The sequence below is a fragment of the Cyprinus carpio genome, unplaced genomic scaffold (assembly GCF_018340385.1).
Source record: "Cyprinus carpio isolate SPL01 unplaced genomic scaffold, ASM1834038v1 S000006759, whole genome shotgun sequence".
Classification (NCBI taxonomy): domain Eukaryota; kingdom Metazoa; phylum Chordata; class Actinopteri; order Cypriniformes; family Cyprinidae; genus Cyprinus; species Cyprinus carpio.
In genome coordinates this window covers 328,018-449,913 of record NW_024879356.1, presented here as the reverse complement: position 1 = coordinate 449,913, position 121,896 = coordinate 328,018, and the positions used below count along the sequence as shown (strand labels likewise).

The 121,896-nt window shown below is 36.1% G+C and overlaps 1 pseudogene; it reads left to right on the top strand.

Annotated features, from left to right (window-relative positions):
- The first annotated feature begins 251 nt into the window (after nucleotides 1–251).
- On the top strand, nucleotides 252–110,960 carry LOC122144779 (annotated as a pseudogene).
- The last annotated feature ends 10,936 nt before the right edge of the window (nucleotides 110,961–121,896 follow it).

Sequence of the window (121,896 nt, the reverse complement as noted above, 5' to 3'; positions counted from 1 at the left end):
GCGAAATATAAGCAGCCAAAACTAAACAACAAAAAAGAAAAAATACCTTAAAAAAAACCGTACATTAAAAACAAACCTTAAACTGAAAAGAATATTCCGAAACTAAATATTATACTTTGAAAACAAAAAGCTCCTTACAAATTCAAACCTGAAATCCTAGGCCACATCCTTTTAAACTCAAGACCACAAATACGGAAAATGGGCGCATGAAGCAATTACAGCCCGTTATATATCTGCATCTTGCACAGTGACCCCCAACACCACACAGTCATTATTTCCATATCGTGTTGCACTCACGCCCACTGAGACAGGGAGCAGAGAGCTCATCCGGCGCATTGAGGGACGTCCAGGTCCTCATCTGCGCTCTGTACAGCATCAGCACCAGCCGCTGCGTGAGAAACAAACCGAGTCGCATCCCCGCGGAGAGCAGCACCGCGTGCGCTTCATTCAATCTGGAGCGTCAGATGGTGCAAGATGCACCGTTTCTTTGTCCTCCTCTACACCCGGACAATGCAAGTTAACGCTGGAAGGGACCAATAGCCTAGTAGTTGAGGGACCCGTTTCAGCTGCACTGAAAGGTTCCTACAGGACGCGCGCTTGGATTATTGTCCATCTCGCGCATTTCCTGCTGGACAGTTAAACACGCGCACCGGCGGACTTCCAGAGAAATAAAGCGAATCATTGCTGTTTAAAATGTGTTAATTCGGTTTTCTTTCTCGCGAGGGAGGAGCAATGAGAGCGTAAACAACACTGGGTGGCTTTGTTTCTGAGAAACGGACCCGTGGAAGATCACACTGACATGTCTTTCAGTGCCGGATTTGGAGCTACCGTTATTTCTCCACTAACTTAGGGAAGTGTTGTTCGTATCTCTTTGACTTGGCATAAGAGCTCAATTCTACTTTTCTAACAAACACATGCAGTTTTCTTTATATCTTCGCTTGGGATGCTTTCATCGAAAGGGCGTATTTGATTCGCGTCTATCGCCTTTGGAGTGAAGAAAGACCGCTTTAAACCCGTTGCCTCGGCGTTATCTGGTGGAGTTACAGCGATCCACGTGGAAACACGGACTCGAAGGAGGGCAAAATGGGCTGTTGCAGTGGTAGATGCACGCTGGCATTTATATGTGGCATGCAATTGGTAAGTGATAAAGCTCAAGTAATTTCTAAACCTGCGGTTATGGTTATAATTTGTGGATTCGAACCTGCAACCTTCCGGTTAGCAGCCGTGATGTTTAATTACCAAACTGCATTTAAGAAAACTGGTATATTGGAGATAAGGCTTGAACCTGCATCCTTTCAGGTTGCTCACCTAGGTTTTAAATCTGAATTGGTTTCTGGATGCCTGTGCCTGGTTATTGGATGTGATTTAATACAGTTTTGAAATTAGGTTTGGTTCAAGGATATGAGTCAGTCAATTGTAATGGTGCAAAAACTAGTGTCTTCCAGAAGTAACCTGGAGAACTCAAGAACACAAGTATCCAGCCAACAAGTGGTCAGTGCTATGGCACTAAGATGTGCGTGGCCATTAGTAATCTTAGTGGAAATAATATGGGGCTATATGTGGAAACCCTGCCTCGTTATATTACACCGGACGGATGATGGTGCTCATGAAGGCAGGCTTGTGTCATTAGCCTGGGGCCACTATCATTAATGCTTATCTTCCCACTACCAAGGGTCCTGACAGCCAATTAGGAGTTTTAAGTTAAAGAAGCAAAGCCAAGTCTCATTGACCTACTAAAGCAGAAAACGATTACTTAATGCATCTGCTAGAGCTTGAGAGGGTTATAATCATTAGGATGTTTTCTAATCTAGTCCCATTTGAAAAGATGATTTCAGTCTGGTGTTTGTACAGCAACATTGCGTTCTGTAAGAATTCACAGAGCTGAGTAATTTTACTATTCCCAGACTATCTCTGTGACACCTTTTGAATCACTCTTTCAGTTACAGTAATGGATAGTGGCCAGCGACAGTCTCGCCATGCCAACCAGCTGGCATGGTGAATCAGGCGTGCGTGATAGATCACATGACAACTGGCAAGCACAACTACACTAATCCAAATAGACGTTTGTAGGTTAATGTATCAAGCAGGTCATTAACCCGAAGAATCAGCCTTAGTGGGTGATGTCACCACCTGGTGTCTATTAATCAGACCTTACTCAGTGATCATGACTAGAAGCCGGTCTTTGACTGGGATGATGTCATAAGCGAGTCATTTGAGCAGGCTGAAATCATAAGCTCACAAGTGTCTCTTGAGTAGCTGTTGTCTTATAATGCTATTTTATAGTTTAGGATTAGGGTTGTTTTTTTGCGGTATATGTTAAAACAAAAATTTGAGGTTCATTCATTTTTTTTTTTTTTTTTTTTGATCTGAGCTCTCTTTTGTCCTCTCTGTTTCTCTGAACTTTTCCGATCTCCTTTTCCCCATGTTTGCTACTATTCTGAGAGAAACAGTCTTATTACAATGTTTTGTATTCGTTCCTCTTGTCAGTAATGTTCTCGCTCTTCATGAGGAAAAAAAGAGTGATTGTATAGAGAAAAAAGTTGTGATGCCTTTGCATTTAAACTTAATTTTATCGCCACAATATTGGTTGCAGGTTAACATAAATGGCAAATGCTCATATGTTGCTGGTAGCTGCCACATATGGTTTTATCATGGAGGTTGAGGACAATTGACCCTTCACAAAGAGCTTGATTGACACACAATCTGACCAATCACAATGCCGAATCCACAATCTTGTCCGACAAACAAATCAGACAGGATGGCACATTGATTTCGTTGGACTTAAAGGGATAGTTCACCCAAAAATGAAAATTATGTCATTAATGACTCACCCTCATGTCGTTCCAAACCCGTGAGACCTCCGTTCATCTTCGGAACACAGTATAAGATATTTTAGATTTAGTCCGAGAGCTTTCTGTTCCTCAATTGAGAATGTATGTTCAGTATACTGTCCACGTCCAGAAAGGTAATAAAAACATCTTCAAAGTAGTCCATGTGACATCAGAGGGTCCGTTAGAATTTTTTGAAGCATCGAAAATACATTCTGGTCCAAAAATAATCAAAAACTACGACTTTATTCAGCATTGACTTCTCTCCCGGGTCTGTTATGAGCGCGTTCACACCACATCCGGTTCGCGAACGAATCACTCGATGTAGGGGATCTTCTTGAACCAGTGATGTTAATCGAAACGAAAACCTTTAAAAACTGTTGACGGTTCGCGTCAACAATAAGCATTAATCCACAAATGACTTAAGCTGTTAACTTTTTTAACATGGCTGACACTCCCTCTGAGTTCAAATAAACCAATATCCCGAAGTAATTCATTTTACTCAAACAGTACACTGACTGAACTGCTGTGAAGAGAGAACTGAAGATGAACACAGAGCCGAGCCAGATCCGGTTCGAGAACCGAGGAGCTGATGATACTGCGCAGAACCGTTTCTGTCGGACGCGTCCGGTTCGAGAACCGAGGAGCTGATGATACTGCGCAGGCGTGATTCAGCGTGAAGCAGACTGACACACAGCGCGTCTTTTGGTGATTGATTATGAACTGATTCTGTGCTAATGTTATGAGCACGGGTAAACCGAAGGCTTGAATCAAGGGCAATCATCGCCAATGAAGTCATTACGTCGAGCGCAAAAGAACTGGTGAACCGTTTTCGGCAACCGGTTTATTGAATCCAACTGTCCGAAAGAACCGGTTCGCGGAAAAGAACAGAACTTCCCATCACTACCGGTGATCCGAAAACCGATGCAACCGGTTCTTGACTCGAGAACGAGTGAATGTTTCCTTTCGTTATCTGGCTCGGTCATCAGTTCAGTCAGTGTACTGTTTTGAGTAAATGAATTACTCCGGGATATTGGTTTATTTGAACTCAGAGGGAGTGTCAGCCATGTTAAAAAAGTTAACAGCTTAAGTCATTTGTGGATTAATGCTTATTGTTGACGTGAACCGTTTCAAACGATTCAGTTCGATTTGGTGAACTGGTTCAAAAAGATCCGGTTACATCGAGTGATTCGTTCGCGAACCGGATATCACTAAACTGCAGTGGTGTGAACGCTCTCATAACAGACCCGGGAGAGAAGTCAATGCTGAATAAAGTCGTAGTTTTTTTTGATATTTTTGGACCAAAATGTATTTTCGATGCTTCAAAAAATTCTAACGGACCCTCTGATGTCACATGGACTACTTTGAAGATGTTTTTATTACATTTCTGGACGTGGACAGTATACCGTACATACATTCTCAATGGAGGAACAGAAAGCTCTCAGACTAAATCTAAAATATCTTATACTGTGTTCTGAAGATGAACGGAGGTCTCACGGGTTTGGAACGACATGAGGGTGAGTCATTAATGACATAATTTTCATTTTTGGGTGAACTATCCCTTTAAACTTGAAAAATGTGTATTAATATCTTTCCACAGTAGATAATATAATAAAATATGTTCTGATGTTCATTCATGTTTATTTTGTACTGTAGCCTTCTTAAATTTGAAAAGATGATTTACATCATGTGGCATTTGAACTGAGGCGTTACAGTGATCTGTCACAACACATTAAAGAGCCACAAAATGATTGTTTGAATTTCTTAAAAAATGACAAATGAAGTCACCTGCTCTGTCTTGTCTGTTGATGTGTTGTCAGTGTCCACTTTGCTCTGCGATGTATTTTTTACTATGTGAGAACATGATGTGTAGTGTGAGAGCGGCATGGCTTGTTGGACACAGTAACAGTAACTAAGGAGGGCGGGTTAATGCGACATTCTTTATGAATTTAGGATTTCAGATAATAATTAATGTTGGTCCCTCTTAGACTTTTGCATTAATTACATCCTGACAGCTAATATAACCAGTAGCATAAAAGGTGGCAATAATGCAGAAAATTATGTTGAAGCAATTATATTAACTACTTTAAAGAAAGATCTTACAGTATGTGAGATATACTGAGTTGATATTTATGTCACAATTTTCCCCAAACACTATTTTTTTTTATGCCAAAAGATGTAAAATAGATTGGTTGTATTGTCAGAGTTATTAAGAAAAACGAAGGAAAAAAAAATTCTTATCCAATGCAATTTATTATTTGTGGTTATTTGTTTGTAAATGGCCTCTCAAAGAGAATATTAGGATTTTTGTTTGTTTGTTTTTTAAAGAAAGAAAGAAAAAAATTCTCTGGTTTGCACTGTGGATATATAGATTTAAAATGTGCAGATTAAATTAAGAGGTAAGAAATTGATGTAGCAGATTGGCTTTCTGTGTGCATTAGTTGTCCATTTTGGCCAGTAATGTAGGGCACCCATGTCACATCATGGCATGAGTTGCTGTAAATAAAAAGTTTGTTACTCTTTTCTTCTGTTGGAATGGCTGTCGAAAAAACGAATCAAATGGAGCTAATGCACCCAACTCTGCTAAATTACCAAGCAGACCGTTTTTTATTACATAACACAGATAAAATGTCTATAGTTAAAGCATTTATAAGAGTTTTCTCTCTGGTGGTTTTTGTGTCTGGCAAGTATAAATGCCTGTGGTCCAACAGTCTGGCCTCGAGGCCCAACATTCTGACATGGAAGCAAAGAAAAGAATGTTGCATACTCAAGGGATGTGTTTATTGAGATTGCTAAAAGATGCATTCATAGAAAGGACATCTGGTAAAATAGTTTGTCTCTATTATGGCTGATGAAAAACTTGATATCCGTTGTCAATCCGGTCCTCTTAGCTTCAGCCTCTGACAGCCTCCCTATGGACTGTCTGATGCATATTGTACGCAAAGATGAATACATCTGGTGAAATCTGCCCGTTCCAATTGGCTGCCCACAAGGGAACTTCTGGGAATCAAGCATGCACGTTTTTTATAAGGCAGTCGGAAAGATTTGTTTACATGTTACCAGATTGCTGCTGATGTTACAGGCTCATGGCATTGAAACTCATAAAGTTATTCAAGAGTTTTGTTTTAGACATCCCGTATCTTCTGTTATGTCCTTGAGGGAAGGTCTGACTGTGTGGTTCACTAAAATTTTGCTCTAATTTCCTTGTTATCTTTTATGTTTTTGTGGATCATTATTTGAACGTTTTACCACTTTGTTGCAAGCCAGTCTGTTGTTGTGGCTGCATCGATTTTAGATTTATCTGCCCTGCACACCCTTGTCAACAACAGTTGGTCATTTTACATGTTGATCATGAGGCTGTCTAAGTGGGCAGTTCTTGGCCAGAATAAAACTACAATATACAGTAGATTAAGTGTTGATAGTCTTTATGTAAAAATAAATATTGTTAAACTATTTGTTTCTAAATGTTTTTCTTTGAATTATTTATATGATATGCTGATTAATCAAACTAATCACAATTAATATTCATGTTTTCTAATAAATAAATAATATGAGGTGACTATCCTTTAAATGAGGATAATTCAAAGATGTTATTGTGGCACAAGAGTTGAATAGACACAACAGAAATTGGCTTTAGAAGTCAGTATATTGTTTGTTTTATTTCCATATCATTGAAGTCTATCACAGTCCACAGAAATCCATTATGCATTCGAGTTTGTCCATCTGTTCTTATTTGTTTTTTGTGCTGTCTGCTCTCAGTTGGAGTGATTTGGCAAGTTTCTTGTAGAATAGCACGAGTCAGGGAGCATGATTAAATGTGTTCATTTTTATGCATTGTTTTTCTTGTAATTAATTTTAGTAGAGTAAGATGTTGTAAATTGATGTTTAATAAGCTACTGGAGAAGATGCTCCATGCATTCAACATTTATGATTTAACTTTAATCAGTTTCTGCATTTGTCATTTCAAGATACATTTATGAAATCGGGTTCAGATCATGTTGTGCATCCATCTTATATTTTTCTTATTTGTTTATGCTGTTCTTCTGCACCTTGTACTGTCACAGGAAACAAATCACTCTCAGCCACAAATGTATGTACTCAAATAAACCCAAGATTGATTGTTAACTCAAATGTTACCTTAAAGAGTAAAAATAGAATGTGTAAATTGAGAAAAAAGAGAAAAAATTACCTGTTAGATTGTCAGTGGCGAATAACAGATTGCCCAGATACTGACAGACACCTGTTGTTCTTGAGGTCATGAAGTGGGGTCATTTCTAAGCTCTCTTGAAATATTCTACACCTGGCGCTACACATTTCTATAATTGCTTTGTTTTCAAACTGGTATGAATGTCTGCTGTCATTTGTCCTCTTGGAACAGCACAAAGACAAAGGTTTAATTGTTGTTTTCCTTCATCGTAATCAGCTGTATGCAGTAGAAAGGCTTGTGCTCTTGCAATAAATTACTTTCCTGAATGCAGGTGATTTGCCAAACGTACATTTTTTGTGGTTAATGCCATGTATTATATTTGATTGAGTTTACCCATAAGCATGTAAAAGTGCTGCGACAACTCTCGTTGTTTATTTCTGGATTGGAAGTAAACGAATGCCTAGCATACAGACGGAAAGCACTTCGAACAGACCCTTTGCCAAACAAAACAATCGCATTGGCAGAATATTGTTCTAAATTTCTGTGCAATGCCTTTGCGATGTGACCTTGATTTCCCAAAACTGACAGATGGTTTAGGAAGCCGTGTTGCATAATTAGTTCAAATATTTACATATCTCATCAAAGCATTGATGCCATAACTCTACCATGTATAAATGAATGTTTTTATTACCATGAATTTAAACTTGCTAATTGACTTAAACTTGCTAATTAGTGTTTTTAAAACATACTTTCATACTCTCTTACACCATCTCTCTTTACACAATTAAAGTTATCTTTTTCATGTTTGCTTAAATCAGATTTTTTGTGCAACATTTTGTTGATTGTTTTATGCAGTCTCATTGGTTGATAATCTGATTCCCTGAATATTAAACATCAAATATTTACATTTACAATATGCATTTAGCCTACACATTTATCCAAAGAGACTCATATTCAAAGTAGACATATTACCAGCTCTTGCTTTTTCTGGGAACCGAACCCAAGACCATTCACTAACGTTTGAGGCTGCATATAAAACAAGAAAAAAAAATATGTTCTGAATGGCTGTTATTGTACAGCAGTTTCACATTCTTATATCGATGGAAACCTTTGGTGTTGTGCAAATCCATTGATTTGTTATGTAAGTAGGACTGTAGAATCAGATCGCTTTGTTTGCTAATATTTTCATGAATTTAACAATAAAGAATCCCAGATTGACAAGCAGGATAGAGACAGAATAGCATAGCGAACAACCGAAGCTCTTTGGCTTTGTGACTGCGACTGAAGAGCTGCCTCTCAGGGAAAAGAAGTCCTTGATATTTGGCGAGTGAATTGAATTGGCTTCTCCACACCACAATCCAAATCTAAAAAGGCAGAAAGATTTAATGGCTTTTCAGATGTTATAAATCATTCCCAGCTTAACAAAACCAATAAACACAAGTGCCGCAAACATGCAGTGGGAATAAGTCTTTGCTGCAGGACATTTTTCAGACGTATCTCCTTCCGTCTGCATTAAATTAACCTTTCTTTTCCCGCCCCGGATGGCTTCTTTTGTAGTTGTGAGATTTCAGAACACAAAAGGTTACAGTGATGATACCTTTGCTGTGCTGCCGCTATTTGCCAGCTTCCCGTTTGATTGAGGCGAGCCGTAAACATTAGAGGGAATGTCTCCTAGCAACAATAGGTATAAATGTTAGAATGTTGCCCGGTAGCTGAACATGGAGGATCCAGACTCCTCGTAGTTGCCCTTTTGACCCGTCAAAGCCCAGAACAGTACAAGAAATGCATTATGTGTATCATGATGCCTTTTGGCTGGTTTTGTTTTCTGAAGCTATTTGATTTGAATTTGCATTTTATGTTCTTGGCACAGCCTGTCCAACCAAGCCCATTCAATAAAGTGCACAAATTACATTAATGGTTATTTCGGGACAGGTTGCTGAGAATACAAATAGATTTAGAAAAAAATCTTTGGCTTTAGATCAGAAAGATCTTTAAAAAATATCTAAAAGACTTTAAAGCTGAATTGTATGGAATTTTTTAATTATTTATTTGTCACACTTAAAAGATTCAGATAATCAAACAAAGTTTTATATTACACAAAGATAATGCAAGTTAATACAGAATGCAGTTTTTTAACGATGATTTCATTTACTAAGGGAAAAAGCTGTCCAAACCTACTTGGCCCTATGTGAAAAATTAATGGCCCCCTCCTGTTAAATCATGAAAGAGCTTTGATTAACCACATTATTTTAGAAAGCTGAGTTAAATTTCACTAGCCACACCCAGGCCTGATTACTGCCAGACCTGATTAATCAAGAAATCACTTAAATAGAAGCTGTCTGACAATGTGAAGCATGCTTAAAGAGCAACACATCATACTGCGTTCTAAAGAAAATTCAAGAACAGATGAGAAAACAAAGTAGTTGACGTGTAACAGTCTGGAAAGGGGTTATAAAGCCTTTTTCTAAGGGCTTTGGGACTCCAGCGAACCACAAGCACAGGCATTATCCACAATGAAGAAAAATTGGAATGGCCGGCCAACCAAAATTTACTCCAAGAGCGCAACAACGACTCATCCAGGAGGTCATAAAAGAACTGCAGGCCTCACTTGCCTCAATTAAGGTCAGTGTTCATGATTCAACAATAAGAAAGAGACTGGGCAAAAATGGCTTCCATGGGAGAGTTCCATGGCAAAATCCATTGCTGACCAAAAAGAACACAAAGGCTCTTCTCACAATTGCCAAAAAAATATCTTGATTATCCCCAAGACTTTTTTTTTAAACCAGCAAAGCTTTTCCTAAAAAGAACATTTTACCAACAGTCCAACATGGAGGTGGTAGTGTGATGGTCTGGGGCTGTTTTGCAGCTTTAGGACCTGGACGACTTGCCATAATTTATGGAACCATGAATTCTGCACTCTATCAGGAAATCCTGATGGAGAATGTCCGGCCGTCAGTTTGTGACCTCAAGCTCTAGCGCACTTGGGTTATGCAGCAGGACAATGATCCCAAACACACCAGCAAGTTCACCTTTGAATGAGTCAAGAAAAACAAAAGTAAGGTTTTGGAGTGGCCGAGTCAAAGTCTGGACTTAAATCCAATTGAGATGCTGTGGCATGACCTTAAACAGTCCATTCATGCTCAAAAAACCCTCCAATGTGGCTTAACTAAAACAAATTCTGCAAAGAAGAGTGGGCCAAAATTCCTCCACAGTGACTCATTGCCAGTTATCTCAAATGCTTGATTGCAGTTGTTGCTGCAAAGGGTGGCACAACCAGTTATTAGATTTAGGGGGCAATTACTTTTTCACGTAGTTCCAGGCAGGTTTGGACAGCTTTTGTCCCTTAATAAAATCATTATTTCAAAACTGCTATTTCAAAATTACTATAAATACAGTATATATATATATTATAGTGTATGTATATATATATATATAAAGAAGTTTTTGTTTCCACATATATTAATCGAATCCAAAATAAACGTTTTTTTACATAATATATGTGTGTGTACTGTGTATATTTATTATGTATATATAATTACACACATGCATGTATATATTTAAGAAAAAATTTATATTTGTATATTACATAATTTATATACAATATAAATATATACATGTACATATATATAAAATACTAAAAACCTTAAAAAAAATCATTTTCATTACTTAAAATATTAACTGAAATTTTATATAAAAAACATAAAAAATAGAAAAACCTAAAATATTTTTTTCAGCTAGTTGACAGCAACATTTCTCATGTTGATGTAACAAATAGCACAAACTACAATAAAAATTAATAAATATAGACATTAAACAAAAGAAACTAATTAAAATGACAAAAACACAATAAATTACATTATTTATAAGTCTTTTTTCAAAATATAAAAAAAAACTACAATATATACTAAAACAACACTGAACAGTTTAATTACAGTAGTGTTTAGCTCATTTAGAATGTATAATAATTTCATAATATTATATCTTGTCATATTCATTCATTTTTGTCAATTTTACTGTGACCAAAATGACATGTAATTTAATTGAAACTAAATTAATGACATTTGATTTTGTGATGAAATGTAAAATTAAACCAAATATTCGAATGTTATATATTAATTTACGTATGTATGAACATTTTAACAAAAACATGAAAACTGATATAAAAAAAATAAAAATAAACCCATTTATTGTCATGATGCAAATTTAATTGTCATTGTGATGCGCTTTTATTAATCTCTTTTGATTACCTTTGACAATTTAATTAATTCGGCATTTAATTTTGTTGACAGGTTTAACATTTTGTTTTGTTTTTTTTAAAGGCAGAAATTATACATTGCATGTGTAATGCATATTTTAATGTCAGTCTTTGAACACATTTGTGAATGCTGTTGCATTCAAGCTGTGTAATCAGTTCCATTAATTAGTCTGTTATACTGAAAGCCTACTGATTCTCTGCTTGCTTGTCGTTGCTACTGTCATTCTTGTTAAAACCATCAAATTATTCACCACCACACCCAACGGTCCGTGGCCACAGTTTGTATCCGGCCACTTTGCGAAAGTTGTTTTACGGTAAAGTTACCTCACTTTGCATCTGGGAATGAAGCCATCATCTTTTGTGGTTTGGGCGTGTTTCAGCAAACTTTGTTAGAAGATCTTCCCCCTAATTCGGTTGCCTATAGTTTTTGATCTAATAATAAACAGTCCCTTGAGTTATTGTCTGGAAATATGAATACCCATAACGCATTAGTATCACCTGTCTGATAAATCCTCTGCATTGTTGCCACAGCAGAAGCGTTTTTACCTCTGACTGCAGCGGTAGAGCCTAGAGGATGTGATCCCGTGGGAATACAGACAAAAGCGCTTATGTGCTTCAGCAGAACGAAACGAGGCAGGCCAGTAGAATGGCTGTGAATAAAAGCATTTTTGTTGCATAGCTTTGTATGTGTGTTCAAGCATAGTTGAAGTAAAACAGAGTTTTTATCATCCATTCTATTCTATTCGCTTTTACTTCTGTATGCAGTATAGCATGCACATTTGTGTTTAATATATACAGATTTTATATACAATACATAAAATTTTAATGTCACAGTCTTTTCCTGCTTCACTGCTTCATGTCAACTGCAACCTGTTTCTGTAGAGTGCAGATAATGTAGTTAAATGACAGTATTTTAGTGCATGATATTGTGACATCACCTCCCTTGGTGGTTTGTAACTGAAAAGTGAAATGTGATCAAGCTTGAATGAGTTTCCTCTGTTCGCTTCATATACCAACAAAACCTTCAATATGACACATTCATTTAGTATGGTTAGTTATAGAAAAAAAAAATTAATAGCAGTAATAGCATTAATAAGCAGTTGTTTTGTCTGAATAAAGAGAGAAATATGCACATCAAGCCCCATTTACAAGTGAAAACAGTTTTAGATTTATTTATTTTGCTTCACAAGACCTTAATTAGACTGGTATTGTGCACATTTCTTGTGGATTATTGTGATGGGTTTATCAGATGTTTGGACTCTCATTCTGATGGCACCCATTCACTGCAGAGGATCCATTAGTGAGCAAGTGAAAAAATTCTCCAAATCTGTTTCATGCAATGCTGAATTTTCAGCATGATTACTACAGTCTTTAGTTTTCACATGATTCTTCAGAAATCATTCTAAAATGCTGAGTTAGTGCTCAAGAAACATTTCTTATTATTCTCAATGTTGAAAACTGTAGGGGTCATATGGATTTTTTTGTGTGGAAACTATGATACAGTTTTTAAATACTTTTTAAATACTTTAAAAAAAATATTTTGTAACTTTATAAATGTCTCTGCTGTCACTTTTGATCAATTTAATGCAGAAATCCAAAATTTGGTGCTTAATGTTTTTGAAAATTGATTGTAAGATAATGTATTAACTGTCTTGTTTAAAGCGTGCCGTCCTGTAATCCAAAAGGCTGTTTCCAGAGAACATATTGTTACAAGAAAAGCTTTTAGGATGAGTGCTTTTTGATGCCAGAGGAATCATAAATATTTAACCAAGCTGAAATCTAGGTTTAACGTTTCTTTGTTTGCTTTTACCTACAATGTATACATAGGCCTACTGCTATCCATTTCTTCTTTGCTTTAATACAGTTTCATTTTTGTGACTTAAGAGGATAGTTTAATCCTCTCATCATTTTTCACCAAGGAAGAAAGAAAGTCATACTCATTTGAAACAACATATGGATGAATAAATGATGTCAGAATTGTATTTTTGGGTGAACTGTTCCTTTAAACTGATTGCACGTAGCTGTAACTGTAATATGAAGATAACATGTAATCCAATCCGAAGATTGCAACAATGCCGCCAGCTGCTTTACAAGACATGCGAACATGTCCAAGCAGAACAGAAACACACACCCTTTTGATAACTTCTAGTGGTTAACATCTCTCTGCTGACTGCCTGCAAATGTTATAATAATTTACGATCGATACTTGGTAGTGAGATTGGTCTTTATTTTCCATAAAGTGTTTTATGGATGCCTGGAATGGCATTTTAGCAGGGTTCACGCTTCAGCATGGCACTTAGCCTGATTACGACTGTGCCTCTACATTTTGGAACATGATAAGAGATTTTCTTACACTGCCATGGCATGCCTGGTCAAGGACGGCTCCGTGGCTGCAGGACCTGCGAAGGGCTGTCCTGACATGTGATCTGTCATTGTGGCATGGCTCAGATGAAGAAGCGCTCTCGCTGATGGGGTGGGATGTTCCACATCTGTTCTGGTCAGCTGAGAATCTGCAGGTCTGAAGGGTCAAAGCCCATATCTAGCACATACTATGAAGCCATCCTTCTTTATTTCAAACACTATGTGAGCAACACCTGCTCTTTTTTTAGCCTGGATCTATAAACTAATTTGGCTTTTGAGTTGCATTTGAAGCAAACAGGATGCAGAATTGCAATTCGAATTTGAATGTAAAGAAGTAGAATTAAAATGTAAAGAAATTCTGGAACTTTTCTAGAAAAGCATCATCCACCCATATATCCATGTAATTATTTTATAACTGATGGATGAGTGGATGATGGATAGATAGATATAATTTTCCCCCTCTTTATTTTATTTGTATTATTTTAATTAAATATAATATTTATAGCATATAATACACACACATACACATTTTATATATTATTTATACATTTCATGTTTTGCTCTAGAAAATGTAATATATAATATGTTATGTATAGCATTATATATAATTTTCTATGATATATGGATAATTTTATTTTTTTTACTTGTATTCACTATTTTTATGGTTTTATTATTTTATTATATGTAATTTATTAATGGATGAATGATAGGTATATTAACTGAAAGTGTTATTTTTTTTTTAATTCTGAAATTTGCCCAATTGGAATTTTGGATCTAGTATCTGTTTTCAGACAAAATTACATGTATGCCTCATGATAGTGATAAATTCAATCACATGTCCACATTTTAGGTGACATTATTGGCTGTTATAGCCACAAAGATAGCCAGGGTAAAATTGCTCTATATGGCTCTGAGATCCAGTGTAATTTCCTTCACTTCTTAAAGGAACCTATAGGGTTCCATCAAGGCTATTAGAGTGAGAGGAGCAGATGTGTGGTGTCCACATGAGGTGGTTTTGATGGAAGCAGGTTATGTAGACTGACGGCATTGTTAGCCAGGGCACACGGTGGCAGATCACATGTTTTAATGTGCCTCAGGCCATTGCCAGTGGCTTCATATTACAGTGTGGAAATGTAATTACATTCTTAGAGCACAGGAAGAGAAGCCTTTATGGAATACATTAGCTGTATTAGACACACTTTTTACTCGATAAATTAAAATGAGGTTTTGCTGATCATCTGCTGTCATTGGGGTTGGTTTGAAAAGTGTAAATGACAAATTGATTGTTATTGCTTTTGACTTCCCTCAACGACTGAAAACACATTGCTACAGTCCTCAAGGGAAGCTGGTGTGCTGTGTGTAGTTCAGACCATTTTATTATTAACTAGCATAAGCTGGAATTCTTTGGGCAACTAGTTTTAATCAAACAGGCCATGATGGTCGACTAGTGTCAGCATCTTAGCTAGTTAGCCATGCTGAGAGTCACTCCTCATACAGTAGTCTGTTCTTTAATTATTGTTTTCAGCCATCATGACTGCTGCTGCGCTTGGTAGGCGGTGTGCTTAGATTTTCAAACGCTATGGCTACACCCCAGGGTTCTGAGCTAGCCTATATTTTAAAGATATACCATTTAGCACTCATTTAAAACATTAAGGAATCCAGTCAAGTCTAACCTCACAGTAGGGCTGCTTCTGCTGATTGCATACATATGCCTCTAAGATAGCATTATGATTTCTTTAATATCTCAGTTGTTTCATTAAAAGGACACTTTTACTCAAGTTCTGCTTCTCAGATTTTTCTTCTATCAAAAATACCCTAATCTAACATCCTTGTTGAAAAATCTGTTTAAACCAGCCTACCCTGTTTTAATATGGTTTTAGCTTGTTTAAGCTGGTTTCCCAGTCTGACCAGCGGAAAGTTTCCAAAACCCTTTTACACCAGCCAATATACCAACTTTTCCAGGCTGGGAGACAAGCTAAGTTCAATAAACTAGCTTAGGTTGGTTTAAAGAGTTTTTTTCAATGCTGTCTGCATTAACTCCCCTGAGCTATAATTGAACATCAGAAAAATAACTTTTTTCCTCTGGATAGGGTTTGTATGCTTACATTTATATTTTTCCCAAGAAGCATGTGTTCTCCTATTTTGAAAAATTTAGGTGCGCATAAATAACTAAGTAATTTGTTTTTCCTCAAGCGGTATACGAGACGTTTACAGGTAAAATGGGTTGGTTAATTTTAATACAAAAAGTACACTTTTTAAATATTTACATTTTTTAATATTTTGTCTTCAAACTATTTATTTATTAATTATGAAATTACTAAGATTTTAAATGTTTTTTAAATACATATTTATATTTTAAAATAATTTCTATGCAATGCTGGACTTAATTATAAACAAGCACGAAACATTTATTTTGAAAAGTCTTTGCTACTTGAGCTGCTCATTCAATCAAATGATGGAGATGAAATATGTGACCCTGGAGCACAAAACCAGTCCATATTTTTAGCAATAGCCAAAAATACTTTGTATGGGTCAAAATGATTGGTTTTTATTTTATGCCAAAATCATTAGGATATTAAGTAAAGATCATGTTCCATGAAGATATTTTGTAAATTGTAAATATACTACTGTAAATATATCAAAACTTAATTTTTGATTAGTAATATGCATTGCTAAGAACTTTATTTGGACAACTTTAAAGGCGATTTTCTCAGTATTTTGATTTTTTTTTTTTTTTTTTTTGCACCCTCAGATTCCAGATATTCAAATATTTGTATCTCTGCCAAATATTATCCTATCCTAACAAACCATACACCAATGGAAAGCTTATTTATGCAGCTTTCAGCTTTTGAAAATTGACCCTTATGACTGGTTTTGTGGTCCTGGGTCACATATGTGCTCTTACAACCATCAAAAGCATACAATAAACATTTGATAAACAGTCAATGCCTAAATGGATGGCATTCATTTATTGTTAATTTTTAAAGTCTTTGAAATGCGCAAAGTGTAGAAACGTACACATTTATTTCATTAAAGGGGTCATATGATGCGATTTTAATTTTTCCATTCTCTTTGTGTTACAAGCTCTTGGTGCATAAAGAAGATCTGTAAAGTTGCAAAGACTAAAGTCTCAAATCCAAAGAGATATTCTTTCTAAAAGTTAAGAGTCAACCACACCCCCCTAAAACGGCTGTTCTAACACACCCCCACATCTCTACGTCACTATGTGGGAAGATTTGCATAGTGCCGCCCAAATGTTCACGTAAAGAAAGAAGGCTTTACTTTTATTCTCTCTGTTGCCACCGCTGCCATGTTGTGCAGTCACAGTGTGTTTTGTTGTGAAAGCGAAACTACTTTGTTTGGCCTTCCAAAAGAGGACAGGACTAGAAATCAGTGGTTAAGTTGTATTTTAACATTGTTCCAGAATAGTCCATAATTTTAGCTTTGTGGATGAGACGCAAATGTCAATTGCTGACAGCAGGTGGCACTAATGGAACACCAGGTATTTAAAGGCTGCTGCCCCTTTAAGACTGAATGCACAGGATCCAATATAATAATGCACAGGAGATTTCTGTCTCCACTGCACTCTTAAAAATAAAGGTGCTTCATGATGCCATAGAAGAACATTTTTGTCTAAATGGTTCCATAAAGAACCTTCAACATCTGAAGAACCTTTCTGTTTCACAAAAGGTTCTTTGTGGCGAAAGAAGGTTCTTTAGATTATAAAAATGTATAAAAGAGATGGTTCTTTAAAGAACCCTTGACTGAATGTTTCATTATGGAACCAAAAATGGTTCTTCTATGACATCGCTTGAAGAACCTTTTGAAGCACCTTTATTTTTAAGAATGTGTATACGTTCACTTAAGACATAACCGACTGTGTTTATGAGAACACTTGCAGAGACAATTATTTAGAGATAATTTTATGTTTATGTGTTCATTCAGAAGCAAGGATACGTGAAAGAGGAATCAATTCTGTGCACGCACATTGTCTGAAACGTTTCTTTCTGTGCACGTTTTGAATGAGTGCGTGCAAGCTTTGAATGCGTGCAAATGGTTTAAAACTCTTGAATGTTTAAATCGGCAAGACTTAGAAACAAGTGCAAACGATAAACTACAGTCCGTTTCACCCCTACAAGCAAGTGGACAACGCGAATCAAGTTAGGAATTTTACACTATTCACTATTCAAGATAGCCCGTCGGGCAGGGCCGTGATACATTTTGGTAGCCCGACTAGAAAACACAATAGCGCCGGTGTTCTGTCGATTTGTCTTACCCTATCAGATTTTCCTACCTCCCATTAAAACAGTGGGGAGTACAATTCGACAACGAAAAATGCTACTTTAAAGTTATGGTTTATTAATGTCTACAGCTACCACAACCCTAAACCTACCCTTACAGTAATGCAAATAAAGTAATTATATGTTATATTCGCGGTTGTAGCTAGAAGGGATACAGCTACAGGAAACCAACAATAAATATTTTTTTCTACCAATTAGATTGTGTTTAAACCTACCCTTACAGTAATGCAGATACATTAAAAATCATTGTTTAGCATGATAAAAAGGACGCGATATTGATGTGCGCATGCGCAGTAAACCCTGGTAGGAAAATCTGACGGGTAGGATAAAATGTCAGGACACCTGAACGTCGGGCTAGCGATTTTGCGAGCCCTGAGCCATATCACCTTAAATGTAGCCATATCAACCTTAAGTTTAGGACCTCTTAATTAAGACGTTTGTCATACCATTTAAGATATGTAAGGCTTTTAATGACCCACGGGGACCTACTTTTTCTCACACACATTCTCCTTAATATGTTTTCCAGTTCGTGCACATATATTTTTAGTCACAAATACATTTGAAATGCTCGCATTGTCAAGCTCTGCTGGGAAGTGTATTTTAACACTAGTAGCCCTATAACCAAACACACACACATGCATACTGCAGTGGAAATGGGAAATGTTTGCTTTGACCCATTTCTTCCTTCCTCCTTCATCATTTGTTAGGTCATTTGGGGACATCTCTTCTCAATACCCAAAACGGCCCATCTTAGAAAATCTCAAACAAACAATGATCGTGAGTCGGCCTGTCTGCGTGTTGGTGGCATTGTTCTGGGTGTCAGTAGTACCCAGTGGAAAAGTGATCGCTGTCTGCGACTCATACATATAATTTCCTTGAAACCTGTGAGCCGTGTGCCGCTGTGGGGAGGTTCTGATTGCATTGGAGGTGACAGAGCCAGCGTCAGACTGCCGGTTTCAACGGAGTGACCTTGTGGGACTGGGGGAAGTGGTCAGGAATGATGGATTTCCTAGTGCTTATGATGCTTGTCTGTCGCCCCCTGAGAAAGATTCTGTAGAGTGTGGATTTCAAAGGAACAGTCTTTTTCATTTTATAGCAAAAAACGGCATAAAAAAAAAAAAAAAAAAAAAACTTTAAATGCCATGCCATGTCATTTTACACTCAGATTTATTGGGATTAAACTTTTTCTGCCGTGACGGGAAGTTAAACTGCCCATGCCACCGATAAAAGGCAAGACTGTGTGTTAGAAATAGAATTTGATGCATCTAAAAGCGTCATATCATAATTTATTCTTGGTATTTTGAGATGTGAGATGAAAACAATATACACTATACATGTAAACTACAAAAGTTTGGGGCCAGTAAGATTTTTAAATATTTTTTTATTCTTTTAGACGTCTAATGTGCTCAACAATGCTGCATTTATTTGAACAAAAATACAGTAAAAACTGTAATATTGTGAAATATTATTACATTTTAAAATAAATGTTTTCTGTTTTAGTAGGTTTTTAAAAGGTAATTGATGACCAAGCCACCATTACTCAAGTCTTTAGTGTCACATGATCTTTCAGAGATCATTCTAATATTATTTTTGGTGCTTATTATAATCAATGTTAATTTTTTTTCTTTTTAAGATTCTTTTGATAAATAGAAATGTCCAAAGAACAGCATTTATTAGAAATAGCATATTTGTTGAGATGATATAAAAGTCAGTGTAATGCATTCTTACTGTATAATAGTAAGAATGTTTTTGTGATAATTATATTTAACAATTACTGAAATATTTATTGTTTTCTGGTAGTGTGAATTTTCTGATTTATGTGTCTTATATGTATGTTTGCACATTTGCATTTCTTTGCATATATACATAAATAAATTCCCTCATTTTCTGCCAAGGTGTCACAAGAAACAACATAAGCCTGTATAATCACTGATACACACTCAAGCATTTTGTTGAGCATATGTGTGAGAAAGAGAGACACACACAGATGTGTATACATATGCACTCATGTGTATGCGCACACCCCAGAAACGAGATCTAGAAAGGTGTATAATGGGCAGAAATTAATTAACGAGTGGCGGCTGAAGTTGCCGGGTTCAGTCACAGAGCAAGGTGCTGAGCTGGCTAATGAGATGTGGAGGCAGCCGGTATTAAACAGCCAGGCTCTTTTAATAGAAAAGGTCAGGCATGTCAGCTGCCATTATTGTTCTGTGTGTCCTGCTGACGCTGTAGCCAGTCCAGCTAAATTGAGATCTCAACTTGCTAATAGCCTAGAACTTCACGAGTGGTGTATTAAAACCTGTCCAAAAGTTTCATTGTGGGTAAAGTGTAGTCATTTCCTGCTATGGACAGTAAAGACATAAGTCTGTCTGTCTGTCTGTCTGTCTGTCTGTCTGTCGTTCTATCTATTGTTCTGTCATTGTATCTATTGTTTTATCATTCTTTTATTCTATCTATCTATCTATCTATCTATCTATCTATCTATCTATCTATCTATCTATCTATCTATCTTATCTATCTATCTTTCTTCATCTATCTATCCATCCATCCATCCATCCATCCATCCATCCATGTTGTTCATCGTTTTAATGGACTTTTATCTATTGTCCATTTTTTCATTCTATCAGTTGTTTTATTCTATGCATGCTTTTATCGATCTGTCATTCTATGTACTGTTGTTCTGTCGTTTTAATGGACTTTCTATCATTCTATCCATTCTTTCTATCATTCTGTCGATCTGTTTTTGTCTGTCATTCTATCTATCATTCTAACAGCCTATCTATCTATTTTGGTCATACTGTACCTTGAGCCCACTGCTGGATCAGAGATGGCATGGTTGGTATGGACACTTTGATGCTGTAAAAGTTCTTTGTTAATATTAATCACATAATGCTTTTATTTTTCTGGTTGGTGGGGAGATACAGCTGGAGTGACAGTGTTTCCGGTGTGTTGTGTGAAGCAGAAGACATGACTCTAGTGGTGAATGCAGGGGTGGATACTCACAGGGATGCAACACATCAGTGTCACACTGTCATTTTGTCCCAGTTTGTTGAGGATTAGACATATACATCCCTGTCAGCAGATACAACTGTCGCTACTGAGCTGAAAAATGGACATACATACATCACCTTCTCAGGCTTTAAGAGTTTGTGAGAGAGAATAACAAATTTCCCATGATGCTTTGAGTGTTTGAGGTTGATAGTCTCTTGAGGTGGATTCTCTTAACAGTTGTGCTACATTCAACACAAAACACTGTTATTTGCAAACCATCTGCATTCCAGTTGAGCAAGGTACTAGTATTTAGATTATCATTGTTTTAAGATCAAACATGCCTCAGGCTGATGATACATGGGGCAACTTTTTGAACAAATAATCCATAAAACATTTCTATATAAATACTTCATATGCACCTTGGCACTGAGAATGGGTTACAAATTTCTATCTGGATAATTTAGTTTATCTAGTTATTTTATTGGCATCAAAATCTGGTGCTCATATTTGTTGTAGGGCCCAACTTGGTGGTTTGATGCACTTTGGGGTGAATATAGTGTTTTTTGTTTTTGACTGAGGACTGGCCTAAGGACTGGCTAAGTATTTTAAACAGAGCCTTAAACTTGAGCTATTATTGTGATTATTCTTGCTTTCTTGATGAGAATGTATAATGCTGTGTTTGTTTACCGTGTTTAACATAATTCTCTTGTATTTATCTATTCTAAAAGCTATAACAATGTAGTGTAGGCTAGTGTGGCACCTGGAAAAATACTCTGATAAATGTTGTGTTTGCTGACATAGCTCATCCAAACATAAAAAATTCTGTAATCATTTACTCACCTTCATGTTGATCCAAACCTGTATAAACACAAAAGATGATAATTCTATCGTTTAATCCAAGCAACATTGGACTCCATAGACTTCCATTGTATGTATAACATCCTCTACACAAGAAAGAAAGTCGCGCAGGTTTGGAAAGACATGAGGATTAATAAATGTTGACAGAATTTGTATTTTTGTGTAAACTATGCCACTTACATAATTTTTCAACAAACCTTAAATGGTCATTGTGTAATGTAGCATCACTCAACATTTTCTTAAGGATGCACTTGTAGATTATCGATCATCATTTTTAAGGCTTGACATTAATAGAATCTTCACTTATGGGAAATATGTGCTGTCTGACGATAAATAGTGGAAAATGAGAATGAGGCTGATGCCCTTGTGACCCTCATCGGAGGGCTTGACAGGAGCAGGTCAATATTGTCTTCCTGTTTAATTTATTTAATTGCTTGACCTATGAAATGAAAGGTCACAGTTGCTGCTTGAAGGTTTTATCAGTTCATTGACCATTTTAAGGTGTTTAATGGTGAGACCGCTTTTAGATTTATATATATATATATATATATATATATATTATAGACTTTATACTTTTATACAGGGAGAAATAAAGGGTTGAGTAGTCTTCTATTCTCTTGAGCCTTCATTGCTGGACAAAATCCCATTTGCCATCGTAAATTATCATTAGAGTTTCACTCTGCAATCTGTACACGTCTGTGCTAAGCAGCCCAAAAACAGGTTCATTGGCAATAGCACATCCTCCGGTCTTTCGTGACTGGTAATTAAGTGGTAAAATTTCTGACACGTTCATTACTAGACGGCCTACGGATGCCAGCATTCGCTGCATTTTATAGGTCGTGACTGGTGTCAGACTGTCAGAAAACTGTTGATGGAGGAAAATTATCATGCATTTAAAGTACATGATTAAAAGACCACAAGGACTTGTGAATGCAGGTTGCATTTAGAACAGCGACTCACTGGGGGACTGTGCAAGACTTTTTTTTCAAGCAAAGAGTGCTTCCAGACATTCAGAAAAAAAACCCCAAAAAAAACAGATAGCAATTTTGTCGTAATTTTTCAGTCTATCCCTAAATGACAGCCTGGAAACCTTGTAAAAAATATTCTGACATTCAGAGTGCAAAGCTCCCTTTCCAGTCTTCCAATCTGGAACTAAACTGCAAAAGCAGATTGTTTTTAAATATATCAAATAAATGCAGTCTTGGTGACTTATTTCAAAAACATTTAAAAATTGAATAAGCTAAATTAAACTAAATATTTCGGTGGTGGATTGTGTGTTAAAATAAAAAAAAAATTCTTAAAAAATATTTGCTATTAGCGCTCAAATATAGACTCTCTGACCGCACCATGTGTGAAGCAGAGCAGCTTTGCTATGGGTCTGTGACATTCATCAATATAAAGCAAACATGCTGAACACAGAGACCTTCTGAACTCAGGTCAGTCTGCAGAACCTCACAGCAGCCTTAACACTTCCCAGATAGATCACTCAGACCCTGCCAGGTAAACAAGATGCACCATCAGCCCGGAATGAAAGGTGACAGGCTGCAAAAGATATTTGCTGATGTGTAAAAGCAGTGGTTCTCGGACTTTTCAGGCCAAGTACCACCTGTGTTATTGTTGTGTACTTTATATACCACCTAGATCTATTCTGTGTGTGTGTGTGTGTGATATAGTGTGGATATATATATATATATATATATATATAATATATATATATATATATTTTTTTATTTTTTTATAATTATTACATATAAAGTGTACATTTTGAGGAGTGTTGTGTTAGAGAAAGTCATGATTGGAGAGAGAGAGAGAGACTGGAAGTGATGCAGGTAGAACAAGAGCGAAGAAAATTGGGGGTCAAACTGAAGTGGCAGAAAGAGGGAATAGGTTGGTAGAGAGGAAATGTGTGTACAAATGAGAGGCCAGGCAAAGGAGATGGAAACTATAGATGAGGGAGATTGAGACAAGCTTGGAGAGTGAGACAATCAGAGAGAAAGAGCAAGAGCTCTGAGCAGCCAGGATAAGCTCAGCACAGCTCAGGAGTTGATAGCACTTGACTGCTTGAGGGTGGCTGGAAATAAGACAAACTGTCCCTTGCTGTCAAGCCTTCAGGACTGATTGATCTGTTATCTCTCTGCACAATTTATCTCTCACTTGCTTTATTACCGTCTGTGTGTGTGCCAGAGAGAGTGAGCAAGTAAAAGAGGGACTTTGTAAGCAAAACCATTTCTGCTTGAAAGGTGCACTGAGTGCAAAGACTCATGTGAGTTTCCTTGTCATCTGTGTTTATTAAAATGAGTTATGTCTGCATTTCACTACTGTACAGATCAGTGTTGCTCTGAAACTGTACTTTGCCAGGCAATAAACTCCTCAGAATTGAAAGTAGCTAAACTGTAGTCAAACTAGTTTTCAAAAAGGTTACAAGACATAAACAAGAAAAAAAAGATAATATACTGTACATTACTAAATAAAAATTCAGTTACCTTATTACATATTCAAATACGTTTTTTTTTTCTGATCTAATATGTTTTAAAATGTAATTTATTCCTGTAATTTATTCATTACTTCAGTCTTCAGTGTCACATGATCCTTCAGAAATCATCCTAATATGCTGATTTAGTCCTCAAGATTAACAATAAATGATTCATCAAAATGAGCATGGGACTCAAATGAGTGACACTGGAAACAATGTTGCATTTTTACGTTATACTATATATAAGCTACAAAGTAAAGCCTTGAGAGCAGTTGTCATGCTACTGCTACAATAAATGTAATTATGTTTGTGATGTTGCAAATTTTAGTAGGCCTCTTCCCAATAGATTCTCCAAACCGTGCAGGGCTGTAGCAACCATGATAACTGAACTGGACAAGTTCTAAGTATTTCTCCCCCACATTTTAAGTAATCATTTTATTTTGCATTGCCTGAAGACAAAAATTGGCCAAGCAGGAGCTTCTGCATGCCAGTTGCAAACGCAGTGCACTGAATGAGTGAACAAATAAGTTATTATTCTACTCTGGTTATCACCTGCTCATCTGCCTGTCAGAAAAACAGATACTGGACAAACATCATGCAATTAATATATTTATGAGTCGTGAGAAATGCATATTTTTTTTAAATGTATATTATTTGAGCTGAATTGCAGTTCATTTTTACTGTTGCCTTACATTTCCTTTTTTCCCAAATTCAATTTTTATTAATTTATTTATTTATTACTATTATTAATTATTACTATGTTACTATGATTACTTTGAGAAGTATTCTACTGTATAGCAGTAATGTATTTCTGTCACAATTTCTTCAATTTAAATACAGCTTTTATTTTGATAGGTTGTTGTGCAGACAGTAATTATTTCGCACAAGTAGTCCATATCAGGATTTGATTAATTGTACAACCCTACTTTTAATTTATTCATTCAAAATTTGCCAAATTCTGTGACATCATGCATTATGTAAATTCAATTTTTGTGATTGGATTCTGTGATTTATTTCGTTTTCTGCATCACCAACATCTTTTGACTATACATTGCCTTATGGAAATGAAAAATCAAGCAGGACTGATAATATCATCCAGGCCTACAGTATGACGTGGTTGAGTTGCTTCTACTGTACCTAGCAAAATTAGCTTTTGTCAATATTGACTTTAACCTAATGGATGGTTCACACATAATTTTAGCTTTGATTTATGACCTTTTATTGTCATTTCAGAAGGAGCGTGCAGACTAAAGGTTGATGTTCAGCTCTGCTAATTTAATGTCAAATCTTTACGGTAGCATCTGGGTCAAATCACCGCCTGTTTGCTGTTCAACACTAATCAGACCGTGTCCTGGACCTCATCAAGGTTAACTGCTCAAGACAGACCGATTTGTTACGCAAACTGACAGTCAACAGTCTTTGCTCATCTGCTCTTATGAAAAATCCATACGTCAACGATAGCCGCTGTGCTGTAAACACAGTGAAACTCAAACATTGACTCAGCTCAATCATCCATTAAAATAATTAAATGCTCTAATTTAATTCCACCTTTGTGCATCTGCAGATCCATTATTTCTTTGTTTCGGTTCGTCGGTAGAGGAAGTTGCAGGCGGTGTATTTTAGTCTCGTACCATAAGGCTCTTCTGAGGTGTGTGTGTGTGGTAGCTATATAGCAATATCTTAAGTAGTTTGAGACTTAAAGTGCCGGGCTTGTATAAGATGGATGGAATTGGCTGATAAATTGCATTAGATGAAAAGCATAGAGTGTCTCCTGCCAGATGCACTGGCCGCTGAGAGGGTCACGGTGTACTGAATGCTATGATGGTATACATTCATACAAGACATTCTGTCATCAGCATCCCCGCTCGAGAGTCCTCTACCTCTCTTCTCTATTAAAAAATCCCGGCCTCCTCTACTGCTCAACAAGGTCTATTTGAATATAGCTGAATCATATTATTTACTGATTCATATGCTCTAGTAATTCACATCCAATTAGATGGCAATAGCCATCATATTTTATGCTGTATTTTGATGACGTGATGTAAAAGCCACTTTTAGCCGAAGATGATTTATTATAGGCTGTGTTCAGAATAGAGTATTACAATTTCTGCAGTGTTTAGTACACACACATTTTCTGAATATGCAGAATATTAGATGACCTACATGTCAGCAAAATGTGTTGAATACAGTATACAGTATCCCACAATGCAGTGCAGTCAGTTTGACTAGTCATTTCCAGTGTGATGAATAACCTGGAAGTAATTGTTTTTATATGTCACTTTTTTTAAATGTACACCATTCAAAAGTTTGGGGTCTGATTTTTTTTTATTTTTTTATGTTTTTGATGTAAGTAACTTATACTTGCCTGGGCTGCATTTATTTGATTTAAAAAAAAAAACAGTAAAAAAAACAGTAATATTATGAAATATTATAATTTGAAAGAACTGTTTTGTATTTTATTTATTGATTTATTTATTGCAAACTGAATTTTCTGCAGTTCTTCAACATGATCCTTCCGAAGTCTTTCTAATTTCTTGGTGTTCAAGAAACGCTTCCTATTATCAATGCTGAAAACAGTTGTTTTGCTTATTTTTTATTTTTTTGTAAACTGTGATTTAGGATTCTTTGATAAATTGAAAGTTTAAAAGAACAGCATTTATTTGACATAAAAATTCAAATTTTGTTATTTGTTATGATTAATGCATTTTCTGCGAATTTTAATCCATTTAATGCATTCTTGCTGAAAAAAACTTTTGAACAGTAGTCTATACAGTATAAAGTATTCTGTATATAACATATTATTCTGTTAGCAGTATGCTATTATTGCATTTCAGAAACAGAATAGTAATTATAATATTCATTATCTTCACTAAACTTGCTATTAAATATTCTTTGGTTTTGTTCACATGGAGGTCACGTGCTCCAAGGTCACGAGTAGACCGTATGCAACAGGGAGGCAATCAGCGCCTCGTGTGTTCTCACACCTGCCCTTTCCAGAACAAGAATGGGACAGCTTGATTTTTATTATCCATCTCCCTTTTCATCATGCAATTGTGGCTCCAGCCGTCAGAGAGAAATTACTCTGATTATTTTCAGCATATGGGGAAATAAGACCCAATTTCCCACCTCAATCTTCAAGATGATTTGAAGTGTAACCAGTCTGTCACACTGGACAGATAGATAGACGCACCAGGCCCTGATTAAGGTCCACCATCAAGCACAGATTTTTTTTTTCTTTCTTTTTTTTCAATTTATATCAATCTTCATTTATTTAGACTGCAGGAGCTGGGGTTTTTGTTGACGTCCTTAGAGGATGAGGTTATTAAATGCAAATTGTCAAGTTAACGCTTGCAATTTTCAGTGATTTAACAATAGCTCTGCTTTGGATTTCAAGGTTGTATAATCACAACAAGTGTTTTCCCTTAATTGACACAGAGTATCAAAGCTTGACTCTTGGATGTCTGTTTCGGCTTTAAATCTAACAACTCTTTGTGCCAGGTATTGAACGTAACCTTTGATTTGTGTTTACTATTCCCTAAAGTTCTTTATTACGTTAATCACATGCCTTTAAAAGATGCTGCAGGTTGATTGAATATGTTGTGAACATCAGTGCATTTAAAATACATTTATTTTATACTAATAGTTCAAATGTATTACTGACATATTGCTCAAGACTTACTGATATGAAAATTATAATTAAACTTTATTTGGAGTGATACTTATGCACAATGCACATTTCTTAATATTAAGCCTGTAAAAGGTTTTAATGTCACTAGTGATGAGGATTGTATGATCTTTGAATAATATTGGTTTAAATGCAAGATATTTAAAGTGTACCTATAGTATTCTTGCAATAGTTTCATTTTAACACGATCAAATATACTTCAGTGTATCTTTAATTGGACTTCAGCACTACTTCCGCATAATTAAAGTGCATTAAATACAAAATTAGTTGTTTCAATTCAGCAGACTTTAAGTATACCAGTTTTCAGGGTATTTTATTACCTACATAAATATTAACATTTATTTGTAGTATACCTATGAAATTAATGTATTTCAAATATATTTCAGTATATTCACTTTTCACTATATAGATGGATGGATAGATAGATAGATAGATAGATAGATAGATAGATAGATAGATAGATAGATAGATAGATAGATAGATAGATAGATAGATAGATAGATAGATAGATAGATAGATAGATAGATAGATTATTTAATAGTTTTACTTTGCCGCAATTTTGCACTTTTATATTTGTTTATTGTAACAGTTCTTATTATTAGTGCTATTATTGAGAGTCAATTGCAATTTTTTTAAGTATACAATAACTGCTCTATTTTTGCCGTTTTTCCATTTCAAGTTCTTAAAATGATTAAGTTATTAAATATATATAATTATAATAACTTTTTTTATAATTATTTATAACATTTGCACCATAAAAAATTGAAATTAGCCATTTTAGTGAAATGAAAAAAGTTTATTAAAGAGGAACAACACTTTGTTGAACTGTTACAGCTTCTAAAAGTCATGTACTTGCACTTTCAAACATTTAAATTCCCAACTAAATAGGCCAAATAGTTGTAAAAGATGTTGTTTTTAATAATGTTTTATGCTCCTCTCTGATTTGAAGAGGTACATGCTATTAGAAAATCACGAGTCAAGTGAAATGTTCCTTTCCATCCCGACTGTTTCAGCATGCAAATTAGCATTTGCCTGTGAACCAACAACATCCGAGAAATTACTTGAAAAATTGATGACCTCGGTACAAGCATTACGTCTGAAACACCTCATTAGCTGCTTTCCTCTCGATAGAGTCTAGACTGTATTTGGGTTATGGAATCCAGACTCGGTTGTGGGGGTATTTTTTTTTTTTATTTATTTTTTTTATAAAAGGCCCAAATAGCTGTAATTATCTGGAAGAGTCATTAGCTTGGTGTTTATCTGGGTAAAAGCAATGCTTTCGTAAATATCTGCAATATATGAGTGATATTTGTCCTTCTCTCTGTTTGTGCCACAGGCTTCGTTTCCCCGTTTCACTCAACAGAGATAGAAATCAAACATGGAAAGTTCAACCTGTTTGCAGCGGCCCTCTTTCCTCTCGCACGGCCGTCACCTTTATTAATGCCCTCCGATGTAAATGAATGATAGTCTGGAGTTGCACTGCCCCTAAAGTACGCTGCAACAGAGTATCAGCCACTTAATTCTGCTGCTATGCCACGCTTTTAAGAGGGGAGATAAGCCAAGAGCGCCCAATTTCCTTCAGAGATGGGCACGCTTTATTGATGGAGTGGACCACGCTAATGTTTTTAGCCTTCTGGGTGTCCATCTGTGAGCATTTTTCCAGTGTCATCACCACTCTGTTTAAGTAGCTCCAATGGCTTCTTTGGGCAAAGGGGAGATAATGCAGGCTATTTATCATGCAGGAATTCAATTTTGAGCCCACCATTCTCCTCATAAAAGAGTTACCAATCCATATATCAAGCATTTAGTTGTCTGTTTTCATGAGCGGGAAATCATTTGTATGCATTTTATTTATTTATCGCACAGGTCGGATGGCCGGCGGGGGATGGGGCGTTGCATTCACCCGTAGGGAGGGGGAGAAAGAGAGTCAAGGCGAACAATTAACTAATATAGCAATGTCAGAGAGAGAAAGAGGAAGGAGAGTGGAATGCTGGACTGTAGTCTGTTGGCTTTCTCTGTGTACCTCAAAATGAATTTGTCTGCTTAAAACATGGTTATTTGGACAGAGATTTGAATTGATTCGTAATCAGAATATATTGATTGTAAATCTGTTTTGATTCTATTAGTGTCCTTAATATGATTCTTTTCATACTTTTGTAGATTATTTCAAAAAGTCTCACAACACAGTAACAATGGTTGGTTTTATTTGAAGTTATGAAATTAATAATTTGTGGTTCATTTAGTAAGTCTAAATACTAAATACTAAAAAAAAATACTATAAATACAGTAACTTTTGGGATAATTTGTGTTTTTGATTCACTGAAAAGAAAAAGCTCATAATAAATCAGTACGATATCAGAGATTTTACCATACTGGTCAATATTAGATATTTAATTGTGTATTAGATATTTAATTTATTATTTATCACTGTTTTTTCATAATTAGATATTTAATCATAAGTGCTCATTTCCCCTATATTTACATTCAGATTACCTTTGCCGTCATCTTTATAAACCACTAATAGTCGGCGGCAGTAGCTGTGTGGGCAGCACAATTTCTGTCCCAAAGTGTGAGAAGGTGGTGGTGGTGGGGGGGGGGGGGGGGGGGGTCGGGACAGGTCCTCCTCAGTCAGGATTTGAACTTTGGACGCTCGTAACACAACGGCGCTGTATGTCGGCGCACTGCCCACATAGCTATCGGCGCCAACAGGTTTTTTTTTTTTTAACTGCTATAACTACTAGTGAAACTGGAAGTCGTGAATATTATTCAATTATTTTACAATTTTTTTCCCTTTTTTAATGGAACCAGTTCATTTTTAGAATACATTTCGCAACCCCAATGAAGCTATTAAACGTCAAATTGTTGTGAGGAGGCATATTTGTTGTCACCCATGGGTTATTTTCCCCTGGATCTTGTTTTACTCACCGTTTGCATTCTAATGAGCTCTGTTGTGAACGTACACTCGGCCCTCCGCTGCGGAGCGTGACCTCCAGTCGCCTGGGCTTTATGTTATATGATTAACGAGACCGCGATTCCGCCAGATCAGACGAGCATTCAAAAACAGCTTTTGATGAAAACCCCTTTTGATGGAGGGCTGATGTTAATAGCGTCCGGTGTTTCACGTGGCTCTCGTGAGGGCTTCAGATCTAGGTACACATGTGCACTTTGCCACTGCTTGAAGCCTTGGACGTACTCTTGTGCATTTAGAGGACTAGCTAGCTGTGTGCAGCTGTGGTCCAGTCAAGGTCATGCAACTGAGGTGTGTTTCATGCATGTCTGACAGTAATTAATTGTGCTGGGTGCAGTGCTGGCCTTCTCTTCCCGTCCTCTCTCAGCTGCCGCTTCCTATAGATTTCAACAGAGTTGGCTGACGTTAGAAAGCCACAGATGTGCTAACTTGCCAATATATTTCATATTACTTGATAAAGCATCATGCTGAATTGCATCGATCACTGTGTGTCTTTCCTGTTTTCCCCACTGTAATGGAATGGCAGATGAGATGATTTACATTTTTAGGGTTACTTTTTTCTCATGAGCGATTACCATCTATTTTCCTGCCAATAAAATACATCACAGCAGAGGAAGTCTTCATCTAATGACAAACCCCCTAATGTTATTTAAATGACACTGATTGAGGGGAAGTGTGCTTGTTCAACTGTGATTGTCAGTTTTGGTTTTGGTGATACGTTCCTCACCATCTGGACTATCAGTAGGAACTAACTATAAAAAGTAATAGGTGCAGAAATTCCAGTTAAAAGTACTTTGTATAAAAATACAGCTACCTGGTGAGATTATAACTCATATTAAAGTTCATCATGCACTTTTTTTAGTCTTGGCCCTAAACAATTAAATTAGTTTTTTTGTTTTGCTTTTGTTTTCAGTAAACTTGCATTTTCGCTTGAAGTTTAATAAAAATGAATCAAAATTTTTTATTGTGCACTTATTGCATATGATATTTTCTAATATTCCAAAAACGCATTAGGATATTTAAAAAAAAAGTTACAAAGTTGCCTGATTAGCATAGGTAAAATAAAAATAAAAAATATTAAAAAACAATACAAATAAAAATGTAAAATTAATAATTTAAAAAATAATAAAAAGTTATATTGAAATGTAAAAGCTGACTTTTTCATATAACTTTTAATTATTTATTTTTTATTTATATTATTTATTTATTATTTTTTATTTTTTTTCAGGCAACTTTGTAACAAGAATTTAGATTTTATTAGTACTCTTACTATTTTTTTTTTTTAAAAGTATTTTATATACTTTTGGTGGAATATTAGAAAGTCTCATATGCTATAAGTGCACAGTGAATTTTTTTATTAATTTCAGGTTGGATATGAAATAAGTAATTTGCTTATTTCTCCCTCTAATTAATGTATTAACTCATCAAAATGATTTGTAGGTGTTTCTGATTTACTAGAAAGATCCTGCTCATGAGAATCTTTGAGAATCAGACAACACTGGTCATGTTTCACACTAGATTCTAGGGATGCATTATATTATTTAAAAAATGTTATTTTACCTATGCTAATTTTAAGAAGATTCAATTGAAACCACTTGGCTCAAATGAATTTTTTTATTTTATTTTATTTTTTTTTTTTAACAAGAAAGCAAAGACTTAGCCAGTGGGGTAAGAAAAAAATATAACACAAGACGTGTTCTCTGAGTCTTATTATCTTACATCATTTTGCTTTTCAAGTAAATTGATCTTGTTTTAAGGATAGTTCAGATATTTTTACTGGAAAACAAGACAAAATACTGATTTAAAATGATTGTGCAGTCAGTGAAACCAGAGAATGTTTTCAAGCAGTTGGAGTATCGGTTTTCTGTACTGACATAAACAGCAAGTCCGGCATATCCTGGAGCCTGTCTCATTTTCAAAATGTCCTCACTTGGCTCTTGGTTTGAAGCTCAGCGTGAGAGAATTAAGGACTGAAATCAATTTGAGCACTGCCATTTCCCCCTCAAGTGGCTTATTAGAACATTACGCCTCTGCCTGAGATTATTGATTCCAATCAAATCTGTTAGCTTCATTAGCTGATAGTTTCGCCCGTTCAGGCGGATGAAAGATTGGTGGAAATGGCAGCTGATACTATGATTTAGTTGTTTCAGATCACATTACGTTTTTACATTGAAATGCCAGTGAGGCTTTGTGTATAGAAATAGCAGCATATTTTCTAAGGCAGGGGTTTTTGAGATAGCAAAGCAAAAGCTTTTTAGATGATTAGGGGTTGGATAGAAAGAGAGCGAGCAGGAGCCAGAGACCTGTGCAATGCATTTAATCTCATAAAGTAATGCGCTCTGCTCACTTTCAGCAATCAGCTCATCATGGTGGGCTGAAGTAGCTGACACTGTGACACGCGGAAGTAGAAATCACAGTAGCAATAACTCTGTTCTGATCTTTGTGCATTGCTGGCTCAACACGAGAAAGCATGGATACACGCTTTGCTTTCCTCAGGAGCTGGTAGTACTAGTCTTTTTTGATGCATAAATATGAGTCTTTCTTTCTTGACTGTCTGTATCTTTTTTTCCATGCATGTTTACATTATAGATTTGCGTAAAACTTTGGCAATATTTTATAATATGTGACTAAAAGCGTGCATTAATTAGAGTGGCCGCAATCAACTCTGGTGGCCATGTTGGAACCGTAATGCACCACAGATGTGTGCAGTGTAATTTGTCTAAGCATTAATGACATGGAAAGCCTCTTATATGTGAGAGCAACCACATATTAAGTGTTTTTTGGAGGTTATAGTACACTAAAAAAAGATCGTATGACTTTTTACATACGTCATGTCACCTGTAAATGTGAAAAAAAAAAGTTTCCATTGCATTTTTGCAAAATATTCCTTTTTCGAATTTCCTGAAAAACCACCTCATGTGAGCGTAAAAACATTTTTGGCGATATATGGGAGTTTTTGGAAATTGACGCGTTTCCATTAGGTGTATTTTCAATTCACACTTTCAATTTGCACAATTTGAAGGTCTTACTTGGTCAGGCTGTGAAACCAGCTAGATGAACATAAACTGAGCTAAGACCAGAAAACCATCTCAAGCCAACTTATATGTGACCCTGGACATTAGGGTCAATTTTTTCGAAAGTGAGATTCATACATCATCTGAAAACTGAATAAATAAGCTTTCCATTGATGTATGGTTTGTTAGGATAGGACAATATTTGGATTTTCAGCAGCCATTACAGTGTATCAAAATCCTTTAGAATTCATTATAAGGTGTCAATTTCTTATTATTATTGATGTTGAAAACAGTTCAAAAGAGCAGCATTTATTTGTAACTATTTAAAAGTCTTTACTGTCACTTTTGATCACTTTAATGCATCCTTACTGAATACAACTACAGATTTTCTTAACAGAGCTCAACATATCCACCATAGCTATAGTTATGGCACCATAAGTGTTAAAGATTTAATTATATTGGTAAAGGTCAAGGGCTCTAACGAAGTGATTAGTTAATGTAAGATAATCATCTCATGAACAATACTTAACTGCAACCACAAGGGAAATGGAATATGTTAGCATGCAGAATGACTGGGTGGAATTACACAACAATTAGCATTTGAACAATGATTGGCAATTTTAAAAATGCCGCATAGCTGTAATTAAAATTCAACCGAAGCCGAGACTCTGGAGTCCTGTTTGTGTTCGGCATCACTTTACTCTTGGCTAAGTTCACGGCTCTCTTTCCTATGTATTATTTTACACCACCTTGTACCTCAGCGAAATGAGAAGGATATATGGGTCCTCTCCTCTAACATTACTGAAGGAAATTACTTGGGAGGTGAGGAAAGGAATACTGTATTTCTTCATGTTATTTTCTCTCCACTTTTTTTTGATTGAATTTGGAGGGAGTATACTGATAGCCTTGTGCTGTTTGTGCAGACTACAGATAGCAACCAGTCAATGCGTTTCCCTGAAAAACATGGTGTTGTTTGTTGAATGACACTGTTCAAGCCATGTTATTGTGCCTCTCTTTTGATTCTTTTTGGTGTTTAAGGGACAAAATTGTGGACCCCTAGCTGCCTTAACGTTCCATCTGATCGATGACAGGGTCAGATGATTGATGAATCAAGCAATCAGCGACTCTCTCCCGTGGACGACGCAGACGATCAATTCCTCTCCCAATGGAGTGATATCATTAAGCCTCAGGAAGTTTCGATAGCAGCCTCTGCAGGATCCTCCGGCCCCAGACCTAGGAATATATTTGACCTAGGAACAGGCTGTTAACTTTTCCAAAGTCAAGACACAATAGCGATACTTTGCCAGGGCCCCAGGGCATAATATATATATATATATTTTTTGCAATTTTCAGACCCAGAGTCCCAAAGCACTTTTGAGGAAAATGCAACCATTTTCAGGGCTTTTCATAATTAAAGTCGACAGCCACTTCACTAGACCCCCCTTTTTTTCACTTAATCCATTGTGCTTTTTCCATTCTCTCTTAGAAAAGGTCAGGGAATCATCGGAAAAGGTGCCCCTAAATCCCAGGTGTACACAGGGATCAGAGATGAGCCACCAAAAATCTCCTCTCCTTTATGACAACGGACATTTTTCTGCTTTGATATCAGATAGGTGGTTGACCTTTGTATGTCCGTCTATTTCGCTTGCAGTCAGAGCTAGTGTCAGAAGTTTCTCGTTCATCTCATGAATTGGAAAAGGAGCAACAAAATCCAAGTTTGTTAGCTTTAAAACTTTATTTGTGCAAGTATATTACAATTTAAAAGTTTGGGATCAGTAAGATTATATTTATTTATTTATTTGAAGAGAGAGAGAAATGAATATTTTTAATTTATTAAGGATGCATTAATTGATCAAAATGACAGTAAATTAATTTATAATTCTTCAAAAAGTATTTTTAAATAAATGATGTTCTTTCCAACTTTGTTTCATCAAAGAAACTTGAGGGGAAATCTTATTATATACAATGTTAAATACAATGTTACTTGCTGTTACTTTGTAATTATTTGCAAAATTTACTACCACTTTATGAATGAAAATTGTTTCTGCACCAACATTTTCTCAGTGTTCTGTATACGCCTAAAGTTAAAATTAACTTTAAGCAGAAGCACACACTTGAAGTGTGCTTTCTCTTCTAGAAAAACATTGACGACCCATCCTGCTCGCATAGCATATCCAAATATTTATGCAATCAAATGCTCTCTGGAATGAAAATTAGCAAATTGCTGTTTATATGGGTGTGATGTATTCACAATGCTAATGGCTTACAACATCTTGTTTCAATAAAAACACGTCAACACTGAAAGGAAGTCATTGCTTGGGGTCTTCAAATGCTGTACATATAAGGTCTATAATTCTTACAAATGCAGAAAAGTTTGCCAGATCATTCTTGAAACTAGATGCAATATAGGTTATACTATATTAGAAATAGTATAGTTTCTTCATATTTGGTTAAAAACTGTTTCCTAACTTTCTGCTCAGTTCGTGGCCTGTTTTGTTCTCATGATCAAAGCGATGCACTGCACAGTAGCGTCTTTTTCTTCTGAAATGCTTCCCTGACAGAAGGGACTTGCTACTCAGTTGACACCCAGATGCCACAACAAAGACATGATACAAAACCAAGACCTCTCACTCAGCCTGCCATTCATTTATGTGTGAGAATCTGGAAAAACAGGGTGACTCATCATTCATATTCCCATTTTGAAGTAAGGCTGAATTTATGCAATAAGATTAGAATAAGATTAGCATTAAACAATTAAAGATCTATCTTATGCCATATATAGCTTTCTTTACTAATTTTAAAATAAAAATAGACACAAATGAGACAAGTCTTGATATAGAGTATGTGCATAGGTAGAGCTTTAAGAAATATAGATAACATAAGAATTTGATGAGAAATGTTTGAGTTCAGATCTTTGTCATGTCTGAGCACATTTCAGATGTTGAGATTGACATGTTGTTGAGTCTTTTTCTCAGTATAAAAAGTTTTCCAGTTTGATCTCTTTTCAGTCTAGAAGAAACATTTGAGATCCTATATAAGAGGTGTTTTTTTTTGGTGTCTGTGTAGGAAGATGGTTTGTCCCCCGTCTCTGCTGAATGGAACAGGCGATCTCCATCAGCACATGTTCTTCCCCAGAGGGGGGCTGTCATCAGAGAGCATGTGGGCTTGTGGCAACGTGACCTTAGTAATATCCTGGCTGTTGAACATGCCTGCCTTTCGCAGGAGATTTACATAAGTAAGGCAGAGTATGATGAATATTCACATCTTTTTGCCCCACTGCACTCAATGACCCAAATGATGCTCTATGGGTGAATCCAGAAGAACCACACACATTGTTGTATCATTGATCATAACTGTTTTATGCAGCTTAAGTGATTGCTTGTGATATAATTTAATGGGATACAATAATTGGTGTAATAGTTAAGGTCTTTTTGCTTAACGCTTATACATTTTTTTTTTTTTTTTTTTTTTTTTAATTTTTAATTTTAATTTATTTTAGGCTGCATCAATTTGTTAGGTTGAATGTGCAATTATACACTACTTTTCAAAAAAATCTGAATTCTGTAATCTTTTGTATTTTTTTTAAGAAGTCTCTTATGCTCACCAAACCTGCTTTTATTAATCATTTTTATATATACTACATAAGATCTTATTATTTTTTATTATTATTTTTATTTTATTTTGAAATTGAAACCTTTTCGACATTATCATCATCACCCTTGCTAATAATAATAAAAAAATAAAAGAATAAATCAATAAAAGCTGAATTCAAAATAATTATGAGTATATTAAACAACAGTAGTATTTCACAGAGAGATGTGTGTGTTTTAATATTTTTATTTATTTTTAGGGTAAAAAGTTTCAGATTTTAGCCTATAATTTAAGAAAAATGTAATTAAATGAAATTAAAATATAACTAAACTGTTAAAATAGTATGATTAAAAATCAATTGTATGGATAAACATAAGGTGTGGCATGCAAAATACTGTCCCACCAATGGATATACTGTCACTGTCGCATTGAACAAAAAATTACTTTTTAACCAGGTTGTTTGTTGCCAAAAAAAAAAAAAAAAAATGGTTTAAATTTTTATAACTTGAAAAAATTATGACATTCATACTATATAAGCATTACTGTTCATTTTCTGAAATTCCTGTGTGTAAGGTTGTTTGTTTTAGTAGAATCTACTAATATTTGATTAGCACTAATAACACACCCATCAAGCAGTCAAAATCTGTTTATTATAATTATTATATTATTCCTCACTTCTGTTTTATTCGAAGTGAGAAATTTGATATTTACTTAGTGATAAAATCCCTGTGATGCATGTGGCAGATGAGTCAGTCAGCACTGCTGTGGTGTGTGTTTTTATTAGCTAAATATTTTATCTCCACACCTACTCCACAGCCTGTTAATCAGCAAATGCATTTGCACATAATTCTCAAAAACACTGCTTTATTTTATATGGGCACAGTGGAAATGCTTTTACTGGCCCTGTGATTGGGAATCGAATGCTTTAGATGAAGGCAAAAGCGACAGACGGTGTGCATGTCTTGTATTTGTATCTAATTTTTACACTGACCCCTGAGCTAGGCCCTCACGTATTCAAAATCAATAATTTATTTTAAGACATTACCAAATATTTCTTTCTCTGCATACAGGGAAAATGAGCACAAATACAGTGGCCCCAAAATGTATTTGGACACTTAAGCCACATTTAAAAATGCATGAGTGTTATTGTATTAGGTAACAAAATATCAGATTGGAGTTATTGAGCGTATCAGTTCTCCAGATAACTTTTGTGATGGACTTTTGACTCTGCCAATATAAAACGTCTTTGTGCTTTTCAAAAAGCGGATGAAGGCATGAAGCACAACAGGTTCAGGTTTTTTTACACAGTGACTCCATGGTCTCTAAAGCCTTCAAAACAGGTTTCTCTGACCTGTTATACTTCCTTTTAAATTCCATGAGCGGATTCCAGCTCTTTGTGGCAGCACAGCTTTTGGGCTTTTAAAAATAACTGGCACAAACATGAAGAAAACTGTCAGTCACCGAAAGTTGGTAATGCTGTTTATTTACTAGCGGTTCTCTGACAGAATCGCTTAAATGAGAACTTGCACTTTCCTCAAACACACCCTGTGAGAAGTGAAATAAATAAAGCAATCAGTAATCATGAAGCCTGAATATAAAGATGACAGTTTAAGGTCAGCCAATTAGAAAGCTTCTCCACTGAAGTCAACTTATGGTTACTTTTTTATTTTACCTCCTAGCTATCAGTCACTGTCCCAGGGACAGTTGAATCATTTGATGCATTTTGTGTCAGTTTATGTAGCATCACCTGATTTAGATTTTATGTCAAGATCTATTTTTAATATTGCTTCAGTGGTCGTGTGGTAGGACCTGAAGGATATATGACATTTGGATTGAATTTCCATGCATCTCTAGAGTTCCTACTGTACCCTGACTAGTTCATATTTTACATATTTATTAGTAAAGCCATTGGTGGCAGCTCTCACAGTGGGCCTTCTCCGCATGCTGGCAGCTTCCACCCCCGCTCAGTTGACATTTGAGTTCACTGCTGGGTCTATTCCCGTATTAGTCTCCATCATCTTTATGGCCCTCGGGCAACAGCTCTTTCTCCAGCCTCATTTATATGCAAACGAATATTAAAATAGATTATCATCATTAACACCGCTGTATCTTGATGAATTTTATTCAGTTGCTCTCCTCCTCCCACCCCTAGAGCCATCCATACTAAGGAAATTAACGTTCGCCACTTGGTTCCTCCTGAAACCTCTGGGTGGGAAACAAGAAGCTCTTCTTCACTGGACTGTATTAATGAGGCTTTCAAATGTGGGTGTGAAAATTCTTTAATATTCAGTTTTGGGTTCTGAAGTAATTCATGGCATTTGAAGTCAATGGCTGCTTCCAAATTTGCATACTGCTCAGACTCATTAAATGAGCATTTTTAACTAACCTACATTACATTTACTTTTTTAAAAATATAAATAAGTTTTTTAATTCTTATTGGTTTTATTGTTAACGATTCAATTCATGCTCCTATAATTTTTTTTTTATTTAAATTATATAACATAAAATCTTCCTGTGAAAATTACAGATTTCTCTCCTGGTTGAAGTATCCATCGTGATTTTGTCCCCCCATCGATTTGTCCACTTAACTCCACCCCCTTTTATCTGTTGTTGATTTGCATCCGCCTGATCAACATCTGATGGATAGAACCTGAGCCATTTTTTCAATAATCCTCTTTTTCACGCAAATGTATGACACAATACAGAAAAAAGATCTCTACTTCAGTTACATCATTATTTTTAAGTATGCATTTGTTTTGGTTAATATTACCCATAATATTGGCTAATATTACCCACAACCCCCTGCGTTACGAGGAGGGTGGAGTTTTTGATGGTGGTTTCTCTTTTTGATTTTTTTTTTTATGTTTTAAAATATTTTTTATATTATAAATATGCAAGGCATTGGGGTGATTTCAGAGTTTACTTTCTCACCTTTTTTAAAAAAAATTTTTTTTTCAAAGTACATACTTTAAGTGCATACACTTGCATTTACAAACTTCTACAAAGTCATCTTTTCATTAAATATATGATATATTGGATTACTGGAGTACATTTTAAAAGAAAAATGTGCTATTTGTTTTCCTCCTTCAGAATTTCCACGTTTAATTCTATGTGTTGCTGTTTCTTTGTAATTGTTTGTGAATTTACTAGAGTGAAAATTTATTCCAAAATTGTTTTTCAGTGTTAAATACACATGTAAATTTTGCATGTTCCCATATAGCATTCAAAGAACATTTCTTTGTTGTATTTGTACATTTGAGAAACAGTTAACCGATAAAAAACAAACAATCTAGCTCGCTGAACATTTTTTCGTTGTTGTTTGTCTTGGGAGCAAAATCTCATTTTTGTGAAATGTAAAATTAATTTCTGGCCATTTTCCCCTTCCATGGTCCTCTTTATCTTTGCTCTGTGGTGGTAAAAGCACAATTACTTTAGTAGAGTGCTTTTCTTTTTTGCTGGCCCCCCCCCCCATTTTGTTCAGACCCCCCTTTGTGAAGGATTCTGTCAAAGAGCAAGAGGCCAGAAGTTTGAATGCCCAGTGTGCGAGTCAGATATGACATCATTTTTCAAAGCCCGTAGCTAAAAAACACATCTGACGCGCTGCGGACTCCTCCCACTGTAAGGTTTTAAAACCATTCTTGTCCCCCCCCCCTCCTGTGTTACACGCTGGGGCGGACAACGGGACTCCTCATTGTCCCTTTTCCAAAAAAACAGTTTACTCCTCAAGTCCAACCGGCCGTCAATCCAGCCAATGGAATTTCCACATTTTTGTGGTTGAAGGCGAGGTTCTGGTAAAATGACCACATTCCAGAAACAGCTTCTGTAGAATTAAATACCCATGCAATTTTTTTCAATACCTCTTACTGAATGCCAGTCAATGGTTGCCTTCATATGCCAATTGGTTTTTGGAGGCCTTCTGTTGGGCACTGGCCTGCGCGCCTTTTGCACCAATTTCCCTTCGCTAACAAATGAAAGACCCCAAACGGAAATTTAGTGAGTTTTCCTTTTTATTTCGTCTTTGAAAGATGGACTATGTACAATTAGTTGTGTACAAGTCCAAAAAAGGCAGAAATGTGTTTTGCCCTTTAGTTGTTTAAACTGGATGTTTTTTTGAAATCTTTTTAACAATATTTTACAAATATCTATGTTTGTTGAATGTCAAGCTGCCAATATTTTTCAATGTCGATAGATAGAATAGATATATAGATAGCTAGATAGATAGATAATATATCAATGATAGATAGACCTTGTTTTCATTTTAATATGTATGTTTGTAGCTGGTTTTTTTCTGAATACAACACAATCAGGTACATACCCCTTTAAAGTCATTCAAGTAAACATAACTTTACTGACCTTTTCATCCTGAGCCAATGAACTTTGTTCCATTCCCATCCCTTGTGCTTGGCCTGCAGGTACCCCTCTGCAGGCTGTGCCCCCCTCAGCTAAAGAGATGACCAAAAGAAGTTCATAATGATTTACTCCAACCTCAACTGATGGCTTTCCTGTCCCCCGTAGCCTAGTAGTAGAGACACGCAGCTCTAAAAACCTACACATCACCTATTTCACTTTTCTCCACTCTCCTCCATGAAGCAACTGCAGCTGATGATCCCTTCCCTGTTCTTTCCTTCCTTTCTTTACCGTCTTTCCAACATTTTTTACCCTTTTTCTGCATTTATTGTGAAATAAGGTTTTATATTACTTTTTTCGTCCTTCCCCCCATTCATTTTTGTTTTTCCCTTCGCTTTTCGTTGAAAACAGGTGTCCCCATGCATTGTCCTGGCTGGATGGTTGCATAATTGTTTTTTTGAGCAGAAGCAGACACATTTTGTTGAAAGGGGATTTTTGTTTGTCTAGTGCACCACACACTCAAACAACATTTTGCCATGTTTGCAAATGCAATACTTTTTTTATTTTGTTCGTACCCACATTTGCCTTTTCAACACTTACTTTGTTAAAGGTCCTCCCCAAACCTCAAAAACCCCAGTCTTTTTAGTCTGCCTTCAAACCCCTGAATTGTGGTTCATAGGTTTGAATTAAACCTTCAATTCTGCCTGGTAATTTTTGCAAGTCTCCATCTCTGGCAAGCGCAACATTAAAAGCCCACTGCGGGCAAAAAAAATGACAAAAAAAGCCCCAAAGATAAAAAAAAAGTTGTGCTCAAAAAAAAAATTGGGGGGGGGGGGAAAAAATTACTTTGGGAACCGGGGGGAACCCAAAAATGGGAGGGGGCAGGCCCAAGATGCTCCCTTCCCTCCTGCTGTGCGCATGGGAGACTTTCTAACAGTAGACCGGTGTCTCATTCCTGTAGTTAATGCTCCTGTGGCGCTAACCATTGGGGGGAACGCTATAACTCGGGCCAGCTTCGTTCGAATGCCTGCCGTGAAAAGCTCTCTATTCAACCTACCTGTGATTTTTGATTTGCTGTTTGTCCCTCTTCTGATTAAAGGGCTTTTGCTGCTCCGCCGTGGGTCCCTGTTGCAACCGAAATTCAAATATATAATGGGGTGAAAAGGGAGAGAAGAGGAGAAGCGAAGCGTGAGAGAATGAGAGAGGCAGCGAAACGCACAAGGTTTGGGATAATGGAATGCTGCTTTGTCACAGGGAGAATGGAACTCCCTTTAAGTCTAAATCACGGACTGCTTCTGAAATCATGGCACTATATGCAAGCTAATCGCTTAAGGGGGATGCGTCTGCTTCCAAGTAAAATAAACATGGAAACATTTTTTAAACAATGGGGGTTTTTGGTCAAACCATAAAAAGGGGGGGGGAAAGAAATATCAATTTTAAAACACCAGGAAAAAAAATTTTTGGGGTTTTATGCTGAAAACCTTTGGATTCGATATATCATTACGGGAATCGGTGTTTAGTGATGCTTTGTTATCGTTTACCACCCCTCACTGCTTCAATTTTCAATTTTTACCACCAGGGTTTTAAGGTATGTTGTAAACCAAAAATCAAGACAACATTCCCCTCCTCGACCCGTGGTATAAATGTTAGATCATTATTGTCTCCTGTGGCTTTATGCGCTTTTTCTATAAAATGATGGCAAACTTGCCAATTCTGTACAATAAAATAATTGTAGTGGTAATATAAATAATAGCACTAAAAAAAAATTTTTCCGCCAATGTTATACTGTTTTGTCCTTATCCAACTGTTTTAGCTGTTTACCCACTTTTAATAGCGTTAAGCCGTGTTTTCTCCAAAGCTCAACTGACAAAACCATTGGTTGCCATCCAAGGTCATTGGTTCAATTGTCCCAACAGCTGGTATTTTTGGAGTACTTTTGAAGCAAACTTAAAGTTAACAAATGTTGTTACCAAATACATAAATGTAATTGTTGTAGCAACATGCTGTATTTAAAGGTAGAATTTGAGTGGATGTATGGGTCCAACTGTGTTTCCCATTATATTTGTTTATTCAAAGTTGTTTGGGGTTGTTAATTTTTTAAGAAATTAATTATTGTTTTATTCAGCAAGAGATTAAATGTATTTTGCAAAAGAATCAATGTGAAAAAATGTATTTTTTTTCCTGGAGTTCAAAATATGGATAATATTTGCTTTTCTTGAATATTATGTTCCGAAAGGGGGGCCTTTGGGGCAGGAAAGTAATGGCAGCTAAGAAATTTCCAATTTTTTTCCATCCACTTAAATAAAATTGAAACATTTGAAAATATATTTCAAATAGAAAGCAGTTATTTAAATTGAATCAATTTTCATAATATTACTTTTTTTTTACAGCCCATGTGTTAAAAACCATAAAAACTTTTTCAACAAAAAAAAAAAAACGTCTTTTTCAAAGTATCTTTACCAACTCCTCACCCCTTGTTTTTTTGACCGTTAAAAAAAAAAAAAACAAAGAACCAAAAAAAAAAAAAAAAAAAAAAAAAAACAAAAAAAGACATTTCAAAAAAAAAAAAACCAAAAAAAAAAAAAAAAAAAAAAAAAAAACTTGTCAGCTTTATGCCGTGGGCTTTTGAAACTTGTTTCCCCCCCAGAATTTTTTTTTACTCTTGTAGTATGAGGTTGTGTGATTTTTTTTACTACGATACAATAATCGTGCCATTCGATTTATTTGACAAGTAACTGAAGTTTTGCTTTCTGCTTGAAAACCCATATGAAAAAAACCTCCGTTGGTTTTTTTCAGTGTATGCTGGCCTTCAAAGTTTCTTTTTTAAAGGCCGTTTCCAACTCGGCCAAAGTCTTTTGATCTTCTGATTGCAATATATAAAAGGGAAATGTTTTTTTTTCCTATCATTATTTTAATGGGGGGAAAATCTTATGATTTTCTGTTGTAAAAATACCTTGATAAAATCTGTTCCCCACCGAGCAACAGTCTGCCCACCCACAATGCTAATTTCATTAACTGTTTTTTTAAATTATAATGGGGAGCCCTGCCACATTACTTTTAAAGGATGAATCTGCCTGCCTGATCTGGTTGGCCCCTGCCCCCTCTGATCTCCTTCCTGCTTGTGCCCCACCAACCTCAAGCAAGAAAGCCGGCAACCCTCCTGTGTCTAGAAATAAAACCCTATCCATAGCTTTTTGTTTTCCCCCATTGGGACCGTGCCTGTTAATGGGAATTTTGGAAATTCTGTCCAATAAGCCCGCAGGTGGCCTCACAAAGCCTGAAAAAGGAGGATAACTGTTGAATTTGAGTGCCATTCAGTGTTTTTTTTGAAAGTCCACCAACCATCTTTCACTGAACAACATAAAAGTAGCATAATAGCCATATTTGCATTTTGGCACACCTCTTCGCAGGCCAGGGCAGATTGTATTTTTGTGCTAGCATTATGGGCCTCCTTCAACGTATGGGCACTGTGTGGTTTTTGATTAGTGGCATTGTCAATGGGTGGCTGGTTGTTTTTCACAAGGCTTTGGCAAAAGCACTGGAAGATTCGACTGAGTTGGGTCAATCAATCGTTTTGATTTTTTTCCATGTGCTTGTGCACGAAACTATGGGCGAGCAGTTTTTTCTGAGAATACAATGAAATGCATGCCTCATCTGACAAGAAGAGCTTTTGATAAAGGGAGGTATTAGGATTGAGCATAGTGGCACTATCATGCTCCTGGCTCATATTTACGCTGTTTTTTGTCATGGATAATGGGGAAAACTTCAGAGGACTTACAATATAGCACATGAGTCGTTATTGACAAGTGATATTTTTTATGGTACTTATTTTGTGTCCTTTTCAGAAGACTGAAACCTTCAATTCCCATGCACTTTGTAATTGCATAAAATAGAGCAACCGGTATGATTAGTTCAAGTTTCAGAAATTTTTTTTGTTTTGGTTTTGCGTTTCAGAAAGTCTGTATGTTTGGAACAACAGGAAGTAAATACAGAATTTTTTCATTTGTGAAATATTCCTTTAAGAAAACAGATGGTAAGGCATTTGTCTTTTTTTCATCCTTCTGTGTTTCATAGTAGAAATATGGAGGACAGTGAAAATAAAACAAGACCTAGAGCAGGGGGAAATCACAGTGCCATGATTCATAAAACAAAACGGAAACCAGAGAATATATTTGGTGCCATTGAAGGCTGAATGGAAAAAGGCAGAACATTACTGTGGTAAAAAAAAAGTAGAGGCCACTTGGAAAGGGAGCCATTTTTTATTCTGACACAAAAAACTAATCTCATCTGCACCACAGAAGCTGTGCGGATTCTTAATCTAGAGACTTGTGTGAAGTGCGCTGGTGTTGGCTTGGTGTTGTCCAGTGTAATACCTTTCATTATGATCGATGACATAAGTGTTTGGGACAGGCACGCTACCCAGATGTACGCTAGTAGAAGCTCAAAGGAAACACCCAGACAACAGAAGACACGTCCCTTGGGGAGATCATGGGCGGCTGGAGTCACAACCTGGTCATCACTGGGAAAAACTGAACAGGATGCACAGATTAATAGACTCCTGAGCTTTGTTCACGGATGATAGATTTATAGCATGAACTATTGCTCAGTTACAAACAGCAGTTTTTCCTGGACTGTCATTAAACCTACAACGCCATGCAAATTTATGTTTTCATTTGACTGAGATTGACACTGCCATCTAAACTGAATGTGATAAGATACAATGACAGAGTTTGAAACCGTCTGACAAATCCGTTCACTGAATGAATCACTTTTGTCAGAATTGTTACTGTATTAACTTCTGATTAACTGAACCACAGGAAACTTTTTATTTTTTATCCATGTGTCCCCATTGCAAGAACTGTTTTGTTCAAGGTTTTTAATATTCAAATTAGTATTATTACTTCTCATATGATTTAAGTTTAAGTTTGACTCGCAAGGCCTCCCAGTATTTATGCTGTATTTATGTGTTGCTTGTTCTTCGGGCTTTTTTATTATCAGAAACTGGGAGTGTTGATATAATTAATAAATTAATTAACCATGATTTATTTTGTGTTTCCAGAATATTCAGGATTCTAATTCTGCGTGATTACATTTTCTGAAAAATCAATAGAATTATTTAGCATTTTTATATTTAGAATAATTCTTAATCAATAAAACATTAATGTACCAATTTTGTTTTTATTATTATTAAAGGATGTAAATAAATATTTTTAAGTCATCCTGTGATCCTGTGGTCACAATCTTCTGGTTTAGATCCATTGGTTTAAGATACACATTAGGATTTTTAAAAATATATTTTTTTAAATAATGTATTATTTTTGTATTTTTTATTTGTTTAAATAATTAGAATAATTGTTCAGTTAATCAATGTTATAATTAAAAAAAAAAAAAAATAGCTAATTTAATGTTTTTTCTCATCAAAAGTATTTGATCCAGTGGGTGGGTTGGACTGGGTCGCCCTGCTGCCTGCCAAAAACAGCACTGAATAGGAAACACTTAAAAACAGCATCTCGGTGCGACTCTAAGTCATTTGATATCCATGCTGCTATTGAACCCTCTGAAGCCTCTATTGATGTTCACTTGAGTAGATGTTTGAAAATGCAACCACTGAAAACTCGAATGTCATTGTGACCTCGATAGCTTTATCTAACAACCTTCATCGTGACTCTTTGCTCTTTACTATCCCCCATTACATAACAAGGAAAAGCAAGTAATTCAATGGTGTGATTTTTGTTTGGTTTCCTTCCCAGAAAAGACCTTGAGCATCTGAGGTTGTTAAACAGAGCTTCTAGTGAATGCAGCTGGTGACACGGGTGCTATTAGCATTAGCTTTATGAGGCTGGCTGCTTGTAGGTCCTTTGGGGATGAAGCCGTGATCCCGTCCTGGTCTGCTGTTGGAAGTGCCATAGCTTGTGGTATTGGACATCAGTGTCATGTCCAATCAGTGGCTGAGATTGGAGCACCCAGAGCTGCGAGGCTGGACTTGCCAGCTTTAATTTCCAAGTTGTCTCTGGTTTTTGATGTGAAAGGGTGGGGGGTTGACTCCGGAGAGCGGCACGTCTCGGTCCTAATTAATTGCCTGTGTGACAGGGGTATTCCTCTGGCTGCATGTAGAATGTGCTTTCACATGTGGCCCCGCGGCCTGTCGTCTCTCCCTGCCTTCCAGCTGACATCAGAGCGCTGTCATAACAGCAACCCCTGAAGCTGGCTTAAAAGGAAATCTGTTTATGCCTTTATGCAAATAAATGAATAAATGCTTACATGTCAATTTATTGTCCTTGCCTTTGCTTTGTAAATCAGTATATTTTCCTCTGTGTTTGGTTTCTAGATCAGCATTCTGGAGAGACAGATATTTGATTTCCTTGGATACCAGTGGGCTCCGATCCTCACAAACTTCATCCATATCATCACAGTGATTCTAGGCCTCTTTGGGACAGTACAGTTCAGACCGCGATATGTGACCGGGGTGAGTTTCCACATATTTCATATTCAGGTTTGTGACATATATTGTCTTTCCCCCCTGCAGGTTATGCTGTCATTTTGTTTTATTATTATACAAATGGTGTCATAAAAGTGTCTCACTTTGAATCTTAGCCAGGTACATTGCAACATAACAATAAGCAACAAATGTAAGTTTTTGTCCTAACCTTTTGCTACCATGATAAGCAACGAGACATTTTGACAGTTGTTTGGTTTCAGTCTTGTTGCATTGGCTATCCTTGCCCACTGTGGAATCTGGTCTAAATTGGTCTAAAATCCTGCCCCATATATGCACTTACACATCAGATATGTTCTGATTGGATGTGATTGTTTTACTCATTGACTATGGACTAAATTGTTACAATGGGCATTTTTCTCCTCAATATGGGTTTGCTACATTTAAAAAAGACCAACATTTGTTAATAAAAGTCAAATTTTTAATAAAAGTCAAAAGTTTTTTTGCTGGTTTTAAGATTTAAAGGTGGGGTATGTATTTTTTCAAAAGCGCTTTAGAAAACAGAGTCGGGCCAAGTACCAAAACAAACTTGTAGCTAATCAGCAGTAAGGGCCCAAGCGATGACAGAAAGATAGAGATGGCGGATAAAAACAAAAGAGGAAAAACATCTGTGGAACAACAGAAGGCTTACGATAAAGCAAGAAGTAGGACCCGTGTAAATAAGGGATCAGCTTTCCAGCGCTGGAGAAAACTCAAGGAGCGAAAAGGCCCATGATGAGATTGGTGCAGGTGTCACTCATTTTTAATTACTCCACCGGCCTGGCTCTGTTCCCATGACTCTCGGCCCCGCCCCACTCATCACACTTTGTTTCACAGAACTAATCCTTGCCTGGGTTGTGTATATATGTGTGGGGCGGAGCTATCAAAATAGGGGCAACACCCTTTTGGGGTAGGGCGTTTGTTTTGATGAATTGAAATATCAACATTGGCTACCAGAAATCACTTACCCCCACCTTTAATTTTTCAGCAGGGAATATGAGTAAACTCTTCCTTTATTGGTCAGAATGTTTAGGATGGATCAACAAAGCTCAATGGGTTTATTGCAGCTTTCTCTCTGTTCATAGAAATGGTTTTCTATTCCTTATAGTACTTTTGGTCCAATCTTTCAATCCAAGTCATTGCTGTGTTAATTTCTAACTAAACAAATTAACTAAGGTACAAAATACATCAGAAACAAATTTTTCAAGTGACAGTTTTATGCATGATTTCTACTGGTGTCCAGTCCATCAATCAAATCAAGTACGAAATGTGCTATATAAATAAACTTGCCTTGCCTTGCCTTGCCTTGCCAAGTCATACCTAATACAGTATGTGACCCTGGAACACAAAACCAGTCATAAGTGTCCATTTTTCGAAATTGAGATTTATACATCATCCGAAAGCTGAATAAACAATCTTTCCATTAATGTATGGTTTGTACAATATTCGATATAGGACAATATTTGGCCGAGATACAACTATTTGAATATCTAGAAACTGAGGGTGCAAAAAAAAATTTTAATATTGAGAAAATTGCCTTTAAAATTGTCCAAATTAAGTCCTTAGCAATGCATATTACTTATCAAAAATTAAGTTTGATATATTTACAGTAGGAAATTTACTAAATATTTTCATGGAACATGATCTCTACTTAATACCCTAATGATTTTTGGCATAAAAGAAAAAATTGATAACTTTGACCCATACAATGTATTTTTGACTATTTCTACTGGTTTTGACTGGTTTTGTGCTCCAGGGTCACATATATGATATTAATGGAGAACAGATGCCATTTAGCATGGATGAGATTCGACCGCTTGTTGTGACAGTGTTTTTCTACAGTCAAGCACAACAGACATTTAACACCCTGGTCAGCATAACAGAGAGATATCAATGTACTGACGGACCGGGTCATTGCCTCAAATGTGACTCGGGCCATGTCACCCAGCTGAGATGAAGCAGATTGCCTTTTTAGTGTTATGTGTCTGGATATATCCCTTTGGAATAAACAATGCTCAATTTTTCAGTCTATGAGCAGTGGCCAGGCCAGAGAGAGATGGAGAGAGCCTCCTACAGAAATAAATTGCTCACATTCAAACATTACTCTTGCTTATATCCGTTTTGGGGATGCTGTCAGGCCAGATAAATTTTTATTCTAATTCAGCTTGGCACGTTCCAGTGGCTGGCAAAGGGCCAAATGAGGTTCCACTACATGCCCACATCTTCTGTATCTAATGTCCTGACAACATGTCAGATTTCAAGATGGCAAAATTCCGAATCTCAACGGTCTGGTGCGCTCCGTTTTGCTAGCGTGAGTTCTTGGGGGAAAGGTTAGGCCAAAACAGCCCTCTCTGAAGAAGCGTTCACAACCTCCTCTCGCTGGATCAACTCGGAATGCGTGTTAGAGATGTCAAGCAGGATTATGAGACTTAATTGAAGTCAATCACTCCGTCTAATCCCCCCCTTCTGCTCTAACATGTGGAGGAGGCTCATTCTTATACAGCAGTGTGTGGAAGGCAGGAGATACTTCAACCATGCTATAGTTGGAAGACAAGAGTGATGTGTTGATCTTTGGCCCTAGCCCTGAGCTCACCGGTTTCTGCATATAGAACTGCAAATCCATGAATAAAGAACAGCTATGTTGCAACTGACACCGTTCATCAAGAGGGTAAACCCTCTCATACAAGGTCAGCCTTAATAAATTGCTGCAATGATGCTCAACTTTGTTGGAGATCATATCAATTACCACAGCAATCATTTAATGTCTATGCTGGTTTTAGCTGGTCAAGTGGGTGTTCAGCTGGTTTTAGCTGGTTGGTTAGCTGGTCTCCCAGTTAAAGAAGATATTAAAAACTCCTCTAAAACCAGCCTGCCAACCAGCTATGACCAGGCTGGAAGATCAACTAAACCGAACACAACCAGCTTGTTTGCACTTAAGATTGAGCAGGAACATTGCTATCACATAGCTAAGCTTATTAACTACCCTTCTCAGTATCGAGGTGGTAGTGTCATTAGTTTATAGGTAATTTAACGTTTCATTAGTAAAGCTGTTTTATTGACTGGAGTTGCTGGGTAGCATTGACAGTCTCTTCATTACATTTTCCCTGACAGTATATTAGAAATCAAGTTGGGTGACCATTTGTTGGTTGTATAGAAACCAACTGATTACCGATTACCAATTAGCAAATGAACAAATGTGTATTAGATCAAATTACATATGATTATTTATAATATTCGATATTTATTAAAACTATGAAGTAGCTTAAATGTAAGAAGCTACTTTCACCATGTAGCTTGTAGCTAGCTAGTCATCTTCCCTAAATGATAGCTTTCAGTTTACCTTAGCTAATTAATTGGAGGAAGTTGGATCAGTAGCTTTGCTAGCTACATTTTGCTTTGCTTTGCTTATGATTTGCAGCTTTCCCAACACTGGTAGAGAGAAGAAGAAACTTCATGAGTTGCGATTTCAGTCAAATTGGTCATGCACCACAGGAAGGTTGAATTCGATTGACAGGAAAAGAAGTTTACTAAATTGTCTGTCTATTGAATATCTGTATGTCTTGCTAAACACCTTCGCACTTGAAAGCTTTAAAAACATTTTTCAAAAGGTTTTATTAAGCCAATATTCAAAGGTTGACAAAAAGGTTGACAAACTGATTTTGCAGCTAAAGTTTTATCTATTTATTTATTTGAATTTAAGCTTGTTTTAATTCCATTTTCTTTAATTCCGTTTTCTGTGGTATTTACTGTACCACAGTTCAAATTAAGGAAATTAATAAAAATATTTAAAAAGTTCAAATCTGCTTGGTGCACTAAACTAACATCAAGCTGGTACATTTGTAAAGGAAGGTTGTACTGTCTTTGCACATGTTCATTTTATCAAAGCTAAGTCCATATTGATCGATCTATTAGAGCCACTTTTGGGAAGCTACTCAAAATTCATGTCGGCAACAGCTCATTTTCAAGCGCTAAAGGCCGTGTTTTTCTGCTCAAGTCCCATCAGGTAATTCAAATTGATTTTGCATTTCCCCTTGCTCAGTATTTCATTTGCAATCACCTGTCTCACTTTGAATTGGATCAAATAAGTGTTATTTTATCTAAAGATCACTGCCTGCCTGACAGACCTCGGAGTTCTCACGTGGCATACCTCTCACATTTTAATCAGTAAAAACATGCTACCAGCTGCGAATGCTCATGAGCGAATACCCTCGTCTTTGAACAAATTCATTTAACGTAATGTTGGTTTACTGCATTCCCTCATGATCCGAAACAGGATGAGACCTGTGTTTATTTAACCAAATTTGCTTTATTTTTAAAGACACCCCCCGTGTCGGCTGCGATTTTGCTGGGGAATCTGTTTCATTGTTTTATAATCACATCTCGCTATTTCGATAAGCGTTAGTTCATGAACCAGGGAGCGAGCCACCCTCACAAACTCCCACACAGGGTTCCTGCTTCTGTTTTGCGAAATGCATCGTCTGCCTGCACCGCTTCTTTGGCAGATTCCAGATTTGTGGAGGCTGAGTGTTTTAAAGGAAACAACATCGTAGAATTATTACAGAGAAAATCTCCTACTTACGCTTTTACGGGCCAATTAATCACACATATGCAAATGTGTATTTGGGTTAGTTGGTTGTTGGGGGGTCTAAGGTTAAAATGGGTCTTTCAAACACCCTCTTCCTGTCTCTTTCACAGTATGCAGTCTGGTTGGTGCTGTGGGTCGCCTGGAACGTCTTCATCATCTGTTTCTATTTGGAAGTGGGTGACCTTTCAAAGGTAACATCTGATTTCATACTTCTTTTGCAGTGTAATCCCTTAGCTTGGCTATACAGTAAGTGTTTTCTGTTTATGTCCAAGCTTTTAAAAAGAGTGGCGTTTTAATAAAAATATGTTGCAGATCATCAACTTGCATTACTAGTAAGGTCAGGAAAAAGCATTTATTGGTTCTTTTGTCAGTGTTTTAGTGTCACAGCTGGGTCCTAAAATCCTATTTAGAGCTGGAAGCAGTGCTCAGACGGAGAGTTTTAAAAGCTATTAGAGCCTGTCTTCTTGGTTTGCCTAGTCTTCCAACATGTGACTAATCAAATAGTGAGACTGATTAGTTCATCTAGATTTTATTATTATTATTTTTTTCCTATGTACTATATTCTTCTAGTTTTAACATTTTAGGTGCTTGCATATGTGCTATGATTTTTCATTGTAAAATCCTCTCATACACATTCAGATTGACATCTTTGGCCATCTCGTGCTGTTTATTGCTTGCATTTTTAAGATGGCATCAACTATAAGAAATTAATCTTGAGACCCCTACATTCTCTTCCATTCTGTTGCATCCGTCTAGCTGTTTTTAAGGGCAAAATAGTGTTGTAACTTTGCAACCGTATAGCAACTCACAACAACTTAAGGCTGGAATACACTACACGACTTTTTTAAATTAACAGATTTTAAAACACTAGACATCAGACACTAAATGACTGAGGATCACACATTACCAGACTTTAAAGTCGTTCGTTCCGATCTCAACAAACTCATGCAGAAATGTGTGAACAATGTGTGTTCCAAAATCATCTGAAAATATCAAACATCTTTAATATTCTCAGACTGGATGGAATCAAAGTCTGAAGCTAAAAAAATCGGAGTCTGTGACCATCATTCACTATGTGATTTTCTATGAAATCTGTCAACTCAAATCTGCAGACTGCCCCCATATATATATATATATATATGTATATATGTTTTAGAAGATCTTAGCAACCACATATGTAGCAGCGCAATGAAAACCTCTAAAAACACCCAAACCATATCATAGATACACAATAGAAACCATTCAGAACATCAGCAGCGCAGTGGCAACCACTCAGAACACCTTAGCAACCACATATGTGGCAATGCAATAACAACCATTCACAACACCCCAGCAACCACATAGAAACACAATAACAACCACTCAGAACACCCCAGCAACTGAATAGAAAAAATAATAACAACCATACAGAACACCCCAGCAACTGCATAGCAAACACAATGACAACCAATCAGAACACCCCAGCACCCGCATAGCAACGCAATGACAACCAATCAGAACTCTCTAGCAACAACATAGCAATGGATTAACAGCCACTCTGAACACCTAAGCAACCAGATGTTACAACGCAATGACAACCACTGAGAAAACCCTAGTGACTACCAAAGACTATAGAATACCCAAGACGTGTCACTTGAATGAATGGGGAAAAATGCAACACTCAATATGGCCTCTCAATCGCAGGAAGCCCCGCCTTCTGAATGAAAGTGCCAATTGCTAATCGGTAAAGTCGGCACATCACTGCAGCTGTCGTTAGATGTCTCGGTTGCTATAGAAACAGTCAGCATTCTGAGACGTGTGCTTAGGACTGCGCATGCGCACTGGCTGCTCTAGCCCAAAAATAGGCTTTTTATAACGCTATTTGAGCAAAAGAAACAACAGAAAAAAAGAAACAACAAAATACAGAAAAATAAAACTACTTTACTTTAGCAGTACTGGCCACGAGTAGGCTACTAAGGAGAGATCACACATCGGCTGCTCAAAAAATGTGTCAGTGAGACGAATAGTTCGCGAGCGCAATCCTGTGACAGGCGGTAAATAGTGCAGAGCGTGAAGGAGAGATGTGAGGCCCGAACAAAACTGTTCAAGGTCTCCACTAATTCGTGCTTGTAGTAATTTAATGTGTATATATTTTTGAAAGCATTGAATAACTATAGAAATCGATGATTCACGATTCAAAAATCCATGTTTCAAGATCGATGCATATGCATCGTCAGGGTTTGTAATCAATGCATCGAGAAAACGAGTGAATCGTTACACCCCTAGTTGGTGCCCAGCCACTATCTTAGCTGTGAGTTTTACACAGGAAAACACCACTCACTTTTTCCCCTTCCCCCAAACTGCAAACATCTAGTTCTTGCATATAAGATATTTTTCTCTCCCCTCTATCTTCCCATCTTTGCTTCTTTCATTTCAGCTAATAATTTATTAAATAGTCCATCTTCTGCTCATGTGTGTAGAAATAGCGAGCAAATATGTAATTAAAATGTCAAATACTGTACCCAATTAAGTGGCAAACCAGCCATGAAACTTGATTACTAGATCCATGGAGCACTTTATATGTATTACATTTTTATCCCAATTCCACATCAACAGACGAGACTCCAACTTTCATTCTGATTTCAGTTTAGTGTCCATCCAGGGCTTTCAGGCCACTGGTCATGTGACAGCAGGCCAAAGATTATCACTGCCCTAGTCAGTATACAAAGCATATGTGTACTCTTAAATGGCTTTGTGTATTTGATTACATCATTGGTCATAAGATTTGTGAAGCATTGCAGGGCAAGTGGGCTGAGGTTCTATAAGGTGGACAGAAGTGATGTAGTGTATCACTGATAAAAAAACGCAGAGGCAAATGTCTGCACTCCTTTCCTCGGGCTCAGATCTGTAATGGAGATTGATCCTTTAATCTTTAAATCACCTAGAAATGTTTGGCAGTCAATCTGGTCTTGTGGTTGATACGTCATTAACGTGCAATCAAATAAAACATCACATAAGACATAATGAAAAATTCACAAAAAATCCATTTGTACCTCCCAATCCACCTATCAAAACATGTCAGACAGATCTCCTACACCATCTAACACCACATATAACCTCTCACACCATTAGGTTCTGATGTGTCACACATTACGGTTTTTATATTAGCGAAGCCATGGCTTACAAGATCAGGATAGCAAAGAGGATTATATTAGGTTGGATTCCTTGTTGTATGCCTCAGTTTCTTTTTTGATTTCATTTTTGGACTTTTTGATGATGAGAGTATGAGAGCATCACCTTGTGCATGGTATCTGCATCTTGAGTCCTAGTTTAGAAAACATTCCCACGGTAAAGAATGTTAATAGGGATTAGAAAAAGGAAGGTAAAGAAAAGGGGGGAAAGGCTTCATTTTAAAAACAAAAATAGACAGTGAGAGAAATGTGAGTGAGGATTTATCAAAAGAATTCTGATGGAATACTTTGTGGGATATTGTTTATTAAATCCAATGACCATATCGCAAGTCCATTGTCTGTTGAGAGAATGAGAGAATAGAATAGAATAGAATAGAATAGAATAGAATAGAATAGAATAGAATAGAAAATAGATAGAACCTCTGAAAGTGAATGATTAAAAATATAGCAAATACTGACTCTCATGGGAGACTCCCATTACAATAGATTCCAAAAGAGATGTTGCAAAGCGAACACTGAAATTTCCCTCATCTTTCTACTGTTTTGTGGACATTAACTTGTTGCTTCATTTAAAGGGATACTTCACCTAAAAATTAAACTCCTGTCATCATTAACTCACACTTGTGTCATTCCAAAGGTTAGAATTTAGTATATTTAATTTTAGTTTTATTTTAGTATTATTTATATTATAGTATTTACTAATATTTTGAATCGTTTTATTTTTTTATTTTTTATTTATTTTTTTAATTCAGGTTTTAGTCAATTTTGTTCTTTGTTATTTTAAATATTTCTACTTAGCTTTCATGCCTCACCAAAAATGTTTAATTCTTTCATTATTTATTCATTCTTGTGTCATTCCAAATTTGTTAGAATTTAGTGTATTTAATATAATTTTAGTATTATTTATGTTTTTGAATTCTTTCATTTTTATATTTTTGGTTTTTATTTTAATTTTTGTTTAATGATTTTGATATGTTTGCTTTTGTTGTTTAGTTTTTTATTTATTTATATGTAATTATATCTTGTTTTTTTTCATTTAGGAAACATTTTTCTTTTTTTTTTTTTGTTTAGTTAAAGATTTTCATGTAATATTTATTTCAGATTTATTTCAATTAAAAAAAACAACATTGAACCCTCTTGACTTCCGTCGAACGGACAAATTTAAGTTCTTCAAAATATATATATATATATTTTTGTGATCTTTCGAAGGTAAAGAATTTTCATTTTTGGGTAAACTATCCCCTTAAAACTATTTATAGTGATCAGATTCGTTTCAGTGCTCGCGTTCACAGAACAAGCCTCGAAATGCCACCCATAAAGTGAAGCCCGGTTGATGTGGTGCAGCTTCGGTGCTGTTGGTCCGCTGGATTGGCAGTCCTGATGTGTGCTTCTGAAGCTCGCCATCAGAGGGGCTGGCAGCCTGTCACAGCTACAGCTTTGTGGGAAAAATTGAGAGCCTCCACAACCCTCTTGAGAGCCTCTCCGTGAGTCTTCATTGCCTCTTCGTTTTTTAACTGGAGAATTCGCACAGCTTCACATCCCACAAGGGATCTTGTCAGTCATTGTCAGCTGGAGAAGAAAGTCACTTCGGTCTCCTTGATGTCTTTACGGTCTCTTTCTGAATAGAGAGAACTTGAAGAGGCAAACAAATGGAGTTCGTGGATCTGCCTCACAGAATCTGCTCCCTAAGTCATCAACACGGCTTTAATTAGTTAGAGAAGTTATAGGATATTATTTAGCATAATTTATTTCCTTGTGACAGTGCAGCTCATGATTTATTAATGTGCATGTAATGTGTTTAACCAGGGGAGAATCCGCTGAGACCCGCAGAGGCAATTAGATTTAGATCACACAGAAACAAATGAAGATAAATACAAGAGACAGTTCCCAGTCTCTCATTTTTTTAGGTCACACAGGACTCATATAATTCAAGTTACTTATATCAGTAGGACGTAAAGGTGCAGGAATAGACATGTTAGATCTGTCGCAAAACCTAGTGAGTTGCCTACAGTGACAGCATTTTAAGACATCATAGAGCACGACATGAAAACTGTTCCAAAAGTTACCTAAACTAATTGTGCTGCCTAAAAATTCTAGGGCAATGCATTTTAATGCAATCCCAGAATGTCTTTTTATTAGCTCTGTGGGGCATAAAAAATCCAAGATGGCAGCTGAAATTATAATAAATAATAAAAAAAAACTAATGATAAATAAATTAAATCTAATTTAAAAACACTGTTTACCTGATAATGTGTGCTATATATTTTTCTGCATGATATAGTGTTTGTGTTCTGCTTTGTGTCTTTACAGGCCGATTGTTAGTTTAGCAACATGCTAATTAGCATGTTTCTCATGCTAATGGTAGAATCAGAAGACTCTAGAATCAGATTAGAATCAGTTGTGTTTTCCTGTGAGGAGTGCAATTTGTGTGGCCAAAGAAGTTTTTTTTTTTTTTTTTTTTTTAAGAGCAGGTCATGGTATTTTAAAGCATCCTAATATTGTGTTGGAGTCCCCTACAACAGGTTTAAATGCATCTAAGGTCAGAAAACATTGTAATTTTCTCAGAATATACATTTTATATTAGAGTCATTTGCCAATGATTTCGAAAACGATTTGTTCCAGGCAAACCCCTCCCTTCCATAAGCCTATTCTGCTCTGATTGGTCAGCTGGCCAAGCCTGCTGTGATTTTTCACAGAGAGGAGTCCTTGAGACAGTTAGCCAGCGCTACCATTGACAAAACACCTTTTCATAAAACAGTAATATAGTGCTCCAATCCATTTTTATTCAATAACATAAAACACAAAAACACTTATGCAAGCCAGTTGTGCCCACAGCTAAAGTTCAGCTGCTAAACTGTGAACACTTAAAACAATAATGGTGGAACTGATGAAACAATACAGTTCATAAACCAAAATATGTCTACTGTAATGTTTGAAGAACAACAGACAAAAGACGCTCTGTCTTAACTTTTAATCAGAACGCAGAACAGCTGTATCCCAGGAGCACCCAATAGTAATCGAGCCTAACACTCACTCATCTCTCCCGCATTAACCCTATAACTGCAATTTTACTATGATTATAAAGTTTGTGCGCTACACTACATTCTTTATTATTAAACAAAGTAATTAGAACAACGTCAGTCTACATTAATCAACAAATTCTTAGGTTCACAGCGAATTATCGAAAACTACTTCAGTAAGACAGTAATATCGTGCTTTACCTTCAAACCTAAAGCTGCACTAGGTTATACATCACATATTAGCTCAAAAACTTGATATTTTGAGCACTACATACAAAATGTACACATAACGTATCAATCTTACTTACAGGTTGTCGTTCAGAAAGGCTTGTTAGTCCAAATTAAGAAAGAAGATTAGAAGCCAACGAAGATAAAAGCCAAGATTAGAGAAGCAGTCCTTGGTAAAATGACATGCACACAACAAAAGGTTCGAATTGTATTTCTGTGGTTTCCTTGAACACGGCGTCTTCTTAACATGATGTAAACACACTAAAAGCGGAATTGTTTGTGGGCAGGTCAGAGTGTTTGTATTTCGTGGGCAAATGTGTTACCCAATGTGTATACCGGAAACAGGCAAAAGATTTGAAATATAACAACTCGTTGCGGCGATTCAGAACCGACTCTCACTTTTGAGAGACAATATCTTTATTTATCATGCTCTTTTTTGATTAACAACTTTGAAGACTGTTTTCATTTAAGGATAGCTATGTTATAAACTGCAAAAGAGATATTTTTCAAAAACCCATATGACCTGCTCTTTAAGGGCTGCATGATAAATAGCATGCGATTGTTATGTGCATCTTGTCAGTAACGCTGGTTCTGTAATCAGTAGTAAATCTCCATCATGTGCTTTAAGATGAAGCAGCATTTACTACACAGAGCCTTAGTTCACTGACAAGCTACACAAAACAAACACAGGCGATATTATGAAATTGTGTTGTGATAATGAAAGTTGTTTGCATAGCTTGTCAGTGAACTACGGCTCTATGTAGTAAATTCTGCTCCATTTGAAAGCACATGAAAATACCACATTTAATAACATGTTTTTACTCCAAACTCACGTCATAACGTCAGTTTGAGTGTTTTGAAATAAATCCTTCTGTGAGATGATGTGGCTTCTTACACAGAATAAGGCACGAAACATATTTCATAGTATTCTAAGCAGTGATAAAGGCTATGTTAATTAGTATTGCATTATTATTTTTTTTAATATAATGAAATTTATAATAATAGTTATTATAAGAACTCAGATAAATCATATATTGTCGTAGTCCTGTTTTTAATTAGTCATGTTGAATCAATGAAAGCATGAGAGCGCCCTCTGGCCTTCATATGGAGATTTACTACTGATCACAGAACCGTGCTTCACTGACAGATGTGCATAACAATCAAAGCTTTTGCCTAATATCGATTTTGATATCATTGCGATTTATCATGACTTATCGTGCAGCCCTATTTTTTTTTTTCATTTTTTTATTTTAGAGTTTAGATTTTTAAAGTGCGTTTTTTTTTTTTTTTTTACTTTTACTTTTATTTTAATCTTTTACTTTTATTTATACTGTTACAAAAGATTTCAATTTCAAATAAATGCTATTACAGTATTTTGAACATCTATTCATCAAATAATGCAAAAAAAAGTTTGAGTTTCTTGATTTCTTGATTCTTAAAGGATTATGTGACACTAACTGTTGTAGTTTGTCAAAATTCAGCTTTCTTATCACAGAAATACATTTTAAAAATATATTAAAATTGTAAGAGTATTTTTAGTACTAGTATTTTTTTATCAAATAAATGCATTCTCTGTGAGCATAAGATACTAATTTCAAAACCATTTAAAAATATCAATGCAATATTGCATCAAACTTTTGAATGATAGTGTGGTGTTATGGAATAGATGAAGTGCAGTGGGAAAATTGCTTTATATAATTTCCAAAAATGACTGACATTTGAGGTAGTTGGCCCAATATATATGTGCAAGCATTACCTGTTTATTCACATATTTTTATAAATCTAAATGTGAATATTCAAGAAGTTATTGTCTGTCACAAACCCCCTCTCTATCTCCAACCCCACATGTGCATGTTTGGAATGGGATTTGGGAGCCATTATTGAGGATAGTGGTGCTGAGTAAAAGTGACAGCAGAGATTTTGAGGAGGTGGCCAATGTAATAGCACCGCAGCCTCCATCCAGTCCACTAGTTTATAAGCAACCACAGACAGTCTGGCAAAAGACGGGAGTTGCCTATTGCACCTCGCTTTGCAATCTCAAAGATGCCTCCCATCCCCACTGCCTCATCCCTGAGGGTAGATTGCACACTTTCCTTGCTGCTTTTATATCGAGTTTAGTAAGCTCTGTTGTATGAGCTACCTGCGTTCATATTGTCTGTTTTTAAGAAACATGAAGCCTACTGCTAGAAAATTTTAGGAATAAAGCTAAAAAATATTAGTGATTAGTTCTAATCTTAAAACAAAGCAATTTCAAAAATGTTTCTCAAAACCTGAACTTAAATTTATGTTATTTAAATATAAAGTATATTATTGTGATTTTTTTGAAGTTGAAAATTGAAGTTTTTTTTGTTTGTTTATATATATGTATGTATATATATATATACATATAATTTTCTTTTGAACTTTCTATTAATAAAAGAATACTGAAAAAAATGTTTAATGGGTTTTCACTAAAATAAATGTTTCTTGACCAGCAAATCAACATCAGAATTGTTCTTGCAGGATCATGTGACTCTGAATACTGGGTAATGGCTGCTAAAAATTCAGTTTTGCCAGCACAGGAATAAATTACATTTTGAAGTGTACTGAAATAGAAACCATTTGTTTAAAATTGTAATAATATTTCACAATATTATGGTTTTTACTTTTATTTTTGATTAAACAAATGCAGCCTTATTAAGCATAAGAGACTCAAAAAGTGAGAGCATAAGAATGATAAAATGTTTAAAAATTAGTATTGGTTTCCCGTCAGACCCAGCCATTAGTGTGTGATAGTCCACACTGGACACAATTATTCTCTAAACCTTCCCAGAACAAATTCCTAAAACTTTTAAGATGTTTGCCTTGTAGCATGAATTTTTATTTATTATATTGATATTTCACAGTTGCTGTGGAGCTGGTGATATTACTGTCGAAATAACAGCAACTTAATCCATAGAATGTGTGCCCTGGGTTTATTCCCCCCTCCCCTTACAAGGAAGGCGGCTTAAAATGCCCGGCCCTGTCAACACGCTCCAAGTCCTCATATTCAGTAAAATGTTGGAAGTCTGAAAAACTGTCGGGGTGAAAGTGATAAGGTGATTTATAGTCAGTTTCACTGGGAGCTGGTGGGGAAAAGCTGGGGCTCTGTCAGCTCTAGCTCCTCAAAACAAATGACTTCGAGCCCATACACTGGCTCAGTAAGGCTATCATTCCCATCAGGACTCATCACTGCCACTTGTGCCATGGAAAGAGGAGATGCTTGGGAAGGTTTTTGGGGCACAGGTGAGTCAGTGCTACACCTGTGCCGGGCTGCCCGCTCTAATGCGGCTCTTTGGCTGAACAGTAAAGCTCATAGAGATAACTGTTTGTCTCTCTCAGAATGCAGCAGTGTAACCGCAACACACATTTTTCCTAATAAGATAACAAAAATAACATGGTCTTTGGGTTTGACAGTAGCGACTTTATTTGTTTCTGGCTTTTCAAAAGCGGAAAACACCAAGCTTGTTTGAATGAGAATTGGAAGTTGTTTGAGGTGTTTTTCCATGAATCTAGTCCTTAATAGCAATAAATTGTTTAGAGGAGCAAGATTATAGCTAAGGTTTTGAGTTATACAGTAGTCAACATTTGAAGTGGATCAAAAAAGCTCATCAAATTTTGTCCTAAGACAGCACATCTTGGTTTTAGGTTTAGAGACAACTTTGGATGATGTCCTTCAAATGTGAGCAGTGTATAATTTTTAATAATATATATATATATATCCAGTGCTGGGCAACGATTAAATTTTTAATCACGATTATGTGTGTGTGTGTGTATATATATATCTATATATATATATATATATATATATATAGATATATCTATATATATATATTATCATACATACAGTGGCCTCCATAAGTATTGGGAACGTAATGACAAAATTACTTTGTTTGCTGTGTAGGTCAACGACATCTGAAATATGATAAATCAATAAATATGAGACAAAACTACAGAATGTCACATATTATTATTAGCTGTTTTCCACCATACATGTTTTAACCAAATAAAAAAGCACAGCACTTTTAGAGTCATCCCACTTATGCTCAACCAGGGCTGCATTTATTTGATAAAAATCATAGTAAAACACATTAATATTGTGAAATATTACAATTTTAAATAACTGTTTTCCCTATTTTAATATATTTAAAAAATGTAATTAAGGTACTTGTGATAGCAAGCAGCCAATACCTCGCAGTCTTCCATGTCAAAATAGTGTGAAAACGACTTGATATTGTGTGAAACCATTGATACTTTTTTTCAGGATTCAATGATAACCATGAAAGCTAAAAACTAACAGCATTTATCGATTGATTGATTTCATATTAAAATATTTTAATATATAAAAAGTGTGCAAATACCCTACTAAAGCAGTTTGAACCCTGTTGTTCTCTGGCTCAAATTCCAGCCTTGGAAAACTTTATTATTATTTTTTTATTATTATTCATCTTATTTTATTTACGTGTAAATTTTACAAAAACATAATTAATAGCAACATGAAATGTTTTGACAGGTGGTTTTTCTCATTGATGTATTTCTTTCTTTCATTGGATGTGAGAAATAGGAACAAGGGGGATAAGATTTTATGCAATCTTTTTGTACCACGCCCGGTTTCCACACCAATCACTGAGGGGTGCTTCATGTCGAAATCTATTGTGAGGGTGCTCACAAGATAATGAGAAGGTGTAATCCGGTAAGCACCAGAAAGGTAGTGATTTCAACTGTATGAAAAAGTAGAGAGTATCACCAGTCTAAGTAGTTCTTAATTTCAAGAATGTGCAATCTAATATAATAGAATATGTCCATCACTTTAGCAAAAAAAAAAAAAAAAAAATGCCACAAACACTTAGGTTAGACTACTGTAGGGCGCATTGTGAGACTGCACGTTTTGCTGCGTGAATAGCAAGATATGTAGGGTAAAATTCCCCTCCACCATATGATTTTTTTCTTCTCTTATATCCATATAGTTTTAGGGTCAATATCACCCAAGAGTGCTGGTTTTTCCCCCCAAATATGCAATGTAATGATTTTATACTGCGTTTGAAATAAACAAGAAGATAATTTAAGTAACTTGCAGACACAATAGGCTCTCTAAGCTAAATTACCACTAAATTGGACAAAAATTCCCCTGCACAAACAATGAAATCTATTATGTCCTGTTTGCTAACAAAGTGTAAATTTATAAAGTGTTCATTTTTTTAGGCGCTTTTACAGTGTTGGCGCATTATAACCAATCCCACATGATTCTGTGTGAGCTTGGAATGCATTAGCCAAACAGAGGCGTTCAGATGAGTCCTGAAACTGAAACTCATCAGATTTGGATTAAATGTGCGCGCGTTCACAGAATTCTGTGAATTCTCTCATTATAAACAACAAAGCGCAGATGTACATACAATGTAAGTAAGGGATTCATTTCGCAGTGTAGACAGCTTTTTTTTTTTTGTGTGAGTGCAATAGATCAAAGTTAGTGATAATGTAATTTCTGTTTGAATACCCGTGGGAAGGACTGTTATCAATTTCTAAATGTTTTAATTAAATGTTAATCACATTAAATACAAATTTAATCCCATTAAACATATTTTTACATGACACCCATGTGTGGTTCGTTGACTAAAAAGACAGGTTTATGATGTTTGTATTTAATAGATTTGTCTGCGTTTAGCCTTCACCCTGGAGTTTGGTTCACCCTCTGCCTATGCATGAAAGCAATGATGAAAACTAATCTCATAATTTGAAAGATCGTGTTTATGCATCAATTTGCAAATTTGTGTATAGTGTTTGTGCAGCTGTCTGGTGTGTTTATTTGATGGTGAAAATTAATACTGGTATTATAATTTATATCTATTATATAATATATATTTATCTTACATAATATTGATCATTCACTATTTTTGATTGACAATCAAAATCTTAAAAAAACATATCTTAAACATAGCACAAGCCCTGATATTTCATGAGCTGTATGTGAGGCGGCCTTTTACCCCTGGTTCACACATACTCCTTTGCAGTGCGTATGCAGTCCATGTGTGGTAACGTGAGCGTACAGAAGCAGCACTGATTGTGTCTGCAACTGATTTATCCATTATTTTGATTTCCTTAACCTTGTACCTAACCTAGCCAAAAGCCCATAGCCTATGTTTTGACTGTGAAACCAGTAGATTTTCTAGATGTTTAGTTATGCGTATAATCTGTTACATTTCTCGTGGCAATCCATGTTCATATTACCAGAAACAATGTTGCTGTTACTTTAATTCAGCGCTTGCAGCGCAGCAAAAATAGACTTGGTGGCGGAAACGAGTTCTGCACTGCCGCAGATGCACTGCTCCGGGAACGCACTGCGGACCACAATTGTGTGCAGTGGGACGTTTGTTAAGAAACGTTAACATGAGCGTGGAAAAAATTGCACTGCATACATCACGTGCAAACGGAGTAATGTGAATACTGGCATTATATGTGTGTTATAGCATTCGAGTGTGCATGAGCGTACGGGCTCCAGGAGAGCGCGCGAGCGCTGAACTGGGGGGGTTAACACTGCCAAGAATTAAATAGCAAATGTAATTTATAATTTTAGTGATGCTGCAACACTGCTTAAGATTGTGCCAGTGCAAGAATTTCCTGTGTCCAACTGTGCCTCCTGCAGCTCGCTTACATAGTTGCAGACACGATTTGATTTGTAAGGCCATTTGCGCATGGGGTTGAGAAAAGAGAAATAGAGAGCGTGCTGTGATTCACTCACTCCTGTTTGTTAAAATAGGTCTTACAGAAAGTTTCAAATTACTTTATAAGTGTATTTATTGAAGAAATATTTAATGTTACCTCACCTTGTCAGCCTTATAATTATTTTCACCTGCACTGGACAGATACTCAGACAGTTCCGCTGCATGTCCTTCCATGACCGGGAGCCTATCAATCGGAGCACCCCTGCTTATGTCAGATCAACATGGAGGCTCTAAGGGCTTTCAGTGTTATTAAAAAATGCCAATGACAAATTTCCCCTTTCAAGTGTGCCTTAAGATACAGAGTGGACACTTATATCGTCTCCATTCAGTACATTTCACTAAACATGCATTGTGGCAGGAGTCCCTTATCCTCATGTGTCGGAACGAAGAAGAACTCCATTCTTCCCACACTGTTCAGTTCATTTTTTGTGACTCATATTAGATCCGGCTTTCACTTGCACCACCGGGCCACCAGGTCATGCGACACAGTACTCCCCTGCTCTAATGTCTACGTTCTTTTGGATGAGAGCCCAACTGTTTTCATTGTCTGCTCTTCCGTTCACTCCAAGTGTAGTTCTATCAGTACATCCATTCATCGTGTTCGAACAGGGAGGATCTTGAGTGGAAAGTCTGTTCATTAACGACTTTCTTTACGGTGGTGTTTTTGGGGAGTTTACTGCGCCATCAACACATGTCTCGGCGGGGTCCGTGGTGTGGTTCCCATTCGCGAGCTCTTTGTGAAGTAACCATGTCATCCTCAATGTCAACTCAGCAGCTAAAACAAACAACTAGCTCCCACAACATCTGACAAAAAAACCTCCACAGATCTTTCCTCATGAGTGCGCAGAGACTTACGCTCCCCAATCCATCACGTGCCACACCGATCAATCAGCCATCCTACGTGTTCTCAGCAAGGTTTTGAGTCATAAGTGCATAATATTTCAATGCACTATTGGCAAGTTTTGGGACAATATACCTGTAACTATGAAATGCGCAGAAATGACTACTCAAACGGATGCAGGGTTATCATAATATATATTTTTGTTTGTGTGTTGTTAATGTGGCACATACGCTTGTGTCAGTGGTTTGAAGCCATGGAGTGCTATACACATTTACGCGAATGCTACAATTTATTTCTTTAACATCACTTGTATGTGTGTGTGTGTGTGTTGTTTGGTTGTGTGTTTGCTTGTGTGTGTGGGTGTGTTTTAGTGTCAATAATTATCTTGCTGGGTGCACCCATTATGAGCGGCTTGGTATTCTATCTAGTTAACACCCCCACTATATAACATCTTAAAAATATTTTGCAAGTAAAAATATGAGCCATGATGAAAAACAACATTCCCAGGGGGGATGGATTCATCACATCTGATTATAGTGAATTCTTTCTGATTCTGTGATAATAAAAAGATCAGAAAGACAGCAATTTGATTGCGTTAATCGTGTTTTTTTACTGCCATCCTTAATTGATTTATCAGTTTTTAATTCCATTGTTAAAAATTTTAAGCTGCAGTCGTACCAAGTGAGCTTGAACTGATTAAATATTTCATGGCCCAATCAATATTGACCAAGTACATAAACCACTGTTGTGCCGTTATGTGCACTAAATTATCGCCTAGTTGGAAGCCCGATTCACACATCTGGTTAGCTTTATAATAATGTTTTCTAATTTATTCGTTGGTCAGGGTACGGCCTTCTTTCTGGCGTGGTAAACTTCTCAGCATGCCGCGTGTCAGTCGTTCACGTCTGTAAATGTAAAAAGTTTGTTCCCGGCTACTATGGGCTCTCGCACTGTTGGATCCTGCAGGCGTGGCGTGATCGTTTTTTAATAGCCTTTTCTCAAAGGCACTGAGAATAATTATAATGTGGCATTTTGAATGTAATTTTAACTGTTTTCTGTATGTTAGAGACAACGAGCTTCGAAGGGTGAGCATTGATTGCATTTATTGTGTGTGTGTTTTTTAAATAATTTCCTGTTATAGAAATACGATCAAAACGAAACGCATGATTTGACAATTAGAGTTTTTTTAGACTTGTTTACCGAATGAAAAGTCTACACTCACTTAATCACATTTAGGAGGCTGCCAACTTCGTGATGTTTTGTTAACATTAATAAATTTGAGCGATAAATCAATAGTTAACACTAATACATTGATTTTGCCTTGTGTTTTGATGTTGTATTTGAGCTAAGCCTGATCTCCTTAGATTAGCTATCACTAATGTTTTCTATTAAGGTGTACAGGTAGGTGTTCGGGGGAAATTCAAGCATGCCGCTGTGGCATTACGTCACGTCTGTAAATGTACAGAAGTTGGGTGCCGGCTACTAGGCTATCGCCTGTGAGGATCCTGCAGGTGGCGGATCGTTTTTAAAGCATTTTCCAAACGCAGCTAGCTAGAAATAATTATGATGTGCCTTTTACGTAATTTTAATGTTTTCTGTATTTTACGACACCTAGTTCGGAAGGGAAGCATAATTTGCTTTTGGGTGAAAAAATTTATTAAAATGAAATACGAATGCTGACAATTAGAGATTGACTGTACATGAAATGAAATTACACACTATACCACTATAGGGCAATGCGGGATGTGTTAACATTAATAATTTGAGATAAAAATATAACCTGTCTGTATTGCAGAAGTTAACGGATTAAATCAATATGGGTAGTGCGATATATTGTAATGATTTTTTCCAGGTTGGTCAGAACAACATTGGCAGATGTTATACTTGTTCAGATGGACAATATATGGTACAAAGCGTTTATTTTGGTATATATCCAATAGATAGATTGTCGATTGCAAAGTATAGGAATTCACACCAGTGCGGTTACTGATGAATGCCAAACATACTCTTCAAAACATTTAGTTAATACGCGCTGGTAGCCATGCTGGCGCACAGCCCACACAAGGAAGATTACTTCCACCAAAAGCTGCAATTGCAGGTTTTCAAACCAGAGAGGGTGACAAAGAGGCAAAACTTAACGAAAAGCAGTTTTCAATATTTAATTAATTAAAAAAACAAAAAAAAAATACTTGCCAGACCCCAAATTTCTGATTGGTAGTGTAGTTAAAAATATATGATGGTATTAAGAAGTGTTACTTCCGAAACCCCAAAAGGTAAAGTTGTGGTAAAAATAATACAAGGGTAACTTTTTGTTTATTCTTAAAAATTTTTGTACTAGTAGTAACAGCACGTAACTAAACTCTACACTTGCTTTGTTCACATTGTTTGCAGACCATTTTGCCATGTAAAACATTTTTTTTATTTTATTTTTTTTATGTGTAGTGCCTAGCGTATATAAACCAGGCAAATAAACCAGTCTGGAAGTCAGGGCATGCTGCAGAAATCTGCACAGCGCGTTGTTTAATGCAATTGAAGACAGATGGAGTGATTTGTCAGGGGCTTGACCAGTAGATATCCGAGGAACCAATTGTCATTTCCCAAGCATGATATTCAGCAACTCAGAGGGCGATGTTGTCATGAGTGTGCGCGCTAAAAAGAGGCTCACATACGGCTCACGCGCGCAATCCAAAAAACCCTAGACCAGTCACCTCTCTCATGGGGAACAGTTAAGCGGGGTGGTAAAAAAACAGGAAGCTGTAATATAAATTAGAATCCCAGAGTGAGGGCCAGCGTTTGGACAGTAGCGATGTTTCTCCTCATGCTGTAATCTGACGAACATTTGCTGTATAGACAGCCCAGACAAGCAAGAAAAATATCACTTTTGGCACTAGTGTCTTCTACATGTGTGTAAGAATAGAGGAAGTGCAGGCATGTAGTTCGGCTGCACTGTAGGTGTCTTCAAACGCATCGTGTTTTGTTCGACGTGAAGGCGTATTAGGTGATGCTCACAAGAGTGTTTTTTTTTTTTCTTTTCACACATTTTTCAAAGCTGTTCTTCGTTTTGAAAGTAAAAGTGAGGGTAATGCACTCTGTTACTGGCTTGCACTCAAGATTGACAGATTCACTCCCACGAGGCGTTTTTTTTCACCTTTTTTTGTTTATACAAGACTCACCTGATCAACATCCTGCTTGTGCCTTACTACATGTGTGAAATGACACTCACTCAACCGAAGCCGTGAATGTTCATCGCAAATTAACTAACACCCACAATTTCGAACTTTTAACGAGATGTGTGCCTGAATTTTGATATATCGGCTACTTAAATAGTTTTCATTCTAATACACGTATTCAGGAATGAGGCTTTTCAAAGGCATGTTTGACCTTGTGGAATGGATCAAGAAGTGTCATTAAGGTTGATCTAAATTGAACCTATATTAAATATGTATTTTTAGGGTGGCTGTATACACACACACACACACACCACACACACACATTACGGTATTGTTGTTATTTATTATAATACTTTCAATTAGCGTGTATTTTTATATTGTAGATAATTTTAGTTTCTTTTATTTCTATGTATCTTTAATTTATAATTATTACAGATTTTTAGTAATTTTAGTGCTTCAACTTAAACGCATTTATTTGCATCATAAATAGACTCTTATGTTAAGTTTTACAGCTATTTAATTTTATTTCATTTCATCTTTGTTTCATTTACTGAACATTACTTTTAATAGTTTGATATATTAGTCACAACACACTGAGTTGGACACCAAAAGTGATTTTATTACTCATTTTGTTCTTCATATTATGTCATTATTTTTGCAATTGTGTTTAGTGCCACGAGTAACAAAAATGTACTCATTGTATCTTTACTTATCAGTCGTCTCAGATATTTCTTCTTATGCTACTTTAGACATTGCAAAAGATTATGGTTGCCATAAGGATAAGTAATATAATGATTAGTCATTCTGCTAAAATATCTCCCGTGTCAATAATATTATTACATAATATCTTTCAATATCTGATTTTTAATCGCAGACCATTGATATCTAGGCAAATCTGAGCACAGGTTTTGTAAAACTCCTAGAGGACCGTTGTGAGATTACTGCTTCGCTTCTCAGAAGACAAATCTGAGAAACAAACAGACTTCTCCATTTAATCCTATTGCGGTCTAGGAGAAACAAACGATAAATTAAAGGCATCTCTCATTTGTGATTGTCTTCCCCGTTCGTGTAGTGTCCTTGCTGTCAAGTGGGTGTATTAAAACAGATGAATAGTAATCAGCCTTCATTGATAGGTGATTTATAGGGTGTGCTATGTGAGTGTGTGATCTTTTTGGAGAACTGTTTGTGTAAATCTCTCTCTGTCTCTCTCTTTCTTGCTCGTTCACTGTTCTTTTTCTCTGTGCCCCAATTACACACGCAGAGCAATTAGTCATTGAACTGTGTGAACCACCAGGGGCTCGTTTTTAAAGAGTCAAGCTTAATTCGCAATTGCCTTGGAAGAGGAATTGCTTTTTCCCTTTCCAGCCAGAAAAATAACTGTAACTAAACCTAAAATCTCAACTATATTTATTTATATATTAGTTTATTTATTTTTCTTTAGAAGTAGAAAGAAATAGTTCTAATAATTCAATTTTCCTTTTTTTCTTTCATTTGGTGCAGAAGGATTCACCAAAGCGACTCTGGTGGTGGAGCTATTAAAGACTCGACGGTGGTTTATTGGTTTCTGCAGTGTCCACTGAGGAATGTCTTCATTTTCTTGTCCTGGAACCATAAAAGATATCAGTAGCCTACCTCTGTGGACCTCTCATTTTCTGTGAATCGGCTGGAATTTTCACAGAGCAATTTGTACAGTGCCAAGGAAAGCGTTGGGACTGAAGGGCCTTTTCTAAATGGTTTAAACATATTGTAAATGCATTATGGTAGATGTTATATTTTGAAAATTAACCAGAATTAAATGTAGATCAAATAGGACTGAAAAAATAAAACTCTTAACGTCATTCATTTAAACCCTTAGCTACATTTCCAGAAAATGATTTGGGCCAGTACTGGACAAGAAAGAAAGCAGCCAGCCAAGCGGCAAAAAATAAATTAAACTCCAACAGCTGTTCATATTTTTGCTATAAAAATCTGTTTGCACAGGCTCTGTCAAACCACCTCTGAGCTCTGGAGGCTGAACAGACAGGGAAAAAGCTAAGTTTTTCAGATCAGGCTAATTTAAACATGATTACGCTCATGTGTTTGCTAGGTTTTTTCAGAACTGCGTAAAAAGACTATCAAATAATTTATATTATATTATTTATATTATATTTCTATTATATTATATTATAAAATTATATTATAAAATATAATATTATTATTGATAGGCTTTTCTACAGTTTTTGAAAAACCCTGCAAACACATTATTTTATTTTATTTTATTTTATTTTTATTTTATTTTATTTTATTTTATTTTATTTTATCTGCAGATAATTGGATAATGAACAAGGAACTCTTGGTTATTAGCATTATAAAACAGCAGAAATCCCGCTTTTCTCTGTTTGATCAAGACTCATTTTGATGCACCTATCAAGTTTTATCAAAGACTCTGCTTACGTGAAATAGAGATCTATCATGCTAACACTCACAGATCAAACATTCCATTCAGTTCTTCTGTATAAATGGCCAGTATTTCACCAGTGGGGTTAGGAAAGTTAACTTGTACTCTTGGACTCAAAGTTTAAACAGGTTGTATAGAACCGAAAAAGTTTCCTGATATAGTCAATGAAGCACTAAAACTTTGCATACTACAGATACAAATTGAGCAAACCCTCTCAGATCTCGCTCTTTTGTCGCCTTTGGTGTCTTGTTTTTTATAGTAAAAACTTGTCATCTTCTGTACGTCTCAGTACTGAGTCATTTTTCTAAGACCCCCTCATGTTTTCTTTAGTCAGACACAGTAACCTGAAGCGTATACACTCACTAGGACTGTGCCACTGTGTTCTGGATCTCACATACTGAACGGTGTCATGCACAAAATATTCTGAATTTTCCTCAGAATATGGTTATATTCCAGATATATAACTGAATTGATAATGCATGACAATTTCTGATTAATTACTGATAAAATACATAAACATAACCTGGCAAGAGCAGCATCTCCCAGTATTTTGATATTGTTCCATGAGACAGTAGCAGGTGCAAAATGTTTTAGTTTATTCTAAATATGTTGATTACATGTTTTTATGAATATTCCAGTAGATGTGAATCATATAAACTGCTTTCAAGATAAAGGCTTGAAATTGGAAAATGTGCATGTAAATGTGGTCAGTTGTTCATTTGTTTGTTAAGCTCTGGTATTATTCTCTCCTGTTCATCTGGCTCGGCTTTGTGGTCTCAAGAGATTCCAAGAAAGAATAAAGACTTAATGACACTGAGACTCTCCCCCGTCGAGACAGAGTGTCTCTGAACCCCCCTAGATTGCCCACTCTTACCGGGCATATGTTTTATAATGTTGTCTCTATAGGCATGTTAAGCTGAAAGTATTCTACTTTTATGGTTTCCAGCTGTTCTTGGGGACTTGCATGGATGAAGGGTCATGGAAAAGTATTTGTTAAGGGTTTATTTACACCTTTTATGTATTGTGTCAGGAATCATCAGAGGACCATGGAGACAGGTGCATTGTGGGACATGTACTGTAAATACTCTTTTTTATCAGTGTTAAAAAAGAATAGATTAGAATAGATTGGATTGTTAGTCAGTCATAAAATAATGGGAGACTTCTCATTTTGTATTCAAATATTTATTTAATAGCACATTCTTAATGCAGTTTTGCCCTAAGAAAAATAGCTGTGATGTTTAAATAGGCTAGAATCATTTGATTGTTGTCCACTCACAAGCATCCCCCAAAGTTCAAAATGAAACCTCCACCACTGCTAGTATCCCATCATGCAAGTGTTTCAGATTCTTTGTTTAGCTGAGCTACTCATGAATGGCAACTCTGCTGGAGCTGTCTTAGTCTCACACTATTTTTTGGATCTCTTTGTTTTGTTTTTCCAGCTCTTTTGATAATGCTTTGTGCTCAGTTATATATGGGCTATGTTTCTGTCTCCATGTTCTCTGTCTTTTTTGAGAGGAGCAACTGCAAAAAACTGCACCATATTTTTGTGTTTCGTTCTGGTTCTCTTAGTTTAGATGATGCAATTGAATTTCAGGCCTGTTTCTTTCTCTCTGTATCCTTTAGCTCTCCTTTTTTAACCCTTCCCTCCATTTATTTATGTGGTTCAAACACTGCAATCTTGTACAACTACCTTTTTTCTCCCTCTATCTACACTCATTTTTCCTTTGGATGATGCCACTGGCGTGGAACAGTGGATATTCAGTCTTTGCTCGGTCCAGAATAGAAACAGGGCGCCCTGACTCCCCAGAGGGCACCTTACCAGGTGAGGTCATGGAGATGGCAGCAGTTTAAAGATCACCCATCTGGGACCCAGCAGCTGTAGCTTGCTTGACATTTACTGTGAATCCAGTGCATATGTCTTGCTGTCCACTAGTGCCCTTGGTAGAAATCACACTGATGAGCAAATCTAGTCATTAGCCAGAGCTCTCCCATATGTTTATGTACCCTTTGTTTTGATGAAAACACAGACTGGACTACCTAAACTGCTCACAAAAACCTGTCCTAAAGTGGCTTGCTTGTCTAAGCTGATCCCCGTTCACATGGATTTGCAAAAAAAGTCTAAAAGCACTGTTTTATGCATGCCAGGCCAGTAGTTTGCGATTTCACATTGTAAAGAAACACTATGCGTCTGCGCACATACGCATGCACTTGATGTCACAGTTTCTCAAATTTTTTGAATTTGTGAAAACAAATGTGTGTGTGTGTGTGTGTGTATATATATAATATATATATATATATATATATATATATATATATATATACCACAATTCAAAGGTTTGCGGTTAATACAGTACAATAAAAAAAATTACTCTTATTTAGTATGGATGCATTTTAAAAAATTATCTTCTTTTGAACTTCATCAAAAAAAAAAAAAATCATGATTTCCACAAAAACATTAAGCAGCACAAGTTTTTCAACACTGATTATAATAAAAAAAAATGTTTTTGAGTATCAAATTAGGGCCAGTTTTACTAAACAGGGCAAATTATTGTGAGAGTACAATTCCAAAACAGCTCCGATGGGCGTGGAAATTTCTGCGTGGTGATTTACTAACAACGCACAAATTAAAGAACACAGATGCAACATCTCATTTACATATTGACCAACGCTATATCCAAAGCGCAGCGCAAATTAGCATTGTCGCAAATGAAGAATAAAGAAATAAAGAAGCCACAGTACATTGAAAAGAACCAGAGGCCAAAAAAGGGTTGCAAGAAGTTTTGATAGACCTGGTATTTCGTGACTCCTAGTTGAGGGTTCCAAGTCATCTTTTATTTCCTGAAGCAAATTAAAAATAACATGGCTTAGAAAACTATATGTTCTTCTGGCATTCAAAATTAATTAATACTGTACGTGTGGAAAAAAATCCTCTACCCTTCTACCACGGTGCCTCCTCCTAGAAACAACAATTGCTGCCATTTCAAGTGCAAAATAACTATGTCCATGCCTTTTCAGCGCTGATTCATCACTGTGCGTCTTTAGTAAAACCTGACTGTTTAACGCCATACCATTTTAACTATCCAATCTCAGTTGTTAGTGAAAATCACACTAAAATGTTGCAATGACAAAATATTGCACTAAATTAAAAGAGCAAATGTTACAAATAAGTTACAGTACTGATGTTGTAATACTGGTAGCACTAATATACAAATTTGATGGTATGTTTTACAAAAAAGTAACACATTTGAAATACTTTGATGGTTGTATTTTATTATCTCAGTATTCCTATTCATGTTGTATAAGGTTTTTTGCGTGTGCATAATAAGTCCACCATAGAATGTGATTAAAGAATTTTAAACTAGCCGGATGATATACTGTATATAACAATTTTTATGACTGCAGAAATATGTTTAATTCAGTATGCACATTATCCCACCGGTCACAATTGTGACCATCCATAAAAACATAAAATTTTACACACTTTTCCAAATCAAATTGATTTTATTTCAAAGTGTTAATAATGACACATCATTTGGACAATAACAACTTGCCCATTTTAAATAAGTTAAGACATTTTGAAATTTAAGATGATCCAAATTGCACAAAGATATATTTTTTTGTTTGAACAAATTTTTGTTTTTTCAGCATGGTTAATCCAAGTTTCTGCTGCACATGGTATCCAACAAAACACCAGTTAACTTAAGCTGTGTACAGTAAATACTCAATCATGGTGCCTACAGCTTCAAGAGGAGAGATCAGATGTTCAGAGTTAAACAATATACAGCTGCAAGTAAATTGATGACTGCAGAATAGACACATCTCAGCTTATAGCCTCTCTTTCACTAGTGAGGTACTGCTATGTATATGTTTGTTTTGGGGTTAACCCGAATCTCAGCAAACAGCACAGGCTCCCTTTGTCCCACTCAACACTGCAGTTTGCCTTCTTCCGCATGGCATTTTTGTGTAAATGAGAAGAGCACCATGGGAAATGGACATGCCACCCATTAGCATAATATCCTCATTGTGTGTGCATGCGGTGGGCCATGTGCCTCATCTGTGCATCTCCTGCGTTCATATCAAGGGTGGAAAATAACAATAATCCCCAAGGAGTTTAATACCTTGAGGTGAGAGAGAGAGAGAGAGAGAGAGAGAGAGAGAGAGAGAGAGAGCGTAATTCTAGAGCAAGCTGTGCGTAAATGTATGGAAATTATCCAAGACTCTTTGTTAGACCACCTACACTTTACATTTAACCAAATCTTATCACAGTTTTTGGAGTGAAATTAAGCCAGTGCTCCAAAAAATAAATAACATTGAGTTGCCTGTAATGCTTGATCAAGTAACTGAGAGACACGCTGCTGTCTGTGCCAATTTTTGACTTGCCTGAGAGGCAGTTTAGCAAACCTGGTCTGTTCTCCAGGGGGTTCAAAGCCATTATTTTGCAATCATCATTGTTATACAGTTAAATTTGGTTTGAACGTCAAATTGGGACTCCACGTTCCCTGAGGCGGTATCAGCAGGACGTCATTTTAGTGCCTCACTTTTTATACTTGCTTAATATGTCCTTAGAGGTGTGATTAACAGTTTTTTTTTTCTACTAGCAGTGGCTCAGCAATTGAGCTGATTACAAATGAATATAAGATGGCCATTAGTGGGTTAATCAAAAATACTGTGCTTTGGTATAATTTTATTCAGACCAAGACTATTTGACAGTACAGTTAAATTAGCTATCTTAAATCACTTTTGTCTAGCAACATCCCCACACCATTGAGATTGAAAATCGCTGCATATTAATATATTGCTTCACAGGGGAGTGGAGAAGGCAAAAATAAAATGTTTTAATGTTTTTTTTCCCCCTAAATGTGAATAAATTAAACTATAAATGGATAATATATATATATATATATATATATATATATATATATATATATATATATATACACACACATATATACATATACATATACATATATACATATATACATATATACACACACATACATATATATACACACACACACATATATATACACACACCATACATATATATATACACACATACATATATATATACACACACACACACATATATATATATATATATATATATATATATATATATATATATACATATATATATTTATCCATTTATAGTTTAATTAATGTGAATAAATTAAACTATAGATGGATAAATATATATATATATATATATATATATATATATATATATATATACACACTACTGTTAAAAAGATTTTTTATAGAAATTAATTTACTAAGTAATTATAATTATTTATCAATTTTATTGCATGTAGTATGTATATCATAATGCAAAATGATTAATATATAAGCTTTTTTATCAAAGCTGTCTTCGAACTATTTTCATTGATATATTTGATTAATTGTAATTAATCAGCATCTCATGTAATTCATTTTAAAGAAACGTATAACACTTCTACAGTGTAAAGAACATTCTTATCCATCCATATTCATCAAATATTAAGTTTTTTTTTTTTTTTAAATAAATGTCCACTTGTCCAGTCATTAATCTGTCCTAATACCATTTTCTTTGTTTCATCATTGTCCAGTTGAGTCTATTAAGAAGCTGCTCTCCTCACCTCTCATTTTAGCTGTGCAGACAAGACAAGTCATGTGATCCCTCCTCGTTCAAAGCCGAACGCCCAAATGCCCCCCAACCCCCCGTCACATCCCCTCTGTGACAGCTCCTCTCCTGGGGCTGGGACATGTGCTCTAGTCTTCTCATTCATTATCTTTGCACTCTTCCACCAGTCCGCACCAGAATGCCAATTGCACAAAGGAGTGATTGATTACCTTTGTCGTAGCAATAGCGTGGACTCAGATGACTTACGTGCTCACTATGTCGTCGGGTTATGGATGGTTGGCCTTTATTCTGAATATGAAATCTGTTGATTTTTTTGCGATCGGCCACATTAGATGTGAAAGTTAGATGTATTCTAGGCACAGCCACTCTGTTATGGATTTCATGGAAATCAATGAGAGACTTGGCAGCCTGAAATTTTCATGAGAACCAGTGGTAAAATTAGCGCTTTTTTCCTTAAACTGACTTTGACAGCACAAAAATGTTGCTATCGGGCTGGCAAGTGGATTTCAATCTGTGGAATTAAACCTGTAATGGCGTTACAATTAGACATTCATTTGCTCCGTGTGAGATGGATATCACTTATTCAAAGATTGTTATATAAATTTAGTAAACTACACTACATAAAATCTGATAGTGCCGTGCATTTTTTCTACATCTTTACAGTCTTGTCTTGGTGATGAGGTAATGTTTTATAAAGGAAGTCTGACAATATTAATCATAACCTCAATTTGACACTTAGCTTGTGCATCGGTTTCAAACATGGGACTATGTTTCAATGAGTACATTTATATGATTATATTAGATAACATTAGTTAACTACATTAGACAAACAAAACTACTGTAGCAATGAAAAATACGACTAAAGCATTTGTTAATCATAGATAATGTTAACTGCAACATTTAGCCTGCTAATACATTATTAAATCTAAAGTTATATCTGCTAACATTATTTAATGGAAGTGAGTTAACATTGACTATGAACAGTTAATAAACTTTAACTAAGATTAACAAATACTTTAACAAATACATTGCTCATTGTTAGTTATTGCAGTAACTAATATTGTCTAATGAGACCTTATTGTAATGTGTTTGCTGTTTATTCCCATCATAGTGCATCCTTAAAGGGAAAGTTCACCCAAAACCAATGATATAATTTATAATTGACTTAGAACCAACTTTTATAAACTGATTTCTAAATGTTAAGTACAACAAAGACACTCTAATTTTAATTAATCGAAAACATTGTACAGAGACTCAAATAGTTTCTTAAGTTAAGAAGCCTTCACCAGTACACCAGCATCTAACAACAAAAGCTGCTGACCAGCTATACTTGGCTTTTCATCCAGGTGCACATGCTTGCTTAAACGTGCTGTTACTGATCCAGGCTTAATGGCTTCCCGTAACACACTCTGATGGTTAAACCTTCACCATGTAAGGTGATTTTGGTATTGCAATTAAATGCAAATGATCCTGACACTGGAGGCTTTAGATCAGAAGTTTGCATCCTTCTGCAAAGAAATGACCCTCTCCCATCGGAGCGGGCGGCTCAGAGTCCGGCATCGACTGACATTATTTCTCCCTCAGTAAATGCCTTTGTCACTTTAAAGTGAAACTCCTTCCAGCGGTAGAGAGTCAGGACTCAGAGGCACTGGGGAAATTAAAAGCAGCAGCAGAAGCCGTTACACCATGCGATTGATGATCCAGGTTCAGGTTCGTGGATCTCTGGCTAAACCTGCTCTCAGTCCCACAGGCTCGGGCTAGACGCACAATATTATTTGTTAGTGAGAAGTTTATCCTTGTCTAAAATTCACAGAAACCATTCAACATGACGCTTTGAATGATTGCAAACAAGTGTTGATTTGATTTGAGGGTTCAAGTAAAGAGCCACTGGCATGTTTGCTTGACTTTCTGGATATTTTCATCTTTCTAAGTACTTGTTGTATGCATGGATGCTTGAAGCCATTTTTAACCATTGAGCGTCAGATGTTCACTGTTGGGAAAGCTTCTCAAGCTACACGTGACATGAAAATTAAAGTAGATACAGACATATACAAACATATGTGCTACAAAGTTCCATTCAAATGTTTGGGCTGCATTTATTTGATCAAAAAATATAGTAAAATTGTGAAATATTACTATAATTTGAAATGACTGTTTTCTTTTATATATTTATATATATATTTATATTTATATTTATATTTATATTTATATTTATATTATATATATATATATATATATATATATATATATATATATATATATTATATAAAAAGTATTTTATTCATGTGAGTGGAAAGCTGAATTTTCAGCAGCCATCACATCAATTTTCAGTATCACACAATCCTTCAGAAATCATTCTAATATGCTGATTTGGTGCTCAAGAAATTTTTTAAAAATTATTATTAACAATGTAAATCTTTATACAGAATTCTGTGATGAATAGAAATTTTTTTCAGAATTCTGTGATGAATAGAACATTTAAAAGAACAGCATTTGTTTGAAGTAACATTATAAAAGTCTTTTCTATCCCGTTTGATCAATTTAAGGCAACATTGCTAAATAAAAGTGTTAATTCCTTTTAAAAACAGTCTTACTGACTCCAAACCTAGATATGATAGTTACAAAAGGACCGTTTATGAGAATGTGTTTGTTTTCTACAGCTTGATCGCTTGATCTGTCGACACAATGCAGTATAATGCCCAAAAGATTCCGTATGCCTGTCCTCTCCATATATGGATGAATTCAACATGGACAACAAAAGTGTTTATTAATGTTTATGTTGTTACTTATTTTTTGTCTTTCTTGTTACACATGATGTGGATTCGTCTGTACTGTGAAAATAGTCCAAGTATTTCAACTCTAGAGCATACATTTAATTTGAACAGTTGTATCAAAACAACTGTGAGCTTTTTCATTTGCCTTTTAAATTCATTCATTTCTTTTTATGGCATCATTTTATTTAGCAGCTGAAAGCCTGATGGGGGCTGAGAAAGCAAAGGCGCTGTGTTTACCCCCCTCTCTGTCTTTGTGCGCGGTTGTGATTCCATTAAAACAGGCTGCACAGCTCGCCTCGCGCCAGTGATACTCAGGCAGCAAACCAAATTGTTTGCCTTTGTGTCATTTCCGGGTGGTTTGGCTTGTTGGATACGCTCGGCCCCTGTCACTTTGTCTGTGGCGCAAATGGTCCCGGCACACTCCCCTGCATCCCTATAGAAGCGCACTGACCTCACTGCCTTGGGGTCCAACTTGTCTCTGCAGGGTGCAGCATGGCCCAGACACCCTCTTGTTCTCCATCTCTATGCCAGGCACACCAGAACCCTTCATTTGGGGCTGCTGGGGCTTATTCATTTGGCCTATCACAGAGAGACAGTTTTAGGGGGGAGATGTGTGTGTATGTGTGTGGCATATGGTTAGGGGGTAGCTCTCCATTTCCCATCTTGCACCTGCTCCTCAAAAGGTGATTGGAGGAGGGAGGCACAATACTTCAGGCAGTTAAGATCAGCGAAATGAACCAAACCCCCCCCCCCACACACACACACACACACCCCTGCAGGCCTCTAGCTAACTCATTTCCCAATTATTTGTAGGTCAGCAGTGTTAGTAGCATGATTGTGTAGCCATTTCACCATTATTCTCAAAAGTTCTCCCATGGCAGCAATTTGGATGTAAGTGGGGTTAGGGGCGGGAAAGTAATTGTAGCCGCACAAAACCCGGCGGTCTGGCCTATTCCCTTTGCCTTTTTCACCAGGTCGCGTTAATGCTAACTTGATCAACATAAGATGTTTTCAATGCAAACAGCTGTCGTCTTTAAGGGGTTCATCAACTACAATAAAACACATAGAGATGAATGCATGCCTTATGCATTAGCTGCAAAAAAAAACGTGCAACAGATGGGATAGCACATATATGACGTTTCCAACTGGTTTTAACATATGGTAGACGTGACAAGAGACTTCATCTATGGACGCTTTTTACATTTCAAGGGTTCTCAGAAGTGAAATTTGTTATAGTTCTATATTTAAAGTTCTATAGGGGTGAAAATAAACTACAATAAATGCCAAGTTCTGTCATGAAACTCTAGATAGCGCTGGCCAATGGGTCATTTACACAAACTAATAATGTTCACAGTGTTAAACTGCTTGGCACAAGTTGATTGGTTCATGTTGCATACGCAGCAAATGAGCTCGCTGCTTTACATTTAAATGGTTGGTCAGCATTCACTAGAACATTTCGCTGCATGCTTTCAGAGTTCCTTTGAAACCCTCCACCTTCCCCAGCTCCACCTGTATATATAGTTGATGGAAAAAAATATGGAGAGATTGATTTTGGTGGTTGGGGAGTGTGGCTGTCAAATTTTCAATCAATCTATCAGGCACTGTGTTAGAAACCCACACAGCACTAGTTTTCTGAAATTTAGTGGCAAAGACATATTTTTTTCAGGTTAAACATATTTTCAGGATTGTGTGATGAATAGAATAGAAATTAGTTTGAAATAGAAATTTTGGTAACACTTTCTGTGGAGCCCATATTTATAATACATTATAAGGGTATTCTTAAGGCATTATAATGAATGCATAATGCATTATATAAAAACCTTATGTCATATCATCTTATAAATATTTATAAGAACAGTTTTAATGTATTATATAATATTTACTTATTTGTGGTTATAGCTTTTAAGAGTATGATGATTTACAGGTGCATCTCAATAAATTAAAATGTCATGGAAAAGTTTCGATGCACACAGACTGAAGTAGTTTAAGTCTTTGGTTCTTTTAATTGTGATGATTTTGGCTCACATTTAACAAAAACCCACCAATTCAGTATCTCAACAAATTAGAATATGGTGACATGCCAATCAGCCAATCAACTCAAAACACCTGCAAAGGTTTCCTGAGCCTTCAAAATGGTCTCTCAGTTTGGTTCACTAGGCTACACAATCATGGGGAAGACTAACATTCACAAACATTCATTGCCAAAAAAGCTGGCTGTTCACAGAGTGCTGTATCCAAGCATGTTAACAGAAAGTTGAGTGAAAGGAAAAAGTGTTGGAAGAAAAAGATGCACAACCAACCGAGAGAACCGCAGCCTTATGAGGATTGTCAAGCAAAATCGATTCAAGAATTTGAGTGAACTTCACAAGGAATAGACTGAGGCTGGGGTCAAGGCATCAAGAGCCACCACACACAGACGTGTCAAGGAATTTGGCTACAGTTGTCGTACTCCTCTTGTTAAGCCACTCTTGAACCACAGACAACGTCAGAGGCGTCTTACCTGGGCTAAGGAGAAGAAGAACTGGACTGTTTCCCAGTGGTCCAAAGTCCTCTTTTCAGATGAGAGCAAGTTTTGTATTGCATTTAGAAACCAAGGTCCTAGAGTCTGGAGGAAGGGTGGAGAAGCTCCAGTGTTAAGTTTCCATAGTCTGTGATGATTTGGGGTTCAATTTCATCTGCTGGTGTTGGTCCATTGTGTTTTTTTGAAAACCAAAGTCACTGAACCCATTTAGCAAGAAATTTTGGTCATACTTCCTTCTGCTGACCAGCTTTTTGAAGATGCTGATTTCATTTTCCAGCAGGATTTGGCACCTGCCCACACTGCCAAAAGCACCAAAAGTTGGTTATATGACCATGGTGTTGGTGTGCTTGACTGGCCAGCAAACTCACCAGACCTGAACCCCATAGAGAATCTATGAGGTATTGTCAAGAGAAAAATGAGAAACAAGAGACCAAAAAATGCAGATAAGCTGAAGGCCACTGTCAAAGAAACCTGGGCTTCCATACTACCACAGCAGTGCCACAAATGTATAGTAATAATAATAATAATTATAATAATAATATATTTTTTTCTCAAACAGCCATATGATCAGATATCAGATCCGATGAATGTGTAATATGACACATTTGCTTTGAACAATTTTTTATTGTAATATTAGTTTTATTATTTTGATGGTACCCTTTAGACAGCTGTGTATAAGTAACTATGCAACTACATGTCATTGGAGTATTAGTAGTATGTCTGCTAAATATATGCTAACACTTTATTTTGATAATTCCCCAACAGACAAACTGACTATAACTATCTTTGCAAGTACGTCAAAATTCTACTTACCGTAACCTTAACCTAAGCCTACTAATACTCTAATGAGAATTAGTTGACATAGTAGTTGCAAAGTTGCTTATAGTTAATAGACTAAGTAGACCATCAAAATAAAATGTAAGCTAACATATAAACATTGCATTTTTTTTTTCAGTTGAAATTATTAACTAGCTCACATCAAAATTAACAATAGGCTCACAGGAGACACTCAAATAACACTCCACACCTAACCACTTACAAGATGTAGTAAGATACTATGCAGATCTTAAATGAACAATGTCAAGATACTGTATATAGTCCATTATAAATGTAAAAGTAGATTTAATATGGTGTTCATTGTGTGTTATAAGTAATCATAATCTTAAAAGATATAACCACAAATGCGTAAGCATTATAATGTATTATAATTGTTGTTATGATTATTTAGAAGATGATATAACAAATTACAATGTATTTTTAATGTATTATAATGTATTATAAATATGGGCTTCATAGAAAGTGTTACCGAAATCTTTGTAAGAAAAATGTCTTTAATTTTACTTTTGATCAATTATTTTTGTGTCCTTTATAAATAAATAAAAGTATTCATTTCTTTAAAAAATTGCACTGGCCTAAATTTATTCTTAATTATAGTATATATATATTATACAGATTATATAATAGTACTCGTCTGATAAAAACACTGAGGATGTTGATTAAGGTACTGTACCATCATTACATTTTTTTAACTTTTATAGTAGTTAAACTTTTATAGTGGTTAATGGAGACTACAACAAATGTATATTTTTGCATTCCCATTAGCAACCAATAGCGAAAGAACAAATCCACAATAGCGTTTCTGTGACTTTCCAAACAAGGAAAAAATATTGAGATGTTCATTACGGTGAATGACTGGATTTCACCTACGAAATTTCACAGACAGGTACAGGTACTGTAATATAACACAACATATAATGTTATAAAGTTACACCAATAAAAATGAAAATGGAAAAATATTGCTAGGTATACGATGTTAATAACTGTGGAAATGCATTATCACAGTCTGTGAAAAGGGTCCATTTCAATTCCCTGATGGAAAGCACAACATTTCCTTAAGCAATGTGGTGCAGAATTGGCCGCAAACGTCCTGTCAGGGGAACAGATGTTCTTAGCCTCATCGCCAGGAGTCCCATTTCCCAATTAATGAGCTGTGTCCCTATCCCACTCTCCTACCTAAAGCCCACCTGGACAAACACACATCCACATGCTCTGCATGTTCCATCTTTCATCTTCACCTAGCAGTCTATCCTCTCTGCCTCATTAGAAATAAACACTTTTGCATGCTCCATATAAATCATCGCCTCTGGTTTATAGACTGTTTCTGCATGCTTAAAGATGATGTGTGTCATTTTTTTCCCATGGTAAAATACTTTCTCCTATCCCAGTTTAAAGCTGAAGTGTGTTAGGGTTAGGGTTAGGTATGGAAATGCAAATTTGGGTTTCCCAAACATATTGTGTGCAGCCAGTTAGCTTTCAGTTACAGTTTTTTTAGTCATCATTTTTGTCTATTGACGAAAATATTATTTAAATTTAAGGGCTGTTCACACCAAGGGTGATAATTATAACTCTAAAGTTTTAATAATCGTTCTAATTTTATAAAAACAGTGAAGTCCACACCTCAACATTAACAATCACTACAATAAGAAACAGTATTGTTGGAATCACTTTCAGAACACATTTTCTTCCCAGCTGTTTAAAGTGAAAAATCATATTGACAGCCAATCAAAATCCGTTTGAGTTTAAAAAGCTCATTTAAAGTGGCAGATGACAAAGCTGCAGAATGTGCTTATAATAAACAAAATAACAAACAAGAAAGAAACTTTTCAACAAACATTATAACCAGTAATTGGGCTGACTACACTGTCCAACTTTGCTCTGAATCTGTAGTTTGTGGTTTACTCCTGTACCTCTGGAGATGTACAGTATGTTGAACCAGAACAGCGGTTCATGGCCATTATTGATCCGTGCACTCTCCTAAACGGCACTCATAAATTGGGCCTCAGTCCAAACTGGGAGCGGAAAAGCTTTTACCGCAATTGACTATGGACCATTTTGATTAATACAGTTTAACAAATTATGATAACAGGCTTGAGTTGGGTCTTTTTTTTTTTTTTTTTTTTTTTTTGTAGGTTATTTATTTCTGGCAAAAATAACTTCATTAGATCAGGAGAATAATTGGTGACATTAGTCAAATTAAAATGCAGCCAGAGGTCAATTATTAAAACAAGCTGAAATCTATCAGAGCAGACTGACTGAAGAAAGCTGTAGATGACATTGGCAGACAAAAATAGTTGAATTCACTGTGAACAAAAAGAGCATTTCGACAAGTAATTGGTATAATTACACCAATTACTTGTGGAATCCCAGCAGGATTCAGACAATTGAATCTTCAAAACTTTTAAAAACTAAGTTCTGCTTTTTCTAGAAAATGTTAGTGGTGATTGAATGTGAAAAAAACTGTTGTTAGGGTGTTGCTATGTGGCTCCTGTTGTTCTGAGTGGCTATTAGGGGGTTACTAGGGTGTTGCTATTGCTTACCTGTATTAAGTATCTTTGATATATAAGTCTCCTTCAGTGTAGATCTATAGGATTTTTCATCAGCTTTATTGTTCACCAGTTGAAAATCATTAGAAGAGCACATTTTATCAGTATACTGCATGATTTGATGTGTAGATTTGTGTAGCATAAACAGGAAGAGTTAAATGCTGAAATGTAATAGTTAAGTTTAATAGGGTCAGGGGTCTGAAAAAAAGCACAACCATTAAATTATTTTTTTATATTTATTATTTTATGCTCTTTTCTTTGAATGTATGTTTATTGAGATGAGTTTTTTGGAGACAGCGTTAGATTCTTATTTACAAATGGAAACCTGTTTTTCCCTCTAGATCTGGAGATTACAGTAAGATTACGATATGAACATGTTATGTGATTTGTGTTTGCGGAAAACAAAACAGCTTTAAGGTTCAATATATTACATAAAAAATGAGTGCTGAAAAATTGACTGTTCATCATGAATATCAAACATGAGCACAGCATTGTTTTTCCATGTCTTTGTTCAAATCCAGAACAAAAGCTTTGGGAATATGAAAAAATCTTGTGCAATTTAATCAGTTCCTATACAAAAGACAGATGGAGCGATTTTTCTTGTAGCGCCGCATTGCTGTGTCTTTACATGATATGATATATATAAACACACACACATACACATCAGATATTCACGGCTTGTTGAGTCTGTTCTCCTTATGATTCATTGTTACTATCATTTTGCTCCCAAGTGTCTGAAATTTGCATAATATTGCAGTTACCATTTTTATGGTAGTGTGGTAAGAGTATACTTATGTTTGTGTCTGTGTGGGTTTGTTTGTTGAATATCATGTATTTTTTAAGATTTAGACCAACCCTTGCAGGCCTAGTAGCATAAAATGCCCTTACACAATATTATGCATTCCCTTAGAAGAATTATGTATAGCATATTCCAGAACTTTGCTCTGGATTATGTCAGCATGCGATTGTGCTTTGCGATTATTTATTTAAAATGCACAGAGCGCTGTACAGTATTAGACCGGCTGCTCGTAATTCCTGCGATTGCACAGGTGCCTGTAAATCCTTTTGTTCTACGTCTGGTGGCATTAGTTTGACCTTAAGCAGCTTCAGATATAGCCTTTGCTGCTGGAATAAATTCAGTCTCCAAGGGCTGGCACTGTATTTCAGAGCAGTTCTCATAGCCTCCGTCAGTGTGACACAGCCGTCTCCATGGGAGATCTAGAGACACATAGTCGAGCCCTAGTCGGTGTGTAAGCCGTGTATCTTACAGAAGGCTAATGATGAGATGGTGTTATTGGTTTTTGATGAGCCTAGCCGTGTGTGTGCAGGAGAGAGATTACTCTGTGTTTCTTCGCTGGCTTGGCCCAGCGCTTTAAAGAGCTGACACTTCATCTATAGAACAACATGTAAAACTGTTCTACTTCCCACATGTACCGTTGAGCCTTTTTTCCACCCTGTATAAAAACAGACTCATTTGCATACACACTTAACTTACGCCTGCAGGTAGTGAATGGTTAGGCTTGCTTTGCTAATGATCCATTTTGGCAAGAAAAAAAACAACAAACAAAAAATAGGGAGAACAGAAGTACAATGATTTGCATAAATAATCATTGTGTACTGGGAGTTTTATTTTTTTACATTACGTACACTTTTATTTCCCTGGGGTTGATTCTTATTATCTAAGATTTCAAAGTTTTTTTTTTTTTTTACATTTCAAAAGCCTTTTATGTATAGATTTTAATTATTTACTCTTGTCTAGACCCAGGCTTGTAATCTTAAAATACAAAACTATATCATTTATTTCTTGGAGTCCTTTTTTATGATTATTTTGACAGAAGACATTTATAATGTTATAAAAGATTTCTATATTAAAAAAAAAAGCTTTTATTTTAACTTTAAATTAATCAAATAATCTTACAACAACACCTGTTTTTAGTTGATAGTAATATAATAAAAAATAAAAAAGTAAAAATTCAGCTTATCACAGAAATAATTTACATTTTAACATATATTACAATATAAAACTTATTTTAAATTGTAATAATTATTTCAGAATGTTATTGTTTTTACTGTATTTTGATCAAAGCAAAATCAGCCTTGACAAGCAGAAGAGATATGTATGTATATATGTTGTCATTGGAAATGTATAAATATACAGTATATTGTAATTGGTAATGTATAAAGTTAATACATGAAACTTTATAAATTATAAAGTTAACAATCAATAGTAAATTATTAATGAAATTATTTCATATAGCATATTTTGGCCTTCTTTAGCTTTATTGGGCTGCCATTTTTTCCCAAAAATGTTTAAAATATCATTTCCATCATAGAATGTATAGTGAGAAAGGATTTAGTGGAAATGGCATTTGATCATTCAAAACACCTAAAAAAGCTAGAAGTTGCCTGAAAAACCAAGAAGAGCATTCAAACGGAACTGATACGGTGAACAATCTCAGCTTGTAACATAAGAATTTCAGGTGAGGGAGGTCGCAAGCTAGTTGTAGAAAGTGGCTGACATTTCTATCCATGATGCCCAGCTGCAACCTGGCAGCATTTCGAGACAGAGGTTTGCACACGTGTCGGTCGTAGCAGCCGGGTCTCTTGAGACCCGCGAAGAGGGGAAAAACTTCAGAAAGGCAGCAGAGCCCCTCCAGAGAAGAAGCTATATCCATTTGACCCACTTTCCACATCTAAGCGTCTGCTCCAGAACAAGCCGTGCACAGACTCCAGAGTTAGGGGATGAAGGACTTCTTTCTTCAATTGATTTGGCTTTATAGCTTAAACCTCGAATTTAAGATGTAATTTTCTCTTTTGTGTCCAACTGAAAGCCCCACCTGCCTACTCTTTCAGCTCTTTGTGGCAAGGGGGCTTAATGGCTACGAAACAGACGCCAGTCGGAGGGCGGCCCGCTCTGACCCTTTGCCCTCTGGCGTCCCCTGGTTGCCACCTAGAGTTCAGCAAATGTCCAGAAATCATATTTGAAGTGAAAAGGAAGGACAAATTTCTTTTCACATGTGGATGTCTATCTTTGAAAGGTCAAAAAGTAGTTGTAGCAGCGGATTAGACACATCAGGACGGTGTGAGGATTGAGTGACTAACTGTTTTCTCGATTTCTTCAAACGGACTTTTCTTCACCAATCGTACCCTTCACAGGTAGCTTAGTGGTTAATGATCTAGGCTGTCAGCTGAAAGGTTAGTGTTTTGATACTGAAAAGGATTGGAAGTGAACAGGATGAGGGATTACTGATGTCACTTCCTGCTACTACAGTCGCAGTGCCCTTGAGCTCTGAAGTTAAGAAGTTACTTAGGACTTCTTTAGGAAGCTGGTCTTCGTAATAAGTGGTAGTACTGTAGATAAAAGCCCCAGCTTTTGGCAGTGCTTTCAAGATTTTTTAAAATATATAATTAATCATTTGTGCATGCATTCATTTCTCCCAGATGTCTATTTATACCACTGGCCATTACGGTCAAAGTCAAAAGCACAATAGACTACAATCATCAGTGCTCTCTGAAGAGCGTTGCAAAAGGAAAACAAAAATCACATGCTTTTCATTTGCCCAACATTCTGACCTCAATTAGTCTATTCATATCATATAAAGGCTGGCTTTGATGCACCGCTCTGTGTAAGTGATTAGGAGGCTGTTTAGGGCTCTCAATTCAACTCAACTTGAACCTAGCAACTGATTAGGGGAAACCAGGGATGGTTGTAGCACTGTTCGCTATAACATCTGGAACTAGGGATGCACGATAAATATTGGCACGCATGCTTTCACGTGGAGCAGCATTTACTACACAGAGCTGTTGTTCACTGATAAGCTGCGCAAAACATGCACAAAATATGATCGTGGTTTTGCACAGCTTGTCAGTGAACGATAGCTCTGTGTAGTAAATGCTGCTCCACGTGAAAGCACGCACATGTAGAGATTTACCGCTGATTACAGAACCGGTATTTATCGTGCATCCCTATCTGGAACTTGGTATTTTTGGTGCTATTTATCTCAAATGCTTATACTGTTTTCTTACATTTGACAGCTACAAAGTAAAATGTGTTTATCAATGTCAAGTAAATGGGGTCTGTAAGATTAATATTTTTATAGAATTATCTTGAACTTGCTTATTTTAACTTATCTTATAAAACTACCTTGTCACAGCTACATTTATTTGATCACAAAAACAATAAAACAGTAATATTGTGAAATATTTTTACAACTTTAAGTCATTTTTTAAAAAATATGTTTAAAAATACAGTTTATTCCTGTGATGGCAAAGCTGAATTTTCAGCAGTTTCCAGTGTCACATGATACTAGTGTTATTTTATATTCATTATAGTTTATATTTTGAATTATTTTGTTTGGAGTATTGTTTTTTTTTTTTTTTTTTTTTTTTTTTTTTTTTTTTTTTTTTACTGGAAATATTACTTTTTTGGTGTTATTTTTATTTCAGATTTAAATTGTGTTTATTTTTATCTATCTATCTATCTATCTATCTATCTATCTATCTATCTATCTATCTATCTATCTATCTATCTATCTATCTATCTATCTATTTATTTAATCTTTGTTTAGTTTGTTTTTCATCTAATATTTATATTTTTGCAATTTTATTTTATTTTATTTTTCAATTAATACTTTTTTAATAGTAATTTAAAAGAAAAGTAAGCACTTTTTAATAGTTTAACAATAATAACCCTGCATGATCCTTCAGAAATCATTCTGTATGCTAATTTGGTGCTCAAGAAACATTTCATATTATTATCAGTGTTGAAATAGAAATCTTTTGTAGGCTCATAAATGTCTTTCATTTCGATTTTGATCAATTTAATGCAATTAAAAAAAGAATCTTACTGACCCCAAACTTTTGAAAGGTAATGTGCATGATGATAAATGTGACCCTGGACCACAAAACCAGTCTTAAGTCGCTGGGCAATAGCCAAAAATACATTGAATGGGTCAGAATTATAGATTTTTATTTTATGCCAAAAATCATTAGAATATTAAGTAAAGATCATGTTCCATGAAGATATTTTGTAAATTTCCTACTTTAAATATATCAAAACTTCAATTTGATTAGTAATATGAATTGCTAGCACTTCATTTGGACAACTTTAAAGGCGATTTTCTCAGTAATTTGATCTTTTGATTTTTGCACCCTCAGATTCCCAATTTTCAAATAGTTATATCTCGGCCAAATATTGTCCGATCTTAATAAACCATACATCAATAGAAAGCTTATTTATTCAAAGCTTATTATAAATCTCAATTGAGTTCGAAAAATTGACACTTAAGACCGGTTTTGTGGGCCTGGGTCACAAATGATTTTTGAATTTTTGAGTGATGACAGAATCTGTTTTTTACCCAGAAGCCGGTGGTCCTGATTGATAGCCATTTCATCCCTGTCCATAATTTATAAGCAGTTAAACTGACGGAGTTACAGGTATCCCTGATCTCCCCTTTATGTGAGTTAGACAAGCATACAAGTCGAATGCGTATTTAACCTTGCCTTAACACTAAAACACTTCTGTCTTGTCTTTCTTTCCTCTGCTGTCTGCTCGATTACCCTGCCTCCCGCCTGAAACCATTCTTCGTCTCTGTAGATCTTTCCACTCATTTTAATGGTCCATTTGATTTCTTTCCCCTTTAAATGGCCAAAATTACCAGATTTCGACTTGACACTGCAACAAAAACAAAATAAAGAAACCTTGACTTTTACTCACACTTTGCTCTGTTTCAGAGAGCTGCCTGTTATTGGTTTAGCACGGAGGCTATGTGTCTTTAATGCTTTCCCTTCAATTCCCAACAGCTGTTTTGCCGCTATTTGAGTCCACAGCAAAGCCTGAGTGCAATCACAACAACTGCATATGGCGCTTGTCTTTAGTGAAGCATGATAATGTCTCAGACGCCTCAACTACATGCAGCCGGCTCATCTATCCATATGGGTTGTTAGGGAAAAGTGCCGCAACAGTTAAAGGGAATGCAGAATTTAATTTTCTCTCGGCACAGACGGCTGTGTCCGTGTGTCTTTTGGCCTGTGTGTAACCCATCTAATAACAGGCGCTCGATGGCAACAGGCAACCAATCAGGATCATGCACTAAGAAATCTCAACACCAATTAGTCGACCAGTGCCATGTATCATCCCTGAAACAACCCACATCTTCAGCTCTTTCTCTTTTGCCCTTGTCTCATTTATAACCCTCATCCCCTACTCTTTTTCGTCTGCCCTCCAAAAAGCAGTCGCAGACTTCAGAGGTTGAAAGCCATCACACTCCTTCCACTCTCATCCTCCTCTTCTCTATCATTTACCATGATTCTCTTGCTGTTCGCTGTGTAAATGACATGCAGATAAGAATTTTGCTGTAACTTGCCCTATTTTCCTGCGAGGCTCGGTGGCTTTTGATTTCTTTTGCTTTCATCTTCTCTCCCTTCCTTTGTTTTGATCATCCATACTCTCAGTAATGACCTAAAAAGAGGGTTTGTGTCACATACAAGGTGCCTCTGTCCCGTCTGCATTGTTTAATAAATAACATGTGATTCCCTCTCAATTGAACTCATTTTGACTTTCATTTATGTCACTGGAGAGCAAATTGTCGTGGCACAAAAAGTGGCTTTGAAATATCTAGTTCTGATGTAATCAGCAATATTTTATTAATACTTTCTTTCGATTTCTGTCTTCCCGTAGTTTTCTTTTACATAAAACTTTTGGAAAACTCATATAAAGCTTTTCAGTTCAAATCAGATATATTTATTGGCATTTATGCAATGGCAGCTGTCACGTTGTAATTGGAAATACTCATAAATATGTTTACAATGTATCAGATTTAGACATCAAAACAAAAATTTTGCTATCTCACATTGATATTGTCAGTATTGAAATGAATGCCTGAGCAGAGGATATTGAAAACTGTGTCCATATCATTTTCATCTGTAAGATGTAAGGAAATTAAAACGTAATTCATTCAGTTGATTTTAATATTTACAAAATCTGCTTCTCCTGAGGTTGTTTGTGATGAAACTGCATTTTAAGACATGTTTGGTGATTGATGGCTGACAGCTGATGTTATAAATGTGCTGATCAGAGTCTACAGTCTGCAGTGAGGTAAACATTAGAGAATCGGTTCAGATGCAGAAGAATAGAAATACCGTAACACCTTTTAGTGAATCATAAACATACAGAGCTACCAGTGTAGTCCAATTCCTGAAGGAAACAATTCCTGAATGAATGAAAAAACAAACTTTTTTAAAATTGTTAAGACCAAATAATAAGATTACATTTATGCCACACTTTAAAATAGTGTATAAACTTTTTTATTTTTTTTTAATGCATTTAGTTTTAGTTTGTTATATCTGCTCTGTCACAATTTGGCAACATGTCTGCTGAGGGCAGTAAATACAGTAAGAACAGCTTTTTTCCCCAAATACTGTATGTCTTTCTCAAAGTACTAAGTTGGAATTGTTCAGTTCCTTCTAGTTTCCATCTCTAGTAGAAACTCTCTATTGTCCCTAGCTAAACTCTATGTAAAGTGTGCAGCTTGATCCATTTTGCGTGTGAATTCAGGTAGAGATGAATGTGGCAGGTGTCCTCCAATCTTTCTGTCGGAGCATACCACCTCATCAAACCTCTGTCCTCCGCAGGGGTCCCCCTAACAGTGTGGCAGTATCAATGATTTCCTCAGCCTGGGTAACAAATGGGGCAGCCCTTGCTCCCCTATGCCTTCTATCTAAAAAGTGAATTACCTCTCTAATATCCAGCCTGCTGAGCCGATCAATACAGCACCTGAGGAACTGATGAGGGGTGACTGGTTTGGAAGCTTCCTCCACTCCCATCTCGTTTTCTGTTTTTCTTTCATCTTCTGTCTCTATTCTATCTCTCTCACTTTAAAGTACTGGGTCTGTACCAGGTGTCAGATGGTAAAACCATGGTACTTTGCTATATAGGCCATGGTACTGAATAATTAAATTTATATCAATATTTACTAGTTAACTCAAAGTATACCAAGGTAAATTTTTCGTTACTCTCTTAGGCTTTGTTCACACCACACTCAGTTCTGATGTTTTTCAAGTATGATCTTCAAGACTGACTCTCAGTAATTAATGGATGCAATGAAGTGAGCCCAAAATTCAACAGTTTCAGGTCCCATTGACTTCCACTGTTTGGTCAAAAAAGTGTAGTGTAAGTCAGTGGGAACCAAAACAACAAAGTGGGAACTAACAAATCTCATTTTGTTCATTTTAACTGCTATAACCAAGCCGCACCTTTTGACTTTCAGCTGCTCTGCCAGGATTCAGAATCGGTTCTAGCGAAGGCGTCGCGCTCTTTTCCTGACATTTCTACGCGTGGCGCGGGCGTGCTTCCCTCCAGTGCTAAATGTGTAGTCATTGCACGGCAGCATTCATAAATATAAACAATCCTCCATCTGTTAACGCACATTTTGAAATGTCACATCTCGGTCTGTGACAGATGCATCTTCTGCTTTCACTCCAAACAGTCTACTCTCTCCGAGGGGTGAGAAAGGAAGCCTGTCGATTAGCAACAGCTCCTTTTGGAGCATCGCGGCAGCATGTGCTGTTATTTTAGGAGCTCCAAATAAATTCAGTTCTGCTAAACAGGCTAATTTCATGCTCTTATGGACAGACTAAACTCTTCCGCTGGCATAAAATGTTTGTTGTGCAGCATCTGGAAAATGAACACAATGGATGTCTGTGATGGGCCCTTGTTTACAAGGGGAGCTGTATTAGAACCTAAGGCAGTGAGAGCCCCGAATCTCCTCCACGAGGTGTTACTCAGTCCCAATTGTGACATTAGCGCAGAAGTCTGACACTGAGGTGTGTGCTTCTTGCCTAGCAACAGTGCAGGTACTTCAGGGGCATTTTCTAAGAGGTCAAAAAGGAAAATTGTATTGAAAAATCAGAAAGTTCAGCTGAACTAGTCTCAGTTATGTTTCATTCAACTATAAACTTTAACTATCATGTTTCTTCTTCTTCAAAAAAAAATGCAAATTTGTGACGTTATAAGAATAAATATATTTTTTTTAATTCATGTTCCGTTACATTTCTGCTTACTATACACTTTGTCTCAGATGTTTTTTCTAAAATCTGGGAGAAATAAAAATAGATGCAAACTGACATAATGTAAGTGTAAAGAATGAATTCTAAATATCTTTTTTTTTATTCCATTTGATTGTTAAATAAACCAAGTAATTGTAAAGTGTAAAACTGTAAAATAAAATAATAATAGTGAATTCATTACAATTAATTTAATTAATTAATAAATAAAGAGTTTGTCTCATGTTTTACTCATAAAATTCCTTAGGGAAAATAAAAAAAAGACAAAAATGAAACTTGTCAACAAGATTAAATAGAAATAAAAATTAATCAAGATAGCATATTGCAGATACTTTGAAATAATTCCATTCAAAATATTTTAGACTTGGAGTAAACACAGTTTGAGACGTTATTGATATTTTTAAAACTTTGGAGATATTTAAAATATTTTTTTTTTGGTGTAGCAGTGCTTAAAAATAATTGACTGCAAAAATATAAACAAAACAAATGAAACTGAAACCTGAATTCATGAATATCCTGATTAAAATTAATAACCTTTTGTTTTATTTGTGGCGCAGTGGGTTGTGCACTTGCTCATTATACATGAGAGCTGCTGTGCTCAGGGGAATGCAGGTGAATCAGGTTTCCTGTCTAACAGTTACATATTTGCTAGTGACACTGTTCCAGAACCTTCCCACACAGACAGTGTAAGGTATCATATGTTCTCAAATCTTGCCTGTCTTGAAATGCTCAAAATGTGAAGATTATTCCAAAGAGTAGGTAGCAAAGTCATGCAGACTTATACAATTTTAGCCAGATTCTATGGCATATTTCTATATATACCTTGCAGATAAGACAATCCCATAATGCACTGCAACCAGTAAGGTATTGGCTATTCATCCATACTTCCACACTAACCTATGAGAGTTCCAGCCGCCATTAGTACAAATATTGGGTTGGTATTCATGGACCTGAAGCTTCTGTTATATTTATTGCTGACCTCCCAGTGTGTCAGTCTGCTGAGAGTAAACCTCCTTGTGAAGACAGCCAATTAGAGTGTGTGTGATGATCCGGACCCCTCTGCCGGTCCTGTGGTCCAGTAATTGCTGTGACAATAACAGAGACTCCAGGACTCACCAGAGTGAGTGAGATCTGTATGCCAAGCAAATGTCGTGCTCCACATGTCTTCTGATCTTTTCTACTACAGACACCAGAACAGAAACCTGTAACCTGTAAGCGCCATATACCGCTAGTATGTGTTTTACATATGATTCATCCCGAAGAGTTGTATAGATTGTTTTTATTGTTATTAATTTAATGTATTAAATAATTTATTTACTTGATCAATATATTATTTTTAACTTTGATTAATTTATGAAATAATTTACTTATAACAACATCATTAAATAAATAGCTTAAAAATTAATTAATTAATTCATGAACATATTCATTTATTTGATTAATTATATTATTATTTTATTAATAAAAATAGATTTAATACAAAATAAATTTATGCATCAATGAGTAATAGCACTATTATTATTATTATTGTTGTTGTTGTTGTTGTATTCATTTATATTATTTCCAATAATAATAATAATAATAATAATAATAAAAACAATACTATATAAAAAATCAAATGATGTATCAATAATAATAGCATTATTATTGTTATTATTATTATTATTATTATTATTATTATAAATAACAGACCCATAAATAATATCAATATTAATAACAATAAAATAATATTATATATTAAGATAAATAAATAAATTTTAAAATGTAAAACAAATGTATCAATTAATATATAAATGTAATAGTGATAGTAATAATAATTAGTATTAGTATTATTACTATTAATAATAATAATTATTATTATTTTTATTGTTATTATCATTATTATGGGATCATTTGTAATGTGGTAAAATCATTGCTTGTTGATCATTCGTTTAATATATACATCCTTTAGATGGAGTATTTCATATTCAAGTCATGGACATTTCAAAAGTAAAGTTTTCCAGAGATTGAACATTTGTTGCACTGAGACTGTGAAGCTCCATGCTAGTTCATTACCACTAGGCAAAAGGGAGGCAGCAGGTTCATTAGAATGCTGTTTGCTTCTTTTCCCTCAGTGCTGAAACATTGCTGGAGTTACGGAGAAGCTTAAGTACCTCTCCGAGGGCTAAAAAAAAATCACATTTGTGTGACATTAAGCCATGAATATTTTGAAACACTTCTCGTGTGATGACATCACTTCATAGCATGCCGACACCGGATGCTAGCTGCGCTTGAGATGTCTCCAAGCCATGTGGCGTCCATAGCGCTTATTGTCATCTTTGTGTAAACAACGGTTCCAGAGAATGAATTGCAAAAAATAGAACAAAACATCTCAAATTCTCACTTTCTGAAACTTTAGCCACTTCTAATAGGCTTAGCCTGTCTTAATAAATAAATAAAGTCTATCCCTGGTAGTCTTAATCTTCCATTTTGTTCTGCCCCAGACCAGATATCACGGTGCTAGCCTGAGGGAAATATTGCTGTAGCTCTCGCCTGCAGAAACCCATTTACTGATGGGAAGATGATTGACAGTCATCCCGGGGCTGAGTCTTCCCATCTTGATCCCCTCCCAAACGCCCTCTGATTGTTTTCTGACAACAAACAATCCCTGATGATGGAGAATTATCCCAACACGGCCACTGGGTTTTGTAAGCATAAATAAAGAGCATGTGTGAGAAAACTAATGCGACTTCAAAACAAAGGCCCCTTTTTTTGTGAATGTACTGACTTGCATCTATCTATCTACATATCTATCTGTCTATAAACTTCAAGTTATAGTTGTGTTTATTATTTTTAGATTTTATTATTTAATTTAAAAAATTTAGTTCATTTTTGCATAGAACATGGCACAAACTTGATGGATAGTAATTGCCTTAGCAAACACCACTAATTACCAGCAAATATTATGTCTTTTGATTCATTTCCTAAAGCGCTGGCAGTCCTCAGGTTTTAGCAATGGTAGGATGTTTGTTCCAGCAGAAACGGTTTTATTAGGAACCGTAGGGAGCATTCGGCGTGTCATAATTTCTCTGTGAGTGGATATGTTCCTTTGTTCATCGAGTAAATCAAATCTCTCATTTCTAGTGGAACAGCAGTGTTTTAGCTGTAGTCGGCCCTGCTCAATATGCCTGTCTTGAATTGCATTTCACAGCAAGACTATACAAATATGCTCAAGTATAGTCGTGGGTCAACAAATATAAATCGTGATTTGTTCCTTTGATCTGAATATGTTCATGAATTTTTATATATTGAACTTGCATGAGGTCGATGGACCCAGGCAATATTTTTAAAGAGCTTGGTGAAGGATGAAATACAATGTTAATCTTTTAATTGAAAAAACAGAAATTCAGAGTTAAAGGGGTCATATGATGCGACTTCAAGTTTTCCTTTCTCTTTGGAGTGTTACAAGCTGTTCATGCATAGATGAGATCCCAAAAGTTGCAAAGTCTCAAACCCAAAGAGATATTCTTTATAAAAGTTAAGACTCGTCCACGCCCTCCTAAAACGCCTTGTTTAAACACGCCCACAAATGTCTACATCACTGTGTGGAAAGCTTTCCATAACACCACCCAAATGTTCATGCAAAGAAAGAAGGCGTAACTTTGATTCTCGCTGTAGTATTGTTGCCGCTGCCGCCATGTTGTGGAGACACTATGTTTTGTTTTGAAAGTGAAACTACTTTGTCTGACCTTCCCAAAAGAGGACACAGCTAGAAAATCAGTGGTTGAGTAGTATTTACAACACTGTTCCAGAAACAGTTCAAACCCAAATATTCAGATGTGTGCGGCACATTTTACGGAAGACTGTTTCCGGAAACTGGGAAGGCTGTGCATGAAGGTTGTTTCTATAAAGTGGGGCAGTTCCAACTTTGCAAGGACAGTCTGGCTCTTCTGACTCACAGCCTGTAAGTTTGTTTTCATATTTAAAGAATTTGCCACTGACTATTCAAACGTGAGTTTTGGGCACTATAGAGTAGCACTTGTTGTTTGTCGTTTCACCGATCACAAAATGCAGACATGGTTTTATGTTTACGCGGCGCAATACACAATGCGTAAAAAGACAGTATAAGTCATTATAATCAGTAATTATGTCCCCACTGGATGCAATAAGTGCCTCGTTTGTAATGGATTTGATTGGTTTTGTCTCATCGCACCGGGACACGTGTAGTATGGTAAAGAGCGTAACATTTCCATCAGATGCTTGAGGTATTCTGCCAATCACAACACACTGGATAGCTGGCCAATCAGAGCACACCTAGCTTTTCAGAAAGATGAGCTTTGTAAAAATCAACAAGTTTCAGAAAGGCAGGGTATAGAGGAACAACAATAATGTACAGTATGTGGAAAATAATGTGTTTTTTTTTTTTTTTTTACCTTAAACTGCATAAATCACATTACACCAAATAATCAAAATAATGTTCTTTTTATCAACGTCATATGACCCCTTTAATCTTTTTAGTGAAACTGCTGAAAATGCTGTTGACAGTTTTATTTATTATTTATTTATATTTTCAGTTATATTTTATGCAATTGGAAATTATATATATTTCTATAATTATATATATAAGACGTGTATATATATATATATCTATATATATAATATATATATATATATATATATAGGCCTATGTAATTTTTAAATACTTTTATTCAGAAATCATTCAGTTGATCAAAAGTGACAGTAAAGACATTCATAATGTCATTTATAATTACAGGAATAAATGACATTAAAGGTGGGGAAAGTGATTTCTGGTAGCCTATGTTGATATTTCAAATCACCAAAACAAACACGCCCGTACCCCAAAAGGGTCTCCCCCCTATTTTGATATATCTGTCCCCTAAACAGACGTACGCAACCCAGGCAACGATTGGCTGAGTCTGCTGTGCCAGCCGGCCGAAGGTATGATGTCATCAATAAGTGTGAACACAATTTGTGTTACCATGGTAATACAGGTTGTCGAATGTGTTTTGGTAGTACTGTGTGTTTTAAACATGCTTTCTAAATGTTTTTTTACAGCATATATTAGTTCTGTGAAACAAAGCAAAAACCAACATTACTCACCTACTGAGATGAATCAAAGCAACCCCGGCATCCCGATCACAGGTGCCTTCTACTCCTTGAGTTCTCCATCCAGCGCTGGAAAGACTTCTTGTCTTATCGTAAGAAAATCCGCCTTCTAAAAACCCGCATTAAGTTCCGCAGACGGTATCCTCTTTTTGTTTTTATCCGCCATCTCTATCTTTCTGTTATTGCTCGGCTAACGTCCTGGGCACTGAGCGCTCTCTCTCTCATCCAGACATCATGAGTAGACACGCCCTTACCCTGATTGGCGTACAAGTTTGTTTTGATACTCGGCCTGTCTCAGTTTTTTCTAAAGCGCGTTTTCGAAAAAATACATACCCCACCTTTAAATAGAAAAGTTTATTTTTAAATTTCAGAAATATTTAACATTTCATATTACTAATTAACTGTATTTTTGTAAATAAATTAAAAAGAAATCATGAAAATATACATATGATATATGATAATTATCACATTATATATACATATATATATATATATATAGATATAAATGTGACAGTTTATATATGATATTAACAATATTTACTCTATATATTTTAATATACTATAGCTATTACTATTAATTATAATAATATAGTATAATATAAAATATATTATTTATTCTACTATTGGACTAAACTATGATATATTTTAATATACTATAACTACAAACATATACTGTAACTATATACTATAAAATATTACTATACTAATTATGACTATATTGTTTCCTGTATTTACGGTCAAATAAATGTGCCCAAATGGTGAGAGAGTTCTATTTCACAAAAACGTTAAAACAATCTTTCATACCCCAAACTTTTTTTCATTAATTATTATAATTTTATTTAACTGACACTGTGGTGATCATCGCAAGCGACCATTATCCTAAATACAGTATGTTCTTTGTTGTTGATTTTCCTAGCAGGACATCAGCTACATGCTTTCTGCCGTCCACCCATCACCCACTGTAAAGCCCCCTGCTGCGCGACATGTTTCAGCCCATAATTCGCATTGAAATGTTCGGTCTCATCCATCTCCAGCACACTGTTGCTGACAACCCCTCACTGTCAGCCCTTCCCCTTCATGGCTGGCCGTGTTTCCCGTCGTGGTGAAAGGAGGAAGAAATGGTGAAGGAGAAGAAACGGAGGCTTGTGGTTGTCTGCGAGACCCCTGCCCGCCTTGGCCAGAATGACATGCTGTGTGCTGCTGATGGACTCACGTTTATCCCCTGGAGTTGATGTTCCTTTACACCTGTTAGAGAGGACAGGAAAGCAACAGAGTGGAAGAGTGAGCGGACAACATGTACAGCGTGGGGAAAATATTTCTTGATTCCCCTGCTGACTTTTTCACGTAAGTTTGCCACTTAAAAAGATTTAAGCGTCCTGTAATTTTTATGGTAGGTGTTATTTTAACGAATTAGAGACAGAATATCAAACCCAAAAAAATCCAGAAAAACCCACATTGTATCTGAAGTGTTATGAAAGTTGATTTGCAATTGCAGTGAGTGAAATAAGTATTTGATCCCCTACCACACAGCCACACCAAAGACATTCTGGCTCTTGGTTATGTGCCCATGTGAAACACAGATTAGTCCTGTCACTTTTTCAGAAGTTACTCCTCATGTCAAGCTCGTTATGTTTATAAGGGCACCGTGTCCACAACAATCTGTTATCCTCCCTTTCCAACCTCTCCCACCACCATGGGCAAGACCAAAGAGCTGTCACAGGGGATGTCAGAGACAAGAGTGTAGATCTGCACAAGGCCGTTGAATGGGCTACAAGACCATCAGCAAGAAGCTGGTGAGAAGGAGACAACTGTTTGTGTGATTATTCAGAAATGGAAGAAAAATACAAAACAAACCATCAAAATCGGCCTTGGTCTGGAGCTCCATGCAAGATCTTGCCGCATGGGGTAGGGCTGATCATGAGAAAGGTGAGGGTCCTCTCCAACCTACACGTAAGGAGCTTGTTAATGATCTTAAGGCAGTTGGGGACCACAGTCACCAAGCAAAAACCATTGGTAACAACACTACACCGCAAGGGACTGAAATCCTGCAGCCGCCTGCAAGGTCCCCCTCATGCTCAAGACGGCACATGTACAGGCCCATTTAAAAGTTGCCAGGTGAACTCTTAATGATTTAGAGAAAGCTTGGGAGAAAGTGCTGTGGTCAGATGAGACCAAACTTAATTGAGCTCTTTTGTACCATTAAAACTAGCACTCGCCATGTTGGAGAAATGCTGATTTATGACCCAAGAACCACCATCCCTCTATAGTCAAGCACGGAGTAGGTTGGAAATTACATTATGCTTTGTGGACTGTTTTTCTGCTAAGGCGTACCAGGACGACTTCTACCCACATTGAGGGGCAAATGGACGGGCCCATGTACTGTAAAAATCGTGGACGAGAACGCCTCCTTCCCTCAGAATCACTGAAGATGGGTCATTGGTGTTTCTTCCAGCATGGACAGTGGACCCTAAACATCCCCCACAAGGGCTAGACAAAGGAGTGGCTCAAGAAGAAGAAGCACATTAAGGTCACGGAGTGGCCCATCCAGTCAACCAGACCTCAATCCTATAGAAAATCTGTGGAGGGAGCTGAAACTTCAAGTTGCCAAACTAAACAGCCAAGAAAACCTTAAGGATTTAAAAGAGAATCTGTTAAGGTGGGGGGGGGGTGAGGAGTGAAATCAAAATCCCTTGCCGAGCTATGTGTGCAAAAACCTGGTGACCAACTAACCTTACGGATTACCCTCTGTGCTTGCCAACAAGGGTTTCTTGCACCAAGTACCTAAGTCATGTTTTGCTTGGGGATCAAATATACTTACTTTTAATCACTGAAATGCAAATCAATTCTAAAACCTTTATATATTGTTTTTTTTTTATTGGTTTTCTGGATTTTGTGGTTCGTATTCTGTCTCTATACTTAAAATAAACCTGCCATAAAAAATAACAGACCTTCATTTTCTTGTAACTGGGCACAAACATACAAATTCAGCAGGGGATAAAATAAATATTTTCCCACAGTACACTTTATTTAGCCGTGTTCTTCTCATTTCTTGTGGTCTAGACAAGGTTGTTTTCAAACTTTTTAGTGATAAAGGAACTCCAAATATCTATGAAGTCGAGTGACAGTGAAAAGTGATAAAGTTAAAAGTGAAGTGACAAATACATACAGCCAAGTTAGTGGTGACACATTACTCAGAATCCGATGCTCTGCATTAACCCATCCAAAGTGCACACACACACAAGCAGTGAACACACACACACCGTTAAACACAATAACCGGAGCAGCCATTTATGCTGCGGCTACCGGGGAGAGCAGTTGGGGGTTCGGTGCCTTGCTCAAGGGCACCTCATTCATGTGTTAATTGCAGCCCAAGACTCGAAACCACAACCTTCGGGTTAGGAGTCAAAATCTATAATCATTAGGCCATGACTTCCCCACAATATTATGATCCTCTTGCAAGGGACCCACCTTTTTTATTAATATTAAGGCAGCTTTTATAGATCATTTATTATGGGTGGAAAAAAATGTGGTTAGTATAAATCAAAGCCAATATGCTTTTTACAAAAAAAAAAAATACTAATATAATAATTAAATAAAAAATTTACTGTGTAATTTTTCTGTGCTGAACGCAAAAGCAAACATCTATAAAATAAATAAAATCCAGTAGAATTAATTTTAAAAAAAGAAAAAAATCTTATATTTAAATTGTATTAAAAAATATAGGAATTATATTTAATAAATAATTAATAATTATTTATTATTATATAGTTGTTCAAATTTGTAAAAAAAATAAAATAAAGTTATATTATCCAAAATATTACATCTTTTTATTTATTTATGCATTTTCCATGGACCCCATTGAATTGTTCATAGAGGACCCATTATTTTTTTATTTTTTTTTGTTTATTCGTCACTCTTTTGATTAAATTCATTAAGTAACTTATTAATTAATTATTTTTTATTATCTATTTAATGTGTATATATATATATAGATATTATATATATATATATCATATGTATATATATACTATTACACACATATACATATATATCGTTTGTTGTTATATAGCAATTATTCCATTCCATTTATTCCATTCATTCCATTTAGCTAATATCTTAAAAAGCTTGGTTGTAAAAGATGTTTGTGTACTTTGTATGCTGGATGACACCTTTTCATTTCAAAGCTGGTGATTAATTTTTTTGCATCAAGATGGCTAGTACGTGTCTGTCATTGGGAGCGTGAACATGTGTTTCTGACGAAGAAAAAAACAAGGCTTTGGCCCTTTTTGCACTGCACTATACAAGGGATCATTGATTTTGATGGGAAGGAACATTTTAATCAATATCCAATACCCTTCAGGTTCTTTGTATATGCTTTAATAAGAAGCGAGGGTTTGCACCGAGACCTTCTGTTTGTATTCTGCAGGACGAGATAGTGCTAACGCATCCTCATGAGGAGGGACCCAGGGCTTATTAGGCAGAGCAGAGTATTCGGGAGCCTTTCAGACGACCAGTGTCATTCTCACGCTGAGATAGACACTGCAGTGTGAGGTTGGGCAAGTCTTCAACAAAACGTCTGCCGGTTAGTGTGCGTTTTGAAATGGATTAAAAGTGCTTTATCACATCACCCACACTGGTGTTGGGCAAAACAGTGAGGCCATTTACGGAGGCGGGTGAGTGATTGATCCTCCAGCAGCCTTTAAGAAAACATAATGGGGACTGTGACTCGGGCCCCTCTGATGATTCACTCTTCTTCAGAAAACACTGGAGGCAAGTTTTCGACAAATGCTAAAGAGCTGCTTTTTTTTAGTATGGAAATTTGGTAGCAGTTTATTTTTTCCATGTAATCACAGTTTTATTATTTATTATTTATTTTTCTATAAATTTCATATTTATTCTTGAAAGTTTGGACAGGACATATTCAAGTAAAAAAAAAATATATATGTAAATAAATAAGTGTGTGCTTGTGTCTCGTGCTCTGCGTGTGTTTGGGTGTGTCACAAAATGATGAAAAAAAAACATAAATAATGCATATATATCATTAACAAATTTAAAAAAACAACTTTTTATTTTCATTATTTTGATATAATGTTTATTACTCATACACAGCCTATTTATACATATTACAAAACAAAACATGATTTTTATTGCTATATACATTATTACTCATACACAGCATATTTTATTCAAATTATTTGTATTATTATTCTTTATATATGATATATATATATATAGATGATATATATACACACACACACACACACACACACTGAAGTAATGTGTGAAAATTACTACAATTTAAAACAATTGTTTTCCATTTTAGTATATAATTTTATATAAAAATACTTGTCATCAGCCAATTTTCAGTGTCACATGATACTTCAAAAGTCATTGTGATTTTTCATTTTGTATTAGAATTTTTTTTTTTCTTTTTATGTGAATGTTTCTGTGTATGTATTTATGCATTTGTCATGATCGCCAATTGGACCAAAGTCTGTTTAGAGCAAAAATCTGCTAAAGATTGATTTTGTCATTTTTTAATGGTTGCACTGGCATATATGACCTAAAATCTAAAAAAATTCGGACTGAAAGCTCAGGAAATTTATTTTTTAAAAACTTTATTTTTATTCTTTAAGCTCTTCTTAAGACTATACTTCTAAGCTGTTGTTGTTGTTTTTCCTCAGGAGGAAAATGTCTCCTGGGGAGCATCAGGTTCCTACATGAATAGCACGCTCAGTGCCAAGCTTCAACACTTGTAGGACCTGAAATCTGGCTTTAAAATGTAGATCGCTGCTCTTTAGAGGGATTTCTCAGAGCACTCGACGCGTGCATCACATTTATGCAGTCGGTCGCTGCATCTTCGTGCATCGGTAGGGTGTATGAGTTAGAGCTCTCTGTTTTCTTCTTTTGCTTTGTGTCTAGGCTTGGCGTGTGTGTTCTTAAGACTGATGGATTTGTGTGAATATGTTCTCTGCTGTACTCAAATTGCCCCTGGTGAATAATCCTCCGCTGTTGTAACTGGCATTCAAGCTCAAATGACCCAGGCATATTGCAAACACTTTCAGTCGCCAGCGCATGCCGATCATCAAGGCTGTGAAAAATGGCCACACAAAGTGAATTTGGGATTTGAGAATGTGATTTTCTTCCGCCACTGATCGTGGAATAATTATGTCATGCCAATTTATAAGTATGGTTGGCTGGTTATTGCTCTGCGAATCCCTTTGAACGTCTCAAAATTAAACCACATAAGAGCCACTTAAATAATTGCGCCTCGAAATGTTAAAAAAGCTTCAAACTGATTAATAATCACAAACAAAACACAAGCCTTTCAATGGCTGCTAGGGATGCTATTTCTACTTAAATCGCGGAACATAAAGCCATTACACTGATCGTGAGCCAGGAATATATGATGTTATTTTAACATAAACAAATTCACAAAATGTTAGAATGAGAGGCAGTTCTCACTAGAGAGAAATTCCTTGCCCTCTTAGGCATCAATAAATGAGAGTGGACTGGATTTAGCTGATATAAAATGTTCTGAGGTGCTTGTTATTTGACCCACATTGTAAATAAGTCATCGTTCAGAGTATTACATCTCGTAAGCTTGAAGTACATAATTGAAAATCACTCAGATTGCCAGGAAATGGACAACTTTACCATTTTTAAAAGAATGATCTTTGGCATTTGGTCTGAATATACTATACTTTTTATTGCAGTTTGAACTATAGATAACTGATGATTATTCAGAAACCGTAAATTTCTCTCGCATGCAGGTAATAGTTTAATAAAGCATCTCTTCTGACTCATTCTTTCCTCCTGCAGACACAGGACCTGATTATGACCTTCAACATCTCCATGCATCGCTTCCTGGTGGATGGAGAGAATCGGCCCGGGGTGCAGGGTGAACCCGTGACCCCTCCTCCCTCCTGGGCCACGGAGGACCATCCGCTACATCAGCATCGCGGCTGTCTGCTGGAGTAACCAGTATGTGGACGGTGGCCCACAGTTCCTTGCAGATTATCCCCCCCATGGCTGTGAGTACAGTTCTAATCCTTTACAGGCTTTTCTGTCCTTTTGCTGTGCTTGCAATTGCAGCTCTTGGTATTTAAAATATATAAAGTCCTTTATTATGCGGTCTCTTCTGATTGGTCTGTCGTGAAATTCGGCAGTGAAGTGCTGCTGGGTGTACAATGACAGCTACCTGTATAATTGACTGTTTGCCGAGTATGAGAAATCTCTTGTTTAGAGTTAAATTGGGGTACAGCGCATTTGTTTTTGTCTATTTAAACCTAACCAGTTGATTACATCATCAACTCTGTAAATAACAGTTCAGGAAATGCTTCTGAATATGAGAGGCATTGAGAAATTTGGCTGGGCTCCAGTGCTGATATTGCTTGAATGCAGGTTGTTTTAATAGGAGCTCAGCATGATGCTTCCTCCGAGTCTTTTCTTTATTCTTATCTCTTCCATTGACCTGCCGGACACCTGCTTCTTACCCCCCTCAACACTCAGCATCTCTAAGCAAATAGTGAAGTGAAACCCCCTCCAACGTGGATACAGCAATTCTCTGATTACAAGCCTGTACAAGACTCACTCCCCTCGGCTTTCATTCTCAAACACCGAAATCTAATTTATTGCCTGTTTTTCCAACGCAACATGAAATCAGAAATTGACCCTGTTTACTGCATGATTCACCAGGGCACGTTATTTTGTTTCATAACATAACCGAAATATAATATCATTTCAAACCAAACCATTGTTTTCTGTTGATGGAACCAAGGCTGCAGGGGCAAGATAAAATGATAACCAATAATATCAGAGCCTACTTTTCATGATCCAGCCAAATCCCAAAATCCAGTGAATGCAGTGAAGTCGTACACATTAGTTTGAACCAAAATATTGTTTCATTTGAAAAGGTATCACATTTCAGATGTTAAATGGGTAGTTGACATGAAATTTAAAGTAGTGACAGCAGTGTCCTGCAGTATGACATGTCGTACTTTCGCTTTCGGTTTCATATTTTTTGTTAAGTTTTTATTTTAATTCAGAGACTATTATTTCTACTTTAGCTAAAGTGTGGTCAATGATTGTATAAATCTAGAGAAATGTTGACAATTGACAGCACCTAAATTATATTATAATTTTTAAAGGGGACATATCACCAAATCTGACTTTTTCCCGTTTTAAGTGCTATAATTGGGTCCCCGGTGCATCTACCAACCCAGGAAACATGAAAAAGGGACAACCCAGTTACTTTATTTTGGTGAGCCTTTCAGATTTGGTTCCTCCCCATGACGTAGGAAGGGGATATTATCGCCCCTAAATCTGCATGTTTCCACCCACAGCGCCACAATTGCAAGTGACAAGTTTCACAAGTTTTCACAAGCGGTGTTGTACCAGTTTAACACCATGGCAAAAGTCTGAACAAAAGCATGCTAGCTGTTCTGTCATTGGCTGCACTGATGAGCACAGAACACTATTTACAGTCCCAGCAGTGTATTTATTGATTTATTTACTGTATATTGCGCTGCTGCCACACAGATTGAATATAAACGTGATTTATTTTCCAGCTGTTTTCTTTCACCGACATAACCGACTGTTTTTGTAACCCGTGCATTTTTTATTTGACAGTTTAAGCGCAATAAGACATGAAAGAGAACTTAGTTTAGTACTCACATGCCTAGTGACAGCCGTTTTCTGTGTGAGTGTTGTTTTTTTCGGATGTGTGCGCTCAGAAAACCGTATATCAGAAAATTAAGCTAATATGGCTTAAAAATGGATAAAAGTGTCTGCTAAATGACTAAATATAAATGTAAAACGCATGATTTCAGCGTGATAGGCATGATAATCAAAACCAAAACAGATGTTTTTTAGCAGAGTATCTGAGGTACCAGCTGTAAAGGCACAGCCCCTATTCTGGAAAAGGGGGGTGGGGAACAGCCAGCTCATTTGCATTTTAAAGAGACATGCACGAAAACGGCGTGTTTCTGCTTCCACTCAAAACAGGAATTTTCAAAACTATGTAATAAAAGATCTGTGGGGTATTTTCAGCTGAAATTTCAAAGACAGATTCTGGGGACACCAGAGACTTATATTACATAATGTAAAAAGGGGCATAATAGGTCACCTTTAATATCCAGTAATTGGTTACCTTTTTCACACTTTTCAAGTATTTCAGCTTTTTGTCTCTCAATTCACAATGTTTGCCGTCACTCATTCAATGTTAATGGTCCTGTGGTGTGACAAATTAATTAGTCCATGTACTCTCTCAATTAATATCAGCTCTTAAAAGGTCATAGTAATTATTGAAATATATTATCCACATGAATTGTATTTTTATTTGTAATGTACAAATATTAGATCAATTCTAATGATCATTTATGTATGAAAATATATTATTATTACTATTACTACTACTGCTACTTCTACTTCTGCAAAGAATAAGCAAAATTGTTTTTAAAATAATTTTACTTGAAGTAAGGAATGTCACACCACAGGAATTCCCAATTTCATGACCAATATTTCCAGTACAAATATATATGGCAAATATATTTGCAATGTTTGTCATTTACCCAAATGCACTGCACATTTTATTTAAAGGCAACAGTTGTAAACATTGTTTGTATACAAATATTATGCATTTAAATACCTAATAATAACATAATACCTCAAGTAACATGATTACAGTGTGAGATGAGAGCAGTTCTTTGAGAGACCCATATATCTTATCAGGAGTGATGTCAGGGGGTCAGTAACTTTAATGGTGACCACCGGTGTCTCATAAAGTGCTGTAAGCAGAGCACAGGCAGGTATCGACTCCATTCACCTCAGTATTTATAGACCTTCCTCTGTTAGGAATGATGTTCCTGTGGAGATATTATACAGCGAATAGCGGAGGAGAAAGGCAGCTGCGTGTCCTGTGCCGACCAGAGCGGCTGGTGGGTAGCTTTTAGTGGCTTTGTGGTGCCCCCTCTCCAGAAAAGGAGAGCAGGAACCGCTATTCCCTATTGATGTGTCTGATCTACTGCAGGGAAGCTATGTGCAGTTTGAGGGGCAGGGTTACACACCCACATACTGTAGATAGACATAAAAAAATACCTTTTTAGTTTTTTCTCTCCATTTTCTCATAATTACAGAGCTTCTCGTCAGTTTGCTTGAGTATGAGAGAATCCCAAGGCTGGTGAGGTGTTTTATAATGACTTCACACATGCCATGTAATTAGGCGTGTGTTGATGAAACAGAATGTGGCGCTGTGGAAATGACAATATTGAAGCACACCTGCTTCCCGAGGGAGCTTCACGTTCTGACTGCGACCTGATGGAATTTGCCTTCAGTTTTTTTTTTTTTTTTCAGCTGTTCTTTATGATGAAGTACTTTTCAGACTGACAAAAAGCTCATCTTAATTCCTTATTTTAGGGCATTGTTCTTTAAACCCAAAGGGAACATTCTATTTACCTAAAGATTACTTCATGGATAACAAACAGTCCATTCTCGGAACATTCAGAGAACTAAACACTAGTTTTAACTAGTTGTTAATTGGGTAATTTATAACAATGAAATAGAAATAAAAATTATATAAATAAGACGGTTGATGAAATAGTAGGAGTATAGAACTATGGAAATGAATGTGGATGTCATAGTGTGTGGATTTCCCCCCCCCCCCCGGATGTGGATGTATTCTTCTTAACAAGTGACAGGACCCCTTAAAATTGTTTTGAGTTTGATTTATATTGACAGCTCAAGAAAGTTGCCATTTGCTCTCTATTTAATTTTATGCAAACTGTCAGTGTACTGTGTCAATATGAGATTATTATAAAAGAGTATCGTAATTATAACAAAATATCGGGCCTATATATTAAAAAGCTGTTATACACATAATAATGTGAAAAATAATACTTATAATACTTATAATAATAATAATAATAATATCCTGTATATCATGTATTATTTTTTTCTCCTCCAACGGCTCGCTATTATTTGCTTATTTGTGTACAGGGGACTCTTACCATTATATTTTAAACACACTTACCATATTTTTTATAACAGTATTTAAGTTAGTGTTATTATTATTATTATTATTATTCATTATTCTTATTATTATTATTATTATTATATTATTATTATTTTACAATTAGCTAAATTTAGTTTTAAATAGTTTTGGGTGAATTAAAGATAGTCACACCACAGGAAGCTTCCCAAAAGTGTTTCATTTCTATTACCATGTTCAAATAAAGCACTTCACATTTAAATCAAGGCTACATTTGTGGACAGTATTTGGATACTGATATTCTCTAACTAAAAAATGTTAAAACACAAATGGACTATAAAAAAAAAAGATATAAATAGATACAGTTTAATGAAAATTGCCAAGAAGTTTTAGAGCTGTGGAATGAATGTGTGATGTACAAAAGAATTTAATAAAAAAAATATATATATATTAAAGCCAGAGAAAGTCACCATTTGCCCTCCATTTAAATTTCATTGCTGTCTAGGCGAGATATTAAAAAATCTAATTTGTGATTTTTCTATCCTATGGGTCCACAAAGCACATTTTCCATATGCAGAATAAGAAATATTCGTTTAGGGGCTGTCAATATTATAGGTAGGAAGCTGTTGAAGTCATTGCATGTTCAATAATGCTTATGTCTTCTAAACACAGAAACTGGTTACAGTAGGCCAGTGTCGGGAGAACACATGGTGCCAGGATCAATATGACAAATGATTGAATTAAGCTCTCTCTGAAGCATTGAAAGGGCCGAGACATATGTCTATGTACAGCAGAAGTGAGTTCCAGTCCCACCGCTGAGCTGCTGAGACTGTTTCCTACGGATGTGTAACACAATATCAAGGCCGGAAGGTTTATTGCAAGCATTTGTTCATGGTATGTAAAGCAGAGACGGCACAGTTTGGGTCGGTCATGATTACATTCTTCGTGCCTTGAAAACCGACCACAGCCTGAGATAAGCTAAAGTTGTTTTTGTGCTTGTACGTTGCTTGAAGTGACACAAGCTTTATTGAAAGTTCCTTTTTGATGGTTTTTCAGTTGGTTAATAACTTGTGTTTTAAATGTTGTGACATGGCAGTAATGTTTGTTCCTCCCCCCCCCCCAGTTGTGTGTAATATACAGATGGCTATCAGTACGCATTAGTAGTCGTTGTTACAGTTTTTAACTAATATTGTATCATTGGTACGAATGTATAAATTATTTTGACCAGACTAATCGGTCAAGTTTGTTTCTTATGTGTTTTTTACATTTAGGATACGTTTGCTTCACCTCAGCTTCACCGAATCCATAATAAAACGAGTTAATTGTTATATTAGCCAGTCTTGGTACTAATATTAAATTTTTCATGCTGTCTTTTATGATGAATGTGATGCCTGAATTCTCTTTGAAGTTGATTTTTTTGCGTTTTTGTTTTTTTTTTTTTTTTTTTTTGTTTTTTAAGACTTTACTGTTTTATGTTGGATTCACATTTGTAAAGAAATTGTTGGTTTATGTGAATATTGATCATTTATTGGCCTGTAACCAATAAAATATTTCCTATTTGTGATATTACTAAAATACAAATAATATTGAGATAGATAATATAAAAAAAATATAATAATAACATAGAAAAAACTCTATTAGTCTCTATATAAGCGTTTCATTTAAATTGATCACAAAACCGTAAAAACAATAAAGGTTTTTTTTTTCTGCTTTTTTGTTTTTATGTTTTTAAAAACCTTTTTTGAGGGTATCATTTATTCCTGTGATGGCAAAGATTGAATTTTCTGACATCATTTCTAATATGCTGATTTGGTTTGACGTCGCATATTAGCATTTTATATTATTTATTACGACAATGTTGAAAACAGCTTTCATGTTGTTTGGGCAACGCTCCACTAAATAATCCTTTTGAAATATTGATGAATAAATTTATCTCTCACTTTTAACTGCACCCTTGGCTATGATTTCAGGCAACCATCATTGTTGTCACAGAACGACTTGACAAAAGCAGATTATACAGTTGCTCATCACATTTTATTTGTCCATTATTCTTGTAAAATTGCCATATGTGTATACATTGATATTAATATAACACTTTTTTTTTTCTTTATTTAATGTCCAACTTCTTTGTTTCTTTTGGTTAGGCAGCTGTTTACTTATCCAGATAGTGGTACATTCAGCCAATCACCTTTGTGAGAGTCGTATTTATTCTTTCAGGGGCGACTGCACAAAAACGTGATTTTAGTTGATGCCGGCTGTAGGTGGAGCCAGTCACCATTATCCCCTGCCGCCTCCCGCCCCTCCTTAACAATAATTTACATAATATTCACGTCGCAAAATTCAAAAGCCATTTGTCAAGTCTCGCACATCTCAAGTTTCTTCCAGAGCTTTTTGCGGGGGGGGGGGCAGTGTTGCAAACGTCCTTTGTTTATGACCACCAGGTGACCTCAGATGCTCGTTCATAAGTGTTTCTCTGGAAAACGTCTTGTTTGCCAGCGAACATCTCAGAGAGGAAATTCCATAATTGGTCCCTGTAGAAATACGCGCCAGTGCTGGTTTGCCACCTCCAAATTGTTGGTTGTTGCTTATATGTTTCAAGACCCTCCCCACGATACACAGTTTTTTGTCTGATTGCATAGACACCAAGTTTCAATCATCCCCTCAAGCTCCAATCATTAAGGATCACCTTTTGTCCCCACACAGAAATCTGGGTGTTGAAAAATTGACTCGTTCATTATTTTCTCCTAAAGCGAATCAGTGGCCCACCCCCCCCCCACCCCCCCCCCCCCCCCCGCCCCCCCCCCCCCCCCCCCCCCCCCCCCCCCCCCCCCCCCCCCCCCCCCCCGAAAGCCCCAAAGTGCCCCCCCCCCTCTTTGATCGGTTAATACGTATAGAGACAACCGCTCTCTCGCCATCCCACCTCTTCACACTTATCATTTTATCTAGCTGACAAGAGGCACAATTGATCAGCAAATTTTGCTTGTCTTCTCTTTCGCTAACAACACTGTTCATTTGACAGAACCACAAAGTTGTCCAAGTAATAATTTCTTATCTCAATATTTATTAATGAAAATAACCTGGAGGTTAATTCGATTCGATTGTATGGAGATGGAGTGTGGCTTGGTGACAAGGGCGATGATGAGAAAATACAGTAATAGACAGCTACGATCTTCACACACAGAGATAATTTATGTGGATTACAGAGGGACTCATCTGGGAGGGAGTGCTGTCCATTTCACTGCTAGCGAAGCCACTTCTGGCTTTTGATTTCTGAGTGACACCTGCAGCGGGACTCCGAGACGCGCCTTCCGGTCCCCATTGTGTTCCCGCATCAGAAGCAACAGTGCGGCACCTTCAGTTAATTAAGAGTTTCTCTCCCAGCCGAATGGATGTGGAAGCCTTCGACCATTCACCTTACAAGCCATCATCAGGAACATTAGTAAGGCTGCAGGCATCATTAACACAGTAAGAGGAGCATCAATCTGAAAGTAATTAAGTAGAGTTGTATGATAAATTTAAAACAGGACGTGGTGTGAGCTAATATCGAATCGCTACTAAACGATCCGCTGCGTGATAAATCTTTCTGTCTTTGCAGGGCCAATGCACTGAAATCTCACCATTTAGCATGGAAGTTGCCAGCCAAACTATTCTCTAACTACTCACTGTCCAACTTGGACCAGGTGGGTGTGTGCAATGGCATATGAATTTCAAATGAAGTCCTTAGATGTCAGCGGTCATGCTTTAGTGAATTGACTTATACGCCTTTTTGCCTTCCTGCTGTTGTCATAGTTTTTTTTATGAACGCTTATTATATAATGCCACTTTATTTAACAACATCTCCGTGCTGTTTGCTTGGTGCAATTAACCTGCTTTTCTCTGGCTGCAGGAAAAGCAGGTGGTATTGCAGAACTTTTATTTAAATGATATCTGAGTTTTTATTTTCTCTAAATGATCATGAATGATGCAAAAAGACTAGGCCTAATATCCCTTTCTGGCATATTAAAGAGCAATTTTGCAGGCAAATCCCATCTAAGACTATGGTTTAAAAGTTTTGGGGTAAGACCAACGATCGTTGAAAGGATTTCATACTTTTATTCAGTAATGGATTCCTTAAATTTGATCATAAAGTGACAGTAAAGACATTTCGAATGTTACAAAAGATTGCTTTCGATCCAAGAAACCTGAAAAAAAATCGTTCACGGTTTCTAAAAAACTATTGAGCAGCACAGGTTGGTTTTTCAGCATTGAGATCCCATAATAAAATGTTTCTTGAGCACAGTAAAATCAGGATATTATAATTGTGTTTTCACTGAAGACTGGAGAGGCATGAGGAATGGCGGTGTTGTAAAATTTCAGCTTTGCGTAAACAATTGCTGTTTTTACTGTATTTTTGCTCCAAATAAAGGAGACTTTCTTCCGAAACTTAAAAAAAATCAGATATCTTATTGAATGCTTGATGTTTGAGTCAATAAGAAATCAAAACAGGACTATCTACAGTCTTAAAGGAAAAAGTGGCCAAAAATAAAAAAATTGTCATCATCTCACTCCTCCAGATAGCCCAAACATGTATGAAACGGGTTTTTGCTCATACAATGAAATTTACTCAGGCCAATGTTGTTTTGGGGGACCCCACGGACTTTCATGGGACAACACATTTTTTCAGTATAATTATTGTGTGTTCCACAGAAGCAAGCAACATCATAAAGATGTGTGGGAATGACTAAGGAAATATTAAATCATTTTTATTTTTGTGTGACATGTCCTTTTTAATTGTAATCCAACATCCAGAGCATAAAAAACTGTATTTCTATACATTACAATAAGAAGAAATTGCAAATTGCTGTTCCCATATCATCTTGAATATAACAAAGCTGTGTGGAGCAGGTTGGGATTAGTATGGGGTGTGCTCCCCTGTACAATTTTAAAGAAACATGTTATCCAATGCAGTTGCGGACCTGGTTAAGTTTGTTTATTGTTAAATGTTGAAAGGATGTTGTTCTGTGGGCCCCTGAATAAATCGTTAGCTCTTTGATCCGAATCAGATTTTTATATTGCTCACTTGTTTTATATATTCCTCATTCTGAAGATGCCACACAGTGTCTTTCAAACTTATTGCTGAATAAACCGTCTGCAGACACCACTTTTGGAGGTCATTTAGAGAGAGACTTTCGTTCATTCCTCCGTGGTGCTTGCGGAAAGAAACAGAGTACCATACTTACAGCGAAAGAGTGCATGTGGGAAAGAGAGTAGAGGATAAAGAGGGGGGAAGCGAGGCAACGATGGTGGGATAACCACTTCCTCATTTGCTGTGATTAATGCTCTCTCCCTCACCTCCTGCCCTGAGTACTCGTTTGAGGTATGGTGTGTTGCCTATCCACCCGCGTCCTGCACGTGCTGTAAGACACGAGGAAGAGTAGATCAACCCTTCTTTTCGTGTCCCCACTATGTCCCCCTTGTCATCAGCAGAAAATAGGACTCACCTTAAAACAACACTCGTTTATATGGACAGCTTATGTTCTGACACAGAATAAAAAAATTTGTTGGTTCTCGACAATTTAGGACTTTTGCTCTTGCAATTAGTGAGAAAAAAAAGACAAGATATGTTGTGAGGAATTGTAAGGATATAAGCTCATATATTTGTGCGAAAAAAGGCCAGAATTGTGAACGCCTTTTTCGGCCAATGACTTAAAAATTAAAAATAACAAACCTTGATCTCAAATTGTTAACTTCTGCTCACAGTTCTTGAGTTCAATTCTCATTTTTCAGACCATGTCTATTCTCAGGATTGTGAGATCAAAGTCTGTATATTTTGAGAAAATAAACTCATAATTGCCAGAGCTAAGCTTAAAAGAAGTTAACAATTTAAGATGTTAACTCAAAATTCTGACCAAGCAAAATGTCACGAAATTGCTGTTTTGTGAGTTAAACTTGCACAATTGCGACAGAAAATTCGCGATCAATTCTGAAAATCATTGTTTCCCCAATACAGAACTTTCAGAATGTTTCTTCTGATTTCATATCTCAAAATTCATTACCTTTTCCTACAATTTTGACAAATCTTGAGGAAAAAAACCCCACCAGAAGAATTGCATGATACTAAACTTCACTTCTCTGAGAAGATAAAGTCAAAATCAGCAGGATTGCAATTTTCGTGAAGAAAAAAAACTGGTGCAATATAAACTAACAATTGCGAGAACCAAAAAAGTCACAATTTGTGAGAATTTTTTGAGAAGTTTTTTGTTTCCACTAAGCAATAAAAAAAAAACTTTTAAAAAATAATTGAGTACTTTTTATCTCTCACAATTTTTGAGTGTAGATCTCTCAAACTCTTCGATTTAAAAAACTTGCAATAACACTTTTGTTGTCAGAGTTGCGAGAAAATATTAGAATTGTGAGATAAAAAGTCAATTACTTCCATTGAGGACATCAGCTTCCATACTTTGCCATACACAATGTAAATGTACTGAAATAGCATACACTAGCGGACATTCTCCACACAAGTCCTTTGTGGTGGGTTAGCTGAATGACTGGCTCTATTCATTTTCGAGAGTCCGCCTCTGGGGCTCTGGGACTGTTCCTGTGTCAGATTTCTCCTTCACAGTGAGAGAGAAGGCTGAGAGTGTTGGCAGTCGCACATTGGCCAGCAAACTCTGCTCTTCTCTCTCTTTTACACAGACACAAGATATGAAGGGAGAGAGTGGGGCTCTCGTATGCATGGATGCATCAGCAAATGAGCTGTGTCCAGCACACCCAGAGCAGCACTGATGTCGCACGGCCCTGGGATCTGCCTGACCATGAGCAGACTGTGTAACCAGGAGGCCTTCCAATAGACAGTCTAACCAAAAGACCTGCATCCGTTTCAGAGTTGTGTGCCCTTCTGAGTTGAATTGGGAATGGCTTTTAAAAATTTCAAATCGATTTTTGAATTTGAATTAAAGGGATAGTCCACCAAAAAAAAATCATAATTTACTCACCTTCTTGCCATCCTGAACCTGTTACTGTATGTCTTAGATTCTTCTGTGAAACAATAAAAGTAGAGTATTTTTGAAGATTACTGGTAACAAAACAGCAGTTTCAGTTCTTATTGGACGTCCATTCTACGGAGAAAAAAATACAAGAGAAGTCAATGGGAACCAGTTGAAACTGTTTGGTTACCAACAGTGTGAACAAGTTAACACTGTTACTGCCATATTTATGTGGGCTCATTTCTATAGTTGTTGTTGCTTCAGAAGCTAGTTATCTATGTAGACAGCAAGTCAGCTCACTAGATCTCGCTGAGCTGCAAATGAGAGTTTTCAGTACCTCTGCGATTGCTTTTTATTCATCTTGCATGCTGTTTTAAAATATTTAAATGTCATCTCTATTACCACAGACTTTATAGTAATGATAGTGAGCAGCTTCAGGCAGCTCAAAGCATGTGGACTATGAACCATTTCACGTCATAAGTAAACCTCTGCTATGTGGGCGCTGTAGGGGGATTCTCATCCCTGGTTCTTACGCTCCACATCAGCTGTCATAGCTGTAGTGGTGTGACATATGCTTAACAGAAATCTCAGCTCTCGCCTGTTGTGTCCCAAGCCCCAGTCTCTGTTCGCATGCAGAGGATTGTAACAGGCCTCTACTAAGATGGACTGGGTCCCATGCTGGGTTTGTAGGACTTTATCCTCTCTTCTGACAGCTTGTGATTTTAGAAGTCACCTGCCTTTTCGTTATTAATACTTGTCCCAAACCTGCACACTTTCTCAACAGGCAGCCGTATGCCAGAGAGTCCAGCCTAATGAAAGCCTCTAAGGAGCGGCTATACTAGCCTGAGCGTTCTGAGAACATAGCAGTGACTCACATAATCAATCAAGCCTTGTGTTAATTACAGTGCATCATCTTATTGATGCTATAGAGATTATCTATTATGCCTCTGTCAGGTCTCGATTGCCCTGGCACAGGGTGTTATAAACTAAAGCAAAGTCGTCTTTACTATTCAGGCTATTTAGTGTCTACTTGATATGCGTTTGCTGCAGAATTGATGATTGATTGATTTGATTGATTGATTGATTGATTGATTGATTGACTGATTGATTGATTGATTGTTGACTGATTGGATTGACTGATTTTATATACTGATTATTCACTTACTTTATGAATTGTATTAACACAATTCAATTATTTTGATTCAGCTTTTTAAATATTTTCATTTGTAGCTTTATTTAATGAAAATCCAAAGACCTTTATTTGCTTATCTTATGTTAATTTAAATTATTTTTTAAAAAATATGTAGCCCTGAATAAAATGTAACCAGAAATATATTTATTTACTTATTTAAATAAAGGGGGGGGGGGGGGGGGCGAATAACCAAATTAAAAGAAAAATAAATCAAACAACAAAAATGTGCTTTTCTGCATTTATTTATTTATTTATTATTATTATTATTAATCACATAAAAAAGAAGAACAGCTACCAAGGTAGATTCAAGAAGTGTTTGAATGCCGCAAGGTAAAGTACAATTTTGATTCACCAATACCAAAATTATTTAGTATTTTTTAGTAAATAGAAATAATTGTATGCGTAATGATTTACTTAAACATTCCAATACATGACAAATGCTTCACGACCCTTCTGTAAATATTTTTGATGATGCCAACTGTGAATCAAGTTTTGACCGTACAGGTGATTTAAATAGACCATTTCCACTGTTTTCACAAAAATAGATTCAGAGCTGTTTTTTTGCTACCTTTTTAATTTAGAGACCTCTATTAGATATTTCCTAACACACTCAGCAAAACTAATATAATGAGGGAACTTAATGGCCAAATACAAATCAATACTGTTGCTTGATTTTCATTACAGCAAGATCTTTCACAAATATATTTGTAAATATATAGCCTTAATTTAGTATGTCTGGTTGGTGAAGAGCTTTGATCCCGATTGCTTAGTGTCAACATTAAACAACAGCTTTCTTGATACAGATTGTCCTCAATTTCTTATACCCCGCGTAAAGCTGTTTGTATCATATTTGACTTATTAATATGCCCCGCGTCCTGGTTTTGCTGTACCTTTTCATATTAAGCCTGTTGATTGGCGGTACAATTTGCATAACCCCTGTGTCTAACATCTCCCGGTGCGGGCGTCTCTTGAGATGCATGGAGGGAGATCCTTTCTTCGATTTTCTCAGGTAGCCCGGTTTAATACTGCTTGCTTCTGAATTCTCAGGATGACTGACTGGGATCCCAAGCTCACACATTTATTCAGCAGCTGAACCTAGACAGGTCTCACCTTCAGCTGTTCATTTCTCTATGCCCATTGTTTCTGAGCTATTTGTGGCAATGATAAGAAAATGAAGGAAAGGTGAGTGCCAGGTTCGTGAGGGAAATGTGTGCTGCATCGAATGGGAAAAAAGACAAACACTGAATCAAACTGGATGCAATCATTGCAGAAAGGCTAAAAGGATTATCTGCTCAACAGTGATTTTTCAAACTCTGACATGACCGAACTATGGGTATATATTTTAACCCTTTTTTCCTGAAATAAAGTCAGTGAGTGAGCTGGATCCATGTTCAAATGCATGTTTTGTTTGGGATGTTCTTGTTCTCGTGTTCAAAAACAGCTTGACAGAATGGAGTCTCAAGATGTGTTTTTGTAACTTAAAAACACAACACATATGGAACATGATGATAGGCCAGAAATTAAAAAATATTTGGAGTCCAACAGTAAATGCCCTGAAATGTATTGTGGGTTTATTTATCTGTGTTTGTGAGTGTAGCAGAGGTGCGATTAAAGGGGATGAAAGGTGCTGCTTCAAAGCATCGCAAAAAAGAGATGCGTGTAGCGTTCTAATGGTAAAAGCCTATCTGAGAAGTTTTGCCTAAATTCATCCCCTTCAAACCACAGCAGCTAAATAATAATAGAGCTAAAAAAATAAATAAAAAAAAAGATAAACTCACTAGTCAAACTTACTTGGGCAACTAG